Source organism: Chiloscyllium punctatum, chromosome 3, assembly GCF_047496795.1.
Source record: "Chiloscyllium punctatum isolate Juve2018m chromosome 3, sChiPun1.3, whole genome shotgun sequence".
Taxonomy (NCBI): domain Eukaryota; kingdom Metazoa; phylum Chordata; class Chondrichthyes; order Orectolobiformes; family Hemiscylliidae; genus Chiloscyllium; species Chiloscyllium punctatum.
In genome coordinates this window covers 75,806,380-75,950,558 of record NC_092741.1, presented here as the reverse complement: position 1 = coordinate 75,950,558, position 144,179 = coordinate 75,806,380, and the positions used below count along the sequence as shown (strand labels likewise).

At 40.8% G+C, this 144,179-nt stretch overlaps 1 protein-coding gene across 7 annotated transcripts; it reads left to right on the top strand.

Annotated features, from left to right (window-relative positions):
- Window positions 1-65,759: 65,759 nt before the first annotated feature.
- On the top strand, window positions 65,760-142,602 carry scara5 (scavenger receptor class A, member 5 (putative)). Of its 7 annotated transcripts, none has more exons than XM_072555322.1 (10): window positions 65,760-66,304; window positions 72,208-72,367; window positions 78,492-78,633; window positions 86,811-86,942; window positions 103,072-103,746; window positions 106,094-106,174; window positions 107,010-107,114; window positions 110,101-110,154; window positions 116,410-116,601; window positions 136,947-142,602. In XM_072555322.1, exons 3-10 carry the CDS (start codon window positions 78,516-78,518, stop codon window positions 137,081-137,083), a joined length of 1,494 nt encoding a protein of 497 aa, XP_072411423.1. In that variant the 5' UTR covers window positions 65,760-66,304; window positions 72,208-72,367; window positions 78,492-78,515; the 3' UTR covers window positions 137,084-142,602. The 7 variants fall into 7 exon arrangements, with proteins under 7 accessions (XP_072411423.1, XP_072411416.1, XP_072411411.1 ...); XM_072555315.1 differs by having other exon boundaries at window positions 72,205-72,367; XM_072555329.1 differs by lacking the exon at window positions 65,760-66,304 and adding an exon at window positions 71,658-71,960.
- The last annotated feature ends 1,577 nt before the right edge of the window (window positions 142,603-144,179 follow it).

The following is a 144,179-nucleotide window of genomic DNA, read 5'->3' as shown; positions in this document are numbered from 1 at the left end:
ACATCCTTGTGATTGACCAGAAATTATATAAATATTGGGGTTTCAAGAGGAGGTTTGAGGTTGTGAACTCTCTCATGTGTAACTCAAAGACTGACTCCAGAAATCATGCCCACCATCTACAAAATACAAGTCAGGAGCATAATGGAATATTTTCTACTTGCCCGGGCACATGCAAGTTCTAGAAGAAGCCATCAGAGGTTCCAATCTAGGAGTTAAAGTTCACAGTTACCTTGAACCTATTGAGATATAAAGAAAGTAATTTTAGTGTGAGTTATGCACAGGGGTTGCTGTTGGGTACTATATATGGTGTGTTATTTTATGTTTGCAAATGTTAAGGGAGTATTTTGGGGTTATTAGGGTTATATATTTACAATGTGTTTAAAACACTTTGAATTTGTGTTACGAGTAAATAGATTGCTTTATTTTATTTTATCTTTATTTTGCTTAATAAAATTCTGTTTTATGTTAAAATAAAATTTGCAACATTGCACGCTTCTGCCTCATTAAGAAACCCCCTCATTACAACCAATATGAAATAAAATATGATCTAACAAGCCAGATTTCAGTCTGGGTTCTGACTTGTCCCATAATAACTTCAGCTGGAATCATAATAATTTTAATTTCTATCTCCTTTTACCTCCAAGGCTGAAACCCAGACTCTTCAGTGCTAGAGGAAGAGAATACCACACGGGGTTCAAGGATTTGTCTGCCTTCCTCTCCATTTTGAGGGAACATACCTCGACTGTGCCAAAACCACCTCTGCTTTGAAGGTGGCACATTCTTCAGCTACAGTTTTTCTCATTGGCCATTGGCTCAGGTCTATCCAACTCAGCTCTGCCCCTTGACCCTTTAAAGTGAGCTCTGTTGCTGTTAATTAATCTTACTCTGCATTATCTGTTATCCTTTTTCACCCTCATCCTAGATCTTGTGACATAATGAAGACTGTCCCCTGAATTCTCCTCCACTGACACTTGATCAGCTTGACCCAACTCATTCCAAACCACCAGGGCTAGCAGTGCCACTTTCTCATTGGACCTGAGCATATGGTGTGAATCTGACCAGGCCCTGAATGATGTGGGTATGCTTGGAAAACTGGAAGAATCACATGAGAAGTCAACCAAGATCTTTCGCAACAAGTTGCTTTTTCCAACACACTTCCAGACCAGTTTCTTGCAAGTGACCGACGGGAGGCTTATTAACATATTTACTGATAATTGTCACCCTCGTTACCACGAACATCACCTCATTAATTTGCAGGTTGCTATTGTAGCTCAACAATGGAAACTAAATGCTGATATTTCCCAATGTGGAGGTCAGATTGAGTGCCTGTCCATGTCATTTGCTCCCTCAGACTACCAAGGCTTCAGGGAACACCCCATGGGCAGTGCCCACATCCACCACACATCCAAGGATTCTGGCATCCAATGAGTGCTAGCCTCAACACATCAACATGGCACCAGACAGATCCACATCAAGTACAGTTCTGCAGTTTAATGCTTACACAGTAAACATACCACATGTGCTGCAAGTAAACAGTCATGTCTCATAGTTTAAAGGGAGATGTCCTCACTGAAGTCCATGGCATCAGTAAAAGCGACCCAGCACAGTAAGACCATAAGGTTATTTTTGTTTATTCACGGGTGTCACTGGCTAGGCCAGCATTTTATTGCCCATCCCAGAGGGCAGTTACGAGTCAATCACATTGCTGTGAGCTATATGTAGGCCAGATCAGGTAAGGATGGCAGTTTCCTTCCCAAAGGACATTAATGAACCAGATGGGTTGCTCTGACAATTGACAATGAATTCATTATCATCGTTAGATTCTTATTTCCAGATTTTTAAAATTCAAATTCCACCATCTGCTGTGGTGGGATTCTAATCCCAGGTACCTAAAATATCACCTGGATCTCTGGATTAACAGTCCAGCGGTAATACCCCAGACCATTGCTTCCCCTCAAACACTATAAGAAATAGTGACAGGAGTGGTCTTGAGCATTCAACAGGATCGTAGCTGATCCGATACTCCTCAGGCCCACTTTCCTGCCCTTTCCCCATAACCGTCAATTCCTTTACTGAATAAGAATCAATTCATCTCAGCCTTAAATATAAACAAGGAATCTGCCCCCCACAGCTCTCTTTGGTATGGAGTTCCAAAGACTCACAACTCCCTGAGAGAAGAAACTCCTCCTCATCTCAGTCTTAATTTGGCACCTATATATTCAATCTGGTCCTATGCTCTCCCATGAAGGGAAAAGTCCTCTCAGCATTTACTCTGTCAAGCCCCTTAAGAATCCCCTATGTCTCAATGAGATCCTCGCACTCTTCAAAACTCCAGTGAGCAGTGTCCCAATCTGTTCAGCCTTTATTCATAAGACAACCCCTCTATACTATCCTTGCTTCCTGTATCTCCAGTCAGCCTACATGCTGGCACTTTAGGAGGTATTTTAGTGAACACTTCAATGCCATCCCTCCACACTTGGCCAAGGAGCGGTCACCCCAGATCACTAGCACTGCCAGGACTGCTGGGGACCAGGCCCTTGGTCAGCCTCAGGGAGAGAGGAGCCTGTGATGTCATCAAACAGGGACGTCATACACATGCACAGGCATCATCCTTGTGAACTTTATCTGAACTGTCTTTAACAAAATATCTTTCCTTAAATAAGGGGACCGAAACTGCTCACTGTACTCCAGCTGTGGTCTCACTAGCAACTTCTACAGTTGCAATAAGACTTCTCTATTTTTATACTCCAATCCTCTTGAAAATAGGGCCGACATTCAATTAGCCTTCCTGATTACAGACTGCGTGCAGTTCAAATCACTTCACTGAGATCCCTGACCAATTCATGTGGGATAATGACAGGAGCCCACTAATGCTTGTGATACATTAGCAATGTTGGTAACCTTGGAAAGATGGAGGCTGGTTCCCATGGTCAATGTCACCTTACCCATTGCCTGCACATGGTTCAGAAGCTACTTACACCTCACCTGGCTCCATGGAACATCCTTTAGGGATAAGGTGGCTTCAGTACCTTCAGTGCTCTCCGTCAGGCAGACGATACAGAAGCTTGAACACATAACAACAGATTCAAGAACAGCTTCTTCTCTGTTGTCATTCTTTGCTGAATGGATTCTCTAATTTCAAATAATATTGATCTTGCTAATGTTGATTTTGCTTTGCACACCTGCTATGCAGCCATATCCTTATATACCTTGCTCTGTCTAAGCGCCCTATAATCTGTGTGTCCTTGTTTGCATTGATCTGCCTATACTGCTTGCAAAACAAAGTTTTTCACTGTAATTAGGTAGATGTGACTACAATAAAACAAATCAAATCAAAATGTTGCATTTGCCGCTACACAGACTAAAGCACACAGATGACAATATTATTTACAATGAAATGTTGTCTGTACCACCGATGCGCTCTCAAAAGATCTGCTTTCTTTCCCTTCCACTACATTCCAGTTCAGATCCAGCTTCTTCAGAGCCTAGAGGCCCTGGAGGTTTGGTCAGCTGACCTGGGATCATCTTTGTCCAAATGGCTGAGAAATGTTGAGTGTGTCCTTCCAGAAACAAGTGCTCTCTCCTCAGCTTGAACCCCCACAGGGCTGAGAGGGGCAGACAGGGTGGAGCTGAATGGCCCAGCCATATCTGGGTTGTTCTGGGAGGACACTTTGGGGTCCTTTGTTTGCTTCTTGATCATACTGACTGCCTACTGGCACTGCCTGTCTGCTTCCAGAGAAGGGGCACCTGGAATGAGGTCAAGCTCCCTTGACCTTTCCACCCTGTCATTGATACTGAAGACCATTGACCAGGGCAATGGAGGGTAGGTCCATTCATACATTCAGCAGACTTGGAGACTGCTGGATCTGACTCTCCATGGCAACCATCAACTTGTCCATGGGGGCGGGTGGATGCTTACCTTCCTGAGGCAGTAGGGTTCCAGCCAAGTTTCTGCCATCCTGTAGCCTTTGTGCCAGGTTGCCCAGTCCTCTGGACAAACCTGCCCGCTGCTCTGGTGTCTGCTGGTACATTTGTATGGAGTCCTCCTGAATGCTGACACAGCAGGCACCTCTCTTGCCAGGGGCTGAGCAAGTGCCTGGTCCCCGACAGTCCTCACAGTGCCAGTGATCTGGGGTGTTCCCTCCTTGTCCAACTGTGGAGGCATGGCACTAAAACATCTTGTGAGGTGCCAGAATATGGGCTGATTGGGAGATGCAGGAGGCAGCCTTACTGCTGCTTTCTCTGAAGCATCTCTTCTTTTGAGGTGGAGGAGGGAACATTTTGTGGGGCAGTCACCTTCACTGCAGCCTCATTAGACATTCCGTTTGTACCCACAAAAGAATGCATCGCAACCAAGGTTATAAGTTGTGGCATGTTAGGAAAAGATTCACAGTGAGAGAGTTGTACAACAATGAACTATGCTTCTCAATTAGTTGTAGGACGTAGATCTCCACTGGAGGGGTCCAGGTCTTCTCAGTGAACAAGGATCCTTTCCTCTTACAGAATGAGGAGCTGACTATTGGGAAAGCAGCCACCCCTGGACTTTGGGTCTGTAATGGGCTGTTTTCTCTTGTAATGAGAGAAAGGGAGAGGTTGCGTGAGATGAAAGTGGATGACACAATTATTAGCACTAGTTCAGGTGGATGAAACATGGTGTGGCACTCCAATTGAATGATTAAATGGCACTAAGGCCATACAGGGTCAGTGGTGTGGGGATATTGGGTGGATGAGAGTGAGGAAGTTAAAATGCTACAAAGGTGTCAATTCCGTGCTTTACTTCTCATTGGGGAGTCGAGGGTTAAACATTCCACTACCAAAGGAGTTACTGCAATATCAACTGAAAGCCTGTCCAGTACAGGCAGATTTGTTTTACAATACAGACAGAACTTCTCAGTAAGGGGGAGGCTGACTGTCTCCCAGAGCTGAGACTAGTGGAGCCACATTTGTGAATTCCCCCTGTAGCCCCAGACAGAGATATTTGCCCTTTCTAGACAAGACTGATAGCGTTGGCCACAACCCTGTTAAACTGCCTCCCGCTCCCATTGTCTTATTTCCCCTCCATATTAGCATAGGTATGTGAATTCACCATTTAGAGCACGCAAAACCCTTCTGCCCTAATCTCTTCCCATCAACACATAATCATGAAGAATACGATAAACAGTTTCTGTAATCCATTCACACATTATCACAGGACATCAACATTCATTGGGTTTTGTAAATTCATAATTATCTACCTTAAACAATGTGATGACAATCGTCCATGTGACTGGTAAACCTTTTGTTTAATTCCTAGAAAATATACTGTCTCTGTGTGTAGGGCAGGGATTCATGATGAAGTGTCACCACAAGTAGACACACGGCTACTTTAGGGATATTTTGAATCTCTCGCCGGCTGTCTGATAATAATGCTACTGCTATTGTACAGAAAATTTGTGTTGTCCAGATTTGTGGAACAAAATATACATCAACAAGAGTGAGTGAGGAAAGATGTTGCATGGAGCAATGAAGGTGGTACAGCTTGATTCTTGATGGGAAGTGGGTGCAGTATGAGACAGAGTATGAGGTAGCAGACAGCAAATAGTGGAATTTACCCTGGCAGTGTTGCAAAGGTCATGGATGCTCTGCGGTAGTGCCAGCTGTTTCTCCATGGACACTACACTAACCGGGTTGGTGACCTTACACCAGCTGGCAATATCTGGTGGCATAACCTCTTCTAGTAGTCCTCCAAGAAGAGAATGGCCCTCCTCTGTAATGACCAATCCACTAAGACCTCAAGGTCCCTGTCCACAAAGCTGGGCATCAATTTCCCTTTGTCTGCCATTGTGTCTAAGAGAGTGTGTGCTATCTAGCAGGCTTTCTCCAGACTTGTCCTGGTGTGCAATGGCAGTGGCATCATGGTCCTGTGAATGCTAAGTTTCCCGACAGTGGCAAGTTCTTCTGGTTACAGCAAGAGGTAGAATCAGGCTAGCATCAGAAGAGAGGGGCAACATCAGGATGGGGTAGGTAGTTAATGCGACAAGTTTGGGATGGATCATGTAAGAGGCTTTGCAGAGAGAAACCCTCCATGAAACCTGATGAAAATGTCACTTTGTCAAAATATGTTAAGACTCAGCCCATCACATTGTAGAAAATTGTCCTGAACACAATCTTGGGACACGATTTTTAACATCCAGTCCTATCCTTTGTTGAGCCAAATCTATGTTATCATCACAGCATCTCAATTTCACACGGCAATTTGCATCTGTGACCCAGCAGTCTTAATTAGGGCTAAGATGAGGTGAATTATTTTTCTCTCTCAGAAGGATGTGGAACTCCATGCCTCGAAGACAGTGAAAGCAGCGTTATTGAGTACTTATAAAGCAGAGGTACTAAGATTCTTGTTAAGCAAGAAAATCAAAGGTTATCAGAAATAGGTGGGAATATGGAATTTGAAGCAGATAACTGCAGAGCAGGATTGAGAGGTGAAATGACCTACTTGTATTCTTATTTCATAACTTTGCATTTCCTTATCCAAGTCATTAATAAAGGGGAAAGGTGAGATCTCAGAGGAGTTCTACGTGTCACATCCTGCCAATCTGAGCACATACACTTTATGTAGACTTGTCTTTCAACCAACTTCCAACTTGTGTATTTAATATTTTGTTTGCAACCTTATTGAAGGTCTTTTGAAAACCCATTTGGCAACATTGTAGAGTCTCTTTTGGTCACATTGTTAGTAACATCCAGAAAAAAATCAAATACGTTAGTTAGATTTGACTAAATTTTAACAATGCTTTGCTGTCTTTCTGAATAAAAAAGTTGTTCAATTGTTCAATCAGTCTATCTCTTGTATCATATATTAGTAGCTTCCCTAAAATTGACATTAAGCTGACAGACCTGAAGTTATCTGGTTTCTCTCTCCCACCCTTAATAACAAAGATCCACAGACTTATGAGCCAGCAACCACCCTTCAGTTAATACTAATTTCTGAAAATTCTTACCTGGTACAAATTTGCCAAGGGTGAAGACTCAGGGTGTTGCCAAGACAACACCCACACTCGTGATACTTCTGTGGCTTGCTTCAGTTACGATTTATGTAACCACAGAAAGATCTGTAATTTAATAACTCTTACATCTCTTCTAAGATTGGCAAGGAAAATAAGAAGCGCTTTCTTTCTTGTTGTATACTGACACTGCACGCACAATGAATCCTCGAGGAGCACAAGGCCAGGGAATTGTGTTAGGAAAAAAATATTGATTTTGAGAAGAGCCAGGGGGTCTTTTATGTTTATTTAATAACTAAACAGGGCTTCAGTGTAGCATCTTCTACACCCCTTCAATAGTCTAACTCAGGTTCAGACTTTGGTGCTGTAATCTGGAGTAGGGGTTTGATTCACAGGTTCATGACTTGGAGGTGAGAGTGCTACCACCTAATGCAAGCTGATCATTCAAGCCTCACATTCTGCTTAATCCTCCTGAATGAAACAGTGGAGAGTAATAAATGTGCATTTGTACTCATGGCTATTGTAGTCACCATTTCAAAGGAGCCCACGTGGTCTACATTACTCCTTTGCCATATGTTTTTAAGGTAACCATGCTTGTAAAGCAGACATTGTATAATTCTATTTTACATTGCACATATACCTATTTCCTAACCCAGTTACGGCTGAACTTCCAGCAGATTATGCTACCTAAGAGTTGCCCGAAAAGTGCCTGTGCACATGATCAGGCAGTTCTGAACTGCATTACATATGAGACTTACATTATCAGCATGTCTACATTTCGGTATATGAACTCCAGTGGGACATAATACTTTGAAATTATAAAATGACTGGAAAACCTTGTTAGTCTGCTATGTTATATTGGAGTGATATAATTTAATTAATAGATGTTGAATCCATTCAAACTGGATTGAGATTCAGTTGTTGTCTACTTTGATCTTTCACTATGATTTGCAACGTAAAAGAGCCCAAGATCAGGTTAAGATTTACAAGAATCTGATCTACATCACCCCATCACTACTGCTTAGCTTGTGAAGTATTTGACATATTTCATTATATTAATGGCATTATACAAAGTAAGTTGTTGCAGTGGTAGTTTCATTCAATGTTTCCCCACGGCAGATGTATTGGCAGGTTGCAATCGGGTGTGGGGGTTATGGAGCCTGCAAGAGCGGGGACATTGCCTGTGCAGTGAACGAATTAGGTGGGAGCTGAAAGTTCAATTTCCCGAGTGGTGGATTGAGGTTTCAAGATTTAGCTAGTGGCATGTTTACGCCTGATGCTGGTCAATGTCGGGTTTGTTCTTGTCACATACTTCTATGCAATTATTACTTATTACCAGGAAACTAGGTGCTATCTTCAGTAACCAGTGGTACACAAGAATCTTGAGGAGGCTTGTTAATGCTGATTTAAAGTTGGATTTGTGCCAGTTGTATTTTAGGTTAGCTGTTGTTTGTGCTGGACTTGGAGGGAAGGGGGTGAATGGCAACATGTGTGGAGGCTCAGGACCAGCTACATGTGGGTCATGTGAAATGAGGTTGGGCCATTGAGATGTAGAAGAGGGAAAGGCTGACCATCCTGGGTGTGGCATGTGCAGACTTAGTTGTAGACGACAGAAAGAGATGATGCCAAACCAGATTAAAGCCCCACTAACCACACCAGCAACCCCTGCATAGCCGTACACAAGAATCCTGGGTTTTTTTTCAGTTCAGGTGTAAGCTTGTACAAGTTCCACTTTCCCTGAAAAATAGACCCAATGATTCAGGAATCTAAAGACATCCCTCCTGCACCAACTCTTCAGCCACATATTCATTGGCTCGTTTATTCTCCTCACTGGCATTTGCCACTTTTGAAGAATTCCAAAATTATAACCTTTGAAGTCCTGTTTTTCAATCTGCTACCGAGTTCCCTAAATTCTTGTTACATCCTTTTTCCTACTGATATTGTTGGTATTAGTATGAACCATGACCTCTGACTGTTCGCCCTCCTTCTTCAGAATGTCCTACAGCCACTTGGTGCCCTCCCCAGGGAGGCACAGATCACCTTGGAGACATGTCTGAGTCCACAGAATTGTCTGTGTGTACCCCTCACTATTGAGTTTCTGAGCACAATTGCTCTTTCTTGCTTTCACCTCCTTCTTTTGTACATCTGGGTTCTGGCTGCTCTCTGCAGATGATCCATCACTCTCATTGTTTTCCAACATGGAATAACCCATTCTTGAGTGAGATGCACTGTGTTGCCTTCCTCTCTACCTCCTGTCTTCTCCCATCACCTATTCTTTCTCTGGCCTTCTTTAAGCTGTTATCCATGTAACTCGCAGCCTTACGAATGCACTGCAGTGTCTTCAGCTAATGCTCAGGCTCCAAAATCCAGCTAGTCAAACTGACAGCACGTCCTGCACTTTTGGCCATGCAGAGTTCTAGCAGCATCTAAGCCTTCATCAGGCCCAGCAACACACAGGACTGAGCTCTCCTGCTGTACCTTAACTCAAATTACTCTGAAACAAAATTTAATCCAAGGAGAAAATTGTTTAAGTTTCTTATTAACTCTAATATTGACTGAAGACTAATAGAAAGCAGAAAATCTGTGGCCTTACTGAGAAATCAGCTCCATCTTCTCTGCTCATAAATTCATAAGTGGAAGGCCCAGAGCCATGGCCTCTCTTTAACCACAGCTCCAGAATGTACTCCCATGTAGGCCTGACTCCTCCTTCACAATACTGTGACTGCAACTTCCTTTCTGAACTACTCGCCATCATAACTTGGAAATAGATTACTATTTAGTCAGTGGCACTTTGTCAAAATCCTGGAACTCTATCCCTAATGACATTGTGGGTCTACCAACACCACGTGGACTTGCGGGAGCTCCTTATTTCCTTCTCAAAGACAACTTGGGGATGGGCAATATATGCTGGCCCAGCTAACAATGCTCACATCCCATGAACGAGTTTCTAAAAAGGAGTTAATAATCTCTTTGCTCAGTATTTCTACAGTTCAAGTTCATGGACACACACATTTTTATAACAACTTCAATCTGTTTTTGCACAGGTCAATTGCTGGAATCATTCTAAAGTTCTCAAACACTCACGATCACTGGGAACTTGGGGGCAAGGGGAGAGAAATACTCAAAGGCAATTGGGGATGCCCTTGCTTAGCAACGCCAACATTCCATAAGTAAATGAAAATATAGAAAGCTGTTGCCAGTCAGCCACAGAAGCCTCAATGCCAGCCGTGGGCAGTACCAAAAGTTGAGGCTGATTCGGATGTTGTCAGCCAGGGAAGGCATTGTAGAAGACAGGCCCTGGTATTTTGCAGCAGAGTTTTGGCCATGATTTGGAGCATCTCGTTTGGTTTTGCAGTCTCCCTCAGAACCCATCAGCAGTATCATCAATTGATAACGGGTTTCACCAATAAGGATTAGACAACCAGCCTAATCATCTTGTCTAGTCTTTACAGATTAGGCAACAGCACCTCCTCCACGATAATCCTCAACACTGGCACCCCTCAAGGCTGTGTACTCAGCCCCTTACTATACCCCTTGTGCACTCAGGACTGTGTGGCCAAGTTTTGTCCTAACTCTATCTACAAGTTTGCAGGCCACATGGCCGTCGTAGGCTGGATCTCAAACAATGATAAGACATCATCAAAACAAAAGAGCTGGTTATTGACTTCAGGAAGCAAGGTGGAGGGGACGCTGCTGTCTGCATCAATGGTGCTGTGGTGGAGATGGTCAAGGGTGTCAAATTCCTGGGAGTGATGATCACCAAAAATCTCTCCTGATCCAGTTGTGTTGATGGGACAGTCAAGAAAATAAAACAATGCCTCTACTTCCTCAGGAAGTGAAGGAAATTTGGCCTGTCCATAAAGACTCTGGCCAATGTTTATAGATGCACCATAGGAAGCATTCTATCTGGATGCATCATGGCTTGGTATAGCAGCTGTCGGCCCAGGACTGTGAGAAACTCTAGAGAGCTGTGAACATAGCCCAGTCCATCACACAAGCCAACCTTCTATCCACTGGTGCCATCTATGCTTCTCGCTGCCTCAGAAAGGCAGCCAACATCATCAAAGACCCTGCCTAAGCTGGTTATAACCTCATCCATTGGGCAGAAGATACAAAAGCTTGAACATATGAATCAACAGATTCAAGAGTAGCTTCTTTCAGCTGTTATTAGACTTTTAAATGGACATCTCAAATTATAAAGTTAATATTGATCTGGCTCTTTGCTGACCTTCTCTGCAGCCATAACATTGTATTCCTCATTCTGTTATGTTCCCCTTATGCACTTTGTATGGTATGATCTGCCTGCACTGAAAGCAAAACAAAACATTTCACAGTACTTCAGTACATGTGACAATAATAAATCATATCAATATTATGGCAGTTCAAGTACACACCCACTCTACTTTAGAAATCTAGAGCATTTTTGTCTTCACCACGCACTCAGGCAGAGAGTTCCAAATCTTCAGCACTCTCCTTGTGATAACATTCCCTTTCAGATCTCTTCTGAAACCTCATCCTACCTCTTGCTATAAATCTATTCCCATATGGTTATGGATTCTGCAACCCAGGAGAACAAGACTTTTCTACTCCCACCACCAACCCCCTCCCGCCACCATCTCCACCACCACTATCTAAACCTATCGTAATGTTACATACTTTGGACCAATGGCATTGGCTTTGTTAATAACAAATGGCTGGACTTTGGTTTGGGATTGACATCACGATCAGATACTTGTCCCAAGACCCTGTTACGTTGACAATAGTCAACAGATACACAGTCTTTTTCAGGATTGGTCCACGATGCCCAGAGGGAACACGCCATGCAATTGGGATTGCGGGTTGACTCCCAACCCTGGAAGGCCATTAGGAGACCAGTCTAGAAGTAAAACAACTGCAGCCTGCCCGATCAGGCACAGGAGATAGAGTGAGCAAGAAAGATTGAGAGAGACAGTGGCCCAAGATGGAGACTTGTTCGCAGCACTTTTAAAACTTTTGAGATTAAAAATGACCAGAGTTGCCAGAGCGACACTGTGGAGGAAAACTACCACGACAGGCCAGCCTGCAGGAAAAACAGTCTGATCATTTGTGAGTTGACAGTAAGGGGAGGCCTGAGGAAAGGTGGTATTAAAAGAAGGCGATGTTGAGTACTCATCTTCAGTCTGCCATTGACAGGCAGAATCCCTTTACTGTTTATTTCTTAGTCACTGTGGTGGTGCCAGGCCAGGAGGAGGAGTACTTTCTGGTGGGTAAATTCCAGTCACTGTAGGAGAGGTACCTTTCTGGGCTACTTAATTAGTTTGCTGCTGCCTGTGGGTGAGTAATCATTGTGTTTTTGACCCACCCTGTCTGTAACTGCCCTGGAGGCAAGAAGATGCTGACAAATCAGCACATGGAGTCATAGTTGTACTTTCATGGTAATTCTACTTTTGGTCTCAGCTTTATTGAGTTTTGAAAATCCAGCCCAATATCTCCATAGCATTAAGTGTGTAGTGCATTCTCCAGGGTCTTTGACTGTCTGGAGTCATTGGCCAGGGATTTCCATCGTAAAGTGAAGCACTTATCATCTACATCTCAACAAGAATTAGTATCGATGACAAAAAAAAAGTGGAGAAAGAAAGAATTACTGACAGACGGGTTTAACAGGAAAATAGTAGCCTAAAAATTACATACTTGCCCTTCCTTGTTTTTCAGCAAAAACCAAAAACTAAGTCACAGATAACTGAAGCTAAACAGGCACATGGAATAGTATAAATATGCTTCTTGTGTAGGTTTGTCCCATATACGTTTAAATTAATTTTAGCCATTTTCTAATCTCGTCAGAGTTGTTATTATGCGTATTTAGGGCAGGTGAGACTTGAACCCAGGCTGTCTGGCTCAGAGAAGGGATACTACCACTGCTTTATGAGATCCACTAAAATTTATTTTGTCATGGGATGTGATTATTGCTTTAAGTCAAGGAGTTAAGTGCATGCCTCAAAGGTTGGTGTGGAGGTTATGGGTTTCAGTTTGTGTGGTAGGAGTTGAATAAATACTTTGCATTAGTCTCCACTGCCGAATTTTTAAAAATCAGAATCTATGAATGGCCACTTGACAGAAGTCAGATGACTTTCATGTTTAGAGGAGTTGGGCTATTGTAAGAGAGTTTATATTTCTGAACAAATGAACAAGGAACAACAGTAGGTCACTTGGCCCTTTGAGCATGCTCCATCCTTCAATAAAATCACGGCTGGTCTGATTTTAACCTCAACCCTACAAACGTGCTTAGCCCTGATGACCTTTCATCCTCTTGGTAATGTTATGGACCAGGCCAGACCCTCTCAAAATATTTCAAGAAAGTAGCCCAGACCCAAACTTTGCTAGGTGCTTTAAGCAAGTGGACAGTGGATATTCCAGAAGTGATGCAGCTGGTCAGACTACTTAGATTTAAACAAAACAGAATTTATTTACAAGATTACCAAATGAAACACAAGCAAAACAGAACATAATACTGAATAACTTAACCTATCCAAAAACATAACAGGTTATCCCAACCTAATGATGCTGATGCAAATACTTGCAACAATCCCCATAAACACCCCTTGGCACAAAAGGTTAAGTCAAACACAAGGTCTTACAAGAGCGTTGGCGGCTGAGGGGTGACCTTATGGAGGTTTATAAAAGCATGATGGGCATGAATAGGATAAATAGACAAGTCTTTTCCCTGGGGTGGGGAAGTCCAGAACTAGAGGTCATAGGTTTAGGGTGAGAGGGGAAAGATTTAAAAGGGACCTAAGGGGCAACCTTTTCACGTAGATGGTGGTGTACGTTTAGAACAAGCTGCCAGAAGGAGTGTTGGAAGCTGGTACTTTTGCAACATTTAAAAGTTATCTGGATGGATATATGAATAGGAAGGGTTTAGAGGGATAGTGGCCAAGCGCTGGCAAAAAGGACTAGATTAATTTAGGATATCTGGTCAGCATGGACAGGTTGGACTGCAGGGTCTGTTTCCGTGTTGTACGGCTGTATGACTTTATGAAATGGGTGATGCCTTAGTGTTAAACTGCGGTATCTAGTTTTTGGTTCTCCCACAGTACGAAACATAATTTCCACATCCATCCAGTCAAGTCCCCTCAGGATGTTGTATGTTTCTAAACTTGAGGGCATACAGATTTAGCCTGGCTATTTTTTCATCATCAAGCAATTTGCTCACTTCAGATATTAATCTAATTAACCTTCTCTGAACTACTTCTAGTACATTAACATCCTTCCTTGTATGGTGACCAATATTGTACATAGTACTCTGGATGCAATCTGACCAATGCCCTATATAAGTGAAGCTTAAACCCCTTACTCTTGAATTTAATTTCCTCACCGTAAAACACAATGTTCTATTGATTTTCCTAATTATTTGCTGTACCTGCAGATAAACGTCTGGCAATTGAGGCACCAGAACATCGTAAATTGAAGCACTTATCATCTACATCTCAACAGTGACTGGAATTTACCCACCAGAAAGTACTCCTCCTCCTGGCCTGGCACCACTGCAGTGACTAAGAAATAAACAGTGAAGGGAGACTGCCTGTCAATGGCAGAGTGAAGATCAGTACTCAACATCGCCTTCTTTTAATACCACCTTTCCTCAGGCCTCCCCTTTTGGCATCTCAGTGCTCTGCAATATCACTATTTTGGTAATGTGGCTTTTAAAGAAATTCTTCCTACCAAAATGGGCAATTTCATATTTTGCCACAATATACTCCATTTGCCAGATCTTCGCTAATTCACTTAACCAATCTATATCTCTTTGCGGGCTCTTTATATTTTCTTTACAACTAACTTTCCAACCTATCTTTGGGACGTCAGCAAATTGAGCTACCATACCTTTGGTCTATTCATCTAAATAATTTACATAAATTATAAAGAGTTGAGGCTCCCAGTACCAACCCCTGTGGTGCACCACTCATAATATCCCGTTGGCCTGCAAAAGATCCAGTTTATTCCTATTCCCTGTTTCTTGTTAGTGAGCCAATCTTCTATCCATGCCAATATGCTACTCCCCAACATTATAAGTTTTTAATTTTTGTAATAATCTTTGATGTGGCACCTTATCCAATACCTTCTGGAAACCTTTGTAAAATACATTTCTGGTTCTCCTATGCCCACAGCACAAGTTACTTCTTCAAAATACTCCAATAAATTAGTTAACATTATTTCCCTTTGACAAAGTCATTTGGCTCTGCTTGAATACCTGAAATGTATCCAAATGCCCTGTTATAATGTCTTTAATCATAGCTTCTAACATTTTCCCTTTGACAGATGTTCAGTTAACTGGTCTGCTTTTTCCTGCTTCATTCTTCCTTCCCTTTTCGAATAAAGGAGTGATATTAGTTACTTTCACATCGAAAAGAAACTTCCCTGAACCTAAAGAGTTCTGGAAAATTAAAAACCAATGCATCAATTATTTCACTGACTACTTTTTGAAGACCCCAGAATGAATCTCATCAGACTTTGGGGACTTGCCATCTTGCAGTTCCAACAATTTACTCAGTACTAATTCCTTGGTAATTTTCTTGAGTTCCTCCCTCCCTTTCAATTCCTGATTCACAGCTATTTTCAGGATATCACATGTAAAGTGTCTAATGAAGACCTGTTCGGTTTAATTTGTCTGCTATTCCTTTATTAATTCCATTATTAATTCCTCAGGCTCATTTTTGATAGAACTTACTTTGTCAATTCTTTTCTTTTTCGAATATTTAACAACAATAGGTTTAGGACATCATCTTTTTATCTTGTTCAACCAATCTTTGACACATTCAGCAGCTCTAGATTTAGGTTCAGATTTAGGTTTTGTTGTCCCATGTATTCAAGTACAGAGTACAAGACTGCAGAGAAAAATTGTACAACGTCACCATACAAAGTACCTAGGTACAAAATCTTACTTACAGAAATAGGGAAATAAAGAAATAAGCTACAGAGTTTAGCACTGCAATATTCTTAGCATAAAAGTCAAAAACTAAAGAAATAAAGTTAAAATGTCAAACATTACAGTGCTTTCCAAGCTGAGCATTCACCAAAAGGATTCGATCTCCCCGCGCTGGGCTAAGACCTGGTTGGACAGGCCATACTTCGCTGCCACTTGCAAGGCTTCAGCTCTGACTGCCACATTCTCACTGATCGCTTCACTACTGGTCACCGATTGCCACTCACTGCTACCTCCTTGAGGGCGCATGCTGGGCCCCAGCCACTGCCATGCTCCATCTCTGCCACTGCCTCTATGGTTCCAGTTTCACAAATGCCCGAGGCTTGCGCTAAGCAGTAGACCTCGGAGAAATAAATGCAACTTCAAGATAGGACTGTGAGAAGCATTAGGTAAATTGTGTTCAAGTGCACTGGTGGAAGAGAAGGATGGGGCAGAAGGAGCTGATCAGATTGTCTTGATCTTAATGGCAAAGATGCCTGTGAGGTCCTCACACTGATCATTGGAGGTGAGCATGGAGGTGACAGCGAGGGTTTTAAGAGTACAGTTTGCAGTTACAGTTTGAAGAAACAGTGGGCTATCTATTTTTAACAGATGAGAGTAGGATCTCAAGAGTGTTTTATGTGGCTCAACTAGATCTGGTGGTAGATGGCTAAAAGATTTCAAGACCATATCTGTTCAAATCTGCATTCTTGGGACCAAGATAGCATAGATGGTGACTGTACTGGTAGGTAGCCAGGGGAAACTAAAGTTTCAAAAGTGGAGAGGGAATAGACTAGATCAGTAGTTCAGAAATGTTTTAGCAAATATAGAGCCAAAGGCCGGGGATTTTGAAAGTGTAGTTGTCACACAAAATCTAAATCTAGATCTAAATCTAAGTATAAAATAATGAGGGACATGGACAAGGGTAAATAGACAAGGCCTTTTTCCTGGGGTGGGGAAGTCCAGAACTTGAGGGCATAGATTAGGGTGAGAGGAGAAAAATTTAAAAGGGACCAAAGCGGCAACTTTTTCACACAGAGGTTGTGCGTGTATAAATGAGCTGCCTGAGGAAGTGGAGGAGGCTAGTACAATTGCAACTATAAAAAGGCATCTGGATGGGTGTATAATAGCAAGGATTTAGGGGGATGTCAGCCAAATGCTGGCAAATAGTTGTAGGTTAGGTTGGGATATCTGGTCAGAATGGACGAGTTGGACCAAAGGGTCTGTTTTCATGCTGTACATCTCTATGATTCTATAACTCTATGTGATAATTTTTTTCCACAGTCAGTGTAGGTAGAAGGCTGGTTTGGAGTGAAGGAGGGAGATGGTTGTGAGCATTACAAGGAAGTGATCAGATGCAGTCTTTTCTGCAGCTAATCTGATGGGACATTAGCAAAGCTAAAAGGAAATTGACCCACGGAGGTTGAATGGTGCAGAACAGTCATATTCCAATTGATCTCTTTCTGTCATTATGTTCCTAAGATAGTCAATTGGTTTGAGTCCAGTTACTTCCATAATTTCACCATTTTAAAGATATTTTTGTAAGATGTAAAAGTCTGATGCCAGACCATTTTAAAAAAAAACGCACAGTCAATTAAAACCACTCAGGAAGACATAAAATCATAGAATGTTATCAGAGAAGAGGCTACTTACATTGAATTCTTTTGCACAGCTCTCTATTTTCCTACCCAGCCCATAAATTCTTTCCATTTTATCTTCTTCAGATTTTGTTCATTCCCTCTTAACAGCTTCAATCACTGTTTCGGTTTGGGAATTCCATGCCTCCATCTCTTCTTACATCTCAGTAAGAAGCAAATGGATTGTATTAGAAATAATTTACACTCTCTCAGTGGCCTATTGGATTCGGAATCTGTGCAATGAACCATTTATTTTTCTCTTTCTTTCACTAGAGTTCAGAGAAGTAAGGGATGATTTGACTGAAATGTATAAGATCGTGAATATACACTGAAAGAATGTTTACTCTTTGGGTGAATCCACAACGAAGGGATATTTTAAAATTAGACATCACAGTTTTATCACCAAGATGAGGAGAAATTCTTTCTGTCAGAGGATTGTATGTGTTTCGAACTCTCTGCCTCAGAAGGCAGTGGAGGTGAGATCATTGGTTGTTTTTAAGGTGGAGGTGGTTAGATTATTGCTAGGTAGGATATCAAGTCATAGAGTCATAGAGTCATACATCATGGAAACTGACACTTCAGGCTAACTTGTACCCGCTGACCAGATATTGTAAGCTGATCTAGTCCCATTTGTCAGCATTTGACCCACATCCTTCTAAACCTTTCCTATTCATGCACCCATCCAAATGCCTTTTAAATGATGTAACTGTCCCCATTTCCACCTACTCCTCTGGCAGCTCATTAGATGGGAAAATGGAATTTGAAACAGAAACAAGTTAGCCACGATCTGATGTTTATGGCCTCCTCTCTGCTGTAACTTTTGATGATTTTATGTTTTCCTGAGTGATCCTAATTGCCCATGGGTTTTTAAGCTTGTTGCATAATAGTAATATATACAGGGCACAATGGCTAGTTGGACTAATTACAAAGATTAGAGTGGGGCTGGAAAAGCAGGTCAGGCAGCATCCGAGGAGCAGGAGGATCGACATTTCAGACAAAAGCCCTTCATCAGGAATGAGGTTGGGAGCGTCGGGGGGATGTGGAGAGGTAAATGGGAGGGGGGTGAGGCTGGGTGAAGGTAGCTGAAAGCGCAATAGCTGGATGGAGGTGGGGGAGAAAGCGATAGGTTGAAGAGGATGGTGGAGTGGACAGGCGGGAAGGAAGATTGACAGGCGGGACAGGTCTTGAGGACAGTGCTGAGCTGGAAGGTTGGAACTGGGATAAGGTGGGGCGAGGGGAAATGAAGAAACTGATGAAGTCCACATTGATGCAATGGGGTTGAAGGATCCCGAGGCAGAAGATGAGGCATCCTTCCTCCAGGTATCGGGGAGTGAGGGAGTGGAGATGGAGGAGGCCCAGGACCTGCATGACCTCAGCAGCATGGGAGTGGGAGTTGAAATTATAGGCCACGGGGAGGTGGTGTTGATTGGTGCAGGTGTCCCGGAGATGTTCTCTGAAGCACTCTGCGAGGAGGCGTCCGGTCTCCCCAATGTAGAGGAGACTGCATTGGGAGCAACAGGTACAGTAAATGACATGTGTGAAGTGCAGGTGAAACCTTAATGGATGTGGAAGGCTCCTTTGGAGCCTTGGACGGAGGTGAGGGGGGAGGATCTGCAGTACCCACTTTCGCATAATTACAAAGATTATCAGGAGTCAAAGGTCCCCAGTGGGACCTCATGCTAGACTACTTTCCTCTATCCAAAGTGACATCATTAGATTGGGTGGACTGTAATATGGTTTCAATATTAACTCTTTCAGTGCCACTACCTTTGCAACATAATTGTTCCTACTTAAGCATTTTGGAATACAGCTAGATTTTCATTTACCGCAATTTCATCCCAAGTCTCTGACTTTACAAATTCAGGCAACCAAAGTTTTAACAAGATTTTTCAAGAATGCAATTTTTATTCTAGCCTGGAATATTGGTAGGTCTTTGGCTTGAGGAGTTTCGACCCCGGCATTCATGGGAACACAGAAACCAGCAGCAGACCATTCGACCCAGCTCTGCCTTTTAACATGATCATGGCTGATCCTCTATCTCAACATCATATTCTGACATACTCTCCACATCCCTTGATGCCTTTAATATCCAAAAATGTTTCTATCTCTTTTGTGAATAGACTCAGTGGTCCAGCGTCCACAGCCTTCTGTGGTACCGAATTCCATAAAGCGATTATCCTTTGATGAAGAAATGGCTTACCCCAGATCCTGAGACTGTGATCCCTGGTTCTAGACTCTCTAATGAGGAAAACATCCTCCCTAAGTCTAAACCATCCATCCCTGTTGGAATTTTATGCAAATCTATCAGATCCCCTCTCAATTTTGTAAACTCTAGTGAATACTGGCGCTGTTGAACCAATCTCTCCTCGTGTCACAGTCCTGTCTTCGCCTATTTCAATTTAGTGAACCATTGCTGTCCTTCCATGAAGGAATCTGCACCCTCTCTTAGGTAGGCCGACCAAAACTACACACAATGCCTCGGTGTGCTCTCACGAAGGCCCTCTATAACTGCAGTGCGACATCCCTACTTCTGAATTCAAGTCTTCTCACAATGAAGGCCAACAGATCATTTTTTGGAGATGCCGGTGTTGGACTGGGGTGTACAAAGTTAAAAATCACACAACACCAAGTTATAACTCACAATCTCACCAAGTTGTTGCTTAACACGAAATGTGTGACATTTTCTATTTTGGTTGGAAGAATAAAAAGGTCATTTATGACTTAAATAGCAGGAAACTTCAGAGTGCTTCAGTGCAGAGGGATCTGGGTGTCCCTGTGCATGAAGCACAAAAAACTAGTATGCAGGGACAGCGGGAAGTAAGGAAGTTAAATGGAATTTTGGCATTTATAGATAAGGAACAGATGTACAAGCAGAGAAGTGTTGCTTTAACACTACAGGGCATAGTGAGACAGCACCTGGAGTTTTGTCAACAATTTTAGTCCCCTTACCTGAAAAAGGATGTAATGTATTAGAGGCATTTCAGAGGAGGTTCATTCAACTGATTTCAGAGATGCCGGGTTTGGGTTATGAAGAGAGCTCGACCAGTTTAAAGAGACGTTGAACTCTGCTCTCTGGTGTTTCGAAGAATAAGAGTAGATCAAATTGAGGTATTTAAATTTAAAAGGAAATTGTAAAAGCAAATGTGAAAAGAATGTTCCCTCACATGGGACAATCTAGAATGAAATGTCATAGTTTGGAGACAAGAGGTAGCAGATTTAAAACCGAGATGAAGAGAAATTACTTCTCTCAAAAAATTTGTGGAATTCGTTACCTATGAGTGTGGGGAATGCTGGGACATTAATTATATTTAAGGAGGAGATAGCCAGATTTTCAATTAGTAAGGGGTTGAAGGGCTATGGAAAATGGGCAGGAAAGTGGAGTTAAAGCCTAGATGAGATCAGCCATGATTGTATTGAATGGCAGTGCAGGCCCGAGAAGCTGAATTGCCCACTTCTGTTCCTTATTCTTATGCCCTTGTGGTCTTGGTCCCCTAAGACTTCTGAGGAATTACTTGTATCTTCTTTAGTGAATACAAAATTAAAATATGTGTTCCATTCTTCTGCCATTTCTTTGCTTCTCATTATAATTTCCCCACATTTCTGGTTGTAAGGGACTTACATTTGTCTTCATTCCCCACTTTTCTCTTCACATATATATTGAAGATTTTACAGTCAGTTTTTTCTGTTCCCTGTACGTTTACTTTGACAGTCCATGCTCAATCTTTTGTCCTCGTTTTTCTGAGGTACTCCCAGTCCTCAGGCTTGCTGTTGCTTTGGGCAGTTTTATTTGTCTTGTCTTTGGATTTTGTAGTATATCTAATTAGTTCTGTAAACCACTATTGAGTGACCACTGCTCTTTTAGTTTTGTACTCACCCCCACAGAGTTTCAAAATTCCAATCTAATATTTTTATAAGGTTGAGCATTTTATAATTTTTGACCTATTTACTGCCTAGAGTCACGGTGAGTGCAGGGATGGAATACGATATCATGCTTGGGGCATTCCTATACAAACACACTTAAACTGTTTTATATCCTCATATCCTGTTTCAAGTTACTCTGATATAATTTTATGTTTTGCTTAAAAACAAGGAAGTGTACCGTAAAATTCTTTTTAATCTGCTTAACTCACTGCACCCATCACCTTTCTCATAACATTACCAGGAAAAGACTGGAGAAAAGATTGACACATAGAGTTTAACAGGAAAAATAACAGCTTAAATAATTTGTATGTTGGACTTACTCATTTTTAAACAAAATGCAAAAGTAAGTTACAGTAAATTGAAACAGGACAGCATGAGACACACCACATAAAATAGTTCCACTGTCTTGTATAGGAGTCCCCAAGGATAATATTGGATTCCATCCTCGCGCTAAATTGGTTCATTCAGAATTAAGTTATTTCGGTTTCATTGCATTCAGGTTCTAGAAATGTCTCAGGTTTTTCTCACAAATGTTATTAATGTAGCAGCAATTCTATTAAGTGAAGGACTGACAAATACCTTTGATTCAGAATAGTATACATTGTTCTGTTTTCTAATCCAAAAAAAAGAACTATTGCCCTTAACGATGCTGAAGGATGCAATAGAGATTTTTCCAGGATACAGTAACTTAGGCAAAGAAATGTGAGTATTTTTTTTGGAAAATAAAGCTTCAAAGATGTAACAATGAGCACATCAGTTTACAGTTAATGCACTTTGCACTCATGGATCAGTTCTAAAATTGTGCTTTCTTCAAAGTTTGTGGGAAGATTTGTAGCTCGGGTGCTCGTTGTTGTGGTTCTGTTCGCCGAGCTGGGAATTTGTGTTGCAGACGTTTCGTCCCCTGTCTAGGTGACATCCTCAGTGCTTGGGAGCCTCCTGTGAAGCGCTTCTGTGAGCTTTCCTCCGGCATTTATAGTGGTTTGAATCTGCCGCTTCCGGTTGTCAGTTCCAGCTGTCCGCTGCAGTGGCAGGTACAAACCACTATAAATGCCAGCTCGGCGAACAGAACCACAACATTGTGCTTTCTGTGAAGGCTCCCTCGCCAGTAGTTACATGATTTTCATACTGGCAAGGGGTTGTGTTATTAAAAGAGACCAACCTAGCTGCTAGGTAATCTGCATTTTTAAGGGTAGGAAGTGCACAGCATACTTCTCAAAACTTGTTACCTGATTGCAATATAGGCTATATTTCTTCCCCGATGTCAATACTTCTGTGGTCAGTAGAAGGCTGAGCAATGCACACGAATATCCTGTGGCGCAAACTGTCTTCTGTTCCTCAAGGTAGCTTGTTCTTCTTAAAGGGAATAGACATTCAATTATCAGAGACTGCTGGACATTATTGCTTCAGTTGAAACAAGGAAGTTGCTACATTATGGCAGATGTAGTTTTCCAGAGTCACAGACATGGCGTTGGAGGCAAGAAGATGAACAGGAGGAGAGTTGGCCTGATTCCCTGAGAGTTCATGGACCATTCTCAGTGAGAGACTAGGGAGATTAATTCCCAGAGTTTGGCCTTGAGAATTGGGCAGTACTGCTACAAGACACCAATAACCTCATGGGTGGTCAATGGCAGTGAATGTAACTTCACAGAACATCTCCTAACCATCTTCCCTCCAGCTTCTCAAATTCCTCAAAGCACCACTTCCTGTCACTCACCCATTAGCACACCCTTGCCCTCAAGGTGCAGGACTAGCATTTAGATAGTCCACCTCACTCTGCCACATACCTCTCACTGCGTGCACATACATTATCTAAACACACTGCTTCACAATCAATGACATGCTTGTAAGGACAAAGGTGAATACAGTATAAGTGAGCTTTAGACACACAAGGATACAGGGAAACCAACACTTCCTGATCCCTCTGGAGGAATTGGTTCTCTGTGGCATGAAGTCAACAACAATTGAATCTATGTCATTTTACATCTCCGAAATTGTTGAGAATGCTTCATGCTCCTTCTTGCCTGCCAGTTGCTTCTTTCCCTACAAGTTGGCACAATAAACAAGCTGCCTGCTCCTCTTGCTCTACATACAATCCCTGACCCCAACCTGCCCATTCTAAGTTCATGCTTCCAGAACACAGCAACTGCCATCTGTCTTATGGCTCTGGGTACCAACCACTGGCAGCTGTTGGTTAGGGTAGTGAGCTGCCATTGATTGACCCATGTATGCTGAGACTACAGGTTTCTCTAGTGATCAGTGGTAGACAATAGACCTCGAAAGAGACACTTGCCAAACATAATGATGCATATTTTATTGCATAATAATAACAGGTACAATTAACATGATCTATTTAGCCATAATTATGACTATTAGGAGCGAGTTTTGTCACATTTTTCTCTACTGGAACTTTGTAAAACAACTAATTTGATTTCCCACCCAAAGAATGTGTGTCATCACAAGGCGCGATTCAGATGCTGGTGGGTCTGGTGCAGGCAGCAGCAAGGTGATGGTAGAGATGAATTAGCCCACTGGTGGAAGATGGCACCCAAGGATTGATGACTTGGACGTTAGTTAGATCCAGAGTAGACAGTGGTGAAGTGGCAGTAGGGGTTCTGAGCTGGCTGAGAACTTGAATGTAGATGGACTTCTCTTTAAGCTATATCTCCTTATTTTCAGTTTATTCTTAAAACTATCAAAATGGCTCCGTATCATGGTGACGAATGAAAGCTTTTCACTATATTTTGTTGAATTTCGCACTGTAAAATATATGTGAGAAGAAAATCGTTCAAAACAATTGGTTGGAGCTAATGCTACCTCAATATCAACTCAATCAAAATGGCAGAAGTGGGTACTGCAGATGCTGGGGATCAGAGTCAAGATTAGAGTGGTGCTGGAAAAGCAAAGCAAGTCAGGCAGAATCCGAAGAACAGGAAAATCAATGGTTCGGCCAAACGCCCTTCATCAGGAATGAGGCTGGAAGCCTTAGGGGTGGAGAGATAAATGAAAGGGGGGATGGGGCTGGGGAGAAGGTTGCTGAGAGTACAATAGTTGGATAGAGGTGGGGTGAAGGTGATAGGTTGGAGAGGAGGGTGGAGTGGATAGGTGGGAAGGAAGATGGACAGGTGGGACAGGTCATGAGGATGATGCTGAGTTGGAAGGTTGGAACTGGGATAAGGTGGGTGTAAGGGAAATGAGGAAACTGGGGAAGTCCACATTGATGCCATGGGGTTGAAGGGTCCCGAGGCGGAAGATGAGGCATTCTTCCTCCAGGTGTCGGGTGGTGAGGGAGTGGCGATGGAGGGGGCCTGCATGTCCTTGGCAGAGTGGGCGGGGGAGTTGAATGTTGGGCCACAGGGTGGTGGTGTTGATTGGTTCAGGTGTCATGGAGATATTCTCTGAAGCGGTCTGTGAGAAGGCGTCCAGTCTCCCCAATGTAAGGGAGACCGCATTGGGAGCAATAGATGCAATAAATGACATGTATGGAAGTGCAGGTGAAACTCTGATGGATGTGGAAGGCTCCTTTGGGGCCTTGGACAGCGATGATGGGGGAGGTGTGGGCCCAGGTTTTGCAATTCCTGCAGTGGCAGGGGAAGGTGCCGGGAGGGAAGGGTGGATGGATGGGGGGTCATGGACTTGACCAGGTAGTCACGGAGGGAATGTTCTTTGTGGAAAACGGATTGGAGTGGGGAGGGAAATATATCCCTGGTAGTGAGGTCCGTTTGGAGGTGTCGGAAATGTCGGCGGATGATGTGATTTATGCGGCGGTTGGTGGAGTGAAGGGGTGGGATTCGAGGATGGAGATGCAAGACATGGATGAGATGTGTCGAAGGGCATCTTCAACCATGGAGGAGGGGAAATTACGGTCTTTAAAGAAGGAGGCCATCTGGTGTGTTCTGTGGTGGAACTGGTCCTCCTGGGAGCAGATGCAGTGGAGGCAGAGAAATTGGGAATACGGGATAGCATTTTTGCAGAAGATAGGGTGGGAGGAGGTCAATCAAAACAATTACCTTATACAACACCAGCAGCCCCAGGAGAAGGAAAGGGCTGCTGCTCTGTTGAAGTGGCCCATGATCTAAACATGTGTGAAGTTTTTAAAATTTCAAACCTGTGCTTTATTCTTGACATACAAATGCATACTCACTAAAGCAGTACGGTTCTGTATATTCTTTGCATATGGAGAACGAATAAACTCAAGGTATTTCTTACTTACGTAAGATACTATTGACATATAATGGAGGCACTGGGAAGGTTCGATAACTGAACAGACCCTCGTTGTACTTTAGTAGAAAGACCTCAGACAGTGGTCTCTCCCCACTGCGTCTTGGCAGCAGCTGCTCCAAGCTGTAGTCCATCCTGCTGCACATACTCCTGGACCTTGGAATTTGCCAGTCTGCCAAACTCAGTTGAAGTCAACTCCTTGTTCTGGCAGACCAACAAGTTTCAGGGTAGACCAAAGAGCATCTTTTAACGAGTTGCTGGCCTTCCAGGCACAGTCGATGTTTGTCTTGGTATGTGTCCTAGGGAACAGCACGTATAGCACAAAGTACTACATCATGGAGTTGCTAGGTGCAAACTTAAAACAAAACCACAACATCTGTAAAGGCACATTCCCGCAGGATATGTGTGACAGTTTCTACATCTCCTGCCTCCCACAAAATCCCAGTTTCTGCCTTAATTTGGCAATATGCTCCTCTCAAGATTTTGCACATGCCCTAGCCATATTCCCAGCACCTTCAGCTAATTTCTCCTGATGGTAAAGGGGAGAAAGGACTGGTCTGTCCAGTTGCCAAAGAACATGGCCTTGCTCTTGCCTGAATATGTCTTGGCTCCCGAGGCCACTTTGAACTGGTCACAGATGCTCATGGGTTTGCACACTGACCCCAGATCTGAGCAGAATACTCTGATGTCATCCATGTACACGGATCTGCAGGCCTCCTCTGTGTGGAATAATTACCCCTCTCAGGCTCACATCCTTCCTGATGGTCTCACCAAAATCCTCTGTACAGCACAAGCAAGGCAGGAGAGAGCGGGTTGACCTTCCCAAATTGGATCTGATCAGGAAGCTTTCTGATTCCCACCCATTGATTGAAACTGAAATAACGATTTTGGTGTAGAGCAGTCATAGCTGAAAATGTGTTGCTGGAAAAGCGCAGCAGGTCAGGCAGCATCCAAGGAGCAGGAGAATCGACGTTTCGGGCATGAGCCCTTCTTCTTCCTGAAACGTCGCTTCTCCTGCTCCTTTGATGCTGCCTGACCTGTTGCGCTTTTCCAGCAACACATTTTCAGCTCTGATCTCCAGCATCTGCAGTCCTCACTTTCTCCCCGTAGAGCAGTCAGATCCAATTTAGGATTCCCTCCCCACAGCCCATTTTAGAGACCACATCCCACATGTAGGTGTGTGATTTCCTGTCGAAGGCCTCCTCCTGGTCCAGGCAGATGAGTCAGGCATCCACCTGCCCCATCTGCATATAAGTTGTCCTGCCCCATACAGCACAGATTTGGTTGGGGTAAAACACTGATCCCAGAGCAGACCTGACCCATTTGGCAATGACCCAACAAGATTTTGTAATCTGCATTCAGCAATGAATTGGTCACCAATTTCTAATTTCCTCCCTCTCCCCCTTCCGCTTGAAGATGAAGGTGATGATAATTTTACTCATGGATCTATACAAGCTACCTGCCAGAAGCATACTGTCAAACATGTCCAGTAGGTGCTGGCCAATCAAGTTCCACAGAGCTGAATGTAACTTGGCTGGTAAGCCAACACCTCTGAACGTTTTATTCTGTTCTAAGGACTCGAGGGCCTTGGTCAGCTCCTCCAGAGATAATGGCTGGTCCAGTCACTCCTGCATGTTGTTGTGTAAGACCTCCATGATAGAGGACAGGAACGACTGAGAGGCCACACTGACTGTGGGTTTCGTGTCATACAATAAAAGGATTTGCCAATCCTCAGGATGATGTTACCAAGCCATCTTCTTCCTTCATGCTGCTGAGGATAGAACTCTCCCTGCGCATCTTGTGGAAGAAGAAATGTGAGCACATCTCATCCTGTTCCACGGTGTGGACACTGGACCAGAGCACTATCTTGGAGGCTTCCAAGGCAAAGAACAAGGCTTGCTGGCTCTTCACCTCCTGATGATCCTCGATGACATTGACTCCCCATTGTACGCAGCAGAAATGGATTATGCATGCTCTTCTGGAGTTTGGACAGTTTTCCCATCTCTCTCTTGCCTTTTGAATACCTTTGAAGATAAAGAACCTTTTGATTTTCCTCTTGACTGTTTCCTAACAGTCTATTGGAGACTGAAAGAGGGGCCTCACTGTTCTCCAAACTGTGTGATCCCTTTTGAGCTCCTTGATGTGTTCTGGGGTCAACAGTTTCACATTCAGTTTCCATGTTCCCTTGTTGGCCTGCTGTGTAGGTGACAGTCGGCCAACAGGAGGCAGTGGTTGAAAAAGAACACCAGCTTGACCTTGGTGGATCAGACCAAGAACATTGGGGAAGACAAACAGGAAGTATATCCTCTAGTGGACAGAGCTGGCTGGCTGTGATCAGATGTATCTACATTGCGCTTCGTCTGAAGACGTTTTGTAGTTTGGCAATTTTGAGCATTTCCATCAAGCGTCCAGTTTCCTGTTAACCCCTCCAGACCATTCATCTGCATTGATGATGCATTTGATATCTCCGGCCTGGATGTTTCCAGCATCAGTGCGGCCTGCTGTAGACTGTCGGATACTCACTCTTTACCAGCGGAATGTACTCATTAATTAGTCTCAGGAACGTGTTTCTGTACATATTGTCTACTCTGAGGAAGTGCCTGCCAACTACCTTCTTAACTTCGGAGTTGATGAAGTTGCCCCTCACAGCAGAATACCCAGGCTGGAGGAACAGCCACATCTTTTCCTGAGCAAGTTGAAGGCCCTGGGTCCACAAGCTTGACCATTTCCTATTGCTGCTGAGATGCTGTACTCCTACAGAAACAGGAGGTCCACATTGTTGTTGACCAGGTAAGCCAACATGGAAATACATCATGCAGTAGATTAAACGCTACACAAGTTAATTCTAAAACCTCTTTTGAACTTTTATAGAATTATCCATCGACCCACAGTCTGTTCAGCCATAGTGTTGTCACCAGGGGAGTCCCTGCATCCCTGTGGTGTGGGCAAACTGTTGGACACGCTCAGTGCTGAAGTAGCTGTCCTGCTTCTCCCAGGGGGTGTTTTCAGGGTGAGGATGAAGCCAGGAAAGTCTGGTTCGGAGCCTGACAGAGGGGCTGAGGTGCTCTGCTCCTGACTCAGAGCATTACTGCTCCCAGTTACCCAGTGCTGTAGAGTAATGGGTACCCCTTGGTTCCGGACAGCTGGAGGTTGGGTTTCACCAGGTCCCTTGGAACATCCAACATTGCCACATTGGGATGGGGGAATGTTCCTCGCCTTCTCCCCTGTGGTGCTGTGCCTCTTTTCTCACTGATGGGCCTTTCCTGTGCACATCTTCATTGTCAGAGGAGCTGCTGCTATGTCCATTGTACAGCTGCTTCTTTCTGATTTTTTTGTGGGTCAGCAGGGGTCTGACACAATTTCCTTTTTCTGTTGTTTCTCACTGATATTCACTCCTCACTCTCTTTCATTTTCACCTCCTCCACTGACTCTGGCTGCCTGGGCCCTGCAGAGGGTGACATTGCAGTCCTCCGCCATGTACCTTGACCTCCCGCAGATTCGGCACACTACAGACTGCCCCATGTATGTCAGGTGGCCACGGCTCCCTCCCATCAGGAAGCTGACGGTGGGTGGAGGATGTTCCCTTCGGTATCCACCATTAGGGTTACCTTGACCTGATTCCAAAGGGATCTACTACATTGGTACTGCCTCCTTCAAGCTGTATGTACCTCCCTGAGAAGGTCAAGATATCTGCTGCCAGGTTTTGGGGTTGTACATATGGATTCTAACAATCTAGCTCCTTTGTGCAGGGAGGGTCCAAAGAAACTGACACTCCCCACCACACCCTCACCCCACCACCTCTATCCCCCACCCTTCAATGTGCCAGTGCAGTGCTGCAAACAGGACGGAGAGGGGACCCTGATCTCTTTTCTCCTCAAATACATTCAGGAGATGCTCACATTGCTTCATGCTCCTGCAGGTCACATCAATGTAGCCCCCACTGGGGAAATCCTACAAATCGAAAATATCTACTGCTACGAACCCACAGCAATCAACGACGACTCTCTTCATGAAAAAGATCTGGTCGACCAACAATCCTTCCTCCACTGTCTTCACAGTCACCCTCATTGTATTGCAAACCTCGGTCTGGAACGTGGGTGCTCGCAGAGGCCATAGTTCTGATTGGCTGGTCACTAAACTGGTGTTATGCCGAAGACAGCACAAAGATCCAGCAATTGCAGCTCAGCTCCACCAATGATCCACCAATTTCCACTAGCAGTCATGATCCAGCAATTACCTCATGATCTTCTGATGATGATGAAGGGTCTTGACACAGATCCATCCTGGGAGAACCACCTTCCTGATCATGGTCTCTCGCTTGTCAGAAAAGACTCTGATAAGAATAGACACTACACTTGATCTTACCCAAAAGGCTCAGTCCAAATATGTGTGGAAGTCACATCAATAAAACCATGTGATATTGTTACAGTATCACTTCTCCTAGCATACACAGGGGACAGTCAGGTGAACACCTTTATCTACATGTTACTCAGTCATATTACCTGCTGGTCTGTACATATCAGAGACACGGATAATAGATAGCACTCATCGCAATTCCCAAGAGAAATTTCACCAGCCATGTCTTTGCAAAATCCTGTTAATCCAGTTCATCCACCTTATTCCGAATGCTTCATGCATTAAAGTTTAAAGTCTTTAGGCTTGCTTCTCTGTCATTTTAATCTTTCTAACTTTCCTTTTTTCTGTGGCCCTCTTTACTTCTTGCCCTTGATTACTTGCACACTTGATCTCTCACTTAGAGCCAAGTGACAACATTGGATTGATGCACTGATATTGCTCAAATACTTTAGGTTTATCCACAACATTTGGACTGCAGTCATCCAAGAAAGCAGTTCACCACCATTTTCTCAAGGGCATATAGGCGAATACAGTTTTTCAATAAACGCAGGCCTTGCCATCGACACACATCTGATGAATGAATAATGAAAAAAATTACAAACTAAAATCAAAATATTTTAAAACAAAGTTTTTTTCCAATTGGATGAGAATATAATATTCTGTAGCTGTTACAATATTTTATTTTTTTTCTCTTCTGAAACAAGGGCACCACAATTGTCTCAATGCTGGGAATGTTAACTAAGTGACATTGCCATGTTTTTATTTGTTGTTCATGCATCATTCACAATCCTTGTCCTCTTTATTTTGAAAGGAAACAATTCCCCATGCAGTTTAACAACTTGGGCATCGATTTAAAAAGAAACAATGAGATGAACCTCTGACCATAAAGCAGTGTTGCCTATTTATTTAGGTCTGGCATCTGTGCATTTGTTGGGTAAAGGGATATGTTTTCAGAAAACTCACATGGCATATTCCTTCAAAGAAATGATTAATCTCAGACTGACCACACTCATCATCAATAGCAATTGTTTCAATCCAATTCCACTGGAAATCGTGAGCAAACCTGGCCATAGCTTTAGTAAAGATCATTTTGAATATTTCTAAAAAATGTTGCAAATGTACATATATACTAATGAAGCCTAATCATAGAGTCATAGAAATGTACAGCATGGAAACAGTCCCTTTGGTCCAACTAGTCCATGCTGACCAGATATCCTAAATTAATTTGGTCCCATTTGCCAGCAGTTGGCCAATGTTCCTCTAAACCCTTCCTATTCATATGCACATCCAGATTTCTTTTAAATGCTGTAATTGTACCAGCCTCCACCACTTCCTCTGGCAGCTCATTCCCATACACACATCACTCTCTGTGTGAAAAAGTTGCCCCTTAGGTCCCTTTTAAATCTTTCCCCTCTTACCTTAAACCTATACCCTCGAGTTCTGGAATCCCCCATCCCAGGGAAAAGACTTGTCTATTTACCCTATACATGGCCCTCGTGATTTTATAAACCTCACTAAGGTCACCCCTAAAAGTATTCACTCATCTTTGCAACAATCTTTTTCACTTAATGTAGATTATATAAACTATTGTCACCTTTTGAGTTATCATGTTAACTACATTTAATACGTGGGAATTTAAAGATTTGCAGTATACTGTAAGTTCAATTTTAAAGTGTTTGTTGGAGTAGGCACGTTTGGTGTGTTTTTCGTTTTCACTGCAACACATTGCAGTTCCCTGCAAATAATTTTAAAAGCATGTTTTCAAATGGCTCTGGATGGGTCACATGGCAGACCAGTTTAAACAGAAAAATATGGTTCTTTTTGTGAGGAGCTTTTGGGTTTAAACTGTCCGTATGGATTTGTTTTTATTACACCATGTCAATCTAGTACATTAATAACAAAGGGTCAAAAAGATATTCCCAATGAATGAGTTTAACAGAGAGAAGCAAACTACTTTCCAAACATAAAGGTTTGCTTTTTCTTTAATTAAAACTGCATGGAGTTGTCAAGTCAGCTGTGCAAAGAATATAAAATCAACGAATCACAGACTTGTACTTCACTCATAACATTAACAAGGAGTTGTTGGTATAACTTATAGGTCACAATGAATACAATAATTATTTTTAAAAAGCATTTCAGCAACAGAAGCTGCAATTTGCACGATGCATTTAACAATCAATTAAAATTCTGTATACTAAATGTTAATATGGTAACTATGGATCCGAAATGTGGCACACATGCTGTGAAAATGTGTTCATTTTTTGGACATTGCACAAGGACTGGCCATATAACATAAGATCAAATATTTGTTTAATGTTGATGTTACAAAGGAAGGTTTAATAGTGGAAAATCAGAATCAAAGGTGAGCTAACATTGAATTTACAGTACAGGAACAGATCCATCAATGGTGTTTGTCACCACTTACAGTCCACAAAAAGCCTCCTCCCTCTTCACTTCATTTCATCGAATACTATCAGTAAATCTGGTGTCTGTCAGTAGCCAGGATTAAGCCTTTTGTCAATGGCTTTTAAGCATAAGAAACCCACCTTTAAAACCTGTGAATGTGCATCATATTAAACTTGTCAGGACTGTTAAAACAGAGAATTGATCACAACAAGGCTAACTTGGGTCAGTTGCTATTTCCAAAAACATATCTCAAAGTTAAGTTACAGGGTGTGTTGGTCAGACCCATGATGCTTTGTCGCAGCAAGAGGCAACCTTCTATGAAAATCAGTGGAAACTTGTCATGCTTGAAGGTGGCAGAAGAAGCTGATGCCATTTCAGCAGACCACAGATCGAAGCAGATGTTAATCGAATTTTCAAATTAAGTTTCTTCAGAAATTCTTATATCATCATGTAATACTGGTTGACAATAATCCATTGTAACTCTTATAGGGAAAAAAACATTCCCCCACTCCCCAAAACTATAGGTAACCTCATGTTTATCCTGCCCACTGTGAATGCTACTGTGGCAAGTCTCAAATTCCAGTGCTGCTGGCAACAGAAGATTCAGAACGTTCATAAAATAATTCAAGAATTTTGTGAGTTAGTGTTCAGCCAAACATTTCACAATTTAGCACAATTTAACTGAAGCCAAACATTTCCATTCACGAAAAATGTTGTATCCTCGCCACCAATTCCATCTCTTCTCCAGTGGATGTCTCAGGTTGAGTCAGATTATTTGGAAGAACAGTGTTCTATTCAAACCTGCAATCCTTTCCCAGGAAAAGTCCTCCTTACTTCTACCTCTGTGATATCATTCATTCCAATTTCTACTTCAGTCCTTCTATTCCTGAACCTTTTATTATCTCTATATAATCTTCAGACTCACACAACACTAGATTATAGTCCAACAGATTTATTTAGAAGTACAAACTTTAAGAGCGCTGCTCCTTCGTCAGGTAGCTAGTGGGGCAGCATCATAGGACACAGAATTTTATAACAAAATATAGTGTCATACAACTGAAATGATATATTGAACAAACCTAGATTGCTGTTAAGTCTTTCATCTTTTAGATTGGATTGAAGGTTATGATTCAGTAATATGTAAATCCCAGAACTTCTTTCAAGTCACATTCCAAGATAACTTAAGGTTTTATCAGAAAAGGCAACATCTCAGCTCAGACAATGCACTAAAGGTGTGAGGTTAGAGTCCGTATGTATTCCAATATTGAGTCAGACTGGTTCTAGAACATAGAACATAGAACATAGAAAAGTACAGCACAGAACAGGCCCTTTGGCCCACGATGTTGTGCCGAGGTTTAATCCTAATGTAAAATATAGTAACTTAACCTATGCATCCCTTAACTCACTGCTGTCCATGTGCATGTATAGCAGTTGCTTAAATGTCCCCAATGACTCTGCTTCCACCACCACCGCTGGTAACGCATTCCATGCATTCACAACTCTCTGCGTAAAGAGCCTACCTCTGACGTCTCCTTTATACCTTCCTCCTAATATCTTCAAACTATGACTCCTCGTATCAGTCAATCCTGCCCTGGGGAAAGGTCCCTGGCTATTGATTCTATCTATTCCACTCACTATTTTGTACACCTCGATCAGGTCCCCTCTCTTCCTCTTTCTCTCCAGAGAGAAAGGTCCGAGCTTATTCAACCTTTCTTCATAAGGCAAGCTCTTCAGTCCAGGCAGCATCCTGGTAAACCTTTGCCTCTGTATCTTTCCTATAGTAGGGCGACCAGAACTGGACACAAGTGTGGGCTCACCAGGGACTTGTAGAGCTGTAGCAAAACCTCATGGTTCTTAAACTCGATCCCCCTGTTAATGAAAGCCAAAACATCATATGCTTTCTTAACAACCCTATCTATAAGGGACCTATATACTTGAACACCAAGATCCCTCTGTTCCTCCACACTGCCAAGAATCCTGTCTTTAATCCTATATTCAGCATTCGAGTTTGACCTTCCAAAATGCATCACTTCGCATTTATCCAGGTTGAACTCCATTTGCCATTTCTCAGCCCAGCTCTGCATCCTGTGTATGTCTTGCTGCAGCCTGCAGTAGCCCTCTATACTATCAAAGGCACTGCCAACCTTTGTGACATCTGCAAATTTACTAACCCACTTCTCATCCAAGTCAGTTATAAAAACTATAAAGAGCAGAGGCCTAAGAACAGAGCCCTGCGGGACCCCACTCAACACTGACCTCCAGGCAGAATACTTTCCATCTCAACACTCTCTGCCTTTTGTCAGCAAGCCAATTCTGAATTCAGACAGCCAAATCTCCCTGTATCCCATACTTCCTGACTTTATGAATGAGCCTACCATTGGTAACCTTCTCAAATGCCTTGCTGAAGTCCATATACACCATGTCCACTGTTCGACCATTGTCGACCTGTCTTGACACCTCAAAGAATTCAATAAGATTTGTGAGGCATGACCTGTCCCTCACAAAGCCATGCTGACTGCCTTTAATCACACTATACTTTGCTAAATAGTCATAAATCCTATCCCTCAGAATTCTTTCCAAAACTTTGCTGACCACAGATGTAAGACTGACTGGTCTGTAATTGTCAGGGATTTCCCTATTACTCTTCTTGAAAATAGGAATAACATGCGTCTCCTTCCAATCCTCCGGTACGACTCCAGTTGAGAGTGAGGAGGCAAAGATCTTCGCCAGCAGCTTAACAACCTCCTTTCTCACTTCCCGAAGCATCCTAGGATAAATCTGGGCTGGCCCTGGGGACTTATTAGTCTTAATGTTTTCCAAAATTTCTGGCACATCAACTTCATCAATCTTGATCTGTTTCCAAAGTAGGAATTTATGAAATGTCTCATGGATGGACTGCCTACAGATTGTGTGGGTTTTGAACAAAATAGAGTATATCTGCAATTACAATTCTGCAAATGCAAATTCCACCATAGACCTATAAGTGTGTGAGCGTACATGTGTGTGTGCATGAGTGAGAGAGAGAGAGTATGTGTTTGTGTGTGTGCGTGAGTGAGAGAGAGAGAGTATGTGTTTGTGTGTGTGCGTGAGTGAGAGAGAGAGAGTATGTGTTTGTGTGTGTGCGTGTGTGCGCGCGTGTGTGAGAAAGAAAGAGTTTGAGTATGAGTGCATGAGCTTGATAGAGTGGGTGAATCATAGAATCCCTGCAGTGTAGAAACAGGCCCTTTGACCCAACAAGTCCACACCAACCCTCCAAAGAATAACCCACCAAAACCCATTCCCTTACCCTATTACTCTACATTTACCCCTGACTAACGCACCTATCCTATGAATCCTGAACACTATGGGCAATTTAGCATGGCCAATTCACCTAACCTGCATGTCTTTGGATTTGTGTGTGAGTGTGATGGAGTATATGCCTGTGAGAGTGTGTGCGCATGGTGTGAATGTGGAGGTCGTGTGTGTGTCTGTGCATATATATATGTAGGAGTTTGTGTGTATGTGCACATGTGTGTGAGTGTGTATATGTAGGCATTTGTGTGTATGTGTACATGTGTGTGTGTGTGTAGGAGTTTGTGTGTATGTGTATGTGTGTGTGTGTAGGAGTTTGTGTGTATGTGTACGTGTACGTGTGTGTGTGTGTGTGTGTGTGTGTGTGTGTGTGTGTGTGTGTGTATGGTGTCGTGGGGTCACCTGTAGTGTGACATGAATCCAAGATCCTGGTTGAGGCCATCCCCATGGGTATTGAACCTGGATGTCAGCCTCTGCTTGGCCACTCTGTGTTGTTGCATATCCGAAAGTTCACCTTGGAGGACTGTCATCTGAAGGTCCGAGACCGAGTGTCCCTGACTGCTGAAATGTTCCCCGACTGGGAAGGTACATCCCTGTCTGGCGAATGGCGGTGTCCATTCATCTGTTGTAGCATCTTCTTGGTCTTGCCAATACACCATGCCTTGGGGCATCCTTTCCTGCAGCGTATGTGATAGACAACATTGACCGAGTCACATCAGTACCTGCTGCATACATGGCGTGTGGTGTCCATACATGTAATGGTGGTATCCATGTCGACACTCTGACACATCTTGCAGTGGTTGCCATGATAGGGTTAGACGGAATTGTGGTCAATGTTGTCCTGAAGGCTGGGGTGTTTGCTGTGAACAATTATCTGTTTGAGGTTTGGCGGTTGTTTAAAGGCAAGAAGTGGAGGCATAGGGAAGGTCTTGGTGAGGTGCACACCTTAATCGATAATGTGTTGCAGGCTGCAAAGAACATGGCGTAGTTTCTTCACTCCTGGGAAGTACTGGACAACGAAAGGTACCGTATTGGTCACATCCCATGTCTGTCTCCTGAGGAAGTCATTACAATTTCTCACTGTGGCATGTCGGAACTGGCGATCAATGAGTTGAGCATTGTATTCTATTCTTCAGCACCTTCAGATGTCTGTCGCATTCCTCCTAATCTGAATAGATTATGTGTATGCGTAGGGCCTGTCGATAGGAGATGGCTGTTTTAAAATGTTTAGGGTGGAAGCTCGAGAAGTGCAGCATTGCGAGGTTATCCATGGGTTTATGGTAGAGTGTGGTGCTGAGTTGCCCATCCTTCATGGAGGTGCGTATGTCTAAGAATGAGATGGATAGTAAAGAGTAGTCCATGGCAAGTCTGATGGTGGGATGAAACTTGTTGATAGTTGTTTCAGTAACTCCTCACCATGGGCCAAGAGGAAGAAAATGTAGTCAATATATCTGGTGTATCATGTTTGTTGGGGGTCCTGTGTAGCAAAGAAGTCTTGTTCAGAATTGTGCATGAAAACATTGGCATATTGGGGTGCAAATTGGTCCCCACGGCTATTCTTTGTGTCTGGATGAAGAACTGGCTAACAAAGGTGAAAAAGTTGTGGTCGAGGATGAAGCAGACGAGTTGTAGGATTGTACTCGGAATTTGACAGTTATCGGTATTGAGTACTGAGACTGTTGCAGTGATTCCATCATTGTGGGAGATGCTGGTGTAGAGTCCGGAAACATCCATTGTGACAAGGAATGTTCCTCGTTCATCTATTCCATGGGTTCTGAGTTTCTGTAAGAAATCTGTAGCATCGCGACAGAAGCTGGGGGTCTCCCATACAATGGGTTCCAAGATGCCCTCAACATAGCCAGAGAGGTTCTCACCCAGGGTCCTGTTGTATGACCTGATGGGATGTCCAGGTATGTTGGGTTTGTGTATCTTCAGAAGGCAGTAGAAGTCTGCCATGCAAGAGGTACGTGGGATCACAGTGCGTAGGGAACTCTGAAGGACTGGATCAAAGATCTTGATCAATCTGTTTAGTTCATGGGTGTGTCCTTCAGTCAGATTGGTTGGTCGTTGCCATGTAACTTGGTCAATGTTGACTATCTCATATACCACAGGCAAGAATGCCTTGAGGCATGGTACATTGGTGAGACCAAGCAGAGGCTGCGGCAACAGATGAATGGACACCGCGCAACAATCACCAGACAGGGTGTTGGAGAACACTTCAGTGGTCCGGGACATTTGGCCTCAGATCATCGGGTGACCATCCTCCAAGGCAGACTTCAGGATACGCAACAATGCAGAGTGGCCAAGCAGAGGCTGATAGCCAAGTTCGGTACCCATGGGGATTGCCTCAACTGGGACCTTAGGTTCACGTCACACTACAGGTGACCCCACTACGCTACACACATGTACACATACACACACATACTCTCTCTCTCTGTCCTTCAATGCACACACACGCACATCTAAGTCTCTGGGGGAATTTGCATTTGTAGAATTGTATTTGCAGATACATTCTATTTTGTTCAAAAACTACACAATCCGTAGGCAGTCAATCCATGTGTCATTTTATAAATTCCTACTTTGGAAACAGAACCAATCCAACTCAAGATTAGAATACAAACAGACTCTAACCTCACACCTTTAATGCATTGTCTGAGCTGTGATGTCACTTTTTTTAATAAAACCTTAAGTGATCTTAGAAAAGTGACTTGAAAGAAGTTCTGGGTTTTACATAATAATGAATCAAACCCTGCAACCCATTCTAAAAGTTGAAAGACTTAATAGCAATCTAGGTTTGTTCAATATATTGTTTCAGTTGTATGATCTTTTGCTATAAAATTCTGTGTCCTATGATCCTGTTCCAAAGCTCCCTGACAAAGGAGCAGTACTCCGAAAGTTTGTACTTCCAAGTAAATCTGTTGGAATATAACCTGGTGTCATGTGATTTTTAATTTTGTCTCTCCGTGGATGCTGTCTGACCCACGGTGATCTCCAACAAGTTTTATATTTCTCAGTCTCCCCCTTTGTGTGAGGTGTGTTGATCACTGCCTGTTGTCTCTCTCTAATGAGAGAACAGCCATATGGCTTGGTAAAATTATGGTGATGTTTTAACTTCCTTGTTCTTATATTGTACATGATGTTTTTGTTACCACACTGCAGTGAAATAGAGAACATTGCATCCTACTTCAGGAACTATTTAAAAAACTGCTTTATAATGTCAAATATTTTAATTGCAAAACAAATGGGTATTTATCATCCCTCCAGCATTCTGAAGAATGTCATCTGAAATTATTTGCCTCTCATTAGCATGTCTAGGTCATTTTGCATATTGATCGGTCTTGAAGAAGTTATTGGGGCTTTATGTCTTTCATTCTATACTTTCCTTGAGGATATCTCCAATTGATCATTCTCAGGATGTGGGGAATGCTGATACAACAGGCAGCTGCAAATACACAGGCAACTAGTTTATATCTAGTTGCTCAGAGAAAGTGGTGCTTGGCCTCTTCAGGGTTTAAACAGAACTGAATGTAAAGTGCTGCCCTTTGGTAAGGCAAACCAGGGCAGCACTGATACAGTTAATAGTAGGGCCCTGGGGAAGTGTTGCCGAGCAACGAGAGCTCGGGGTGCAAGTGCAAAGTTCCTTGAAGGTGGAACCACAGGGAGGCAGGGTCGTGAAGAAGGTGTATGGTACACGTGTCTTAATTGGTCATAGTAGGAGTTGGGACTTTATGTTGCAGCCATACTGGACATTAGTGAGGCCACATCCAGAATACTGCATACAATTCTGCTCATCCTTCAAAAGGCAGGATGTTGTTAAACTTGGGTGAATGCAGGAAACATTTACAAAGATGTTGCTAGGAGAGGTGGGTTTGAGGTACAGGGGGAGGCTAAAAAGTTGGGGCTATTTTCGCTGGAGTGTTGGAGGCTGAAGGGAGACCTTATAGAAGTTGATAAAATCACGAGGGGCATGGATAAAGTGAAAATCCAAGGTCTTTTTCCTAGGGTGGGAAGTCCAAAACTAGAGGCCATACGTTTTCTGTGAGAGGGGGAAGATTTTAAGTGGACCTGAAGGATAACTTCTTCATACCAAGGGTGGTGTGTGCATGGAATGAGCTGCCAGAGGAGGTGGTAGAAGCTGGTGCAAATACAGGTAGTCCTTCTATAACGTGATCGTTGTGTTCTTGTGCAACCCTGTGTTATTGAAAAATCATTCTTCCATAACAGTGCGCAATGTGTTGGCAGAGTAATCACATTACAATGTCATCCTTAATGCCTTGTCTATCACAACCTTTAGACCTTCCAATTTCCCATTAATGCTGTTGAATGCCATTTATAAAGGATATAGACCAGTCAAATTTTTCTTCCATTCTGCAGTGTTGTAAAGTTGCCATAGTCCCAGACAACCATGAGGCTCCCCTCTAGAAAAAGCTGACTAGTGGCAGTTTCAACTGAAGTTCGCCACACCTCAGGTAAGAGAGACTGAAAAGTTAAATCCTTTATGGTAACTTTAGCTGGTGTTGGAATTGAACCCCTACTGCTGGCATCACTCCGCATTACAAACTAGACATCCAGCCAACTGACCCCAGTGAGCTGATAGTACCATGCACTTGCTGAATTTTGTCTGCCCTTATTCAGCTTATTCCCAGATTTTATTTCATCTTTATTGTATTCCCTTGGGTCTGAGTCTGGCAGAGAACTGTATTGTAAAGCTGAAGTATATGGAGAGTCTAATTGAATTAGAGCTGGTTCATGATGGAATGCAGTGAAACAAAAGCACAGCTGTTCAATTGCCAACTTTCATTCTTGTTTCTTTGATTTCTAAGAATGAGAGGAAAAGGAAGGATATTGTGTCTGATTAAAAATGTGTCAGATATTTTCTTGTATGTTATCAGCATGAGTTGCGTATAGTGTTGGCTTCAGTCAGTGGCAGTTGGCCCTTCTGCTCCTCTTCTGGAGACCAATAAGCGCAGGTTATCATCACGTTTTTCAGAATTATTATACAGGGACACCTACTGGAAGATTTCAGGTGTGGCAGGCACAGGCTTAGCTGTGTCTCTGTTGTTCCACTCCCTCTTGTGACTTAGAAGGTTGTAGGTTCAAAACCAACACTTGGATAGACTTGCCCTTGACACATTTAAGGTCCTTAAGAGCTGTTTTTTTACAGCTAGTCAATAAAAGGATAAGGATTACGGGGGAAAGCACTGCACAGCCCTTCGGCACACAGAATGTGTTGAATATAACAGAAATCAGATTAGGAGGGAAATGGTGATGGCAGTTAATTGATTAACTTGTGACTCGGGTGAAGCAGGGGAGTGGCTAGAATTAAGGGAGAGAACTGTTTGCTTGGAAAAGTCAATAAGTTATTTGCATGAAGAAAATCTGGTGCCTTATTTATTGTTTGACCAACCTATTACAGTCATAGAGATGCACAGCATGGAAACAGACCCTTCAGTCCAACCTATCCCTGCCGACCAGATATCCCAACCCAATCTAGTCCCACCTGCCAGCACCCGGCCCATATCCCTCCAAACCCTTCCTATTCATATATCCATCCAAATGCCTCTTAAATGTTGCAATTGTACCAGCCTCCACCACATCCTCTGGCAGCTCATTCCATACACATACCACCCTCTGTGTGAAAACGTTGCCCCTTAAGTCTCTTTTATATCTTGCCCCTCTCACCCAAAACCTATGCCCTCTAGTTCTGGACTCCCCGGCCCCAGGGAAAAGACTTTGTCTATTTATCCTATCCATACCCCTCATAATTTTGTAAACATCTATAAGGTCACCCTGTAGCTCAGATCCTCCAACCCTGGCAACATCCTTGTAAATCTTTTCTGAACCCCTTCAAGTTTCACAACATCCTTCTGATAGGAAGGAAACCAGAATTGCACACAATATTCCAACAGTGGCCTAACCAATGTCCTGTACAGCCCCAACATGACCTCCCAACTCCTGTACTCAATACATTGACCAATAAAGGAAAGCATACCAAACACCTTCTTCACTATCCTATCTACCTGCGACTCCACTTTCAAGGAGCTATGAACCTGCACTCCAAGGTCTCTTTGTTCAGCAACACTCCCTAGGACTTTACCATTAAGTGCAAAGCCCTGCTAAGATTTGCTTTCCCAAAATGCAGCACCTCGCATTTATCTGAATTAAACTCCAGCTGCCACTTCTCAGCCCATTGGCCCATCTGGTCCAGATCCTGTTGTAATCTGAGGTAACCCTCTTCGCTGTCCACTATACCTCCAATTTTGGTGTCATCTGCAAGCTTACTAATTGTACCTCTTATGCTCGCATCCAAATCATTTATGTAAATGACAAAAAGTAGAGGGCCCAGCACCGGTCCTTGTGGCACTCCACTGGTCACAGGCCTCCAGTTTGAAAAACAACCCTCCACCACCACCCTCTGTATTCTACCTTTGAGCCAGTTCTGTGTCCAAATGGCTAGTTCTCCCTGTAAACCGTGAGATCTAACCTATTAATCAGTCTCCCATGGGGAACCTTGTTGAATGCTTTACTGAAGTCCATGTAGATCACATCTACTGCTCTGCCCTCATCAATTCTGTTTGTTACTCTTCAAAAACTTCAATCAAGTTTGTGAGACATGATTTCCCATGCACAAAGCCATGTTGACTATCCCGACTATCCTTTCCTTTCCAAATACGTTTGATTGATTGATTGTCACATGTACTGAAGTGTGGTGAAAAGCTTGTGTATGAGAAGCACAGACAGATCATAGTAAACAAGGATGAGCAAATCAAAAAGCTTAGAGGCATTCAGGTTACATTGCTTATTGAAACTAGAAAGTCCATTCATCAGTCTAATAACAGCAGGAAAGAAAGTGTTCCTGAACCTCTGGTGTGTGCATCCTGGCTTCTGTATCCACTGTTTCAAATTGGACATCCTCCCCGGAACTTATTCCCAAGCTTCTCCCTCAAGTTGCCTCCTCCTCAGCCCCTGTGACTTCCCTCGCACCCTTGCATTGATGCTAGGTGATCTCCCACATTCTGGTTCTGGGACTTACAATCTTGGGACTGTTTCCATCCCAGTGGCCAGCAGTTCTGCCAAATGTGAGACGGAAATCTCACCTCCAACTAATCCACCTCCCAAGTGGCTGTGGGATAATATGCATTGGAAAGGATGTTGGTCATGGGGTGATAAGTATCCCCATTTGTTAAATTTTGCCTTGGGACCTCAGTACAACAATTAATGCTGACACATCAGTGCAGCACTGTTGGAGCAATGAGGGGAAAAGGTGGAAAGACAGTATGCTTAGGAGGAGCAATAAAGGTCACTTTGGTGTCTGAGTCAATATATGTGTCTCTCAATAACAGTAATAGGTCATCTGATCATTTTCACACAATACAACAGTGAATACGCTTCAAAGATACTTCTTACAAGGGGTTGCTGGACTCAAAATGTTAATTCTGTTTTTCTCTCCATATATGTGGGTGGCACGGTGGCTCAGTGGTTAGCACTGCTGCCTCACAGCATCAGGTTTGATTCCAGCCTTGGGCAACTGTCTGTGTGGAGTTTACATGTTGTGTGTGTGTGTGTGTGTGTGTGTGTGTGTGTGTGTGTGTGTGTGTGTGTGTGTGTGTGTTTCCTCTGGGTGCTCTGGTTTCCTCCCCCCAGTCCAAAGATGTGCAGGTTAGATGAATTGGTCACGCTAAATTGCCCATAGTGCCAGTTGCCTTAGTCACAGGGAAATGGGTCTGGGTGGGTTACTCTTCAGAGGGTCAGTGTGGACTTGTTGGGCCAAAGGGCCTGTTTCCACACTGTAGGGAATCTAATCTTTACTGGCTGAGCTTTTCCAGCACTTCCTATTTTGTTCATTTCAGATCTTTCGCAACTCCAGCTCTTTGTTTTATCAAAAAATACTTAATTGGTTGTAAGTCACTTGGAAATATCTAGTGGAGTTTCCTTTATGTTGCTTGTTTCACGTTTTACATATGCAAAGAGGTAACCTGCTATTAGCTAATGTCAAGGCTCAGATATATAACATTAGACATTTACAGAGCCTGACCCAAATTAAGAATTCACTGAGCAGAATACTTATTGTGGTAAAAACAATAACTGCAGATGCTGGAAACCAAATACTGGATTAGTGGTGCTGGAAGAGCACAGCAGTTCAGGCAGCATCCAACTGCTGCCTGAACTGCTGTGCTCTTCCAGCACCACTAATCCAGAATATTTATTGTGGCATTTTATTCTCAACAGCAGAACAGCAACCTGATCATCACTTCCACTTTCTTGCTTTTTGATGATTTCCATTCAACTTCAAATAAAATTTAACGCACACAGGAAACACTTACTATCACGATACGGATTCGATTTTCAGTGCTGAAACCAGCCATCAGCTGCCAATGCAGCAGTAATCCATGGGCTAGAACATCCTGGGTAAATAGATAGGCCACAACATTGTACTGTTTGCTACCTTCTACCCAGCAGCAACCCCCACCCCAATTTATCTCTCTACCTGGATGAAGGGCTTTTGCCCAAAATGTCGATTTTCCTGCTCCTCGGATGCTATTTGACCTGCTGTGCTTTTCCAGCACCACTCTAATCACAACATTCCTGCCTAACTCCATTGCCACTTACATAAGTCTTATTGAGAGAACCAAGATGGCAAAGGTGTCAAACTTAGATTTCACTTCTAAATATTTTGCATTATTTTCATTTTCTAATGTATGTGTCATGGTTCTTTATTGAGCCTAGCTTGGCCAGGGAACTAAAAGTACTGGCATGCCTCATTGTTGGCTCACATTGATGTTTACAGACATGTTAGGAACATTTATTTCTTGCAAAAGAAACAATGTGGTGTTTTTGTGTTCACTTCTCAGTGAAGGTTCATGTTAGTTGTCATATTGTTCTTGCCAAATTGTAGGACGTGGCTAAACTTGCAATATCAACTCTTCCGTCCCCTCTACCGTGCATTAGATTAGATTACTTACAGTGTGGAAACAGGCCCTTCGGCCCAACAAGTCCACACCGCCCCGCCGAAGCGCAACCCACCCATACCCCTACATCTACCCCTTACCTACACTACGGGCAATTTAGCATGGCCAATTCACCTGACCTGCACATCTTTGGACTGTGGGAGGAAACCAGAGCACCCGGAGGAAACCCACGCAGACACGGGGAGAACATGCAAACTCCACACAGTCAGTCGCCTGAGGCGGGAATTGAACCCGGGTCTCTGGCGCTGTGAGGCAGCAGTGCTAACCACTGTGCCACCGTGCCGCCCACTGCCACCGTGCCGCCCACCGTGCCGCATTGTAAAGGACAGACTCATATATTCTTTACACCACAGAAGGAGGCCATTTGACACATTGTATCCATATTGATCAATAAAGATCTAACTACAGTATACTAATCCCATTTTCCAGCTTTTGGTCCAAACTGCTTATAAGTTTCCAGAATATTTGGCTCAGCCACACTTTCAGGCAGTGAGCTGCAGACTTCCAACACACTGTAGTTAAAAAACATTCTCTTCAACTCTTGTTTCAGCCTTCTTTCAACCTTATTGGTTGGTTACTGACCCCTCTACTAATTGAAAACATACTTTCCTATCTATCCTATCTATACCCCTTCTTATCTCATACGCCTCGACCATATCCTCTCTTAACCTTCGATTTTCAAAATAAGATAACCCCAGTCTATTCAATCTTGCCTCTTAGCTTAAACCCACCAGGCCACACCATGGCAAAGATGGCAAAGTTAAAATTCACATGGTCTGAAATCAATCTCTGCACAGATAATTGAAATTATGAAAACTCTAAGCCATGTAAGCTCTCTGTAGGCCAACACAATGAGGCAGATACAAGTGGACAGTATTGGCATTGATGTTTTAACCCTTCAATTTTTTACATTGACTGATTATTTTAAGCACTCTTCACTACATCCAGAGCTCCAGCCCCTCTTGACTTAATTCGCCTAACTAAACACCTAACTCCACCTTGCAGCCCTTTTTGCCCTCTTCTGTGTCTCTGACTCTGCCCACATTCCCTCCCTCATGACTGACACACCCTGAGCCTCGAGCTTTCATTGTCCTGCTCCCTGCCCTTGGGCTGGGAAGTTCAACACAGAAACTACTGATCTCAGACACGCAACGAGAACTGACACATGCCACCCTTAAACAAATAAGCATGAGCTACATGTCAGCAGATTTTTGTGTAGCTTTGATTTTTCTTGAAAGTACAACATCATTAAAACAGATTTAAAGATTATGAGGTGAATTTTGTGAAAGATTAGCTCAGTGTCAATCTTGATGAGTTCCACCCACAGTTTCACTTTGTGAGCCCAGCGGGGTTAATGATGTTATTGTCTAAAGCTCGCATCATTATCTCTGCACCTGGATTCCATGGCACCCCATTTGTCTTACCTTCCCTCTCACCACAGGCCAGAGTACACCCCATTGAATCCTCCCACTATTCCCAGAACCATTTTTAAAGCCCAGCCATCTATCAGATCTAATGCTTCCAGCAGAGTTACCCTGCAACATGCAGTTCGAGGGACAGGAAGAAAGAAAGAATGCTCCTCAGGACAAATAAGGTGCATTACAAATGCATTCATAAAGTTATTCCTATTTAAGAACTAAGCTATAGAGGTTACCCATCTTTAGTGTCATCCCATATTAGAACCCTGTCTAAGGCAGTATTAATTTCCCCTGATGCCAGTGTAGAATACAGCTTAATGATGCCAACCATCAGGCTGCCCTGTCCCCCTGTCGAAGCCAGAGTGGTTGTGAAGAAACTTTCAGAAACTTATGTCGTTCAGGACACTATTGTGACACTATAATGAAGTAAGGACCATTAATTATCGCATAGTAAAGAACTTATAAGCAACAGTGATCACAACCAGATAGAATTTCACATGCAGCTTGAGGATAAGAAGTGTGGGTTACAGACTAGTGACTTAAATTTAACCAGCAGCAAAAGGGATGAAGACTAAAGTGAACTGTAAAAGTTTATTAAGAGGGAGGACAGTCAGTTATCATATTTAAGGAGATCTTTATAACTTTCAGCATAGATACATTTGATTAAGGTACATTTTGTGAGAAGGATGGACCATCCAATGTGAGAGTTGAAAAATTTGGTGCTGGAAAAACACAGCAGGCCAGACAGCATCCGAGGAGCAGGAGAATCGATGTTTCGGCCATAAGCCCTTCTTCAGGAATGAGGCTGGTGTGCCAAGCGGGCTGAGATAAAAGGTGGGGGGGGAGGGAATTTGGGAGAGGGGCGCTGGGAATGTGATAGGTGGAAGGAGCTGAGGGTGAGGGTGATAGGCCAGAGAGGGGGTGGGAGCGGAGAGGTCGGGAAGAAGATTGCAGGTCAAGAAGGCGGTGCTGAATCCGAGGGGTGGGACTGAGATAAGGTGGGGGGAGGGTAAATGAGGAAGCTGGAGAAATCTACATTCATCCCGTGTGGTTGGAGGGTTCCTAGGTGGAAGATGAGGCGCTCTTCCTCCAGGCGTCGTGTGGCCAGGGTCTGGTGATGGAGGAGGCCAAGGACCTGCATGTCTTTGACGGAGTGGGAGGGGGAGCTAAAGTGTTCAGCCACAGGGCGGTTGGGTTGGTTGGTGCGGGTGTCCCAGAGGTGTTCCCTGAAACGTTCCGCAAGTAGGCAGCCTGTCTCCCCAATGTAGAGGAGACCACATCGGGTGCAGCGGATGCAGTAAATGTGAGCTCAGGATGTTAAGGATGGATTGTATCAAATTGAAAGAAACACCATCAACTGCTGTGAAGATTAGAGGTAAGTTAGAAACCAGCAAAACATAACTAAAACAAATGGATAAATTAGAACATGACAGAAAGTGAGCTGGAAATATAAAAACAGATAGTAAGAGTTGTTCAATTAGTTTAAGAGAAAAGAATAAACAGGATGATTGTTGATCACTTAAAAGGTGAGACAAGAGTATCAATACTGTGAAACAAATTAATGAGAGAAGTAATGTACAGTATTTTATGTCTTTCTTCACTCTACAGGGTACACATAATATCCCAAGAATACTTGAAAATCTGGGGATAAAAGGGAGGAAGGAAATTAAAATACTTGTGCCAATTGGGAAAGGGTAGTGGGAAAACTAATAATATTAAAGGCTGATAGGCTGTATGACAGCGTGATAGCCTGTATGCTAGTCTATTGAAAGAATTGCCCATAGACTAATAGTTGCAGTGGTTGTGATCTTCAAAATTTCCTTAGATTTGGGAAGATCGTAAATGCATCACTTGGAGACAGCAGGGACACAGAAAGCACTATACTATAGGCCAGTTCACTAAACATCTGAGATGGGGAAAATTCTATTAAGGACATAATAGCCATTTTAAAATTATTATACATTCAGAATTAACACAATTTTTTTGAAAGGGAAATTGTTTCAATAATTTGTTAGCATTGTTTGATGAAGTAATAAGCAAAGTGGGTACAAGCAACCTGTGAGTCTAGTGCACTTTTATAATGTGCCACATTAATGGTTACTTCACAACATAAAGCGGATTATATAGGCAGTTACATATGAGCATGGGTGAAGGCTTGGTTGGTGGAAGCACAGAATAGGGCTAAATGAGAAATTTTCGAGTTGGCAAACTGTAACAATTGGATTGTCACAGGAGTCATTGTTGGGTCCTCAGTTACTTATGATTCACATAAATGAATTTGATGGTGGAATAGAGTGTCTGATTGTTAAATTTGCTGATGAGAGAAAGATAGGCAAGATAAGAAAGTACATTGTTAAGCAAACATAAAGAGCATATAAATGGATTTAGATATATCAAGTAGAGAAGAAAAGATAGCAGGTGGAATAAAATGTTGGAAAATATAAACTTTGTTCATTATGACAGTTCAGATAGAAAAGTAACATGTTATGTGATTGGAGAGCTACAACAGAACTCTAATGTAGAGAGAGATTTGGATGCCCTGGTATATGATATACACATAGTTAATATATAGGCACAGCAAGTGCATAGGTGGGCAATGAAAGGTTGGTATTTTGTTGCAAGAGAAATTAAGTATGAAAGAAGGAAGGCATTGCTACAGCTATCCAGGCCTCAGTATATCTACATTTTGGGCACTGCATACAGTTTTACTCCCTTTACTTAGGAAAGGATACAAATTCATCAGAATTTCTCAGAGAAGGTTGACTTGACTGATTCCTGTAATGAAGGAGTTAGCTTAAGGGGAATTGTACAGCAGGCTGGGATGGTATCCATTGGGGTTTAGTGAACTTACTAGTTTCTGCTTTCAACGTTTTAAAAAACCTTTTCCATCCTAAGTATTTTGAGCCAATTTTCCAGTGACCTGCATCTTTGTAATGAGGCAGCTACAATGCAGAAACAACAAAACACAAATAGAAATTAGGGAACAAGTTCCTCTATTACTTGCACTATATTCATTTGGGACTTTGGCATGGCTCCATTATTGCTTTGCCAAGAACAGAGAGAGTCGAGAATGTGGTGCTGGAAAAGCACAGCAGGTCAGGCAGCATCCAAGGAACAGGAGAATCGATGTTTTGGGCAGAAGCATTTCATCAGGAATGAGGCTTGTGGGCTGGGGGCTGAGAGATAAATGGAAGGGGGGTGAGATGCTGCCTGACCTGCTGTGCTTTTCCAGCACCACAGTCTCGACTCTGATCTCAGCATCTGCAGTCCTCACTTTCTCCAAGAACAGAGAGACCTAAATTTCAGGATCCTGATGGACTTGGCAGCACAGATACTAAGAGAATGTTTCCCCTGTGGGAGTCTAAAATGAAGGGAGACAGTTCTAATATTCGGTGCTTCTCAGTTAAAACTGAGATGAGGTGATTGTTTTTTTCTCAAAGGATTAGTTGACTAGAACTGTCTCCTCAGAGAGCAGTGGTGGCTATATCATTGAATATATTCACAATGGAGTTAGACAAATTTTTGACGAACAAGGGTTCTTGAGGGAGCTGGCAAGAAAGGTTTGTTGAAGCCACAGTCAGATGGGTCTGATCTAATCAAATGGAAGTTTATGGGCATGAATGATTTCATTGCCTTGTGTGATTTTTAACTTTGTCCACCCAATCCAACACTGGCACCTCCAAATCATTTAGCCCTAAAGAATTTGTATTCCTCTTTACCTCTCTCTTTCTCTTAAAATGTTTACAGAAATCATTCAAGTCAACTTTAATACATTTGACTTGCTTGTTTTGAAAATGTCATTAGAGAGGGGATAGCAGCAATGACATGACATCAAGGTATCTTGATTATAAGGGGGTTAATGAAATTGGTGCTTCTCATGAACTCAAGGAACACTATTTCCTCCCCGTAGATTCTGTGCTTCTAGCTTAAGAACTGTTGCTCAATCTGATGATAATTTTCTGTGGGCAATGAAAATATTTTTAAATGAATCATTTTAGGAGTAATGAATCACTTTACTGTGAAACCAACAGCACCTCATTTTTGAGTCGAAGTGCCATTGGTGGGAAAACTGACATTTAGTTGGAAAATCAGAATTGGCATTGATTTAAATGAACGGACAGTAATGGGAATTTGGGTCTCTCTGTTTTTGGCAAAGCAACAACACAGCTGTGCCAAAGTTGCAAAAGAACATAATGTGAGTAATAGTGGAATGTATTGCCTAATTTCTTCTTTTGCTGTCTAAGGATCTCTGCATTGTAGCTGCCTCATTAAATGATGCAGGTCATTGGATAATTGGGTTAAAAATGTTTAGGATGGAAAAGGTTGTTGAATATGTTGAAAGCAGAATCATGGCTGATATAGATAATGAAAGTACACAGGCTGTGCCAATATGGTTCACAGATTTAATAAAATGGGACCTGTTGCATGAATGAAAAATGACTAAACTGTAAGTTGTGTAAAGGAAATCAAAAACAAATTCTGATTACAGAAATAAGTAAAATCATGTAAATTATGATCAATCAAAATTTAAACAGAAGAGAATAAAATTCCCAAAAGGCATGATCCTAAGGCAATATTGGCATTTATTTATTACAGGACAAAGTAGGTCTTACTGCAATTGTACGGGGTCTTTGTGACACCACACCTGGAACATTGTTTTAGGTAAGATGACCAAAACTGAACACAATATAGAGTGGCCACAGAGGGAGTGCAGTGAAGGTTGACCAGACTAATGCCTGGGATGAGGGTTTGTTAGGTAGGAAAGATTGAGCCAACTGGGCTTTTATTCACTGTAATTTGGAATAACATGAGGGGATCTGATTAAAATGTATGAAATTCTGTCAGAGCTGGACAGACTGGATTTAAGAATGATGTATCCCCTGACTGGGGGAATCTAGAACAAGCGCTCAACGTATTAGGGTGTGCATCAAGACCCCAATACCCTGAAGACGTTACCTCAGTGAAACATACCCAGAAAGTTTAAACTTTTCATGCGCAAGTCCCTGATCTTCAGGACCATTTGCAAAACTCTTTAACTCCAAGGTAAGGTCAGAGGCCTTGGACAGATCTGATGTACTTACCTAGGAAAGGTTCAATGGAAACCTCATCTAACTCCTAGGTAATGACACAACTGACCCCCATCAAGTGCATTGTCTTTCCTCGCCCCATCACCTCAACAACCAGATTAATATCTGTCTGCCTGATACCTCCAACTATTCCACAATCCATCCTGACCTAATTACTCCCCGATCAGACCTGGGTCCACCTGCACTCAAGTCAACTAACCTGTGGCTGGACTGGATTAGTCCCACTCACCTCCTACCTGACAACACTCTTGTCCTGAACTGACTCCAGAATAAAACTCCTCCCAACATAGACTAATCCTTGGTTCATTCACCCACTCACCACCTACCAACCTCACCCACCTCTCTTACCCATCCTTATAACACTTACTTGACACCCTACTCACCTGCCATCTCACCCATTCACACATTCATTCACCCACCATTTTCCTATTTACTAATAGTCATCCAGTTACTCATTCACTAATGTTCACATTGGACATTTCTATTTACTTAATGGCAGCTTGTGCTGTTGACAGATGGCATTTGGCGAGTTTCCTCTAAGACACAGGACACTGCTAGAACTCTTCATCCGATGCTATAGACCTTGTTTCTAAAGGAGCCAGGCCTGGAATACCCAACTAGGAATGTGCAGTGCTGCTGGATCAGGCAAAATTTGAATTAGAATGGCAGTTGGAAGATATTACCAGGCAATCCAGGCTAGAACTGGACAAGTGATCCGGAATCTCTTACTGTTACTCCAGGGACATAACCTCAAAACCCCTCGGTGCAACTGGTGCAATCCCAGTGGTGGGATCTCCACTGGGCATTAGCTTGGGCTTCTGCATTACTAGATACTAGATACATTACTTTGACACCATTAGCTCACTCTGATTTTCAACTACTTCATCAATCTTCAACTAATTCAACCTTCCTTCCATCACAAAGTCAAAAATCAGCATATTTGCTGACAACTTGAGCATGTCCAGCACCATTTATGACTCCTCCGATATTGAAGAAGCTTGCATACAATTGCATTAAGACATGAGCAGCATCTAGGCTTAGACTAAAAAGTGGCAAGGGACCCTCATGCCTCACTGGTGTCAGACCGTGACCATCTCTAACAAGAGAGAATCAAAATATTGCCTCTTGATGTTCAATGGCATTACCATTGCTGAATCCTTACTATCCTTAAAACGGGTGCAACACAATCAAACCTCTACTCCAATGACTTTATTTTCTCTCTAATGTATCATTTCTTGCTTGTTGACTTGACAGGTTGCCTTTAACTTCTTTTTGTGAGTTTAATTAATTTAATAAACATAAACTCTCCTTTTCCAGCATTCTGTTCTACTATGACTCCATTATTGACCATTCCCATTAGTCCTTGAGAAGGTGGTGATGAGCCACCTTCTTGAACCACTGTTATCCATTTGCTATAGGTCAACCTGTAATGCTATTTGGAAGGCAATTCCAGGATTTTGATGTAGCAAAACTGAAGGAACGGTGATATATTTCCAAGTCAAGATGATGAGTGGCTTCATGGGGAACCACCATTGGTTGATGATGTTCCCAATAGTCTGCTGCCCTTGATCTTTTGAATGGAAGTGTCTTGGGTTCAGAAGATGCTGTCTAAGGAATATTGGTGTTTTTTGCAGTACATCTTGTAGATAGTACACATTACTGCTACTGAGCATTGGTGATGGAGAGAATGGATGCTTGTAGATGCTTGTGCCAGTCAAGCGGTCTGCTTTGTCCTGGATGGTGTCAAACTTCTTGGTTGTTGCTGGAGCTGCACCCACCTAGCCATGTGGGTATTCCATCACATTCCTGACTTGTGCATTGTAGATGATGGACAGGCTTTGGGGAATCAGAAATTATTTGCTGCAACATTCCTAGCCTCTGACCTGCTCTTCAGCCACTGCATTTAAATGGTTAGTCTAGTTTAGTTTCTAGTCAATAGTTACCCCCAGGATGTTGACATTGGGGGATTCAGTGATGGTAATACATTGAATGTCGAGGGCAACAGTTAGATTGTCTCTTATTGGAGATGGTCATTGCTTTGTATTTGTGTGGCGCAAATGTTACTTGCCACTTTTCAGCCCAAGCCTGGATAATGTTCAGGTTTAGCTGCATTTGGACATAAACAAGTTCACTATCTGAGGGGAGAATTGTGCTAAACATTGTGCAATCATCAGGGCACAGTCCTATTTCTGACTTCATGATGTAGGGAAGGTCATTGATGAAGCATCTGGTTGGGCCTAGGACATGAAAACGTAAAGTAATTCTTAGAGTATTTATGCTTACCTACCTCGGCTGCCCAATACAGAGGACCATTTCCAAATAATTCTTGTTTGACCCCATCAGGGAGACATTCTTACATTGCAATATAAGCTTAAAAACAAGAGCCACCTTTTATAACAGAATAAAACATAAGCACAAACATAGGCAGATAGATTTCAACATTCAACATTGTGCAATTGCCTTGGGACTGGACTAATAATCTAGTAAATATGGGTCCAAATCCCAACATCTGAATTCAGTTTTTTAACAAAGGTGAATTCTTTACACACATCACCTGGTCTGCATGAGAATGTTCAATCTAGCCCCCAACGTAGGTATTAATTTCTGTTCTGTGCTTGCCTGTCTAGTTAAATAAATTGTGACAGTGAATTGCGGGGTTGGCAAGGGCAGGAACAGAAAATCTGGCTCCTATTTGAAAAGAGAAGTCTTTCCCGTGGTAGTTTCTGGTTAAATTCCTGCAAAATGCTTGTGTGTGTTACTTCATGCTGTCATTAATCTATTTAAAACAAATTGTGTTTACGCCTATGTTGAAGTACTTCACAAAAGAATTTTCATGCAAGCACAATTATAATCAAAAGAAATCAAGGGCTAAATACTTGTTCTGGCTGGCTTGTGGGCTCAGGGATATGATGCATGATCACCTTGCACTCAATTGAGGTGATGCAGGTTGTAAGGAAACTTCCCTATGAGTGTGGCATGTAGCCCAGTGCTAAACACGCTGCTGGGAGGCTGCATATTCAGGAAGAGGCCCAGGTTTGGGAGAGGATTGCATGAGTTAAAGCTAGCCCAAACATTTTAAAACAACCTTTTGCCTCTTAAAGGGGAACAGAGTGCATTCTGGCTTATTTTGGATGTTGGAGTGGTTTCTGCGAATGTTTCTCACACAGAAAAAAGTGGAATATTGAAATAGTAAGCCAGAGGGAAAGCTCCCAGATTCTGTGAAACAGTGCTAGAGGCATTAGTGATAAAGATAGAAAGGAGAGGAATTGCCACATTTCCATGGTAAGGCAGAGCCCATCCAGGCATCCACTGTGAAGGGGATGGGAGCTGATTGTCACACAAGTCGACATAAGGAGTTTATATGAGGAGGTGGCCGCAAAGCCACATAAACTTTAATGATTTTACACGAATGGGTAATATCAGAAACTCCAACTTGAATAACATGTCCTACTAACTGAATCTCCAATGCCCTAGATAGTTCAATGCACCAAAGACTCAGTACTCACATGCCAACAATCTCTAATAATCAGAACTCATGCCTAACATTCAAATAATCTGTCTCAAAAAACACACGTAATTTGACTTCAAACCTCACACCCACATCTCACAGTTTCTGCACACAACCAGTTAGTCAGCTCCAACAGACTCATCACCCAAACACATTGCAACACACTCATTGGCAGACTTCCTTATCTCCTGCAGGACAGGTTAGAAATAATAGGAATGGGCAATAGAGACTCAGCAGGGGACAGATGCAGCTGTATTTGCTAAGCCCCTTGGTAGATATAGTGCTTTTAATCCATTTCAAGCTGGATTGTTGAAATGATCCAGGATAGTGGTGTGTTACTGCCTGATGCACCAACTAAAATTGCTCATCCTGCAATCTGGCTTCATGTACACCTGACCTGTAGTGTCTTGCTTTTCATCTTAGCCTTCATTCCCTTACTTCAACCCATCCATTAAGTATTTGTGCTTTCAAATACCTAAAACTGTTTCCTGATTATCCAATGTATTCTCATACTAAAGGGCATAAATGAGAATACATGTTTGATGAAGAAAACCACCATTCATTTGATGCTGACAGCCACCAGCTCAGCTATTGATGTACTTTGGGAGAAAAGGCACGTATGAAATCTGCAGAAAGTGAATTACTGTGACAGATTCCTAAAAAGTAAGGCTGCAGGTGCATTCTTTTACGAGAGACACAGATTGAAACTTCAGTGGCATACAGGGGATGATACTGATGCTCGGTACAACGACAGACCTGCCAAAGATTCTGTTGTATGTCAAGGAGAATGGTTTGGCCTCAACTTGGCACACACCTTCACTTTGTTAATCATGACACTGAAGCAATGAAATGTTACAGGGTTGACTGGATTCTTCACTCACCATACAAAGCAAACATGAACTTGGAGAATTCGAAAGGTATTTATTTTGGCCGTGAACTTGCTGAAGAAAATATGTACATTATTTGCTCAGTTATTGTGGTAATGTGAAGTTTACACTGTTCTGAGTGAACATGAACAGATTTATTGAACATGAACAGTAACAAGGCATGTTAAAAATAAAGACATCCTGCAGGTACCTGATGGAATCAGGTTCCAGTTACATGTAATTTATCAACACTATACTCTAATTCCACTTAAACACGCTCAGTAGTTATAAAGGCATAATTAACTCTTTACAGTTACATCCGTTGAGTCTAGTTGCATTGGGCAGAGTTTGTGGACTTAGGGTTCTCCAAGATCTGATGGTTAGTTGTGTTGGTTTGAATCACTGTGCTGGACTCAGCTTTAGGTAGGAGATCAGAAACAAAAAAAAACTGCAGATGCTGGAATCCAAGGTGGATGAGCAGGAGGCTGGAAGAACACAGCAAGCCAGGCAGCTTCAGTTGGTTGGAAAAGTCAACGTTTCAGGTGTAACCTTTCTTCGGGATGGGGGATGCGTGTAAGGGGAGGTGCAGATAAACGGGGGAGTGTGGGAGGGTTTTGGGTGAGTGGTCGGGGGATGAGGTAGGGATAGATGAATATAGGTAGAGGGTACAACCTGGTTGGTCGATGGGAGGAATGAATCTGATTGGTAACTGGAAGGAAGTGTCAAACAGAGTAATGGAAGGGAGTGGGAAGGGCTGGAAAGGGAGTTGGGGAATGGGAAGGGAGGTTATTTGAAATCGGAGCACTCAGCGTTGAGTCCTCCGGGCGAAAGGCTGCCCAGGCACAAGATGAGCTGTTGTTCCTCCAATGTGCATGCTGATTCGCTGCAGCAATGGAGGAGGCCGATGATGGACATGTTGGAGAGGGGATGGGAAGGGGAATTGAAGTGAGCAGTGACAGGTCGGTCCCTGCAGGCCCAGCTTCTTGACCTCTCCAATTCCATGGGAAAAAGTGAGGACTGCAGATGCTGGAACTCAGAGTCGAGAATGTAGTGCTGGAAAAGCACAGCAGGTCAGGCAGCATCTGAGGAGCAGGAGAATCAACATTTTGGGTATAAGCCTGATGAATGGCTAACGCCCAAAACGCGATTCTTCTGCTCCTCGGATATTGCCTGAGCTGCTGTGCTATTCCAGCACTACACTCTCAACTCTCCATTTCCATCTCTAGTGACGGTCTCCAGATGGATGTTTGCTATAAAGTCACAAACTCTCACAATTACCTGGACTACACATCCTCCCAAACAGTATCCTACAAGAACTCCATTCCGTTTTCACAATTCCTCCACCTCTGCTGCATCAGTTCAGTCAAGGGGACATTCCACTCCCAAGCATCCCAGATGTCCATCTATTTTGAACAATGTCCTTTCCTCCCTTCTGTCATCCACACAGCCCTCCACTACACCTCCTCCATTCCCTGCTCCACTGCTCTAAATCCTCCCTGGAAGCGCAATAAAGACATATAACGTACCGTCCTTTAAACTTCTGCCAACTCTAATTAGACCCCATCACCAAGATCATCTTCCCCTACCCACCCCTCTCTGCCTTCTGCAAGGACCGTTCCCTTCGGCAATCCTTGGTTCATGCCATTCTCCCCACCAACTCCCCCCCTCCACCCCCCCGAACACCCAGGTACCTTCCCTTACATCCGGAAAAGATGCAAAACCTGCCTGCACACCATCCCCCTCACCTCCATCCAGGGCTCCAAACAGTCCCTCCAGGTGAGACAGAGGTTCACCTGCCTCTCCTCCAACCTAGTTTACTGTATCCGGGAATCCCAATGTGGTCTCTACATCGGCGAGACTAAGTGTAAACTCAGGACATGTTTTGCTGAGCATCTCAACCAGGCCTGTAGGGCCCAACTTGACCTCCCAGTCACCACCCATTTTAATTCCCCTTCCCACTCCCTTTCTAATATGATCATCCTCAACTTCCTCTATTGCCACAGTGAATCAGACCACAAATTAGAGGAAATACACCTCATCTTCCACCTGGGCAGCCTACAGCCTCGAGGACTTAACATTGAGATCTCCAATTTCAAATAACCTCCCATCTCATCCCCGATTCCATCCCTTTCCCCTCCCTTCCATTTCTCTGACCAACCCTTCCTTCCAGCTACCAACCAGATTCATTCCTCCCATCGATCAACCAGGTCTTACCTTCTACCTGTGTTCACCTATAACTTCCTCACTAACAACACCCCCTGTCATCCAAAACCCTTCCCCAACCCCTCTTTATCTGCTGCTCCTGTCACCCCCAACCCCGGGCCTGAAGAGGAGTTGTACCCGAAACATTGACTTCCCCACCTCCTGATCCTGTCTGGATTGCTATGTTCTTCCAGCCGCCTGCTTGGGTCGGAGATTAGCTTGAACTTACTCACTCCATTTTTGGTTCGTTTTTTCATTCACTTGAGGTATTGCTGTTTGCTTATTATGAATAATTAACTTGTAAACTAACGTGCTCAGAACAAACATATCTCTTTCAAGCTGCTTCTAAAGTGGGTTTGTTCACAGAAGATCTTAAGTTTGCTGTAATTATAATTTCATTGAACTTAGCTTCTGTAGTACGGCAATACTCAACAAAAGATAAAAGAGCGAAGAAAGATAGTAGACATACGGGACAAAATCGAATAGCCTCCAGAAATGGGTGCAAGATGCATGATTAATCTGCAATAATATTCCAAAATTGCATGAATACAGGAAAGGTTCTGGGGATTGGAAAAGTGCTAATATAATGCACTTAATCAAAAAGGGATGAAGGTAATATGTAGGAAAAAAATAGATCAGTTTGTTTAACATTGGGAAATTGTGAGAATCCATTATGAAGGAATTAATAATAATGAAATCAAAATGCAACCCATCAGAGTTGGTTGTACAAAGGGTAAATCATATTTGACTAGCTTGCAAGAGTTTTCAAAGATATAATAAGCAAAGTGAATAATTGGGACCCTATAGATATAGCATATCTGAATTTCCAGAAAGCATTTTAATAGCCTCCAGAATTAATTGCAAGATGCGCAATTAATTTGCGTTAATATTAAAAATTTCCCTGGAAGTGGGAAAGGTTTCAATGGATTGGAAAAATGTGAATACCTCTTATTTAAAGAGGTTTTTACACAAGGTAAGATCACATAGCGTTAAGGCTATTTTATTAGTTTATATAGAGGATTGGTGAACCAACAGATAGAAGAGGGTCAGGATAAAAGGGTCATTTTCTGGTTAGAGCTGAAAATGTGTTGCTGGAAAAGCACAGCAGGTCAGGCAGCATCCAAGGAGCAGGAGAATCAACGTTTCAGGCATGAGCCCTTCTTCAGGAACATGGAAAGTGTGCCAAGCAGGCTAAGATAAAAGGTAGGGAGGAGGGACTTGGGAGAGGGGCATTAGAAATGCGATAGGTGGAAGGAGGTTAAGGTGAGGGTGATAGGCCAGAGTGGGGGTGGGGGCGGAGAGGTCAGGAAGAAGATTGCAGGTTAGGAAGGTGGTGCTGAGTTCGAGGTTTGGGACTGAGACAAGGTGGGGGGAGGGGAAATGAGGAAACTGGAGAAATCTGAGTTCATCCCTTGTGGTTGGAGGGTTCCTAGGCGGAAGATGAGGCGCTCTTCCTCCAGCCGTCATGTTGCTATGGTCTGGCGATGGAGGAGTCCAAGGACCTGCATGTCCTTGGTTGAGTGAGAGGGGGATTTGAAGTGTTGAGCCACAGGGTGGTTGGGTTGATTGGTCCGGGTGTCCCAGAGGTGTTCTCTGAAACGTTCCGCAAGTAGGTGGCCTGTCTCCCCAATATAGAGGAGGCCACATCGGGTGCAGCGGATGCAGTAAATGATGTGTGTGGAGGTGCAGGTGAATTTGTGGCAGATATGGAAGTGTCCCTTGGGGCCTTGGAGGGAAGTAAGGGGGGAGGTGTGGGCGCAAGTTTTGCATTTCTTGTGGTTGCAGGGGAAGATGCCGGGAGTGGAGGTTGGGTTGGTGGGGGGTGTGGACCTGACGAGGGAGTCACGGAGGGAGTGGTCTTTTCGGAACACTGATAGGGGAGGGGAGGGAAATATATCCCTGGTGGTGGGGTCCATTTGGAGGTGGTGGAAATGATGACGGATGATACGATGTATATGGAGGTTGGTGGGGTGGTAGTAACTAGTAGGTTTTCACAGAGTTCAATCCTCGGGCCCCAACTATTTACATTCGATATTAATGACTTGGATACACAATAGAAGATACAATAGCCAAATTTACAGATAACACTAAAATAAATGTGAAAGTAAACTGCAAGAAAGAAATAAGAAATGTACAAACGGATATGGATTGTTTAGGGGAATGGGCAAACATTTGGCAGCTGCAGTTTAACGTGGATAAGTTGAACTTTTTCATTTTATTTAGAAGAATAAAGGGGCAATTTATTTTCTAAATAGAAATGTCAGAGTACTTTGGTGCAGATGGATCTGGATATCTTGGACAAGACTTACAGAAAACTAAAATGTAGGTAGAAGAGATAATAACTATGGTTGCAACTGTACAAGGCATCAGTAAGAATGCATCTGGACTATTGTGTACAAATTTGGTCCTCCATTACTTGAGGAGGAATGGAGATACTTTGGAGGCAATTCAGGGAAGATTCATTAGATTAATTTCAGAGATCATGGATTTGTCTTAGAAAAGAGATTGAACAGTTTAAGCTTATATTCTCTCGAATTTAGAAGGATGAGAGGAGATCTAATTGAGGTATACAAGATGCTAAAAGGGATTCATAAAGCAGACTTACAGAAGATGTTTCCTCATATGAGCCAATCTAGAATGAGAGGTCATAGTTTTAGGATAGGGGGTAGCAAGTTTAAAACAGAGATAAAGAGAAATTATTTCTCTCCAAGGATGGTGAATCTGTGAAATTCACTGCTGTAGAGTGTGATGGACATTGACTAAATTTAAGGAGGTGATAGGCAAAGTTTTTAATTAGTAATGGTTTGAAGGGTTATGGAGAATGGGCAGGAAAGCGAAGTTGAAAACAAGATGAGATCACCCATGATTGTATCAATGGTGAAGCAGGCTTGAAGGGCTGAGTTGCCTTACTCCTGCTCATGGTTCTTGCCTTCTTATAATCTTGTATGAAGATTGTGATTATTGCCCATAATTGTTGTGTGCAGCCTGTGCTAATCATAATTATAATGTTTGGTGTCTTCAGTTCTGAGCAGTGAATACAAAGTTTTGATAGCACAACTTTAAGCAAACCTGCCCTCTAAAAAGGGGTGTATTTTGACAGGAGTGGCTGCTGCAAGGTCATGCTAAGAGTGAGCCTGACCTGGGAAAGATACAAGAATGGTACAGCATAGTAGAGATCAGATTCCAAGGATCTCCCATGTGGTACATGGTGTAGGGGTAGACTGGAAGAAAGAGGTTCACTTCTGCAGAAGGCCAAGAGACTCTCCACACAGACACTGCAAAGGCATATATCTGTTGTGGTCAGTCAGTACTCTTGCTCCAAGGACCTGGTTGATAATTTCACAAAAGTCTGTGATGTCGTCAATGTGTGCCTCTTAAAATGACATTATCTTATCACTAAACCATCATCACAGAATCACTGAATTGTTATCATACAGAAGGATGCCAATTCAGCCCCATCATATCTGCACTGGCTACCCAAATGAGCAATTCTATTGTTACCATTGTCCCACCTTCTCCCATATACTTCCCATACAGTCTTCCTTTTTAGACAACTGTCATTTTGAATGTCTCAGTGGAAACCGCTTCCATCAGACCTTCAAGCAGTGCATTCCAGACCTTAGCTACTTGCTGTGTGAAAAGACATTTTCATGACGATTTTGCTTCTTTGCCAATTATTTTAAATCTGTGCCTTCTCATTCTCAATTTTTTCATGTGAGAACAATTTTCCCGATCTATCTGGATCGCTCATGATTTTAAATAGCTCTACCAAACCTCTTTAGTTCTTTTTTTTCCAACAAAAAAAATCCTAATTTCTCCTAATGACTCTTTTTTGCATTTTCTCTGAGGTCTTCATATCCTTCCAAAAGACTGAACTGGATGGAATACTCAAGTTGAGGCTGAATACAAGTCTAATATAATTCTATTCGTCTATTAATAAAGCTTAGCATACCGTGTACTCAGTGCTCTGTCAATCTGTTCTTCTACTTTTAATGAGACAATAGACAATAGACAATAGGTGCAGGAGTAGGCCATTCTGCCCTTCGAGCCTGCACCACCATTCAATATGATCATGGCTGATCATCCTGAATCAGGATCCTGTTCCTGCTTTAGCTCCATAACCCCTGATTCCACTATCCTTGAGTGCTCCATCCAACGCTTTCTTAAATGAATCCAGAGACTGGGCCTCCACTGCCCTCTGGGGCAGAGCATTCCACACAGCCACCACTCTCTGGGTGAAGAGGTTTCTCCTCATCTCTGTCCTAAATGGTCGACCCCGTATTTTTAAGCTGTGTCCTCTGGTTCGGCCACTCACCCATCAGCAGAAACATGTTTCCTGCCTCCAGAGTGTCCAATCCTTTAATAATCTTATATGTCTCAATCATATCCCCTCTCAGTCTTCTAAACTCAAGGGTATACAAGACCAGTCGATCCAGTCTTTCAGAGTAAGGTAATCCCGCCATTCCAGGAATTGACCTCGTGAACCTACGCTGCACTCCCTCAATAGCCAGAATGTCTTTCCTCAAATGTGGAGACCAGAACTGCACACAGTACTCCAGGTGTGGTCTCACCAGGGCCCTGTACAGCTGCAAAAGAACCTATGCACATACATACCCAGGTTCTTCTGCCCTGGCAAACCACTTGCAATTGTAACCCTTTTTTCATTGAGTCTCCCAAGGTCTGCCTACCAGATGTATCAGTTCACATTTCTCTGCATTGAATTTCAACTGAGTGTGCAATGAATTGTGCTAACAACCAAATAAGGATTATCAGGGGACCGTGCAGTGTGGTGTGCTTGTCTGTACTGGAAGTGACATGAAATTGGTTTTGGGTTCTCTTGGAAGACTAATTTTTGTTAATTATTGCTCATTCAAGGATTTTATTTGTTCTTAAATTGAAGTAATTCTTAAAGGCATTCAGATGTGTATGTATTCCAATATTTTGATAATATCATCTTCAAATCAAAACAATGGAGTAGAATACTGTACTTGCTTGCTCAGTTTCAGTCTTAGTTTTTAACTTTGAGACAATGCTGTTTCTCAAGAGCTGACACTTCCAAGAAGTCCAAACTTTCTGTTCTATGCGATCCATCTCTGACAATTAATCTGTTGGGAAGTAATATAACTTCTTCAATTTCTTTGCAATGCGCTGATTAATCTTACTGTAAAGATAGTTTAAATCTGTGTCATTTCAAACTTGCTTTTAATCTGTAATTCTCTAAACTTGTATTCTTGTATCTAGTAACGTTGTTTTAAATTGAATAACTGTGGAGCCTGTTAGACTCGACCACAGCAATATTGCAGTATTTCCTTCATTTGTCATGATTTATAACTGCTTTTATATAAAACTATATTGTACTCTTCAATAAAGCTTTAAATTTAATTGGAGGCTATTCTGTGGTAATTTATTGTTTTTTAAATCAGTTTATTTCAAATGTTGTATTTTCACTTTTCCTTTCAGAATTTCTAACATTATCCCCTTGAGCTTTTATTTTTGATTTTTAGGGCACCAAGTGTGGCTGGTTTTTCTCTATTTTTGGCAGTCTCACTCCAGCACTTCTTACCAGCTTCAAAATGAGGTTTTGTCTTTCAAGTACTGAGATTGCCTGTCTGCTACTTCTATGGCTGCTATTTCCTTTCTCTGTCAATAATTGCATTTCAGCTGGTAAGTAACTGTCTTCGTAAAATGATAACACTCTTAAAGCAGTAAACTCACTTAATTGATTTTAAAATCTTTTCTTCTGAGTCTTCTAGATTTCTTCTTCTCAAGGTCTAAGTCACATTTGTATCACTGCAACCATGTGGTATTTTTGCAGGTGACTGCTCTCGTGCCTCTGATATTGGCAGCTCAATGTCTGGATAAGGATTATTTTGGGATAATTCACTGCCACCATCCTCTTTTGCCATTATTTTGCTTTTGCCTATCGAGTGATTAGTGGTACAGCATACAGTACCATAGAGTATCTACAGAAGAGGCAGTGATCGCTTTTTCAATCAATCTGTTTGGATGTGTTATGATACACTTCTATGGCTATCTTGGGGGAGACTGATTAGCAAGGTTAGATCTCATGGAATACAGGGAGAATTAGCCATTTGGATACAGAACTGACTCAAAGGTGAAAGACAGAGGTTGGTGGGTGGAGGGTTGTTTTTTTACACTGGAGGCCTGTGTCCAGTGGAGTGCCACAAGGATCGGGGCTGGGTCCACTATTTTTCATCATTTATATAAATGATTTGAATGTGAGCATAAGAGGTATAGTTAGTAAGTTTGCAGATGACATCAAAATCGGAGGTGTAGTGGATAGCGAAGTAGGTTACCTCAGATTACAATGGGATCTTGATCAGATGGACCAGTGGGTTGAGAGGTGGCAGATGGAGTTTAATTTAGATAAATGTAAGGTGCTACATTTTGGGAAAGCAAATCTTATCAGGACTTATACACTTAATGGTAAGGTCCTAGAGAGTGTTGCTGAACAAAGAGACCTTGGAGTGCAAGTTCATAGCTCCTTGAAAGTGGAGTCACAGGTAGATAGGATAGTGAAGAAGGCATTTGGTATGCTTTCCTTTATTGGTCAGAGTATTGAGTACAGGAGTTGGGAGGTCATGTTGCGGCTGTATAGGACATTGGTTAGACCACTGTTGGAATATTGCGTGCAATTCTGATCTCTTTCCTATCGGAAACATGTCATGAAATGTGAAAGAGTTCAGAAAAATCTACAAGGATGTTGCCAGCATTGGAAGATTTGAGCTATAGAGAGAGGTTGAATAGGCTGAGGCTGTTTTCCCTGGACTGTCAGAGGCTGAGGGGTGACTTTATAGAAGTTTATAAAATCATGAAGGGCATGAATAGGATAAATAGACAAAGTCTTTTCCCTATGCCAGGGGAGTCCAGAACTAAAGGGCATAGGTTTAGGGTGAGAGGGAGAAGATATAAAAGAGACCTAAGGGGCAACTTTTTCACACAGAGAGTGGTACATGTATGGCATGAGCTTCCAGAGGAAGTGGTGGAGGTTAGTACAATTGCAACATTTAAAAGGCATCTGAATAGGTACATGAATAGGAAGGGTTTGGAGGGATATGGACCGGGTGCTGGCAGGTGGGCCTAGATTGGGTTGGGATATCTGGTCAGCATGGACAGGTTGCACCGAAGGGTCTGTTTCCATGTTGTACATCTCTATGACTCTATGACTACCACTGCGCAACCAAATACTTTTTCTTGGATAACAATAATGATTATCACATGATGACAATCTACACAGTTACATTTGGTCAGGCAGAATATGAGGAGTTTCGGGAGCTGGTTCAGATACATCTGCTCCCTCTGAAAGTGAGAGCAAAACTCCTCGTCTCCACCCACAGACTGTGTTTGACATGTTTAGAATACATAGAGCCATTGAACATTAACCCCTTCCAGACCATTACCTTATACCACAATTTGTTCTAGATTAATAGCAATACAAATCACAAATCTACTATATTTGGACGTCAAGCCTATTGGGATATTCTGTTGATATGATCAAAAACTAGTAGTTGTGCTGAGCACATTGTGGGACAGGACCATGCCATGCAGCAGGAAATTAACAATAAAGTTTCCAAACAGAATCAGAACTGTGGTGCAATACTTGAGCAACCCAGCCTGAATAGCATTAAATTCCATTGGGTTTAGTAGGTTTACAGAAAACACATTGGTCATAGAGCCGCAGGGTTGATCCAGTGTGAGCAAAAAGACAAGTGCAGATGGTGTTATATTTTTGTTGTCTGTGTGCTTTTTTCTGTGTCTCCAGGGATGTATCTTCTGAGAAATTACATGATCCACTATAGTTTCCTTTGTTCTCTTTGCCATTTTGCTCTCCTCTCGTCTTGCATTTGAGACTTTAATCCAACATTCCAGATGAAGAGGGGCGAAGATGTCATTTCCTTTTTTCCTCTCTCATATGTGCTCATTCATACACAACAGAAGCTGAAGAATCTTCTGTCTTTTGGGAAGGAATAAAAGGAAATGGTGTTTCAGCTTGCTGGCGTGATTTTCTGGTTAATTACAGTGTGATGCTTTTGAACATGTGTAGACCCCTTTCAAGAACAAAACGTCAACACAGTGAAGTTGAATTAGAGTCAGAGCAGGCAACAAAAGTTTGCTTTTGCTTCACACCAGGCAACCTAGTACCTGCTGCCTAAGAGATGATAACATGGTGAAATTCATTCATTCCATGGCTAAAGGGCAAGCGCTCGGATTATAGATTCTATCAACATCAGATTTTCCAGATGTAGTTTAAAAGGTCTGTCTTCAATTAAATGTGATACAATTGACAACAACTTTACTGCTCTGTCCAGAAAGGAATTCATCTGAAAAGAGGTATCTAGCTGCAGTTGCTAGATTTCTTCTCAACAGTCATTGTTTGCCTTGTGTGATTTAGAAAGAGAACAGTCGTGAGTATTCGAAGCTGCAACTGCAGTTGATGATTCATGAAGCACTCCGCTGAAGCAGCCCTCTAGAATACAACATTAAAGGTAAGACCCTTCATTCAAACTGGTTTAAAAAAAAACCTAGGGAAACAATATGGACTTGTTTGGAGTGAAAACAAAATGGATTAATGCAACAAAAGAGTTAAATAAAATCAGTAACTGCAAACCTTGGCTTGTCATTTCTCTTTTCAGTACATAAACCAGCTGCTGCTTTTCTCCCTAACCACATACACAGATTGATTCAATTAAAGTGTACTTATACTACCACCATTATATTGGTATGCGCATGGAATGGATTAAATTAGTTTTAAGTGAAAATTCTCTTGTACTGGAATTCACAGGTACAAAAATTCAGGTGTCACTGCTATTTTCTATAATTCTCACTGTTAAATCATAGAAGAGTTAAAACTCTTGACTAGGTTAATTTTAATAGTAAAAAGTAAAAGTTTATTTTAAAATGCTAACAAGTGGGTAGAAAGAATTAACAAACTGATTTGGCATGTTTAGTTCCACTTTAAGTATTTCTAACCCATAATCAACTACGCATTACCAAACATTAGTGAAAAGTCATCTTACCCAAATTAAATTCAGATTGCTATTAATGAGAAGCTTGTAAAGAATTTCACTGATGTGCAATCAAAACAAAATGTTTTTGACTCCAGTTTAGACTTGGCAAGTACTATCAGTTCCCTTCATAGACAAAAGTATTTAAAATATACTACACCAGTATCAGTAAATGAATAGTATATGAGAATTTTTATCAAGACATTTAAGGGTAGCAAATCTCAGTGATAAATCACAGTAGATAGAAGCAAGTGTTGACAAGGAAGCACAGTAGGCACCAATGGTGAGAATAATTGAGGTTATTAATATATGTGAAAGCAGCAAGCTATACAAACATAATGTAAGGCTGAACATTAGAAAACACACTTCGGGTTGTTGTGACTGAGATGTCCCATATATCCGACAATGTCTATACTGCCCTTTATTTCCAATGACTTTTGATTTCTCCAAGGGTGAAGGTATATTCAGAATATGTCTACATTGACTGTGTGAAAAAAAGGAAGTTTATTAAATGTTTGCACACTATGAGATGAAAGGCATTTATTGTCCTTAATAGCTGGAACACCTGACTTTGGAAGTGACTATGGAGCCTCTGTGCTGATCATATTACAGGAGTATGATCTGAGTGTGAGAGATTTCACTTGAATGAGACCAAGGCAAAATGAGTATATTTGGGAATTTGATTCAAAGTGGGGAATTTGCCGCATAGGGTAGAGAAGTGCTTCAAATAAGGTTTACTTCAAGAAGAAAAGTGTGCTGAGTGAGGAACTTGATAAAGGGTGGGAAGAGGTGTTTTTTTCCCACGACACTTTTGTTCAGGATTTGATTTCCAATCTTTTTCCAATGTAAACCTTTTGCAGTTGCAACTAGTACTAATTTGCATTCTCTAATTAGCACATATTAGTGATGGCGAACCAAGTGATGTGTTGCAATTGCAGAATATGGGAGCTTCTGGACCTTGGTGTGATTCAGTGCAAATGCGTTTTCAGTAAACGCTCGTGGCTGAAGAAATTTCAGCTCGGACTTATTGAACTGGAGGCTAAGCTGCAGGTACTGTGGTACATCAGTGAATGGAGTTAATTCCTGAACAATTTATTCCAGGGAGCAATCACACCCCTTAGGGTAGGGTCTTCTGATTTGCTTCATGGTTATGGGTAGGAGTACATGTGTTCAAGTGAAGCAGTTAAGGCCACCAGAAGGCAGAAATTTAGGAGCCTCAAATTTTGCAATTATCCAACAGGTTTGAGGTTTGGATGAGGGTGAGGGGGTGGATGAGTGAACTGACCATGGGAAATGGCCAAGGAAGCTACTCAAGAGGAGGAAGTAAGAAGTATGTAGTGACACATAAGGGATTGTATGGGACAGGGAATTGACACTACTCACCGCAGCAATGAGTGGAAACCTAGACAGCTGTTTGTCTATTGTCAGTGTATGGGATATCTGCTCAGAGTTGGAGAAGAACTCACAGTGAGAAGTGGATGATCCATGGTCCACACTGGTACCAATGACAAAGCTAGATACATTTATACAGCTGTGGAGTTATACAGCTCGGAAACAGACCTTTTGGTCCAATTTGTCCACGCCAATCAGATTTCTTAAACTGATCTTGTCAGCATTTGCACCGCATTCCTTTAAACCCTTCCTATTCACATACACATCCAGAAGCCTTCTAAATATTGTGATTGTACAAGACTCCAACACTTTCTCTGGCAGCTCGTTCCATATACGCACCACCCTCTGTGTGAAGAAATTGTCCCTCAGGTACCTTTTAAATCCTTCCCCTCTCACCTTAATTCTATGGCCTCTACTTTTGCAGTCCCTTAACCTGGGAAAAAGATCTTGACTATTCACCCTATGTGTGCCCCTCATGATTATATAAACCTTTGTAAAGTCACCCTTCAGTCTCCAACACTGTAGAGAATAACACCCCAGCCTGTTCAGCCTCTCTGCAAGCTCAAACCCTCCAATCCTGGCAATCCTAGGAAAGAGACTTTGCTAAGGGAGTCTGAGAAGTTAAAAAACAGCACCTCACAAAGCTAGGAATCTCTGTATTACTAACTGAGTCACATGCAAATTAGGATAAATTAAATAAGATTAGAGAAGCGCTGCGTCCACTGCTTTTTGTCATTTCTATAAATGATTTGGATGTGAACATAGGAGGTATAGTTAGTAAGTTTGCAGACGATACCAAAATTGGAGGTGTATTGGACAGCGAAGAAGGTTACCTCAGAATACAATGGGATCTTGATCAGATGGGACAATGGGCTGAGGAATGGTAGATGGAGTTTAATTTAGATAAATATGAGGTGTTGCATTTTGGAAAGGCAAATCAGGGTAGGCCTTTTCACTTAATGGTAAGGACCTGGGGAGTGTTGCTGAACAAAGAGACCTTGGAGGGCAGGTCCATAGTTTCTAAGGGGCAACTTTTTCATACAGAGAGTGGTGTGTGTATAGAATGAGCTGCCAGAGAAAGTGGTGGAGGCGAGTACCATTTCAATATTTAAAAGGGATCTGGATGGATATATGAATAGGAAGACTTTGGGGGATATGGGCCAAGTGTTGACAAATGGAACTTGATTTATATAGGACATCTGGTTGGCATGGATGAGTTGGACTGAAGGTCTGTTTCCTTGCTGTATATCTCTATGACTCTATAATTCTAAGTGAATGAATGGCTCAAAGACTGGTATGAGAGAAGTAGATTCCTATTTGTAGGGTATTGGCACTAATACCAGGGAAAATGGGAGCTGTACCACAGGGACTGTCTACATTTGGGAGAAATTGAGCACGCAAATGCTGGCGATCAGAGTCGTAGAGTGTGGTGCTGGAAAAGCACAGCTGGTCAGGCAGCATTCAAGGAGCAGGAAAATCAATGTTTCAGCATCAGCTCTTCATCAGGAAAAGTCTACATCAGACTGTGTGCTAGCTCTGGTGTTTTTGTGAGCTGCATGACTAGGCAAAATAGAGAAGGCTTTAAACTAAATGCGGGGTTGGGGTGAAAGATCAAGTTTGGGTAAATACAACAAATCAAAGGATAGAGTTGAGATAGGAGACTAAAATATCAAAATGGAAGATGAAGATCAGAGAATGGCAGTGAGAAAGAAAAACCTAAGAATATATGAACAGTCAAGGTGATAAAAATTAGCCATAAGTTCTAACTATTGGTTCAGGAGGTCACGATGTAGAATCGGTTCAGACGGAGATGAGGAAAAATAGGGGAAAGAAATGATTTATGGGAACATCTACAAATTCCCAACCAATAACCACAATGTCAGCAGAATTATGGAAGAAGAAATAATGTGTACTTGTGATAAAGGGATAGTAATAATTATCGATACTTTTACAAACATATAAACAGGAAAGTTCAGATTGGCAATTGATGCAGAGTTCTTAGAATAATTTCAGGAAAGTTTCTTAGAATACTACATACTGGAACAGATCCAAGAGCACAACCTGATATTGAGAAATATGTCACAACTTAAAAATAGGTGACTGTGTGAATATGAAGATTTAGCAAGCTGACATGTACAGGGACATTCAGCAAAGAGATAGATCAATACAGAAGCAGTCACAGACATTTAATGGGATGTTTTAGAATACTCAGAATAAGTACATTTCTGCTATAAAGAAAGGTTTCAAGGGGAGGATCCACCATCCACAGTTAACTCAGAAAGTTAAGGAAAGCAACATACTCAAGGAAAAAACATATAATTACGCAGAGGGGAAAGCAGGTCAGATTACTGGTCAGAATACAGAGAATAGCAGAAAGTGACTGAATCAGAACAGATAAACTAAAGTGTGAGATAAGGTAGCTAGGAACATAAAAACAGATAGAAAGAAATTCTACATGTATCTTAAAACAAGAACAGATAAAGTTGGTTCTCTAAAAGAGTGAGACAGGGGAGTTGAAGTGCATAATAAAAAAAGTTGTAAATACAATGATTAAATATTTTGCTTCTGTCTTCATTATAGAGTCCAAAAACACTCTAGTAATACCTGTAAATGAGGAAGGTGGAGGAAGAAGGGGACTTGATGAAATTATAATCACTAGGGAAGCAATGATTCTGTTTTCCTTCATCTACGAAAAGGCAAGATGATACATTATGGCAAATAAGTAACACTAATTCATGTGGATACTAAACTATGCATGTCCGATTTCACACTTGGTTGCAATCACCATCTGTGAACAAATTTATGAAACATATTGTACAAATCATAAATGATATTTCATGAACAGATCTACTGTCAATCAACAGCAACAGTTTGAACCTCACCGAATAGAATTTTTTTATGATTGAAGGCTGCTGTTATAGCTGTTATAATTCTATTTCATAATCCCTGACTTTGAAGTGTTAAGCAAGAAAAATAATAAATAACAGATGGTGGAAGTTACCACTGTCAAGTAGAGAGGGAAGAAAAAGCTAAATTATGTAGCAATTAGACACAATGAAAGCTACTCCAATGACGAGAACATAATCACTAAAAAATAATCAAGTAAACAGCAACAGTGATTTTTATAGACACTGGATAAACTGTGAGGTTAACTTTGCAGTCTGTGTTAATATTATGCTCTGCTTTTGCCAGCAGTGGTTTTTGGTGCCAGCATTCCAGTAACAGAGAATGCAGCAGCATTTTATTATGAACATGCCTGAATTAAATAACATTTTAATTGACTTTTGCCATGTTTGCAAAATATTGATGACAAATGTCATCAGCTAGAAGCATCAATGCCCATCCCCACATCCGTATTCAAAGAGCAGACATTTTAACATTCGCAATAATAACAACTTCTTGAGTTACAGAACTCTTGGAACACAGGGCTGATGCAGATTCCGTCTCCTCCCTTCAAGCTTTTCCACCTCCCATTATCTCACAATTTCCTTTCTGGGAAAGTATTTTGGATTAAGAACAGGACCATTCTAGTGACAACATTGATACAATGTTGTTGTAGGATCATGTACTGCATTTAATAGAGACCATGTTCTTGTCACTTTCTGGAAATGCAAAAATGCTCAAAAGTTAAAATAATGTGAAGCACCTAATGGTTTTAACATATACTGAACTTCAATGTAAATGACGCAACATTGCTTTAACTGTAACCGCAAAGAGAAAACACCAAAGATTCTTTAACACAAAGGTAAGTCATTTTAACTTTGTTATAATTGATTTTTTGGACTTATATAAATGTAGTGAAAACCAAAATCAGTGTTGAGCTTTGATTGTTGCTTTAAAATTATATAAAAATATTATATTAAAATAGCCTTTCTATGTTAAAAAAAATTATAATAAAAATAAAGTACAGTGAGGTTTTTGCACATTAGTAACAACTAAAACACAATGATTTCTATGATGGGATTCTTCCATAATCTTGTACTTTCCAGCAGGGAAGTCTTAATTGTAGGGATCAAGCATTGGGGATTGGACTGCAGCATTGTAGCCTGCAGTCATGGAGAATGTGGCTCCCTGCAAGAATCAGGGAATCCTGGAATCACTCTAGTGGGTAAATATACCACATGTGGTGGCATTGAGCCATTCAAACCAGAGGTAAGAATTCCTTTGGATATTATGCGTAGTGACATTTAATTGATGTCTGTGAAGTTTTCTCTGCTAGCTTTTGCAGACTCTGTTTGAAAAGGGAATATTTTCAGGTTCACTACAGACACAGAATGCAAGATTTTTTCACAAACATGTTTAAAATGTCACTGAACTAGTGACCAGAGGAATTTGTAACCTTCCTTGAATTTTCAAGGTATGATCCTTGTGTTTGTCTGGTTGATGCTATATGGATGGCAGTAACTTTTGTCACATTTTACCCTGGGCTAGGAAAAATAATTTCCAAAATCAAAACGGAAAATAGTGGCAACAATTAACCAGAGGAAAGAGAGGTATAAAATTAATGTTTCAGGTGGCTGACACATTATTACAACTGGAAAATGTTATAAGTGACCAGCTGTTCATAAAAAAAAACAGCTAGTCAAAAAGAACAAGTTATGGAAAGAAGAGGCCTGAAATTGTAAAGAGGCAACAGCTGATTAATTGACAACTCTGTTAATCGTGAAAAGTAAAAGTAGCTGATGTTGGCAAAATTAGAAAATTCTGTCCATTGGAAGTTGAAATGGTCACTGGATAGTCAAGGGAGAGATAGGATAGGATTTAAAGAGAAGACAACTTCTAGCCTCTTGTGTATACCCCCCATTGCTCGCCATACCTTCAGCTGTCTAGGCTCCTAACTTTGGAATTGCATCTCTGAAACTGTTTATCACTCCACCTGTTTCTTCATTTAAGTTACTCCTTAGTGTTTGTCTCTGACCATCATGTGTGCTGATATCTCTTATGTAGTTTGGTTACCATGGTTACAAGACAGAAGGATGCAATTTGGCTTATTATGTTCCTGTTGGCTCTTTGCAAGAGCAACTCACATTAGCCCTGCTAATATTTTTCTATTCAAATAATTATCCAGTTCTCTTTTGAAAGCTATAGTTGATTTTGTTCCCACTACATTCTGAGGCAATGTATTCCTGATCCTACTCACTTACTGTTTAAACATGTTTTCCTCAAGTAATAAAAATTGTTGAATTTAACAGAATTTTTGTCACAAGAAAGTATTCCTTTTTTCAAGTATGATTAGTGCACAATTTCCTTTCATATATTAAGCATGAAGCAAAACTATAAATACATTTTTTTAGACTCAGAATATCCTAATATGCAAGGCTGCTCCACTTGGGAATTTTATTTTGAACAAAATAATAAGGAGTGGCCTAATGGACCAGTGTCCAACATCCTATCATATTCCTGTCTTTAAACACATAAAATCTTTAAACTATTAATGAACACAGATGCTATTATCTCACTGTGCCATTTGAGAAACTGAGAACATCTCAAACTCCCATCAAAACTGGCAAGGCCACACTTGATTGTCAAAAAAGAAAGTATGCAAATTTCTACACTGCAAGGAACTGGCAGTTCAACTTTGTGTTTTCACAACTAAAAGGGAAACCATCTATATCAGAGCTTCAGCAACTGCTTGTTTACCAGGATATTGCAGAATCCAAGGCTGAATTTGGAGGAAGTTTGAATACCTGATCAAGAGTAAATTTTCCTTTGCATTATCCATGGCAGTAATGCAGACCTCTTATTTATTCGTTAATGGGGTATAGTGTTGCTGGCAAGGTCAGAATTTGTTCCCCATCCCTGATTGTCCTTGAGAAGGTGGTGATGAGCAGCCTTCTTGAACTGCAGCAGTTCATGTCTTCTAGGTGCACCCACATGCTGTTGGGAAGGGAGTTACTTTTACACATCACACTCTTATGCCACTCAAGTGACAGGTTCAAAATAAGTAATCGGAAGAGCTGCCCATAGTTGAAAGACACAAATTGGCTGACAAGGGGATAAGCAGTGTTAAAAAGCCTGCTCCAGCATTTAGACACAAAATAGCTGACAAGTGATAAACAGAGTTAGAAGCCTGCTCCAGCATTTAAGTGAAACACAATAGTACCTTTGAGCAGGGATTACTGGGGGCCCAGTGAAAGGGGGCCTTACACAAACAACAACCAGAGACAGTTCGATAAGAGAGTTTCCAAAGACAAATAGTTTGAAGTTTTCTAATAAACATTGAGGAAGGAGATGAAATTTCTGCAATAACAACCAAAACCTGCAACCCATTCTAAAAGATGAAAGACTTAACAATAATCCACAGTTGTTCAATACATCATTTCAGTTGCATGACACTGTAATGTTTTGCTATAAATTCTGTATCTAATGATCTTATACTCCACAACCACCTGATGAAGGAGCAACGCTCCAAAAGCTAGTATTTCCATATAGACCTGTTGGACTATAACCTGGTGTTGTGTGATTTTTAATTTTGTCCACCCCAGTCCAACACCAGCATCTCCAAATCATGTATCGACTGAGGCTATCTTTTCATTTCTGCTGTTTATCCTGCTGTAGAACCCTCTCTGTCTTGTGCTGTTTGCCTGTCTGTTCATTAGCTAACATGGCCAGAAAACACTGAACAAAATCATACAGGGGTCTAAGCGATGTGGGTCGTGGTGAGATTTGTGGCAGGATCAGACGGGAACTCTGGCCAGACCCATTTCAACGTCAGGAACTTCTTGCTCCATCTGTTATACTTTTGACAAGGGCTGTGGTGAGTTTCTCACTAGTCAGTGACGTCTTGCCAATTCATGGTGATTATTGCTTGTAAAATCCCTTGTTAATGGAGCAATTGACCTCATTAATATTCAGCTTTCTGAGTTGCCAAGTGCATGAAACAAGCTGGAAGATGAGAAAACCTGACGTGGAGGTCAAAACGTGTACCTGGAAAATTCAGCTCCCCGCTTGTTCCAAGCAGCCTTCATGTTGCATACAACTAACCTGCATCGTGGAGCACAACACACACACACACACACACACACACCAGCTGCATGCACACTTTATCCATGCACGTTCATGTCTGGTATTTGCCAATCCGTTGCCACCCTCACAGCACCTCTCCAACACACTTGCAGATCACTCAGGAAGTACAGACTCACGAAGCAGGCTACATCAGGAACTAGCAGGGACCCATCTCACGGATTAGACCAGGCTGCATCTCAAGGCTTCTCGATGATTCACTTAGTGCCCATCTGGATGTTCATACAATTCATTCCTTGCCTTACTATTCCAATTAGTTCAGTCTGAAAAGCAGGCAGCTTACCTTGCTGGGCAGCAATCCTCAGGCAAGGGGCATTCATCTTTCCCTCTTGCAGTATGCTAAGTTGATCTCACGCCCACATTGTGTGCCAGTGGTTTAACTGGGAAACACACTGTCTGTTCAGCAAGTAAGCAGCAATGTCTTAGGGTCCACAAAGGTACCTGCCAGACAAGGCAGTAAGTCAAGGGCAGCCTCTGACACCTGTCCAGGGTACTGGCCAGCGTCAGGCAATCAGTTGGAGTGCTCTACGGGAGTCCATGTCTCTACAGTCTGAGCTGTGGATGTTGGTCATTCCTGTGGACAGTTCAGGCTAACAGCCTCTCCTCAGGGATCTCCAGACTTCTTGTCCAGGGCTGGCCAGTTAAGTTACTCCAGGGAGTGGGTCGTGGTCCATTTCTTGGATCTATCCAGAGAAAGTAAGGGAAAGAGGATTTGAGAGTGCACAGAGCTGCCACAGAAAGGAGACTCATCAAGTTATTCTTCAGGAACGTGTGCTACAGTGTCAGTCTGGGAATGGAGAATGACAATTGCGATGATGGAGTCAAGCATATCGGCAAGGGGCAATACGATCCATCATGGGCAGGAGACTGGTCACATGGGAAGGAGTTTGTCCACAATCAAGAGTAGCTTTACCTCAAGATCAGGGAGGGAGGGGCAGCCCATACTTAGCATGGTCATCTCATATTCCAGATAGGCAGACTCATGTAGACAGGTTGGGAAGGGCTCTGGGGAGGTGTGAAGCTGATGAAGTTTATGGGAAGGAGATCTGGACGTTTGGCAGGGCTCACAAACACATTGAGGCTGCACATTGTTCTCAGCCCAGGGCTCACTGAGCTGCAAACCAAAAGTGCACAACAGGGAGAGAAATGGCTGCATCCACACTCAGGGTGGGGAGGGTGAGTATCTCGATCTGTGAGGAAGGAGACTGCAGGGCCCACTGATGTTGGACTTGCAAAAGGAACATTGCACACAGACCCATGCAATGTATAGCATGTAGATCTACGGGATTCCCACTCTCTGGCCATCATAATACGTTGATCATTGTTTGCATCACACATCTCCAGACATCAGTGACCAACTCATTCACTGCAACACTTTTCAACATAGGGAGCATGAAATAATAGGGATGTTTTACAAGGATGGCTGAAGGTGTCACCAGCACTCAGAGCCCCTGTGTGCATCTTGTTCCTCTTACTTCTGGAAGAAACAGCAGTCTCAGTACAGACATCAATCCATGGGACATTGTCTGTGATCATGAAGTGATATCTCATGGTGAAACAATGACTTGGCTACACAGGGACACAAAGAATCAGATGTAACGTGAAGTCAGTGATGTCTATAAAAAGAGTCCAAAATGATATATTGTGCATTCAACCATGCAACCAAAGTGCCCTCAATAAGTTTTTTTATCTTCTTTCTTCCACTACACCTTAGTGTACTCATTATTTCTGCATCTGGGCTGGAGGGAGCATGCTCTGCAGTAGAACCTGGAATCGAGAAGGGTGGTGCTGGAAAAGCACAGCAGGTCAGGCAACATCTGAGGAGCAGGAGAGTCAACGTTTCGGGCATAAACCCTTCATCAGGAATGTGGGGAGTGTGGTGGGGGGGGGGGGTGGGTTAGGGGGCAAGATAGGTGGGAAGGTGATAGGTGGATGCAAGTGGGGGTAATTGTGATTGGTTGGTGGTGAGTGTGGAGTGGATAGGTAGGAAGGAAGATGGACAGGTGGGACAGGACAGGAGGGCAGTGCTGAGTTGGAGGTTTGAATCTGGGATGAGGTGGGAGGGGAGGGGAGATTTGGAAACTGGAAAAATCAACATTGATGGCATGTGGTTGAAGGGTCCCAAGGTGGAAGATAAGGCGTTCTTCCTCTAGCTGGTGGATGGCTTGAAATTGGTGGTGGAGGAGGCCTAGGACTTGCATATCCTTAGGGGAGTAGGAGGGGGAGTTGAAGTGGCTGGCCAGAAGGCAGTAGGGTTGTTTGGTGTCTGTGTCCCAGCGTTGTTCCCTAAAATGCTCCTCTCTCCTCCATGTAGAGGAGGCCAAACTGAGAGGAATAGATGCAGGAGATGAGGTGGGTGGATGTGAAGGAAAATCTGACTTCTCCAACATCTGCAGTCCTCACTCCTAATGGAACCTGGAGGTCCTGATGATTCTGAACGTTTGGTCAGGCAACCCAAGGGAGGCTTGAGTGTGCATGGGAGTGATTTGCTGAGGATCTTCTTGTCAAATTGCAAAGGTCAGAGGGAGGAACAGGTAAAATGGAGGTGGAGTATTCTTGATAGGAGACTTCCGAGTGATTCTTCTTCCTAGCACTGACACATCTCCATGTGAGGAAGGGACACCTGGAATGTGTGCCAGGTTAGCCATCCAATTGACACCATTTCTTCAGTCCTGAAGACCAGTGTTTTGGGTGATGGAGTACAGGTATTTGCGCCTTTTCAGCAGCCCCTGGGGATTCTGGACATGGGCTCTCCATGGCAGCCACCAACCTGTCCATGGAGGGAGGGAGACAATCACATGATTCACTGCACTCCTGCGGGTTCTAGGCTGCAAATTGGTGGCTATGCCTTAAGCCACCCACAGTTTGGCATTCCCTCAGTACATTCAAACAGTCCATTATCCTATTCTTTAAAAATCATTTCTTCATTCATACTTTTTGTCATCCCTTCTAACCATTTTTTCTTGTTATTTTTAAACCCACATCAACAAAGTTTTCTCTATGTAATATGAATACTGCTCATTGGATTTTTAACCTGTCAAGCAATGCACATACAAATAAAGGGATGATTTTTTTTCTTTTGCTAAGAAAATGAATGAACATTAAATGTATGCAGTATGAATAATATTAACAGAATCGGATTTATTGCAATTATTTCTGATTAAATTAAAGTAGCTAACAGGTTATTGATACAAAATCTAAAGAAGCAAAATCTTACTTCTGTCACTGAGTGGCTGAACTGTGCTTATCATAGGTGAAGTCTTCAGTGCTCGAATAAATGGAGAACAAAGATCTGCCTCTCATCGAAAATGAGTTTCAGGAAAATGGATCAATGTATGAAGAATCACTTGAGTTTGATGGAAGGAATCTCTCAAAGCTGAACCTTTGTGAAGAAAGTACGTATAATTGTCCATAAAGAAAATTGGAAATTGAGAGCAAAAGATCTCGGTTTTCCGTTCTTTTATCTTTGCTGCTATTTGGATTATTATTCAATGATTAAGATTTTGAAGCTCAAAGTAATTTTCATAAATGTGGATAGCTGAATGACTTCCTAAGTTTGCTGTTTCTTGAATGTTAAATCCTGTTCTAGAATTGTTTAAGCCCTGTTACTAATGAATCTAGCCTCAGCATATTCCTTCAGTTACGATCTTCCGAAGTTTAAGTAAATCTATTCTTTGAATGTGGACATCATTGACAAAGGGATCATTTATGCATTTATTGCCTTTCAGTTAGCCCTACTGTCAGTTCAGCATGTAATCATCTTGTTATGGGACTACTGCTGATTTCTGCATTGGTGTTGCAAGTAGATATTACAGTGAGAGCCATGTGCAGCAACTGCAGTTTTCCTTAAAGGTTATGATGTAATAAACAGTAACTGCGGTTACCAAATGCAGCAGCTACAAGAAAATGTGAGGTGTCTGTTATGGAAGAATTTAGGGCATTTAAGTAGAAATTTCTTCAACTGTGGTGAAAGAGCCAAACACCTTACATCTCACCTGTTGGTTCCCTATCTGTTGCCAACATTTCTAGATGGTCTCATTTGTATTTTACTCTAATGACAGCACCAATAAGAATGCAAGTAAGTACACCCAGGAAATTCACCTTTCAATTCTCTTTCTGGGCTGTTGTGTGGTGATTTTACATTTTAAATGACGCAACTGTGGCATAACATATTTTGAGGAAATTCTCAAATTCCACCACAAATATATCAAACACCAGTGTATTACAACGGAAGCACATGTTGGTATGGTCTGGAGTCAGCATTGATCTGTTGATCAAAGAAGGCTAGTTATCATCGGCAGCAGTTTAATTTTCACCAAATGTATCCAATGGACTGTTTCACTATGCCTGAGAAAAGGTATACAATATTTCTGTGCTGGCAACTACCTATTTCTGCAAAAAAAACTATACACTTTAAAACAAAATCATAAATGTAACTTGGAATTATAAATAACAAAATCATAAATGTAACTCGGAATTATAAATAATAGGTCATCACTCATAAATCCAGTGAGGTATTCCAAAAAAATGTCTTTATCCAGAGAGTGTTGACTGTTGCAATGTGGAGTAGCTAGAAAGTATTATAAGTATTTAAGGCAGAGATATAGTCCATTTGGCCAATCAGGTCCAGTCTAGCATTTATACTTCAGGTTACAAGTTGAATTCTGACCGCTGTGCATTATGTTGTAGCTGGTAAGTTTATTTTCTTTCCTGTTTTGGATCTACAAGGCCTGGTTGAACTAGGTATTTTGGAGGAAAACTACTTGGTAATCCAATGGGAATGGGCACTTGTCTTAATAGGTAGATAGGATAGTGAAGAAGGCATTTGGTATGCTTTCCTTTATTGGTCAGAGTATTGAGTACAGGAGTTGGGCAGTCATGTTGCGGCTGTACAGGACATTGGTTAGGCCACTGTTGGAATATTGCATGCAATTCTGGTCTCCTTCCTATCGGAAAGATGTTGTGAAACTTGAAAGGGTTCAGAAAAGATTTACAAGGATGTGTCCAGGATTGGAGGATCTGAGCTACAGGGAGAGGCTGAATAGGCTGGGGCTGTTTTCCCTGGAGCACCAGGGGCTGAGGGGTGACCTTATAGAGGTTTACAAAATTATGAGGGACATGGATAGGATAAATAGGCAAAATCTTTTCCCTGGGGTTGGGGAGTCCAGAACTAGAGGTCATAGGTTTAGGGCGAGAGGGGAAAGATATAAAAGAGACCTAAGGGGCAACTTTTTGATGCAGAGGGTGGTACGTGTATGGAATGAGCTGCCAGAGGATGTGGTGGAGGCTGGTAACAATTGCAACATTTAAGAGGCATTTGATGGGTATATGAATAGGAAGGGTTTGGAGGGATATAGACCGGGTGCTGGCAGGTGGGACTAGATTGGGTTGGGATATCTGGTTGGCGTGGACGGGTTGGACTGAAGGGTCTGTTTCCATGCTGTACATCTCTATGACTCTAAGATGTAGTTTATTGCATTATAGCAAATGTGTATAAATTATATTAATAAAATGGACCTCATTTCAGACATGATGAGTAAGACCCAGATGTATTCCTCAAGATCTAAACTGTTCTCCCCCCATCATCATGGTGCTTAAAGCACTCCTTAGCATTTCAGACTTTTATGTCCTATACAGTAACTCCCCCAAAGGTCTCACTTCTCAACTTCAGCTGATTTGGACATTTCACTATCTCCACAGAATGCATTCTCTTCAGTCTTGGAAGCTTGGTAGATGTAGGTCTCTCCAGTGAAGATTATTGATAATGAATCTGCTCCTGACAGTCCTTTACATTGGAAGATGTTTTATCTCTTAATGTTGTCCTTTACTGAGGACACTTTCCTGCTGAAACAGGCAATCGCTCCACTGTAGTGTCTGGAGGATCTCATGGAGAACCGCTGTCCTAATGAAACAGCCAAAACCTTTTTCAAGCATCCAGGATCTCTGAGCAAGGCAATTTTCTCTTCTTGATAATATCCGAGATCTGTGAAATAAATCATCTAGTGATTTCCATGGAGTTGTGAACACCAGGTGCTCAATCTACGTGAACAGATTTTTATTCTCAACCTTCTGAAGTAGGGAGTCTACACTTCAACTTGTTGCTTAACTTGGGCAGTTTTATTTAATCTTGGTGACTGTAGTATTCTTGAAACCAAAATGTTTGCTTCATCAGTCATACTGCTTGAAGATTGCTTCTTGCTTTGTCACTGTTACTGAATTCTATCTTACAATTGGACACAAGCAAATGACGGATGTTGAGGATTCTCATCATGGAAGTCAGTGCAGGTACCTGCCAATTTCAGCTTGCCCCTCACTGAAAAGAGATTCATGTTTGTCACCACTCAACATCATCACAGGCACGCTCCATGGCCATCAGACATATGCACCACATGTCTATTGATATTGACATCTGAAATGTGCCAGCTTCTAAGAAGCTATTGGTTCAACTTCAATCCACCTGCAGTACAGTAAAAGAAAATGCACCTACATTTCATTGCTACACCTCAGACTCCACATTGCTCTTAGGGACACACATCCAGCTCATGGACTGGACCCGGTAGCATCTCTGGGCTGTTCACCTGCTCTCTTAGCATTCAGTCACTTTGAGCCTACCTGGAATCTCACAGAATTCCTCCTGGTCTTGACTTATCTTGCACCTTGCGCCTCAGTCAGAGATATCAGGCTGACAGTTGTTGAATTGCATTGCCATTTGGTGAAAACACAAAGCCAAGACGTTTATCATGGAGATTAGGAATTCCCATACATTCAAGGGAGATAGCCTTCAGTCAGGGGCTATTGGCACAGTATGTCAAAAGAAAGCTCTGATATTGGTTCAGGGACCTGGACACGGTCAGTCAGTCACTTGAGATTGTCAGAATCTGGATCTTCTACTCATGAGTGATAAGGGGCTAAATGTCAGGCTGAGCATCATCTGTCATGATTGTTTCTGCCTTATTGTTGGTTGTTTTCCTACTGGAATGAGAGAAAAAGCAAGTTTTAAAAGAGATGAAAATGTGTGGCATAGCTGTTATTTTTAATGTAGGTATAGAGGTGGTTCCTGAGTTGGTAATGCAGAGGGCTTGCAATGTTAGTGGTGCCAGGGACTGAGGTAAGTGAGAGTGAGTGATGGAAGATATTGCAAGCAATGGTGAGAGGGGTAGAGCATAAACATTGGTGGGAGTGGCTAGCTACAGCAGTAGAGTGAGTTTGAGGTATTGGAGAGAAGTTGGTGACACTTATGCTGACAGAGTGGAGAAGGTCATTACGCTTCCTCTTAAAGTGCTGTGCATTCCTCCAGCCAGCTGAAACTGCTTTGACTTGGGTGGCGTCCTTGGACCAGTTTCACATGGTCTGGTATCACGGACTCTTCTGCTCATCCTGGGGCAAGAGGACATCCTGCCTATCCATGGCCAGGATCTTCATGACCCTGCCTATAAAGCAAGGTGCAAATTTACACTGTTATGTCATGTTCAGGGTACGAGTCAGGGTAGCTCTGGTCCAACAGAGCTTATCAGAGTACACAATGGCCTTTTAAAGAAGGCCCCGTGCCAGGGATGCTGCTACATTCCGTGATATCCCAGCAGTGGCAAGTTGTTCCGGGTGCAATAAGTGGTAGAATGGGGCTAGAATTGGATGAGAGGGAGAAGCCATATTATAGGGTAAATAGTTAATGGGATAAGATTTGGTATGGTACATAGAGAGAACTTGCAGAGTGAAACCCTTCATGAAACTTGACTAAACTGAAACTTAGACAAAAAAACATAAGATTTGGCCTATTGTTTTCTGCCAGCCACTAACATGTATTTTCTGCAATGACCTTATGAAATTATGAAATTCAAATACATCATGTCTGCAGGCTTCCCTTTATCCACAGCACATTGATCTTTAAAAGGACCCCAATAAATTAGCTAAACAGGACTCTTCCTAATTACCTAGAGTTTTTAAATACACAATTATAGTCTCTTTAATGATTGATTCTAATACCCTCTCCATGACACATGTCATGCTAACTGGCCTATAGTTTATACTTTGCTGCCTCTCTCCCTTCTTCAGAGTCTATATGTTCTACCTTCCAATCCGAATCCTATCTCACTGCTTTAGTTTCTCACTTTTGCCTTGAGGAGTTCTATACCTCAAGAGCTGAATGGATACTGTTGATCACCTGTGATAAATCCTCTTAGGATTAATCCGTGACTGCTTCACGCACCATCTGAATGGCATTTCCTGGAATCAGATCTTCCTTAAACTGTACTAAATTAGATAAAGACTTACAAGTAACTCCTAACACAACACATTCTTTTTGAACTGTGACTTCAGATTTCCATAATTTCATATTTTTATACAAATCTGTAGAAATGATTAATGGAATTAGAAAGTCCTGAAGGCTGAAATCTTTTATCTTTCAAGAGGGCCATTCGTTTAGGGTGGCACAGTGGCTCAGTGTTTAGCACTGCAGCCTCACAGCACCAGCGTCCTGGGTTCAATCACAAGCCTTGGGCGACTGTCTGTATGGAGTTTGCACATTCTCCCTGTGTCTGTGTGGTTTCCTCAGGAGAATTGGCCACTCTAAATTGCCCATAGTGTTAGGTGCATTAATCAGAGGGAAATGGGTCTGACTGGGTTACTCTTCGGAATGTCAATGTGGACTTGTTGGGCCTGTTTCCACACTGTAGGGAATCAAATCTAATCATAATTGCTAAAGGCTTTCGCTACCTTTTCAAAAGCATCTGATGCTTCTTTAATACCTTAGTGAGCTCTCATATGTCAACTTTACCTTTAAGTATATATAGAATTGGCAGCTCATTTTCTGAATGAACAGCCTTCTTAAAGCTGTGACTGAAGAAATCTTCTGATCTCTACATCTGCCAGGGAGGGAGCTAAATGGCACCATTTTCCACCATGTTATGATATGAATCCGCACCCTTGCTCAACGTGTATGAGCCATGTGGTAGGTTTGCTGCCACTATCCTTTTTCCAGTCAGGGGTCTACAGTGCTTACTTGACCTAGTGCTGTAAAAACATCTACTTGGCAGTTGAACAAAAAGACATGAAAGTGATGATTGCAAATGCTGGAGATTAGAGTCGAGATTGTGGTGCTGGAAAAGTACGGCAGGTCACACAGCATCCGAGGAGCAGGAGAATCGACATTTCGGGCAAAAGCCTTGAAGGGCTTTTCCCTGAAATGTCAATTCTCCTGCTCCTTGGATGCTGCCTGAGCTGCTGTACTTTTCCAGCACCACACTCTCAACTCTAACAAGAAGAAGCACCTGTCTTCAATGACATGTGATTTATTTTATTATCAGAACTATTAAGAAGTTACAGTTATGTGATAGACATCATTTACAGAGAATATGAGGAAAACCCAAATGTTAGGCCTTACTCTATCCAGATCCCAAACTATTCACCCAACAACTGGATTAGTGGTGCTGGAGAGCACAGCAGTTCAGGCAACATCCAAGTAGCTTTGAAATCGACGTTTCAGGCAAAAGCCCTTCATCAGGAATAAATCCAGAATCTGGTTTCCAGCATCTGCAGTCATTGTTTTTACCTTATTCACCCAACAATCCTATTTAACATGATATTGGGTGCTGCGTAAGGCAAACCTTAGACCCTGTTCAGATTGCTGTATCTTTTAACAGCATTCCAAATGAGCTTTCTCTTCATCTATCCCTATCAACATATCCACCTATTCCTTTGTTCTTCAAGCATGTAGTTCCTGTTTGCCCTTCAGAATCTCATATGAGGCTGGAGCAATGCTTTCACTCACCTCCCATTGTATACCTGCTTACCCTCCACTATTCTCAAACTACAATTCTAAAACCTGTCCTCGCTTTTAACTCTTCTATTTTAACTGGCCTGAGTTGGAGGGAAAGTGGTATTCTTGCTTTAAAATCAAAATGCCATTCAATGCTGTATTTTCAAGGCTCCTTGGCACCATTGCGGTCTTCAGGAACACCGTAAAAAATTCAACTCTTATTCCATGAGGAATATATGCCTCCTCATGTTTCCTATCATAACACAACACTATTGACATTGAAGTTCATTTGTGAATTTCATTACCTTTCTACGGGTTTATTCATGTTTTCCTATATTTCATCAAAGTCCTCCTCTGTAATAACTGTACAGCTCACTTTGATGTCATCTTCAACTGAAAGTTGTACTTCCAGTTCCCAAGTCCAAATTGTTCATCAATATGGTGATCAGTTGTTCATCAATATGATCAGTTGTGCCAGCACTGACCCGATGAAATATCACTCGCCAACAATTGCTAATCTGAGAAATTGAAGTGAATAAAATAGGTACATTAAACGTGAAGCTAGGAAATTAAGTGAGGAGGAAAGAAGAGAATGTTATACTGACAAAATTACATTTAAATGATGTAAGGAGGTTTGTGTGTAACATAAATATTGGTACAAACCAGTTGGACCGTAAATTCTATCTATTTCTATATGATATCTGATGCAGTCTGCTTTTAATGCAAAGTTACTTAAAGTTAATTATCGGACAGTTTCATTTTTCAATCCTAAACTATCATTTTCAACATTATTTAATGTACCATAATTCAAATTATTGGGTAATTAATGTTTCAGTGTAAAGACAAAATTTTGAATTATCAGGAGCAGATTGTTCCCAGTGTAAGGTGTCTCTACAGCAATTTCATAGTGTTCTCCTGGTTTCTGTCTATTTATATCTATGTAACAGAGAGCAGACCACTTTGGATATAAAATGGTTGAAATAACCTGACTAAAGCACAATATAAATAATTTTGTCTATATAACTTAACTTGGAGAACCCAAATTAGGATTTCGAACATAACTGGCATTATGTTATTTTTCTAATTGTTTGTGATTGATTTCAAGAAAATAAAAAAAAGGACACACTGGCTGTGAATGCAGACTGTTTTAAACACTTGGATGTGTGATTAACCAATTCTCAAACAATGATGTTTCTCAAACTACACAATTGTGTTAGGGTTGTGGGAAAGGTGCTGTCTTTTTTCTTAATGGCTAATATGCCATAATCAACACTTGGCTATGCATGGTCGTCTGGAAAACATTTGATGCAAGATCAACAGAATAAACTGAATAAAATGGCACAAACAGATGTTTTCATCATTGCTCCAGAGTTTCCAATGATGTCCTTCTGAAATAATAGAGGCTGGAAATAGTGAAATCTCTGCTTAGAATTTACCCTTTGCACTTATTCTTGCAAACATTGACACAAAATAAATTTTTACATTAAAATCTTCAATTTGTTGAACCTATTGCAAACGCAACTTTGTAAAATGTAAATATATAGTTTTCTTCACAATGCATAGTAGGAATACCTCTGGATGCTTACAGACGTATATGCATTACCACGCATTGGACAAAGAAAGAGGCTTTATCTGCATGAATGTAAAATTTGCATGTTTAAGATTCATTCTGTAATGGTGACATAAAAGGGATTTTTATGTTGATAATTTCACATTGCTAACAGGATTTGTGCAATACTTTTGAAAGTGTTTCAATGTGTAATAGTTGTGGCTAGTCAAAACAGAACAACCATTAACCGTTTATTTAATTTTGTTAAGGACCAGCTGGAAGGCGAGGGACCACAAGCAATTTTTGCAACCACTGGAACTCAATGGCAGGGATGAAGTGTGCGATAGTAGTCCTGTACCTCCTGGTTTTCCTCATTTGTATTGGAATTATCATTGTTGCAGGTAACATATCTTCTTTTCACAGTGCAGTTCTTTCCCTGTTATTGTAAGTGGCAGGAACTATATACAAGCATTGAATCATTGATAAAATCTCAGCTCAACCATAAGTCAGATGCTTCCCTCACTTATCCATGAGGTGCTTAGATAATGCAGAAAGGTAATTTTTAAAAATAATTCTCATGTACAATGTTATGACTCGGCCCTGGGCAAGATTTCCCAAGTTATTGTGGCACCAGAGGGATTACTCGAAATTATCAATTTCCCAGGAGAGAGGCAATGAATTTGCTCCATCTCTCCACTTCCCACTTCTTCTGTTGCCTCTACTCTTCACAAAAAGTTAATTCACAATGAATTCCCTCTCTTAGATACCTTTCTCCTAGACTGAAATTCATTTATGTTTTAGAAGGAGCCAATTTCCCAAGTTAACTAGGGAGAAAGCTTATTAATTATGAAATGTGAGAAGAAATAATAATGCTACACGCAAACATACAGATTAGAAATGTAAAGTGAGTCCAAAGAAAAATAAGATTATATATGGATCAGTTTCTGTGGATTATTCATGAAGTGAATGTTATGGTTGTGGCCATTGCAGTGAATGTTACCAGTAACATTTATGTTGGTAGTTGAACAGTCAATTTCAAGATTCTTGGCTCTGTAAATTAATTGAAATTCCATTGGCATGGTTCCTTTAGACAGAGTATGTACAGTAGCACTTAGAGTAAGAGTCTATTCCCTTTCTTTACCTGTGGTGTAGAGGTGTTTAATGGCTGCTGCCAAAGCTATGACCTTCACAGCATACTAGCCTACACACACTAGGATAGCTGGTCACTAATGCACAGACCACGGCTGAAGCTCTCTAGCGAGAGGAAAGCGCAAATATATGTCTCGCACATACTTGTTCTTTTTTAAACCATCATGTTCACAGTCTGAGATATTCAGACGGGATTGCAGTTCAGTTTATCGTGCCTGCTATCCCTTGAAATTCTTTGAAAATTGTAGGTGTGACATTCCAGAGTTTCTAGGCAAAAGTGAGGACTGCGGATGCTGGAGATTAGAGTCGAGAGTGAAAAGCACAGCAGGTCAGGCAGTATCTGAGGAGCAGAAGAATCATCGTTTCAGGCATAAGCCCTTTATCAGGAAACATTCCAGAGTTTCTATCCAGTCAGCTGTTGGATTTATAATTGCAGTTAATTGGCTGTATCAGTGCACCGTTAAAAAAATACATTGGCCTTAAAATTTAATATGTCTATAAGTAATCCAGAATTATGATCCATGGTCACAGAAATATAGATGAATTCATATAAATTCTAACTAGGGATGAAATCTAGAACAGATTTCATTTTAAACATAAATTTCACAATTCATCAAATTTGATAATGGCATTGAATATGCAGTAAGTAAATTAACAATGGTAACAAAAATAGAAATCGCTGGAAAAGCTCATTAGGTCTGGCAACATCAGTGGAGAGAAATCAGAGTTAACGTTTCGGGTCAAGTGACCCTTCCTCAGAACACTTTCTCAGATCAGCTTTTCCAGAAACTTCTATTTTTGTCTCTGATTTACAGTATCCCCAGTTCTTTCAGTTTTTAAATGAAAGATGGTATTCATGTTTTGTAAATATCTTGACATTAACACATATTGATGCCTTCAAGTTTAGTTAAGGCTGCTGTAATCTGATCACCTTTGTGTTGATGTACACTGAAATTGAGTGTTCAGCAAAGCCATGGCAGCAAGATGACATACATATTAGGTTAGGCATCAGACTGCCAAACACATTACAACAAGAATAACAGTGGTCTCATGTGACAAAGGGTCAGCAGTTGATGTTGCATAACTACAGTATAAAACCCCATTTAAAATCCCTAGATAGTCCACTGAACATACTGAAATGCTAATAAATTATTTTTCATTCTGTTCATGTTAAGAAAGAATGCATGCCATAACTACGAATTTGTTGTGAAGATTAAAAACAACGTTCCCACCTTTGCAAACACTTACTATTTTACCATCATAAGAAAGTCAGTCAACATGTTAATTTCGTCTGCAATTTTGCAGTGTCCCATCCAGGTTTGAAGCTGTTACCTGTACAGTAACAGCATTGCTATAGATACACAACAGCAAAGTTTTCTTTCTGAGGAAACAGCTGCTACTTATTTGTTTGTCATCCCGCAGTATGTGTACATTAGAGAGTTGTATTTTTATGAGCCTGTATTCATTTGAAGTTCCTCTCTCCCACTGATGAGACCCTTTAGTTATAGTGCAATTTAGGTTCAGAGAACAGCAAGATGAATGTCGAGGTCAATAATCATAATCAGCACCAGTGAAGCTGTCCTAAGTTTGCACGTATTCCATCTACAGATTGAACCAGAATCAGAGGTTATATAAACTTTTAGGTGTTTATAAAAATATTCCAGTTTCATTCACGGGTATCAGGGATGTTAACTTTGATTTTAGTTACTGCAACAGATTGTAATGGCAGGAACGAAAGTGATTGAAGCAATGATCCCTATTTCTAACTTGTCAAAATATTCTATCACATGGCTACTTTTTTTGTCTCTAATAAGCAAATTGTTACTTACCCTGGATGAACATTCTAAATTAGTAACTCATCCTGAAAAATAATTACAACAAATGCAATTGCAATAGGTCTCACTTGTTCATAAATCTCACTCATTTCCTTGATTGAACACTTGTCAATTCAGTTTTGATAGTGGAAAGAGTTACCATCTTAGTTTTCATCTCCCATTTTCCAGTAAGGTTAAAGTCATAGAGATGTACAGCATGAAAACAGACCCTTCGGTCCAACCCGTCCATACCGACTAGATATCCCAACCCAATCTAGTCCCACTTGTCAGTACCCAGCCCATATCCCTCCAAACCCTTCCTATTCATATACCCATCCAAATGCCTTTTAAATGTTGCAATTGTACTAGCCTCCACCACTTCCTCTGGCAGCTCATTCCACGCACATACCACGCTCAGTGTGAAAAAGTTGCCCTTTAGGTCTCTTTTATATCTTTCCCCTCTAAACTTATGCCCTCTAGTTATGGACTCCCCGACCCCTGGGAAAAGACTTTGTCTATTTATCTTATCTATGCCCCTCATAATTTTGTAAACCTCTATAAGGTCACCCCTCAGCCTCCGACGCTCCAGGGAAAACAGCCCCAGCCTGTTCAGCCTCTCCCTGTTGCTCATATCCCCCAACCCTGGCAACATCCTTGTAGATCTTTTCTGAACCCTTTCAAGTTTCACAACATCTTTCCGATAGGAAGGAGACCAGAATTGCATGCGATATTTCAACAGTGGCCTAACCAATGTTCTGCACAGCTGCAACATGACCTCCCAACTCCTGTACTCAACACTCTGATCAATAAAGCATACCAAATGCCTTCTTCACTATCCTGTCTACCTGTGACTCCACTTTCAAGGAGCTATGAACCTGCACTCCAAGATGTCTTTGTTCAGCAACATTCCCGAGGACTTTACCATTAAGTGTATAAGTCCTGCTAAGATTTGCTTTCCCAAAATGCAGCGCCTCACATTTTTCTAAATTAAACTCCAGCTGCCACTTCTCAGCCCATTGGCCTATCTGATCAAGATCCTGTTGTAATCTGAGGTAACCTTTGCTGTGTACTACACTTGCAATTTTGGTGTCATCTGCAAACTTACTAACTATACCTCTTATGCTCACATCCAAATCATTTATATAAATGATGCAAAGTAGTGGACCCAGCACCGATCCTTGTGACGCTCCACTGGTCACAGGCCTACAGTCTGAAAAACAACCCTCTACCACCACCATCTGTCTTCTACCTTTGAGCCAGTTCTGTATACAAACAGTTAGTTCTCCCTGTATTCCATGAGATCTAACCTTGCTAACCAGTCCCCTATGGGTAACCTTGTTGAATGCCTTACTGAAGTCCATATAGATCACATCTACAGCTCTGCCCTCATCAATCTTCTTTGTTACTTTTTCAAAAAAACTCAATCAAGTTTGTGAGATATGATTTCCCACGCACAAAGCCATGCTGACTATCCCTAATCAGTCTTTGCCTTTCCAAATACATGTACATCCTGTCCCTCAGGATTCCCTCCAACAACTTGCCAACCACCGACGTCAGGCTCACTGGGCTATAGTTCCCTGGCTTGTCCTTACCACCCTTCTTAAACAGTGTCACCACATTAGCCAACCTCTAGTCTTCTGGCACTTCACCTGTGACTATTGATGATACAAATATCTCAGCAAGGGGCCCAGCAATCACTTCCCTAGCTTCCTAGAGTTCTTGGGTATACCTGATCAGGTCTGAGGGATTTATTCACTTATATGCATTTCCAGACATCCAGCACTTCCTCCTCTGTAATATGGACATTTTTCAAGACCATTATACATCGCTAATGTGCAAATGAAGCAACACAGATTTAATGAGATAGTGAATACAGTTGTTCATTTTTTATAATAAATATTTCTCCAAACAGATCTGAAAAAAGGGGTTTATAGCCTTCAATAGCTGCATATAACCATGGAAATTTCACCCAGTCTATTATACTTGTTCCAATGTTAGCACCAATTCAGGTTATCAATTTTAATCTCAATTTCTTGCTGTTGAAATATATAAATTGAGGATTTTCTGAAGCTGTTCATTCCTAAAAGGTTCAAGAAGTCATGAGAGAATCAGGCACATTGAACTACAAGAGCCGTTCTCTTTACTTTGTTGTGGTGTGGTGTGGTGTGATGCTCTGCACAGGTTTATCAGCTTGGTTCACACCTAGCATTTTCCCTCAGGCTTGGATCTGCAATCCCAGGTCACATCTAACCTACTTATTAATGTCATCCAGCCAATCCGGCAAACTGATCTGCTCATGTCGTGGTGCCTCATGCATACAGCACAGAGACACAAGAATGAGGTGACTCCCCTCTTGAAAATTATCATCAACCTCCATTTGTGACATGCAATTTACTGCTTTTCTCAAGTAAACAGCTATATTTTATCAGCTATGGAAAATTGGCTGCATTTGGTTCAGAGGAATGAGTCATAGCTTTCTTGAATCATAAATCAAATCAGCACTAGCTGGCATAAACTGGACCTTTATGGTTAAACCAGCTACAATGGGAAATGATAATCTCACTAAAGAACTGAACCCAACAAACAAACCAACATAAAAAAGTATCCATACAAAGTTGAAACTGCTAACCAGCCATCTCAAATATAAATCACCAAACTCATAAATTCAACGTAGCAGTTAGGTGGAAATATATCGTAGATGCAAGAATCCATGGAAATGGAAATAAGTGGACAGTCAACTGGAAACTTGCAGAAAACTGGATATGTGGGATAGGCCAGATAACCTTCTTCTAAGTTCTAAAACTCCTTGGTTACTAAATTAGCCAAAATAGATGTGGGATTGCAATGGGCAAATAACCAATGCCCTTTCAATGTTACACAAATAGCTCAGCAGCTTTAGACAGCCTGCTCATTTGAAGGATACCTACATGCAGCCACGCTAACCACACCAAACATTCGCTGCACAGAGCAGCGGAGGCCAAGACTGCAACTTGCTAGCATCAATTAAATCTAACCTGCCCACTGTGTAAACTTGTCTGCACCTATTAAATGGGAAGTATAGAAAGGCTGCCTCAGACGCTGGCAAATGTACAGCAAGGCAGGAACTAAATCTGACATGAGAAACACTGAGAATTGGCTCAAAATGCACTACAGTTGACTCCACAGTTTTCAGATGCTACATTGGAGGCGTTGCTAGAGGCATTTAGGATAAATGCCCTGTACCTGCTGGGAGTCAGGAGTCTCTCCAGATATACACTCAGAGACATTGGGAGCAGACAGCTGGAGACACCAATCCCATATGTCAAGCTTGAGGACCTGGAATTAATGGTCTATGTTCAACGGTTCACATGAATGGTTAAGGTCCATGAATGCATTTTCAAAGATCATGACCCACCAATTGCACCATTATTCTGATCAATTCACCACATCTACAGCCCACATCCACTAACAATCAATCAGAGCTCCTACATTGATCACTACACCATATCATCAACACTGCTGAAAGATTCACATCATCTTACAATTTTCAAACTTAGCAATCACGTCAGTCAAACAGATTGCTTGATTCTAACTAATGTACTGTCCTGTCTCTTGCTGAACAAGATAACACATCGTCAGAAACAGTAGGAGATGACTAGAGGGAACAGATGAGGCTGAATGTTCTAACCTCATGGAAGATAAAGTTGATCATTGTTGGGATACTCAATAGTCATGGGTAATGCAGGGCCTGAGACATTGATAAATATAGTATGGTCACATCCAATCCTTCTTCTGAGACATCACTATCCAATTAACTTTCATTTTCTTTGTTGTATAAATTGTGGATGGTGTAACTGGATGGTCTTTTTTATTGCCCACCCCAAAAACTACCAGTCTTGTGTTGAAGAAGGTGCGTCACCTTTGGCATGGACAATATGATGGCAATGCTGAACAAGTCAGTTCCCAGAGTGACAGCTGACTTTTTGTTTACTGTGATCAGTCACTGAAAACATTCACAAAAGGCTACCAATGGACAAAATATAAAAGTATACACAAAGGAAAAGCATACACCCTATATATTATACTTTACAATAATCATTTATAATAATCTCAGTAAAACCATAACACAAGCAGATAGACACTCAAATCTCAGGAAGAGGTCTCGCCAGTCTACACTCTAAAGCTCCTTGTTCAGCTGGCCTGACTGTAGTCAGTTTATTTATGGAAAATGTATGTCTTTACTGAATGTTATTTTCTTCAGTTAATGTCTCCTTGTGAGATCTTAACAAGTTGTTAACTCAACTAGTACGGAATATGTGCCCCTAAATATGTCTTCAATCAAGAATGGAACCCCTACAGTGTGGAAACAAGCCATTCAGTCCATCAAGCCCACAGCAACTCTCCAAAGAGCAACCCAGTCAGACCCACCCCATCCCTGTGACCCTGCATTTCCCATGGCTAACCCACTTAGCCTACACATGTCTGGACACTATGGACAATTTAGTATGGCCAATCCACCTAACCTGTACATCTTTGGACTGTGGGAAGAAACACTCACAGGCATGAAAAGAATGTGCAAACTTCATTCAGATGATGGTGGAATTGAACCTGGGTCCCTGGCATTGTGAGGCAGCAGTACGAACCATTGAACCACCATAACAACCTTGTAAGATACATTCTTCCTTGGATAGTTTAACAGCCTTCTCCTTCTGGAGTTTTCTTCTAAGCAAATCAAAACTCCCCCCAGTCCTGCCTTAACTCTGTTAAAGATTGCTAACCTAATAGCACCTTCACTGTTAAGGACCACTTCTCTCTCAATGGCCTTTCAAAATACCTGACATCTTTTGGATTGTTCTGGTTTTCTACGTTACTTGACCCTGTTGCTAGGCAATAGCAGTTTCCTCATAATCTTTGTTTTTCTAACAATTGTTCTCCTCAAGGGTTTAAAAACTCCAAGTAAATAAAACATATTTTCACAAACCTCCACAGCACTTTTAGAACAAAACAGAAATGAAACTATGAACCATGTTTTCCCACTTCTTAACATGCAAATGCAAATCAAACTTAAAGCTATAATTATTTCTCCATTTTAGAACTCAAGCCATCAAAGAATAATAATATATTATGAATCTTCATGACAACAATAAATGTTGGCTTGCCAAACTATTATGACATCCTATAACTGGACATCCATGTAGCGCTGTGACTGATCAGATACAGCAGAATTATATTCAACCATAATCTGTAAACTTTAAGTGCGACATATTCCTTACAATACCATTACCATCAAGCCTGGATTAACCTTGGCTCAAGTGAGAGTGTGGGTGAGGGAACATGAGGCAGCACCAAGCATACTAAAAATGAAGTGCAAACCTGGAAAAGCTACAACACAGGATGATATTCATAACAAATAGTAGAATAGCACACAATTTACAGAGTTAAGTGATTCCACAACCAATGGATCCAAGTCAAATCTCTTCAGTGCCACCATGAATGGTGGCGGACAGTAATTGTCAGGAGGAGGAGGCTGCACAAAAAATCCCTGTCATCAGTATGGATGGTGGAAGGGTGGGGGTCAGCAGATCAGCATAAAAGACAAGGTTAAAGTATTTTGATCTATTATGGCCTTCTCTTGTGGTTTCCAATATCACAGACACTAGTCTTCAGATAGTTCAGTTCTCTACTCACAATATCAAGAAATGACTGAAGGCATTGGATTCAGCAAAGAATACTTGGTCAAACAGCATGCCATATATAGTATTTAAGACTTGTGTTCCAGAAATCATTGTGCCCTTAACCACGCTGACCCAGTACAATTGCAACATTAGCATTTACTCAACATTGTCCTAAGTATTTTCTTTCCACAAAAAGCAGCTTGCATGCAACCTGAACAACTTCCACCCTCGAACCAACTCTTGAGTGTTAGTGAAGTGATGGAAAATGTCATTGAAAGCATTATCAAATGGTACTTGCTCAGCAAAAACTGGCTCACTGATGTTCAGCTTGGCTTCTGCCAAGGAGAGCCAGCTCCTTACTGATTACAACCTTAGTCCAAACATGAAAAAAAAATTTGCTCACTGAGCTAGAAGGTTCATTTTCAGATGTCAAATATAATTTTCATTTGTCACCATACTAGGAAACATCATCAGTGAGCCTCTGGATGAAGCACTGATGGCATGGCCCGCTTTCTATTTATGTGTTTAGGTTTCCTTCGGTTGGTGATGTAATTTCCTGTGATGAAATAATTTCCGTTGGTGATGCCATTTCCACATCACCACAGAAAATGACATCACCACAGGAATGATGTCACCACAGGAAATGACATCACCAACCAAGGAAACTTAAACACATAAATAGAAAGGAGTCCATGCCACCAGTGCTTCATCTGGAGGCTCACAGATGATGTTACCTAGTATGGTGATGAAACATCTAAAAACTCACAACCAGAACCTCAACCTGAGCTACAAATTTTGTTAAAACTCATGAACAAAAAGACAGCACTCAAGAGATGAGGTGCAAATATCCAGCCTTGACATCAAGGCAGCCTTCGACAAAATATGATATCAGGGATACCCAGCAAAATTGAAAACAATGAGAATCAAAGGGGAAAACCCCTTACTCATTGGATGTGCCCACCACAAAGTAAGATGGTTGTTGAAGATGGAAGGCAATTATCACACACTTGGGACATCTCTGCAGGAGTTTTTTAGGGTAGTCTTTCGGTCCAACCATTTTCAGATTCTTTATCAATGACTTTCCCTCCATTGTAAGGTCAGAAATGGGAATGTTTGTTGGTGATTGCACAATGTTTAGTAACGTCTGCAATTCCTCAGATATTGATGCAGTCCATGACCATATGCAAAAAGATCTGATCAATAGTCAATCTTTGACAGATTAGTGGCAAGTAACATTTGTACCACACAAGTGCTAGGTAATGACCATCTCCAACAAGGGCAATCTAGTCATTTCACCTTGATGTACAACAGCGTTATCATAGCTGAATCCCCACCATCAAAATCCTGGGGTGATCACAGATCAAAAATTGAACTGGACCAGCCTAATCAATGCTACGGTTGCAAGACCATGTCAAAAGTTAGGATAATAGCAAATATTTCTTCTAATGAATATCTAAGTCTGTCCATCATCTACAAGGCACAAGCCAGGAGAATTGTGGAGCATTGTTAACTATCCTGGATAACTACGGCTGCAACAAAACTTAAGAAGCTTGAGTTGAGCCTCGTTAATAAGGATCCCCACATACCACCTTAAATATTTGCTCCCTCTAGCATTGATGTGTAGCATTACGTACTATCTACAAGCTTCACAATAGCAACTCAGCAAGTGTCCTTTTGCATCATTGTCCAAACTAGCAAACTCTACCATGCAGAAAGGTAAAATCAAGAGATACATAGAAATACCACCCCTACAAATTCCCATTTAAGCCACATACCATTTTGGTTTGGAAATGTATTGATATTTCTTCAGTGCTGTTGGGTCAACATTCTGGACATCCCTTCTTAATAGTATTGTTGCCATATGCAGCAGATCAAGAAGGCATCTCATCATCATCATCTAAAGTGCAATTAGCGATAGGCAATAATTACTTATCTAGACAGTGACACTCATACCCATGAAAGAATAAAAAAGAGTCCGGGAATTTATGTGCTGAAACTAGTCCATATGTGTTTATCAAAGAATCTGCAATACAATCTAATTTCTCTGCCAAAATTCTTTGAAGATGTGAATGCATCATGAACCAAAGAGAGGATTAATAAAATTTAGGGTTTTATAAATATACGTACACCAGGCTTTATAAATATACAGTACACCAGGTATGAAGCAATAAGGAAATTGTACAAGGAATTGTATAAGGAAAATGTCTTATTTCTATAGGATTTGCTAAAAATAAGTCTGCAATAAATATGAGAAGTGGAAATAGTGGCAAGAGAACAGGTCCAGCAGCTATATCTAATGTGTGCAAGTTATGAGACCCTAACCCTAACTCTAATCCTATTATAGAAATACACATCTCATCTCAATGCCATGATAAATCTAGACAATATAAGGTTCGCTGGGACCAAGTGTAGCAGTTTAGAGTACACTAGCATTTCACAGGTTGAGAAAATTGTCCAAAGATATAATTTAATGCCCTAATGTAGTAAACTGTGTGGCACAATAATATCTTTTCTCATACAAAAACAAAATGTTGTTATTGGAAATCTGAAACAAAAACCAAATATGTTACAAATTGCCAGGAAGTGAACCTGTGGAAACAAAAAGCAGAGTTAATATTTAAAGTCATGTTGTTATTGACCTGAAGTGGTATCTTGCTCTGTTTTACCTTCCAAAGACAGTGGTTAACATGGTGAGCATTTTCAGCAATCCTTATTTTTATCTAAATTATGTTTTTGAAGTTTGCTAATGTTAACAGATTTGGTACCAGCTTGAAAAACAAAAATGTAATCATTTGCAGATGATTTGCTTCTTTTAGAAGATAAATTAGAAGATGTACAAAAAGAAACAAAGTGCATATGTTAATAATCGGAGGTAAAAACACAAAATAAAAATAGATGAACCTACAGATCAATAGTGTAGAGAAATTGAGTTCGCAGTGCACTGTGTGTGTGAAATTAAGTTAAATAGCAAAGTGTGTTAACAACCATTTGTGGCGAGGGTGTCATAGTGGCATTGTCACTGATCTAGTAATCCAGGACACAGACTAATGAGTTTAAATCCCATCAGAGCAGGCGGTGAAATTCAAAATTTAATCAATAAATCTAGAATTAAAAGTAAGTATAATGGCAACTGCAGTCCTTACCTGGTCTGGCCTACATAAGAGCCCAGACCCACATTTGACTTTTAGCCACCTTAAAAAAAAGGCTAAGGAAGCTACTTAGTTCAAGGCCAATTAGGAATGGCCAACACATACTGGTCTTGCTTGTGATATTGCCTGAAAGCATAAGAAAAAAAATATTCAGCCAATTATTAGAATGGGCTCTCTCTCTGGGTATCTACTGGGGTATCATCTAGCCTAAACTAGTTAGGATGCACACTAAGTGGCATGAATGAAAGCAAGAGGTTACAAGGAAAAAACCTAGCCTGTAGAGGGATAAAACATTACATTTAGTGTATGATCATGCACTTTAGATTAAAAACAACAAAGTCAAAGTATTTTCTAAATAATGGCAGACTAGAATCTGTGGTGGAACAGAGCTGCCAATTCACACAAGTTGTTAAAATCTAATGGATAAATACAAATTGTAATTATAAAAGATAATGGAATTTTGGTCTTCATCTGTCGAGACCTGGATTGCAAAGTTGTGGAAGTAATGTTACGTTGGTGTCAGACATCAGGAAGATATACTAGGGGTATTGAATAAGTGTAGTGCACACTGAATGGGAGTTCAGGAGTTAAATGATGTGGTCAAAATCATAGCAAGCATAACCAATGGCAATAGAGTGGTAAATGGTCTCTTAAGATTATAGTTTCTTCACTAAATCTTCTAAAGGAAATCAATCATCTAGATTTGTATCATTTTGATGTCATTTAAATATCCCTTCAATTTAAATTGCTCTACCTTTCCTAACAACTCAATCCCTTAACCTCTGTTATCATAAATCATTATTTCACCCAGTATTATTTAATTATATTTCTTCTAAACTGAGGAACCTAATACTGTGGTGATGTCATACAATGAAAGTATGCTCTCAGGGATATATACTGGGAATGAATGTTGTTTCTGGCTTGTAATTTTCTGTCTTGCATTCCAGAGATGGCCTAACCACAGTGTTTTTGTTACCAGTTGTTCTCAAAATACACAAAAAAATATAGTTTCTCTTTGTTTTTAAAGTTTGTAATCATATTTTTGAGAATTTATGAATCTACACACTTGGATCCCATTACATTTTTTATTCTTTTTGGCTAAAGCATATTGAACCATACTTTTTTCTGCATTAAATGGTAGCTATCTATCCCTCGTAGTCTTTGGCTTGTTTTCAGCATTTTGTCACATCTCGCAGTTTGCCATCAACCCCAAACTTGAATATCTCCTTCCACATATATGTCCAGATCATTACTAACATTGGAAAATGTAAGTGATACATGTCCACCAACCTAATTCTGCTGTTTTGTCCAAAGACGTTCTCTCTGGCTAGTAAACATTACTGAAGCAACTGAAATGTGGTTATTGTTCATTTTGAAACTAGCTTATGATTCCTTTTTATTTCAAAGTCTTTCTCCATTCCTTTCTTTGAATAGTCTCAATTTCATACTCATTATTCAGTTTATTTATAATAAAACAAAGAACTGTGTATGCTGGATATCTGAAACAAACAAAAATAGAAATTTGTGGGTTTTTTTGATTCATTCTATTTTCAATCTTAATTGTCTTTAGCCAAAGCAAAACATCAACAAAGATCTCAGGGTGAACGTCACTTTTTTTGGTTAAGTGTAAGCTGAATTGAGTTTTCTGGAATGGTGTTTTGCTGTGAGGCCTCACAAACTTTCTCATCGTCTCTTAAGAAACTCACCTCATGAACTACTTACTCTATGATTATGATGCCCTCACATCTGATTCCAGCCTCATCCCATGTGCCCATCCTGCAACAACTCAGCATATCCTGAATTAACCAGCATTCTTGATGTGCTTAAGCCATCTTTAAGAGTACATTGTCATACCTGGACAATCACTGTTAGTCTGAAGTCATTGGGAATGGACATACTAGACAAGGGAAATCCCCAATGTTCTTTGTGGACAGGGACCTGGAGATCCTACTGGATGAGGTAGTGAAGAGGCAGAAATTCCACATCCTCCAGGAGCAGGTCAAGATGCCAGGCCGTATCAGCCTAGTTCAAAGCTGCTACCCAGTTTAGAGTAGCCTCAGCCAGCTGGCGAAATGTTCAGCACTGTAGGAAGAGGTTCAATGACCTTCTCCACTTCACCAGTGTAAGTGCTGCCATTTTCTATCCAATACTTGACACTCACTTCATTTCTGCTACTGTATGCACCTCCCACCAAGGCTTATGCTCTACGAGTCTCACTATTACCAACGAAATCTTCCCTGACCCACTGTCATCAAGGCCAGCATGGAGCATGTGGTGAGCTGATGTCATTTGCTGTGATTATTTCCTAGCTGTGTTTTGTTGGTATCGAGCTTGCTTGATGTGTTTGGGAAGATAGGAAGATGAATATTACTGAGGTGAGTTGGGCCATTAGCAAGACATTTAACAACCTTTAATCCCTCTTAATTGTCAACTAGCCATTACCTGACAAGAAGCTCACCATGGGACTCAACAAAAGCATATCAGATGGAGCAAGATGCTCTTGCTGTCAAGATAGGTCTCACCAGACATCTTGCACAATTCTTGCTAGAACCCATGTGGCTCCTAGAACAGTCTGCCCCTTGTATCTGACTAATTTGTTTGAGCTTTTTGAGCAGGTAACAGGGAGAATGGATGAGGGAAACATGCAATACATCGTCTGAATGAATTTTAGTTGGGTTTTTAAAACAACCACAACATCCAAGGGATTATAGTATATTGGATCCAAAATTAGCTTAGGGATAGGAAGCAAGATGTATTTGTGTCTGGAAAGTTGTTCCCAAAGGGGTTTAGCAGGTTTCAGCCCCTTGCCTTTTGTTGTGTAAACCAATGATTTAGACTTAGATATCTAAGAACAATTACAAAGTTTGCAGATGATACAAAATTGATAATGTAGACAATAATGAGGAAGAAAATGCGAAAGTGTCAGAAGGCACACAGCGTACTTTCCTTGAAGCTGAAATATAGAACAAAGAATAAAGGAAATTACAGCATAGGAAAAGGCCCTTCAGCCCTCTAAGTGCTGATCCAGATCCTCTATGTAAACCTGTCGCCTATTTTCTAAGGATCTGTATCCCTCTGATCCCTACCATTCATGTATCTGTCTAGATACACCTTAAATGATGCTATCGTGCCCACCTCTACCATCTCTGCTGGCAACACATCCCACGCACCCACCACCCTCTGTGTAAAAATCTTTCCAAGCATATCTCCCTTAAACTTTTCCCCACTCACTTTGAACTCATGACCTCTAGTAATTGAGTCCCCCACTCTGGAAAAAAGCTTCTTGCTATCCACCCTGTCTATAGCTCTCATGATTTTGTAGACCTCAATAAGGTCCCCCTCAACCTCCGTCTTTCCAATGAAAATAATCCTAATCAACTCAACATCTCTTCATAGCTAGTGCCCTCCACACCAGGCAACACATTGGTGAACCTCCTCTGCCCCCTCTCCAAAGCATCCACATCCTTATGGTAATGTGGTTTGCAGAACTGTATGCAGTATTACAAATGTGGTTAAACCAAATATACAACTGTAACATGACCTGTCAACTCTTGTACTCAATATCCCATCCAATCAAGGAAAGCATGCCAAATGCCTTTTTGGCAACTCTATCGACCTGTGTTGCCACCTTCAGGTTACAATGGACCTGAACACCAATGCTTATCTTATATTCTTACAGATATAAGATATAAGATCATAAATCTGCTGGAATAATATTAGATACCAATTGGAGAATGGCTCTTGCATTGCATACTATGAAGTATCAGTAATCAACATGTTTCATTTATTAGGATTCTCACCTGGGTCCTTTCAAATAGAAACCCTTCCTTTGACACATTGAATTCATCATCACATTCTTCTACTGTGATAAGTCATGAAATGTGAAAGTAGAATATCAACACTATGGCTGAGGTGAAGAGACAGACAAACCCATTTCAATTGCAACTGAGTTTCTGACCAACTATTGGTCCCATGAGATGTGACTTTTCTGTTAAGATTCTGCTTGATGGGTTGAACATCCTCTACCGGTGTGTGGTACAGTTTGTTGACATAATTGAATTATTGTAAATTAGGAAAAGGACACTTGCAATGAGGCTCTTCCAGTGATTCATTATGAAGAGATTCTTAGCCACAAAATTAAAGAAGTTCTAATGATGATTTTATGTTCAGTTAGATGAACTCAGCTAACAGAGCACTGAGGCTACTGGAAGATAAAATTGTCCTTTCGTGGTAATATGAAATGATTCACAATAGCTGAAATGAAAGAAACTGGACAGATAATTGTGATTGCATGATTCTAAGAATCAAGTGCTCTAACTGGCGTTGATTATTAGGTTCATCTATGAAAACAGCTAATAAGTGAGGCACCAGAAGAGACTAGTGAGACTCTATCCCAGTACAAATCACTACTTTAAAAGAGGAAGCATGTAAGACATGGCAAATAGCTTCACACAATCAAAATGTTTTCTATTACATTGATCAGATGTTTGCAGAAAAAAGTTATAATTACCTGTTTCTAATGAGAAGCAAATGAGTTCTTAATGATCTGTGCAATATGTTTCATGAATTTTGCAGAGACCAACATATTTTTAAAACTATTTTGTATAAAAATACGTACTTTGATTCTGGCTTGAAGAGTAAATGAATTGATGAATTGCAAATCGCTCACTTTTATTAAGAGTTTAAAGAAACGCTTATCCAAAAGATATAAGATCAAATGACAGCAAGATGTTTATAAATGACACCTCTTTTGATATATTTCAGTTCCCAGATATCAATCTCCACCTTCTGATTGGAAAATATTAACAGAAAACGTCACAAACTTAGGTGAAGGCTTCAAAGACATGCGTCAAACAATGGAGCAGAAGGCACCCAAGGAAGATGTCATGGATAATATTTTCAAACTGCAGGAGCTTTTCCAGAATCACACAATCCTATTCCTTCAACTGAGTCAGTCTGTCCAGAAACTGGAAAACAAGTTACAGAGTTTTGAGGCCCGCATGGATGACATTAATGCATCTGTGAATGATTTAGATGATGATTTACAACAGTTCAGTTCAACAAATAGACAAGAGATATACAATTTGTCTATAAGTATAAACAGTGCACAGGGTACACTGCGACACCAACAAGCAAACTTGAAACAAATAACATCAAATGTAGGAAATCTTAGCAGGCAGATAAAGGAGGCACGTTGGACACTAAATACAGTCAATGGCACCTTCACAGAGGATATAAGCATCCACCATGCAAGTCTACTGCAGCTTCAAATACAAGTTGCAAATGTGTCAGAAGATGCAAAAATGTTGAAAGTCATTCAGCAAAATATAGAGAAACAACTGAAAGATGAGGTAGCCATACTCAGCAATGTCACAGAAGACCTGAGACTGAAAGACTGGGAACATTCAATTACCCTGAAAAATCTTACCTTAGTGCAGGGTATGAGAAGTTTGTAATTTAACATTCTTTGAAGTTTGTCTCCCTTTTATTCTTCCATTTTAACAATATTCCAAAGGAAGATAAGTTATAAATGTGATGAAAGATAACAGGGTATAATGAGGGATATCCTTACTTTACCGTCATTTTGTTGCTTGAAGCATTCTCTTTATTTTGTTTTCTCTTCTTTATTTTGTGCAAATAGAATACCTTTTAGTTGGAATTCTACCTTTAATGATGCATGTTGTATCAATGTGAGAAAGTATTTTGAGGATATGATGCACAGGACCTGCAGGGTTGATTGTGGGGAAACCTTGGAGACAGGCACAGGCCTGTCTGGTTAAGGAGATCATGCCCTGATGAAAGCAAACAGTAACCTAGAAAGTGCTTTATGCCAACAGGCCAAAATGAACTGGCACAGATAATCATACCTGCATCATAACTGACAGACTCAAGATTTACTCACTTAAACCAGCAAGCTGTGGACATACAACAGCATAGGGTGTGCCGGGCAACTTATCAGCACATTATGATGTTATTTGCATTGGGTGGCTCATCAGCCTTAGCCCGTGATGTGCTGATTGGGAGCGAGAGGGGGTGATCTGGAGTCAGGGACAAGAGATTAGACAAATGTGGGAGGTGACCGGCATTGGGCAAACAGTCAGAGTGTGAAAGTAATTGAGGGGGTTAGGAGGCAATGAGGCAAGAGGAGCCCAATTACTGGGGTAGACAACTGGCAGAGGAGGAGTACATCAAGTGAATTCTAACAATGTTCAGCATTGCAGTGAAACATGGAGGAGTATTCAGGTTAGTAACTTCAACAAGCCTATCATCTTCACGGCAGGCTCCAATGGTTCCTTTTGAAGATTGTTATTCAAACCATATGTACAGCATATTTCTTGAATTCTGTACAATGGGATTCTCAAACAATATTAGCTCTTCTAGTTGTGAATGCCTTTTGCAGAACATTCACTTTTGACACTACTCACTGGCCACTTTGGTGCCTGTGAGGTATACCTATGATATGAGTGCAGATTCAAATAGTTTCTACATCATTGCTAAAGCATTTTACATGAACTAAATATTTTAAAGTTGCACCATATTTTGTTTTAATTTATAGAACATTTATAATTTTGTTATTATTGAATATAACTCTTTTGTGTTAATACTTTCAAATACTCTTTTATGTTGAATCTTTTTATGTACTCATCATAGTTGGTGAGGATTGTGAGCAGGGAACCACTTTCCTAACTACGTTCATTAAAACTTTTAAAAGCAGCTACTTAATGAACAGGGATAATTCATTATTTGTCGACCTTAAATTGAACTCTGTAGTCTTTATAATACCCTCTTCTATATTGCACTGTTCAGAGCAATAGAAACTTGAAAAGAGGCATGCCTTTAATATGTAGAAATAATTTAAACCACTGGTTTGTGGTTTTTCGCTCATGTATCACATGACCTTAAGGAAACCATGCTAAATTTCACCTATTATACTAACTTGTTCATATATTGTTCCTTTGTGTCTTGTTAGTGACAAACACAGCCAAGTACATGTGCTTTACAAGTAGCAGAATTTCACTTCCTAAAGTTGAGGCCTGACAGCTCACCATTCTCTTGAAACCACAAATATGGCAATAAAACAAACTTAGAAAAGCTTACGGAGATTGCCAAAGTTAAAAGAGTAAAATGATCTTTGCAAATGGAAGCAGTTCATTTGAAATACAAACTGCATCTCTATGGAATTCCACCACAAATAATGCATACAACAAAGCATAAATGAATAGATTAACTGATGACTTATGTGATGGTTATGGAGAGAAAACTATACAATTAGATAATTAAAAGTTTCAACATTAGATTATGCAGGGAAGAATTGTAGAGGTATGTGTTGAACATTAAGTAATAGTCCATTGATAAGATTAATAAAAACTGCAAGGAAATAGAAGGTGTCATGTAGGCCCTACTACAACATCACAATTTCCTCAAAGCTGCCATCAGTTTACAGTGTTTGGTTTTGATCATTTTTAATCTTAACCAAAACATTAAAAAAAAACTATCACTTTTTTGTTGTTTTATTGGGTTACTGGTGAAAACATGCCTCTGTTTAGTTGATATGTGCTGGCTGCATGTGTGATTTCGCTGGTGCTATGCAAACATTTATTTAATAAAAAATTTCATTTCTTAGGACATGATTTTCAACAACTTGTTGAATCTGAGTACTCAATAAACAACAAAAAGTCAAAGTACAGTGATCTTTGAAACAACTGAATTCCCTGATGAAATAAGGTAACCTGCATAGGTTGGTTAACTGCAGTTCAATTGCTTTATTGACTATTCAATATTTTAGGGCCTCCTGGGCCAAAAGGTGAAAAGGGTGATGACGGATTGGATGGACTTCCTGGACTCACTGGTGTAGCTGGGAAAAGAGGTGAGTTCAACAAAGGATGCGATGCAAAATATAAATTATGTTGCTGAAAATTGAAGTTTCTCCAGAAGATCTGGCCAACTTTTATTAACTGAAAAGATCTTGCAAGTTCCAAAAGCAAATTTTCCTCAACTGATACCAAAAAATAGTTAAAGAAGGAGGATTGTTTGGTACCTCTAATAGTAATTGATAGTAGGTGAGCCTCCAAAGGTAGCAAAAGCCTCCACAAACAGGAAATATTATAATCAGTCAATGCATGTTAAATTGATGTAAAATAAATAACCTGATGATAAATTTGTTAAATGAGAGTTATTCCATAAACAGCCATCATCTTATTAAATGGCACAAGAGAACAAATGGCCTACTTCCATTCCTAATTTGTATATTCACATTTTCCCATATTGTAACTTGCTCATTTCTTGTAATTAGTTAAATATAGTTTTTAAAGATGTAAGTGGAAGATAAAATATTCCAATAGAGCTTCTGAAGGTACTTTTGTGCTAGGGCTATGTAACCTTGGGTAAAATTGATCTCTTATAGTAAAATTTCTGTGATTCTGTGGGGTGGCTTTAAAGTAGACAAAGCAAAGAACACTCAGATGTATTTACTCAGATGTATGTTAGCACAACTGATGGGTGGGGTGATAAGTAGGATGGGTGGAGGAGTGTGTGGGAGTAAATTTGTTCTTATATAATTTGTGTCACTCTTCTAGTTTCTTTATTGAAGGATTCAAAATGTGAGAAATTGTATTCCTGTATTCCTCTTTGTGATTTTATCCCACTTTATTTGTGATACTAGAAACACAGTGCTCACCAAACAATGCAATTTTGTATTTTAGGTTTACCTGGTTTGACAGGAGCACCTGGAATACCAGGCCTCAAAGGAGATCCAGGAGAACGTGGCCTACCTGGATTTTCTGTCAAAGGACAAAAGGGATCATGGGGTATGTTATTAGCTTTCCACATTCTAAGTAGCCTATCTTAGCACATTAATGTTCTGATTTATTTCAGTCTGATATTTAACATGATGAACTCGATGAGACTAAACCCATTCTTCAGGAATTGTGGAAGTGCCTCTGCTGCACAAATCATCCATATTTACAGGCGCAATGTAATGTTACCGCTGTATCTCACTGATTGCTGCCCTTTTCCAAACACTGAGTGGGACCTGTAAAGTGCAGGCTCTGTTTGACCTCTCGCACACCATGATGCACAGCCCTATCATGGTCTCCTGAACATCCATCCAGTTAATGTCCTGATCTTCATTCTCAGAATAGCATTTGATCCCACATTTCTTGGGCAAGCAGGATAATAAAGTGGCCTTTGTGGGCTCCAGTTGTGAAGGGCACAGCATACTCCAATATTGTGGTGCCTTCTTCCTGGACTTTACTGCAAGATCCCTAGAGCAGTGCATTGAGGCCCTTATTTTAAGGAGACCTGCGCTCTGGTCCACTATGGCCCTGGGTAGAGTTGTACCTCTGGTATGAATCAGTCCGAGGATTATGTAAAGATGTCATCAGCAATGTTTGTAGAGAGTACTCCTTTCTCCCAACACCCATCCCATTACAGTCTGAGGATCTTGAAGAGAGGCAGGAACCTGAGAATGTATGTACACATCATGGCAACTCCCACGATAGCTGAGACAGACCACTAAAACTCACATTATTGATCTTTCACAAGCTCAGCATTCCTAGAATTCAGTTGATGAACTCTGCAAGTTGATGATAGGACACTCTCAAAGAAAAGTGAGTGCTCTCCATATCATCCTGCACCAGGGCTGGGGGTGGGGGGCAGCCAGTGATGTTGGAGAGTCCCACTGCCTGAGCTAATTGACCTTCCTCATTGTAGGGGAAGGATATAAACTAGAGGGGACTGTGGGGAAAACATGGTCAGTGACATTCTGGATGTAGTTGTGGGCCAAGGATAGGGAGACATCATGCAGAGTCCGCACAAATTCCTTGAAATGAGCCATTGGCATAAAGATTTGTGGTAGATGTAACCCTGACAGAAACCAATCCTTTTGAGTGCCAGTCCCGCTCCAACGTAAGATGTGCGTGTCCCTGCACACAAGTATGCAAGTCATAAGTATCTCTGAGCTCCAAGGTGAAAGGCTGATAAGACCTGTTAATTGATCCAAAAATAGTTCTGATGATGTAGTGAGTCTAGTGGTTTGCCAACTTTTGTGGATCATAATAGTCATAGAAATGTACAGCACAGGAACAGACTTGTCCATGGTGACCAGATATCCAAAACAAATCTAGTCCCATTTGCCAGCATTTAGCCTATATCCCTCTTAACCCTTCCTATTCATACACCCGTCTAGATGCCTTTTAAATATTGCATTGTACCAGCCTCCATCACTGCCTCTGGCAGCTCATTCCATACATGCACCACCCTCTGCATGAAAAAGGTGCCCCTCAGGTCCTTTTTAAATCTTTCCCCTCTCACCTTAACCTTGGCTATTCACCCTATGCATGTGCCCTCATGATTTTATAAACCTCTATAAGGTCACCCCTCCACATCTGATGCTCCAGGGAAAATAGCCCCCAGCCTATTCAGCTTCTCCATATTGTTTTGTGGAAGAGGACAATGTTAATGGATTGGTCAGGGGATGGTGATGAAGGTAGAGTTGATTAAAAGCCCAGAGAACCAAATGGTGAGCTGCTACCACCAGGCAGCCACACTGCTTTTCATATTCCAAATTATGCCATCTAGTTCCTTGGAGAGGGAAGGGAAATTTGGGAGATGCATAGAAATGAGGAGAGATAAGCTAATAATAGGTGCATATGCATCAAAATAAGATAGTCACCACTCAATAGCAAGATTCAATCACTTGACATTTAAACCCTCAGGGAATGATTGGAATATTTTACTTGCATCAAGAATCTGACCTTTTCATTCTTGCCTTATTTTCCCAAATCTTTGTTCCTTAATCACATGGTCAACACAGCAGAAAATTTTGTTATCTTTTATAGTGGGGTTTCTACCTGGAGATTCTCTGTCTAACCTCTTGCAAATCCTGACAAATTTAATCTTTTCATCTGAGCATGAGCTCGTACCCACATTCTTCTGCAATGAACCAGAAAAACTTTTGGCCTCTAGTTGGTCTCTCTTTCGCAGATCCTGGCAGAATAACTTGTCTGAGTTTCAGAGATCCCTTAGGAGCTTGATTAGCTATTCTTTATGTTCCAATTATATTCCATTTAACAATTAAATGCACAGTTTAAAATATAATTGTTTACATTCTGGCATTCTTAACACCTACCTGGGACTTCGGACAGGACTTATCTAATTACTGTTATTACAAACGCTGCTGCCATTGTCTCCAAGTGTGAACACCTTACAGCTTCTTCTCAGTAAAACATTCTAAATTATCCTTTAATAGCTAGTAGTCTGCTCAATGAGGCCCAATGTTGGACGGGCTTTGGTCAAGACCTCATGCCTTCTATTTTATCCTAAATGAGAGGCAGTGTTCTAAAATACAACAAACTTCTAAACTTCAGTATTGTAACATGATAAACTCTCCTATTATGCTAGGGATACTCACTCGAACCCACCCTCTTCCTATTCTACTAGTGCAACTAGATTTTGATTTAGATAAAATATTTTGTGTTTTTTATAACAGTCTCATTTTAAATCCAGTCAATTCCTGGCAATATTCAACACACTTTGTGGCTAGATTAAGCTCTAATTTTATAATAAGTAATAGTTTAGAATAAAGCTTCACTTTGAGCCAAACCAGGCACTAACAAAGTACAAACCAAGAACAAACACATTTAATCATCTTGGCAGTTTACAAATCTTTCTTTCTTCATTTGCATGTATTTTGATTGTGCACTTATAATTCCAGTGCTACGGACAGCAATCAGTTTACAACATGGACATCCTTCTATGTTAATATTTGTGTTTCTTTTGTGATTTGTTTTAAAGGTCGTAGAGGTGAGAGAGGAAGAAAAGGAGAAAAGGGGGAGAAAGGTGATCAAGGTGAGTCACTGAGTGAATCTTTTAAAAAAGGACAGTAGTAACAAATGCTCATTAGACATGCTGGGATAGAGCTTTTAATCTGCACCTGTAAATTCTATTGGTGAACAAATCAAGATGGTATGAGTTACTGAATAACACTGCATAGCCATACTTGGGTATGTATCACTACATAACTAGAGAATGATTTGGAGATGCCGATGTTGGACTGGGGTGTACAAATTTAAAAATCACACAACACCAGGTTATAGTCCAACAGATTTAATTGGAAGCACTAGCTTTCAGAGCAATGCTCCTTCATCAGGTGATTCCCACTTGTTTGATTAAATCAGGATGAATTAAGTCTCTGTGGGAAAGTTGGATGTGGTAGTGTTTTCACCGTTATTCTTCTTGTCCCTGTGGTCAGAAAATGTTGGAGTACACTATTTTTGAGTGTTAATTAGCAATTATGTAATTGACTTCACCTTAACTTGTTGCCTGGAATATTTTTAAGATCAACACATGGGCTCATCCTGATCAAAAGCTATTGAAGGAAGCACAACACATGATATTGAAATACAATAAAGAAATGCTTTAAGATATGTGAGGTGGGATTGGTGGTTTTCTTGTCTGAGAGATATTATACAAAGACAAGTATTTCTATTCTCTTCCTAAAGGTGTAATTATATCGTTCTTTCATTTGGACATCATTTAATGAAGAGAGTTAATCCATGATCTGTTAGTATTTGTTGAACATCTGTAATGGAAACTGCAAAGGCCCTGACTCAGATAACATTCTGTAAATAGTACTAAATGCTTGTGCTCCAGACTAGCCATATCCCAGCCGAACTGCTCCAATACAGCTCCCAAGTACTGTGTGGTAATGTGGTAAATCTAGTATATGAGAGGTTCATTAAAAACAGTGAGGAAGAAGCTATTCTTGAATCTGCTTGTATGTGTTTTTAAACTTTTGTATCTTTTGCAAAGTAGAAGAGGGTGGAAGAAAGTATAACCGGGGTGGGAGGGATCTTTGATTATGTTGGCTGTTTTGCTGAGGCAGGGGGAAATATGGATGGAGTCAATAGCAGGAAGGCTGGTTGCGTGATGGACTGGGCTGCACACACAGCTCTCTGTAATTTCTGGGCTTGGGCAGAGTAGTTACCATACCAAGCTGTGATGCAACTGGATAGGAGGTTTTCTATGGAACATTTATTTTAAAAATGGTAAGAGTCATTGTGGACATGCTGAATTTCTTTAGCCTTCTGAGGAAATAGTCATCGGTGTGCTTCCTTGACCATAGCATCAACATGGGTGGACCAGGACAGACTGTGGTGATATTTATTCCTGGGAACTTGAAGGTCTCAACCATCCCCTGAGCACTAGTCATACAACTACATCTAAATGCTAGTATCTAGCTCATATCTTTGCATCATATCTTGACTTCTTCTTTTAACTCTTCTCAATTTTTTCTCTTTCTATTCCAAAGGCAGTGTCTCCTTTTTTGTTTATGTGCTTAATAGCTAGAAGGTCCAGGGGTAAACCCCTCCATTGGCCTAGAAGCCACACTCAATTTTATGTTGTTTGTGTAATTAATTGCCTGTAGTCATGGCTCTCTGCACCTCTAATTCACACCAACACAGAACATCCTGCCTCCAAAAGCCACCTGTTAATCGAAGAGTTAGCAGTTCTTCAGTCCTCACAGTGCCACCAAGCAAAAAAGTGTCCTGTTCACAAAAACTAGGTCAACTGCTGTCCCATCCACTTTAGATCATCAGTAAAATGAAGGACTCATCAACAGAACTAACAACAAAAAAATACACTTACTCAAAAACAGTATGCTAATTAATGCTGAGTTTGGGTTCCACTAGCACTCCTTAGCTCCTGACCTCATTACAGTCTGGGTCCACAAATAAATAAAAGAGCAGACCTCAACACCACGAGGTGAAAGTGAGTGTTCATGACATCAAGGCAGCATTTAACTTAGTGGGAAATCAGGGATCCCAAGCAAAACATGTGTCAACGGGAACAGGGAGAATTCTGTCCACTGGTTGGAATCATATCTAGCTCATATTATGGTTGTTGGAGGTCAATCATCTCATCCCAGAATGTTGTTACATCTCATCCCAACAATCTTAGTCTTTTTTTCTTCTATTTTTTCTTTCTTGGGGTGTTGGTACCTTCAGCAATGCCAGTATTTGTTGAGTAATATGCCAGGCCTTATCAAAGAGCTGTTGAGAAACAACTATATCGCTGAAGGTCTGGAGTCATATATAGGCCAGATTGGGTAAGAATTGGAGACATCCTTCCCTGAAAGGCATGAGTGAACAATAGATCATGGTCACCATTACTGAGATGACATTTCAATTCCAGGTTTATTAATTAAATGTAATTTAATTTTTTACAAGCACACCGCAAAAACAAGAGAACCATCAATAGAAAATCAAACCATCTTCCTTTGAAATTCAATCTCACTTCCATAATTCCCTGGGATTTGACGTTGACCAAAAACTTAACTGAAGCAATTATAAAAGTACGACACTTGCAAGAGCAGGTCAGAGGCTAGGAATTCTGTGGTGAGTAACTCCCCTCCTGAAGACCCCAAAAACATCTGCCATCTACAACACAGAGGTCAAGAAAATGGTGAAATAAACTTCACTTGCCTGGAAAGAAGTAGCCACTAATGATCAAATATTTTGATAACGTTGCTAACCCATTCACCAGCTTAAACATTTGCTCCTTCCACCATCAACACAAAGTGTCAGTAGTGTGTGTGTGTGTGTGTAATCTACTAGATCCACTGCAGCAACTGAGCAAGATTATTTGACAGCGCCACCCAAAAGCATGGCCTCTACCCACTAGAAGACAATGACCAACCACATGCACATTCCTCTCCTAACCAATTAGCACCCTGACCAGTAAATATATTGCTGTTGCTTTGCTATTAGAATCATAGTCTTATAACATAGAAACAGGCCTTTCATGTCTAAACTACACCAATTCCCATTTCTCTGTATTTGATCCACAGCTGATTATGCCCTTGCATTTTAAGTGCTTGTCCAGATGCTTTTTAAATATTGCAAGAATACCTGCTTCCACACCTTCTCAGGCAGCACGTCTCATATTTCTACCACTCTCTGGGTGAGAAAAATGTTTCCTCAGATCTCCTCCAAACCACTTACTCCTCACCTTAAATGTATGCTCTCTGGTCTTAAAACACGCCTGCCATAGGGAAAGGACTCTCATGACCTACCCTGTCCATGCCATTCATAACTTAGTACACCTCAATCAAAGACTTTACTGAAGTCTATGTAAAGCATATCAACTGCATGACCCTCATCTATATATCGAGTCACCTTTTAAAAAAACTCAACTAAATTAGTCAGATATGATCTCCCTCTTACAAATCCATGCTGATTACCTGTATTGCTGGGCAAATTCCTGAAACTTTTCCTAACAGCATTGTGGGTTAGACCATTCAATGTGTACTGCAGCAGTCAAAGGCGACAGCTCACCATCAAAGGCAACTGGGGGCAGGCAGCAAATGCTGGCCGAGCCGACAAAGCCCATATCCTGTGAATGAATAAAAATAAATGCCACTTTAGTTGGATTTGTAATGCAGCATGTGGATTTTTCCATCATGATATCATAAAAAGGGGCCCAGTAGGTATGCTTTCACTTGTAAATGAAAGTATTTCGAACAATACCATCTGTTAATCATTAATCACAAGCTGTAAAATACTGCCAGGAACTCCCACATATAGAAAATAATTCACATTTACAATTTAAGATTTCTCATGTGGACATTGAGTATGGATCACATAATATTTGTCTAATAATAAGTTCTGATAATAATGGCATTTAACTGTCTGTGAGGAATCAAATTGAAGTTTACACGACTAGTAATGGAAGCTGGGCTATTCTTCCTTCAATGTCTTTAATATGCTTGGAAAGATAACAAGTCTGCCTTTGCCATTAGTGTCACTCAGTTCAGATTGTAGCACATTCAAAGTTTTGTGTATTAAATCTTCTTCATAGACTTCTGATATAATCTAGGCTAATACTTTAGTGCAGTACTAAGGCAGGACTGCATTCTCAAAAATATCACATTTCAAATGAGGCAGTCACTGAAGGCTTTATTTGCTGACTCTACTGGATAGAATCCCTTGGCTCAAATCAAAGAGGAATATTCTTCCTGCAACAACACCAAAACAGATCTTCATTCTTTACTCATTTGCTTGAGCCAAGCATAAGCACAATTCCAATAATTCTAGTGACTTCCTCAAATCACACCAGCCTCTACACTAGCCAACCTGTTGAGGATGGTGGACAGATTAACAAAACCCAGTCGACCAGGATGAACTATGCAAGCTGGCTCACCACTGGCCATTTGCAGCCAGTTAGGGAAGGGCAATAAATGCAGGTCTCACATGCCATACCGCTATCCCAAGAATGATTAGAAAAAGGATGTTAATGATGAGGCTCTAGCCCAATTCCTGGCATTCCCTCTGCCTCTAGTTCCATCACTGTGGGAGCACAAATACTCAGCCTACCACGTGCACTCACATACCATAATTACACATGCCCCATGAAGTAAAATTACGTTTGAGTATTACATTTTTTGTTGTAAGACTTTTGCATCAGAAATTCAATGCTTGAGAGAATGGTGGAGGTGCATTAAATTGAAACATTTAAGAGAAAATTAAATGATTATCTGATAAGACAGCATGCACAGGACTCTGGCTGAAGACCAGTGAATGGCACAAAATAAGTTGTTCCTTTGAAGAGCTAGTGCAGATGCATTGGGCCAAATGACCTTCTGTTCTGTAGCTTTTTTGTTGCATATGTGGCGTCTAACTTTAGTTAGTCTCTCAAATTACTGCTGCTTAAGTCTTTTCTTTGTTTGAGTCTATTTACAGCTTGACCTGTACACACAAGACCCTGTTACAGCATCCACTCCATTTCATAATCATGTGAACCAAACTCAGAGAATACTGGAGAAACTCAGTGAGTTTGGTAGCATCAGTGGAGAGAGAAACAGAGTTAATATTTTGACTCCAGTGTGACCTCTTCATGTAACATTGACATCAGCATTGCATTATTACACATGCAGATAATGTTAATCCTATTATCCTTCATAGCTATTCTGTGATTCTCTGATCATATGCTGTAAAAAGGGTTTCTTTTGTTGAAAATTACACCCCATTGTCTCCATTGAATTGTTTCAGGTTCAGCAGCTTGCAGTTCCATTCCTGTAAATGTTTACACATTGGCAGCCTCTGATGTGGCTCAGACATTGCTGATATAGCTGTGGAGACCACACTGTAATAATTAAAATTGCACGGTAATGTCCACTTCCGACAGAGCTACGCGTTGACATTTTGTTCATTCTCTAGATTCTTTAGTCACAGATCTACTGTGGCTAATTAGCTACAAAGCCTGTTTTGTTTTATTCTTCAACCTTCTAACCAACACCGATCTGCATTACAAAGTTACCTCCAAGACTCTGCATTTTCATCTTGACTAATAATTATTTGTGTTAACAACTCCACAAATAGTTCAACTAGATTAGTCAGACTACAAATCTATGCTGTATCTTTGCCCAGCTCATATTTCTCCATATGCACAATCAATCTGCCTGCTAGGAACGATTTCAGTGGATTTTCTGCACTGATGTTAAATTGATAGGCTATTTTTGGTGGTTTCTTCATTCATTGCAATGATTTGTAAATAATGGAACGATATTTGAAACGTTCCAATCCAAGCCTGAAGAATAAGACAAACAAGAGTACAGGTAGACAATTGTGAGTCTGATATCTAGACTGTGACCAATTGTTGGCTGTTGGATTGGCAGAATTGGAGCTCAACATTCCTGGATATAGGGTATTTAGATTGGAGGTGGGTGGGGGGGGGGAGGAAATAGAAGAGGAAAGAGTTTGACAATATTGATCAAAGAATCACTTCTATTGGGGAGGAGAGACAATATCATGAAAAAAAATTAAAAATGAGGCCATGTGGGTAGTAAGAGTAAGAAAGCACAAAAGGGGCAAGTGCATTGTTGGTTGTTACTGTATGTGGCTCAACCAATCAGGGTGAGATAAAGGACCAAACATCTAATCAAATTTCCTTGGAGCATTAAAAGCTGTGGGTCTGTTATAACTGGCAGGAAGATACCCCACCAATTCCTGTCATCTGAAAAAATCCTACCTATATCTTGCTGGCTACTCAGTGGGCTTAGTTATCTTGATGGAATATTAATCAATTTGTTAACCTTTTCACTAGGAGAACTTGGACCTATCATAAGACTGGTGAATGGATCAGGACCTCATGAAGGCAGGGTGGAGGTTTTCTATGACCAGCTCTGGGGAACAGTGTGTGATGATAAATGGGACAAGCAGGATGCTGAAGTGGTCTGCAGGATGCTCGGTTATAAAGAAGCTTATGAAATTCACACGGCAAATAAATTTGGTCAAGGTAACTATTCTCTTTTTCAGAAAGTGGAAATGTCAGTGAGTGTTTGGTTTCTGTTATCATCAAACAATATGCTGGATTGCCAGTAGCGATTTGCCAATTAAGTTTAATCGGAACAAAGGACTTTGGAACAGGAGTGTGCCATTTGGCCTTTGAACCCACTCTGTCTTTCAGTAAGAGAATGCTTGATTGATTGTGGTCTCAATTCCATTTTGCTGTATGCCACCAAACCTCCCCATAACCCTTGACTCTTTGTCAACCAGAAATGATTGGAGATAGACATTCTTGTCTCTCTTTAACACAAAACAAACGCAGTCTGGGTGAGGGGTGCAATTTGAGGTAAGTCAAGCCACGTGTTCACACAGGGAGCTAGCATGGACACAATAGGCCATATGGCCATCTTCAGTGCTGTAACCATTTCTAAGAACCATTTAGACCTCTGCCACCTTTCTGGCCTATTGAGATAATCTTGTATTGAGATTCCACTTTTCTTTCTACCCTTCCCCACAAACCCTATCTCAATAATCTCCTCCAACCCCACTAATGCCACCATAAGATGAGGAGATAGGACTTCATTTCCAAGTCACACTCACTTGCTCCTAAATGAGGGCCTGATCAAAATAAATACGTTTGTGGGCTGTAGCCCTCTGTGACTCATTTTCCATTCTCTACTTCTATTAGTCCTCCAATGCCCTCACTCCCATCTCATTCTCCACATCTCAGTCTTTTATGGCCTCCTCTGTTTTTTATTCTCCATCAGCATTTGTAGATGCATTAATTAACACTAACAACCTTCACGTTGATCTAACTACCAATTCATGTAGCCTACTCTCACTGTCACTGAAATCCTTTTCCATCACTCCCACTTGACTTCTCAAAGATCGTTTTTAGGAGGCTGGAAGATGTATCAACCTTACACTCCACTTGTTTTTTTCCTTTCTTTTATCTACCAATCTTCCTCAATTATTTATATAAAAGAGGCTTTGTTTGATTTCAAGATTCCATTGCTTCTAAAAAAAATGAATAAAGATTTATCTTTATATCCCTCTTTTCCTGACTCTTCATCTTGGAGCTATTAGCAATGATAAACTTTACATTGTTCACTGATGAAATCCCACTGATAATTAGAGCACTTCACAATATACTGATGGGAGCACCATTATTGAATCAGTGTGAATTGATATTTCCCATTTGTGCAATAACTTTCTCCAAAATTCACTTTTTGTCAATGAACAATAAAGCTTCTGTTGCAGCTGGCCTCTCAATTGCAGAACTATCTCCTCCATCAGGTTTGGAGAGGGGATTTGTGTGAGCCAGCCACTGATGCTCTAGAATGGTACAGTGTCAGATTTTATATTTTGCTAATGCTTCAGTAAGGAATCAGTGTGAGGGAGACTTGTTCTCAGTAAGTGAGGCCAAGTGAGTACATCTGGGAATTTGATTCAAAGTGGAATTTTGGTGCAGATGAGGAAACAGATGCTTTATGTAAGGTTTACTGCAAGAAATAATATTTCCAGAGTAAGCGGTTAATAGGGAAACCTAACTACTGTGGGACCAGGGAAGAGTGGTATCATGAACCACAATGTGGCAAGAACTTAGAAAAAGTAACTGGTTAGTTAGTAGGATTGGTCAGTATTTCTACTCTTTAAAGTAAACTAAGGACTTGAGCTTGTGTTCAGGTCTCTAGCCTTTCTTTATCACTTTGTTTTAAAATAGCTTGTATTATTGTATGGTTGATACGAGAGAGAAACAAAAAAAACCAAGAAAGTGCAGAGAGTGGGGAAACTAGAGTAATTAATTAATAAATAAAATATGATGGTAGTAGGATATATTGTGATATATAATATGGTGATATATTGCTGCTGTAACATGTGGGAGCTGCTGGACACAAACATGATCCAGACCAAACACATCTGTAGTAAACATTTGCAATTCAAGGACCCTTGAAACCAAGCAGTGGAACTGGAATCTGAGTTGCAGATGTTGTGTCGCATCGGGGAGGGGGAAAGTTACCTGAATACTTTCCTACAGGTGATGATCACAGCCGTCAGAATAGGTAATTTAAATTTGTCCTGTAATCAGAGACAGGAGGGTATGACTGAAGATGAGACAGGTCTGGTGAATCAAGGTAGCACTTAAGAAGCCCCAGCCCCTGTAAATATTTAATGGTTAGGTGGTTCATGCAAGCTGAGTGAATGAAAGTTGGGACAGTAGGAAGGATGAGTAGACCAGAGCATCATGGTACAGGGAGCCATTGATGTGGGGGAAGGAAGTAGGAATGTGGTAGTGCTTGGTTTCAGAACAATTTGAGGGATGTATTCTATTCCCTGCAACAATAAGCAGGAGTCCCAAGGTCTGTTGTCTGACTCTTGCTAGGGTTAAGGACTCTCCTCGGGGCTGGAGAAGAACTTGGAATGGATGGGAGGGATGTAGCTACTGTTGTCCACATTAGTAGAAACAACATTGATAGAACTAGAAAGGACGTTCCACTGAAAGAAGTTGAACAGTTAGTAACTAAATGAAAAAGCATAACCTCCAAGGTAATGATCTCTGGCTTGCAACCTCAGTCTCGGACAAATTGGCACGGGACGAATAAAGTCAATCAGTTCAATGCCTGGCTTAAAAATTGGTCTGGGTGCATTCATTTCAGTTCATGGGACACTGCCACTAGTACTGGAATAGAAGGGAACTGTTCCATTGGAATGGGCTGCACTTGAACCGAGCTGGGCCAGTGTCCAGACAAAGGGGATAAATAGGCTTACAAAGCAAAATGATGTGATAGTAATGCAGGGTAGCATTTTATGAAATGTTACCAAGAGTAGTCAGGAAGGAACAAAGTATACAACAATAGAAAAAAAACAATAAATTGGGTTAAAGGGGGGAAAATGATAAAAAGGCAAAAGTAATGGCTCTTTACTTAAAAGCATGTAGTATCAAGAACAAAATAAATGAATTAACAGTACAAATAGAGGTTAATGGGTCTGATCTTATAGCCATTACAGAAACGTGATTAAAAGGAGATCAAAGCTGTGAACAGAATACATGCGTTTTCAAAAGATCAGGCAGGAATGAATGGGCAGTGGGGTAACTTTGTTCCGGTGAAATGGAATAAGTGCAGTAGCAAGAAATAATCTTAGATTGGAAGATATAGAATCCATGTGGATGGAGAGAAGAAATAATAAGGGAGAACATGCTGGAGAGAATAGTCTATATGCCCCCTCAAAGTAGCTTTACTGCAGGACAGAGATAATCAAGAGTAATCAAAGGAATACAGTGGGCAGTGAAGAAGGTTATCTAAGAATACAATGGGGTCTTGATCAACTGGGTCAGTGGGCCGAGGAATGACAGATGAAGTTTAATGGTAAATGTGAGGTCTAGCATTTTGATAAGACAAACCAGAGCAGGACTTACACAGTTAATAGCAAGGCTCTGGGCAGTATGGTCAAGCAGAGAGAATTGGGGCACGGGTACCTTGTTCCTTGAAAGTGACGTCACAGATAGTCAGGGCTTGATCCACTTGTCTTCATCAGTTATAGCATTGAGTACAGGAGTTGGGATATCATGTACTGCTGTACAAGACATTAGTATGGCCACATTTGGAGTAGTGCATACAATTCTGATCACCCTGCTACAGGAAATATGTTATTTAACTGGAAAGAGTTCAAAATGATGTTACCAAGACTGGAAGGCTGGAATGAAGCAGGCTGAGGGCTGATTTTATAAAAGTTATAAAATCGTGAGGGACATAGATAAGACGAATAGCCAAGTTCTTTTCACAGGGTCAGGGAGTCCAAAACTAGAGCGCATAGGATTAGGATGAGAGGGGAAAGATTTAAAAGGAACTCAAGGGGCAACTTTTTCACACAGAGGGTGGTGTGTATATAGAATGAGTTACCAGAGCAAGTGTTAGAGGCAAGTACAATTACAACATTTAAAAAACATTTGGGCAGGTACATGGTTAGGAAAGATTTAGAGGGATATGGGCCCAACACAGGCAAATGGGACCAAGAAACCTGGTCAGCGTGGATGAGTTGGGCCAAAGGACCTGTTTTATGCTGCATGATTTTATGACTCTATGACTAAAGAGATAATGAGGGCATGTTAAAAATGGTAGCATATTAATCATAATTGTCTTTAATCTTCTTGTAGACTGGTAAAATCAAATTGGTTAATCAAACAACGTCTCAGCATATCCTGTCAAGCCATTTATTGAGACACTAGAGTTTCCAAAACTGTGTCCTGTAGTTCTAATGGCTCAACAGCAATTTTACATAAAGGAAATATACTGTAAAGCATCACCACACTTAAACAATTGGTTGTCAATGGTCAACTTACTCTTTCAATGGTAGAGTCTTATGATAAGTCACTGCTATAAAAACACATTTAACATAGAAGAAAGCATCTAATAGTGACACTTGAAGTTGTCAAAAGGTTGAATGTTCCCATCTTCTCAGCAGGCTTCTTAAAAGTTTGCAAACTCTGTTTCTTGGCCAGTTTTCCAAAGGATTCTAAAATCTTGACTTGACAAAATAGTGTGAGACATAAATATAAACTTTCCTTAGGTCTGTCGATGGGGACTCCGATGTCACAGGACATGTATGGGGTGGGGGGGGGGCAGCAACTGAGCCAGTTTGTGTGTTGCTGTTTCTAAGTGGGAATTCAAATTTTCAACCCTGCCCCCACTCAGTTTTTCTGATACCCAAAACAATTTATGACTATTTTTGGGTACAGTAATACAATTCTGTAATATGTCTTGGTCTTGTCTGCCTTTACAGCTCAAGTGGGGGGCATCCAGTCAGCAGTATTCTGGTCACAGTGAGCCACAAGCTCCAATCATTTAAGTAAGGAGGCAGAACAAAACACACTCTGTGTAAAAAGGATTTGTTGCAAACAAATTTCTAATCTACAGAGTTAAATGTTTTGGGATGCCGATGCATTAAAACGTTGAGAAAGATTAACCATATGTTACTTGACTTTAAGAAAAATTATTTATTTCTGATCATTTTCAATTTTTCAATAGATTTTAGGCAGAATGGAATCTTTTAGTCATGGAAATATATAGTTACAAAAGTATTGTATAATAAGGTAATGGTTCTGACAGGGTTAATGTTGGAGACTGCATTAAGCTCCATCCAATCTTATTAAAAGTTCCATGCAGGCTTGGATCGAAGCAAGGCAGAACATTATGGAATTTTTGGAGCGAAGGTACCCTCAGGTCCCTTCACAGTCTCCATGAAAAAGTTTATTTTATTCAAGTAATTTGCATTTGATTACTATGCAATAAACTCCATCCCATTTAAGATAGGAGTCTCTTTGGTAAGACTCAGTTGTTAGCAGCAAACTACTCCAACCGCAGGCTTCTACTGGTTAGTCTGCCAAAACCAAAGCAAGCTATAGGGACCAATTATGCCTGGCTCAGCTCACTGAAAGAGCCACCAGTTAGTCCTACTGCCTTAGTCTTTCCCTTCTAAATTTAACACAATCCTATGAAAATTATCGTGTTGACAACCATCAGATGAAGGAGCAGTGCTTTGAAAGCTAGTGCTTCCAAATAAACCTGTTGGACTATAACCTGATTGTTGTGTGATTTTTAACAGATTGAATAGCTTTACATACTTAAACATTTCAAAGTTACACACGTTTATAAACAGACAACAGGTAAAATTCATCATTTGTGATGAGTAAATTGCAGAATACAGATTAAGAGTGGCAATGTGCAGACTTCCTGAGCTTAACAACCACCCTGCTGGTGAAGAATGTTAATCTCTTATCTGACCTGATCACCATGTAGTACCCCAACAGAACAAAGAAGGAAAAATGTTGAAGCAGTCAACAACACCCTCTTTTCCCAGGTACCTAGGGGCAGATTATCCCATTGTAGATGGAGTCAGGAGGTAGGACCAATTCCACCTCCACCACCAACCTACAAGGAAGTGGATTTTCCCAGAATGGTGGTTTTAGTTGGCCAGAAGAAGAGTCTGTTGCCTTTGTCAGCAGATAAGAGATAGGAGGTGGGCTGACTCTAAAACAGGCAGATTAAAAGCTCCACATCAATTCCTACATTACATGTAAGTATCATTTACACCTATAATGCTTAAGGCCACAATCATCAAACCTCAGAAAAAGAAATTATTGTGCAGACTTGTGAACTAAACTTGTTTCTAAAAGCAAATATGGAAGATCTCTTGTAACTGGCACCAATTTGGTTAGATGTGTGAAAAGACCATTCTGACTGTTTACAATCTTTTATTTGGCAGCTTGTCGGTTGGCAGATAGCAAAATAGCTAACAGAAAGAATCTGGTTTAATGTTCACTTCTTCCATGAGAAAAGAATTGCTAGACTGCAGCTATTCATATTTCCACATCAGAGGATGGTTAAGCAAATGTTCAGGCATTACTCTTCAACTGTCCAAATAGAGGTGCAGCAACAAGCTTATTGTTCATTGTTAGCAGCTAATTGTTCTCCTTGTTACACACCACATCATTCAACCTACAAGAACATTCAACAATAGCAGCATAACATTTGGAAAATACCTTGGTTGTGAAATCTTCCACTCACAGCACCATCATGATTCAATTAAAAAAAACGTGTAATTTTATGTGAAACATGAAATAGTCGCAACCATTTTACTTGCCTTTTCAAAGTCTTTTGGCTTCCATCACCATTGTTCTTGCTTCCACATAACTGGTAGAAAACTCGAGAGTTTCTGGAACTCAGACTTGTTGCTACAAGTCACCCCACGATAAGGTTACGAGCTTGTTCAAAGGAGTAGAACCACAGAGGACTTGGACCTTCCCTTGTTCTCATGAAAATGATACCTGATGGAAACACAGGTGAGGACGTCCTTGATTGGCTCGTTTGTTTGCCACTAATCTCTGTTCCCTTTCATTTCAGGCTGGGCAAATTCCAGCCTGGTAACTAAAAGGACCCATCCTCAGAGACCACTTTTGTCAGAACTTATCTTCTGGATTAGTGGTGCTGGAAGAGCACAGCAGTTCAGGCAGCATCCAAGGAGCAGCGAAATCGACGTTTCGGGCAAAAGCCCTTCATCAGGAATAAAGGCAGAGAGTCTGAAGCGTGGAGAGATAAGCTAGAGGAGGGTGGGGGTTATCTTCTGTCTACATATAAACTGCAGTCAGAATAAGAAAATAGTCAAAGTCCATGTCTTAATTACTGAGGGGAAAAAAACCACATAATTAATCCTCACAACTGTGTCGAAATTAGTGGCAATAATGGGCTTTGGGCATATGTCTGCTAAGTTCAATATTAAAATTCTCGAAGTTCATTTCATGCGGAGCTTCAATTAAATGTACAATTACAAATAGTCAATTGATCAGTTGAACCAATAATGTCACCAGATCAATACCTGAGTAGATTTTTGATATTAATATCCATTTCCATATCAAAACAGGTGGCATGGAAGTATTAATGATACATTAGCAGGTATTCTAACATCACTACATGGTGTGAATTAAATACTCTGACCACTAGGTTCTAAAACAAAAATAATACAAAATAAGTTAATAATTTTCCAGGATCTAGTTAAGTAAAAGGAAACTGAAGAGAGCCTAAAAAATTCTTTACAACATTTTACATACTAAACTGAAATCAGCAATTAATTTGCTTTTTTTTTGACCTTTACAAACTGGAGTACACATTTGACATTTTAATTCAATATTTACTAAGTTACTTTTTCTGAAAAAATACAGCAATTAATAAACTAATGGATCAGACAAAGCATTAGGAAAACATGTGTGATAATTTTGTATCAATTTGATCCAGATATACAGCTTCAGATGTTTAAAAATGCCTCAAAGTTCCTGCTTCATGACAGACTCCTATGTAGGTGAGAAGTCAACTTCAAAAATGACTGAAAAGTTACTAGTGTATTGAGCTTACAGGACCTGGTGAGCAAATAGTCAAGGGAGGATTTAAATCATCATATTATTGTTTACATGTTAAACACGAGTGCACTTTTGATGTTTAGTATTTCTGTACTTCAGTTGGCAGGACTGATTTAAGAATTATTCCTGATTTTCTTTTGCACGCAGAAGGAAATAGGCACAGTATGTTTTCCTAACAGAAAAAAGCTGCAGTATGTTATTCTAATATTTAATTTCAGAGGCAGGAGCTCATTGTGATTCCTGACATATGGGCTCCTTTTAACTTTGCCTGTAATGAGTGTAGTGTGTTTGTTGCACATGGCTGGAATTCACTTTTGAGTTTTCAATGTTATTGCAAGCATTAAAAATGTTGGACAGGATTCTACCTTTGAAATATCAACCCCTTTTGGGAGGTTTGAGGTGTAAAAATCTGGATCACAATCAAGCATTCAGAAATTGATCAGATGTCTTAATTCCAAAAACCACTAGTTTTCACAATTGCCTCTTTTTAACCTGGTCCAGTCCATGCATATTGGGGAGAAGGAGCAATGTTTGGGCATGGCCAAAATCTTGCTTTAATTTTTCCAAATAAATGTCTGAAATTCAATTTTTAAAAATGTAAGTATCAGAATGAGCATTGCAGAACGATTGGATAATAAATACAAGAAGGAGCTTATATTTCGCCTAAAAGCATCTTTCTCTGACATTCCCAGGACAGTGACTTTTGGAATTTTGCTCAGTGCCACTTCATGGAAGAGGTTTTCTGACATTATAAGATAAATATTGAACAAATTAACCTTTGCACTGTAAAAAATTTGGGTAGCAAAGTGGTTAGCACTGCTGCCTCTCGGCATCAGGAATCTGGGTTCAATTTCAGCCTCAGTGACTGTCTGTGTGGAGTTTGCACTTTCTCCCTGTGGAGAAAGTGAGGACTGTAGATGCTGGAGAGTTGAAAAGAGGTGTCGCTGGAAAAGCACAGCTAGTCAGGTAGCATCGGAGGAGCAGAAGAGTCGACGTTTCAGGCCAAAATGTCGACTCTCCTTTTCCTCCGATGCTGCCTGACCCTCTGTGCTTTTCCATTGTCACCCGTTCCAACTTACTTTCTCCCCATGTCTGTGTAGGTTTCCGCCCACAATCCAAAGATGTGCAGGTTAGGTGGATTGGCCATACTAAATTGCCCAGAGTGTCCAGGAACATGTGGATTGGGTGGATTGACCATGAGAAATGCAAGGTTATAGGGAGAGAATTGTTCTGAGTGGGATGCTCTTTGGAGTGTTGATGTGGACTCGATGGGCTGAATAGCCTGCTTCCACACAGTAGGGATTCTAAGAAGGATTTCTGAATGGGAAATATTCTCTTCCTGTATTGTTGAGAAGATAAAGAAATGAAAGAGGCTTGATCAGAAAAAGCTTAGAGGAATACATCACAAAAGACATTTGTTTTCAACTCAGTGATACACACTTGGTAGAACATACATATCTAAAATTCTTGCAGTGATTTTCCTGTTCATTGATGCTGCATACGGCTGTATTCATCTGTCAATGGAAGTTAAGGAGCAATTATGACAACTGTTGAGTTTTAGCCCATTTCAATGAGGACTATAACGTTACTTGTAGCAGTGAACATACCCACTGCCTTGATTGTTTTTGCCATTGGATCTTCCTAGGTTGGTACTTAGACCTTGTCTTTTTCACTGATGTGGTTGAGGATAGTAATAAAGCCATAGTCATAGAGTTGCGCAGCACAGAAATAGACCGTTTGGTCCAACTCGTCCATGCCGACCAGATATTCTAAATTAATCTAGTCCCATTTTCCAGCATTTGGCCCACATCCCTCTAAACCCTGCCTATTCATGTATCCATCCAGATGCCTTTTAAGAGTTGTAATTATACCAGCCTCCACCATTTCTCCTGGTAGCTCATTTCATACCTGCACCACCCTCTGCATGAAAATGTTGTCTCTTAGGTCAACGTTTCTTATATTTTTCCCCTCTCACCTTAAACCTATGCCCTCTAGTTTTGGACCGCTTACCCTGTGAAAAAGACCTTGACTATTTTACACTATCCATTCCCCTCACGATGTTGTAAACCTCTCAAGTTCACCCCTCAAATTCTGATACTCAACAGACAATAGCCCCAGCCTATTCAACCTCTCCCTATAACTCAAACCCTCTAACCCCAGCAACATTCTTGTCAATCTTTTCTGAACCCTTTCAAGTTTAACAACATCTTCCTTATAAGAGTGATACCAGAATTGCATGTAGTATTCCAAACGTGGCCTAACCAATATGCTGTACAGCTGCAAAATGACATCCCAACTCCTATGCTCAATGTACTGACCAATAAAGGCAAGTATATCAAACACCTTTTTCACTTCCTTGTCTACCTGTGACCCCACATTCAAGGAACTATGAAACTGCAACTCAAGAATGTTGCTTTTGTTCGGCATCACTCCCAAGATCCTACCATTACATGTATAAGTCTAGTTCTGATTTGCCTTGACAAAATGCAACATCTCATATTTACCTACATTAAATTTCATCTGTCACTCCTCAGCCCATCTGATCGAGATCCTGTTGTACGCTGAGATAACCTTCTTCACTGTCCACTACACCACTAATTTTGGTGTAATCTGCAAACTTACTAACCGTTCCTCCTATATTCATGTCCAAATCATTTATATAAATGATGAAAGGCAGTGGATCCAGCACCGATCTTTGCGGCACACCAGTGGTCACAGGCCTCTGTTCTGAAAAACAACCCTCCACCATCACTCTCTGTTTCCAACCTTTCAAGTAAAATTTTGTATTGAAATGGCTAGCTACCTCTGGATTCCACGTGATGCAACCTTGCCATCAAGTCTATCTATTTGTGGAGCTTCCTCAATAGGGTTAGACTTAGTTGTTTAATTATCCATGACCATTCACGACTGGATACTGCAAAAGTTTGATCTGATCTATGGGTACTTGCTTAAGTCTGTCTGTCTCATGTTGTATGTAAGTAGTTCTGTGTTGTAGCTTCTCATGTTTACACCTTTTTTAAACAGGCACAGCCTCCTGCCCCCTTCATTTAACCAGGGTCAATAATCTGACCTGATGGTAATAGTAAAGAGGGAGATATGCCAGTTTAAGCTTTTGTACTAAGCCAGTTTCTGCATCTTAACTGCAAATGTGTGGTATTTTCTTCTTGATTCAAAATGGCTTAATGATAAACTTCATTTAAATATTTTAATCTATTGTATCAGAACTCAACTTACATAAAAGATAATGCTGCATCAATTGTTTCTTCCAGAATCACTCCAAATGTACTTTAGCTTTCTACAGCAATATAATTCAATGATTCTGTTAACAATAACACTGGGAAGCTAAAAATAATCCCAAGAGATATAAACATGCAATATGTTACAGGGGTACAGGTTGTAGGTCATTTATGAACTCACATTCCAGTTGCATATCAGAAATTTTATAAATTTTAATTCACAGAAAAGTATGGATTGCAGCCAAATTTCCAATTTTGGCCAGCGAGGGATTGCAATTTAATTAATCTACAGTTTAAGAATTTGCATTATAAGGACTTCCAGATCTGGAACACAAAAAAACTTAACTATCATCATTCATTTTTGCTCACATGGTATCCTTGAAATGCAATATTCATACAGATGCTCTAACTCCACACACTAATATTTCAGTTCTTTACCAAGGAGAAATACTGAGTTGCAAGGCATTTTTGAGCAGCAATTTTCAGTCAGTCCATGTCATAGAAACAACACGTGAAAAAGACTGTCAATTAGTGATTAAATATTTTCAGAGATTGCTATCCAGTTCTGATAGAACTAGCTTAGAAATGTGGAGCTTATTCAAGGAATTTATAATCATCTAGAAAATAATAATTTGATTAGGGATAGTCAGCATGGTTTTGTGAAGGGTAGGTCGTGTCTCACAAACCTTATTGAGTTCTTTGAGAAGGTGACCAAACAGGTAGATGAGAGTAAACTGGTTGATGTGGTGTATATGGATTTCAGCAAGGTGTTCGATAAGGATCCCCCCCAGTAGGCTATTGTACAAAATGTGGAGGAATGGGATTGTGGGCGATATAGCAGTTTAGATCAGTAATTAGCTTGCTGAAAGAAGACAGAGGGTGATGAACAGTGGGAAATGTTCATCCTGGAGTCCAGTTACTAGTGGTGTACCGCAAGGGTCAGTGTTGGGTCCACTGCTGTTTGTTACTTTTATAAACGACCTGGATGAGGGCGTAGAAGGGTGGGTTAGTAAATTTGCAGACCACACTAAGGTCGGTGGAGTTGTGGATAGTGACAAAGGATGTTGTAAGTTACAGAGAGACATAGATAAGCTGCAGAGCTGGGTTGAGAGGTGGCAAATGGAGTTTAATGCGGACAAGTGTGACGTGATTCACTTTGGTCGGAGTAACCGGAATGCAAAGTACTGGGCTAATGGTAAGATTCTTGGTAGTGCAGATGAGCAGAGAGATCTCGGTGTCCATGTACACAGATCCTTGAAAGTTGCCACCCAGGTTGACAGGGTTGTTAAGAAGGAATACAGTGTTTTAGTTTTTATTAATAGAGGGATCGAGTTCCGGAACCATGAGGTTATGCTGCAGCTGTACAAAACTCTGGTGTGGCCGCACTTGGAGCATTGTGCACAGTTCTGGTCACCGCATTATAAGAAGGATGTGGAAGCTTTGGACAGGGTGCAGAGGAGATTTACTAGGATGTTGCCTGGTATGAGGAAAGGCTGAGGGACTTGAGGCTGTTTTTGTTAGAGAGAAGAAGGTTGAGAGATGACTTAATAGAGACATATAAGATAATCAGAGGGTTAGATAGGGTGGACAAGGAGAGCCTTTTTCCAAGTATGGTGACAGCGAGCATGAGGGGACAAAGCTTTAAATTGAGGGGTAATAGATATAGGACAGCTGTCAGAGGTAGTTTCTTTACTCAGAGAGTAGTCAGGGTATGGAATGCTTTGCCTGCAACGGTATTAGATTTGCCAACTTTAAGTACATTTAAGTCGTCATTGGACAAGCACATGGACGTACATGGAATAGTGTAGGTTAGATGGGTTCAGATTGGTATGACTGGTCGGCGCAACATTGAGGGCTGTAATGCTCTATGTTCTGTAATGTTCTATGTTCTATGTTCTGTGTTCTAAGTACTCATCCATTGCCTGCATTAAATGAAAGGAAACCTGAAAGAAGAAAAATGTGTTAAATTAGTGCCTGACTGGTGATCAACTTTGCTTGTTTACACATCTTGCAGAAGAGAACTTGGCATTAAAATAAAAGGATTTGGATGCAATTAATTGCTATGAATGTTTATAGCTCATATCTTCTGTTTTTTTCGTAAATGTAACCCATGTGGGCAAATGTGATGAGTTATTTAGCACATAACTCTTAGTTGGATGAAAGAAAATTATTAATGTATTTCTTCTACATAAAGAACAAATTGTATTTGCAAAGAAAAACCTGTTCTGCAACATTTGTTTTTACATTTGCTATCAATTAGAATATGCTGCAAAGAGGGAAACAATGTTTTTAAGTGTATGTTACAAATATTTAGCTCAATATCATTTATTTGAAACAAAAAAAGGTATATTACAAGTGAGTTAATTTAAAACTGACAAAAACAATGCGCATCCCTTAGAAAAAAATGATATCCATTAGTTACACAGATGGCTTCGTCAGGGTGAGAGGCTACATATTTGTTGGCTGCAGGACTTTTGCAGAAATTGTGATTAAAGACAGATGCTTGTAGTTAATTGAGACTTTGAAGATGTTTCCAAACACCATGAACCATCCTACATAAACATCTTACTAGTTTTGCCATGACTTATTAAGAATGATTGTCCGTTGCTGATGGGAGGTCTCACACCCAAGCAGCACACAGCAGGCTATAGTGGGCATGTGTCCCAAAACTTCCCATCAATTTCCCACATGTGCCCGCAGGCTAGGCTGCCTATCAGCAAAATAAATTCCTGCTCTCAGTGCTTAATGACTCTGTGTTTAGTGTTAGCTGTGCTGTTCTCTTGACTATGAGTCATTTGGTTACCGATTCAAATCCCAGTGCTTACTTCCTTGTTTTTCAGGTCTGGACCAAATTGTGCGTGTTGATACGTTTTCAAGTAATAAACATGTCTGTTGGCTAAAAATTGCTTCCATTTTGTTCAAGGCAGCCTGACTAGGTGAAAAAAGGACAAAGAGTGTCAGGTGGTTAGATCAGAATAGCAGGATCCAAGCTGTTCTTGATACTTTTGCCTAAATCTCAATGGCTGGAACTACAGCCCACTTCAGGGACTGGAGAGAACTGCAATAAATATCAGGCTGCTGCCTAATTTTGCAGCTTTCCTCAAGTTAGTGGATCCTGGAAGTTCAGGAACAAGATGCAGAAGAAGGTAGTGCCAGAGTTCAGTGGGTGGTCCAGGGAAAAGAACAGACGGATTCCTAGAGTCACTGGGGAGAAAGAATAGAAGGGTGAGAGGGCTGATGGGATGTGGGACAAGGTGTAGATGGAAAGCAGGACACTTAGGTATGTACAGGTTTAAAATCAGGGATCAGAGATCTCGTTGCGAAGGGGAAGTTAAGGACTGAAGTGGTGGCAGTCATCAGGGTCATTTAATACGGTGTTAGGTATTCAGCAGGACTGCTTCTCTGATTGCACAGACTGACAGACTCAGGGTAAATCAATGCTGGAGGGAAGATCTCCTGCTTTTGGCAAAACTGCAACATTTACTTCATGCGTGGTAAAGAACACCTTTTTTTTGTCCTTGCCCAATATGAACATGGACTCACTTCTAAACTGCCATTTGGAGGCCACAGTTGGCCACACAGTGCCCATGTTTAAAGACCAATGTTGGCTAACTTCCACCCCAGTGTCTCAGTGAAAGATGATCAACTGGAGGTTACAGGATCCATATGAACTGAGTCACACAAGTACAGTGCCTTTTTATAGTGGGCAACAAGAAGGTTGGATGTAGAAATTAACTACTGAGGTACTTCCGGATAATTGAAAGTCTGCTAAAAATCCAAATGCCATTTTATTTTTCCTTTGTTGTATTATAGCTTCTTAATTTTGACTGTGATAAAGGTAATTCATGTGGGAGTTTTACATTGCAGACAGGACTGCTTCTAGCTGAATGTCTTTCAAGTCCAATAAAGGAAATAAATTATTTAGAGCTGGTGAATGACTTGAGGAGAACAACTGGCCTAGAAAAAACAAATTAATAAAAGACAGACCACAATGTAGTTAGGTTCAACATTGGAAAAGAAAAAAGCCACGCTGAGGTTTAATCCAGGGCAGGGTTTTTCAGTTCTTCTGATGAAGGGCTTTTGCCCAAAACATTGATTCTCCTGCTCCTTGGATGCTGCCTCACTTTCCTCACTTTCGTCCTTTTCAGTTCTTCTGTTTTAAAGAAGGTCACTGGACCTGAAATCTTAACTCTAATTTCTCTCCACATATGCTGCCAGACCTGCTGATTTTCTCCAACACAGGGTGGTTTAGCACTGCAAAATTTTAAAAATAACCTACCTTCAATTCTTTCACCTCTGAATATAATGGAAGGAGGTGGTGTTCTTTACCCATGCTTGAAGCAGAGTATTTCCAAAGCAAGAAAACTGGTAAATGCTGGCTTGGGATCCTCCCTCAGCATTGATTTATCTTGAGACAGTTAACCAACAGTAAGGAGACAGGTTAGTCACTGAAAGATTTTAAAGAGGATGAATAACTGCATTGTAATTTAAATTTTAATACCCGAAAACTGAGTTTCTTGTGCCTGTGGAATCTTGGCAGTTGAGGGGGGTTGTGAAAGACTTTGAAACATTGTTGGTGGCCAGAAGGAGCAGGAGTGCTTCTCCCTGCCCACCAAGCTCACCTCCATAAAAGCAGGCACCATTGATTGTCCAATTTTAAAACCATGCACCCATACACCAACTCTTAGTACATCAAATTTAGCTCTGCCTTGCTCTACTTCAGAACTACCTTATGATCTGACAGTTGGAAAGAATGCAATCTTGTGACTTCAGACGAGTTTTCAGTGAGATGACTTCAAATATAGAACTCATGGATAAAAACTGAAATTAAAATTGAATTGATTCATGGCATATTTCATTTTCCCATCAAATCAATTTGCCCATTCAGTCAGATTAACCAAAATAGAAGCAAGACAGTCTGTTTCCATGCTGTACATCTCTATGACATTATGTAACCTCTCAAGCCTACCCCGCCATTCAATGAGATCATTGCTGATCTGCCCCAGCCCTCAGCTGCTCTTTCATACTAAGTCATCATAGCCCTCCTTATTTCCAACATCTACCTACCTCCTCATTATATATTTTCAGTGATTCAATCCCCAGAACTCTCTGTGTACACATAGCCAGACATTTGTTACCCTCTGAGAAGAAATTCCTTCCCACCTTTTTTCACGAGTCTCCCATTACCCTTCTAAACACTAATAAATAAAAGGCCAGCCAATATATCCGTTATTGATAAGTCAATCTCTTCACCTCAGAAAACCGCTTAGTGAATCTCCAGTGCCATTATATTCTTTCTTAAGCATGGGAACCAAAACACAGTACACCAAATGTGAACTCACTAGCAACCTATACAGTTGTAACAATATTCCTCTATTTTGAACTCTAAATTCCAAAGCCAAAAGTTCCTTTTGCCTTCCTAATTATTTGCTACATCTGCTTGCTAACTTTTAGTGTTTCAAGTACAAGAATGTACAGATCCATATGTGCGACACTTTTTTGGAGACTTTAACTAATAGTTGCCTTTGATTCTTCCTACCAAAGTACATGACTTTAACTTTCCTGTGCTAAACTCCACCTATCAAGTTTTTGCCCACACACTCAGTATATTTATATCCCATTGCAGATTCCTTATGCCTTCATTGCAAAATACCCTCTCACCTCCTTTTGTATCAGCAGCAAAGTTGGATACATTACACTCTGCCCCCTCCCCTCCAAGTCAGTAATATAGGCAGCAAATAATTAAGTGCCATGGACTGATCCTTGTGGCACGCCACTAATTTAATCTGCAAGATTCCTTAATCTGATTTCTGTCATCTATGTCTTAGCCAATTCTCAAACCATGCTAATAATTACCCCATATATCATGAACTACTATCTCATGCAATAACTTTTTATGTGGCACCTTAAAGAAAGCCTGCTGAAAATCCAAATACAATACATTTTCCCATTTGGCTTTATCAACTTTGTTTGTTATATCCTCAAAGAACTTTAGCAAGTTTGTAAAACATGATTTTTTTTCACAAAACCATATTGACTGTTTGATTGCATAAACATTTCTAAATGTCCTGCTATTTCTACCTTTATAATGGATTCTAGCATTTTCCCAATGATAGATGTGAGGTTAACTGGCTTATATATTCCTGCTTTGTGTCTCCTGCCCTCCTTGATTGGAGGATCACATTAGCAGTTTTCCAGTCACCTCGAACCCTCCCAGAATTTAGTGAGAACTGGAATATTTTGACTAATGTCTCCATCATCTCCATAGCCACTTGCTGTAAAACAAATGCAGACTATCAGGTCCTGATGGAAGAAAGTGAGGACTGCAAATGCAGATGCTGGAGATCAGAGTTAAGAATGTGGTGCTGGAAAAGCACAGCCAGTCAGGCAGCATCCGAGGAGCAGGAGAATTGACATTTTGGGCATAAGCCCTTCATCAGGAATGAGGCTTGTGGGCTAAGGAGGCTGAGAGATAAATAGGAGGTGGGGTAGGGTGGGGGTGGGGGGCTGAGGCTGGGAGGGTAGGTAGCTGAGAGTGCGATAGGTAGCTGAAGTTGGGGGTTAAAGTGATAGGTTGGAGAGGAGGGTAGAGCGGCTAGATGGGAACGAAGATGGACAGGTCAAGAAGTGGTGCCAAGTTGGAAGGTTGGATCTCGGATAAGGTGGGGGGCAGGGGAAATGAGGAAACTGGTGAAATCCACATTGATGCCATGGAGTTGGAGGGTCCCAAGGCAGAAGAAGAGGCATTCTTCCTTGAGGTGGTGGGTGGTAAGGGTTTGGCAATGGAAGACACCCAGGACCTCCATGTCCTTGGGGGAGTGGGAGGGGAGTTAAACTGTTCAGCCTCGGGGCAGTGAGGTTGATTTGTGTGTGTGTCCTGGAGATGTTCTGTGAAGCATCCCACAAGTAGGTGTCCTGTCTCCCCAATATAGAGGAGACTGCATCGGTAGCAATGGATACAGTAAATGACATGTTTGAAAGTGCGGGTAAATCTCTGATGGATGTGGAAAGCTCCTTTGGGGCCTTAGACAGAGGTGAGGGTGGAGGTATTGGTGCAGGTTTTGCAATTCTTGCTGGGAGGGCAGAGTGGGTTGATTGGGATAGTGGACCTGACAAGAGATTCACGGAGGGAATGGTCTTTATGGAACGCAGATAGGGTTGGGAATGGAAATATATCACTGGTGGTGGGGTCTGTTTGTAGGTGGTGGAAATGGTGGAGGATGATGCGATGTATCCAGTGGTTGGTGGGGTTGAAGGTGAAGATAGGGAGGTTCTGTCCTTGTTTCAGTTTGAGGGATGGGTTTTGAGGGTGAAGGTCCTGATAACTTATCTGTCATGATTTCAGTTAATTTGCTAAATATCTTGTTCCTTGTATTACAGAATGCTATAAAGTATTTCCTCTCAATAGCACATCACTTATCTGATGCAATAACTTTTTATGCAATAACTTTTTAGCATTGTAAAGTGTCTTCTGCCATGAAATCTGATGCAAAATATATATTTAACTTATCTGCCATTTCTTGTTCCAACACTCACTTTATCTGTTCTGTTTCTTTTTATACACTACTAGAAGGTCTTGCTGTTTGTTTTTAATTTCTTGTTAATTTACTTTCAGTATTAATTTTCTCCCTTTTTGTTAGCTTTTTAGTCATCCGCTGCCGGTTTCTAAAAAAACATTCTAATCCTCTTGCCTACCAACAGTTTTCACCACTTTATATGCCTTAATTTTTGATTGGATATTCTCTATGGTCACATTTGTTAACCATTGATCCTCACTGAGTCCTTTTATGACCAGACTATTGTTTTATTGTGCATTTTATTGATAGTTGTATTCCATCCAAAGTCCCTCAAGAAAGTCAGCACAAAAAATGGCACACTCCTGCAGAATATCCTAAGGTTCATGCCAGTTTTCATGGCACAGATTCCTCAGACACTCCCAGTTAAATGATCTGGTTAGTCCTGGCAAAGCTGAAATAACAGCAGTAAAATTGTTTAATTCACAATCCTGGTTCTAACCTGCATTTAGTTTTCTGCCCTGCTTCTTGGGGGGGGGTGGGGGGGGGGGGGGGGATGGTGGCAAAGTGGTTCAGTGGTTAGCACAGTTGCCTCACAGCACCAGGGTCCCAGGTTTGATTCCAGCCTTGGGCGACTGTCTGTGTGGAGTTTGTACATTCTCCCTGTGTCTGCGTGGATGTGCTATGGTTTCCTCCTACAATCCAAAGATGTGCAGGTCAGGTGAATTGGCCATGCTAAATTGCCCATAGTGTTATATGCATTAGTCAGAGGGAGATGGGACTGGGTGGGTTACTCTTCAGAGGGTCAGTGTGGACTGGTTAGGCCGAAGGGCCTGTTTCCACACTGTATGGAATCTAATCTTCATGTAAAGCTCCTAGTAAATGTGTCCTGTGCTGCAATTTTTTTTGTATTTGGCAATATTGACCTGTATGTTACTTCCATTATCTTGGAACTACTTCTCAGTCAAGGGTTTCTCATGATCAAAGAAATTACAATTGATCCCTTTAAAATTGATGCAAACACTTAAAAGTCATTTTTAAATGCTCTTAAAAACACTGCAAGATTATATGCAAAATGTAGAGAAATACAAATGTTTGGTTTTGATCTACTTTTGGGTTCACTGTCATCTCAATTCAATTAACTAAACCCAGTTCTAATCATATACTTTTAAGCTCTTCTTTCATATGCACTCAACTCACAACATTGTTCTTGTCAGCCCATTTCACTTTCCAAAAAATAATCAAGGATGCTCACCAGAAAGCATGAAGTTCTGAAATCTAATCAAAGCTGATATGACAGAAACTGCACAAAATTTGCCATTTCTTAAAATGCTAAAAGGAGCATATTTTGGACAACTTTCAACAAATTCACTTCAGTGTTTATCATATTCTGGACAAATGTGCTAGTATCTGAAAACTGGCACACAAAGTTATATTTGCTGTTCCAGGCAACGATCAACAGTTTGAATCAGAAACAATCACATTAAATGTTATGGACACATCAACGGATAACAAACCTGAATACAGGCAGTAAATTTAAAATAAATTTGAAAGATATAATTTCATCATCAAAGTTGTTCATCTTCAAATATCAAGTCATTTTGATTTACTTTAGGTCTGCAAAGAGAATTTTTACTTTAAGTATTTTAAATGAAAACAGGTTGATTAAGAGGATTGTGTTGATTGTTTACAGGTACTGGTCATATCTGGATGGATGACGTTGCTTGTACGGGAGTTGAGGAAACGATTCTTCAATGCAAATTCTCAGGATGGGGAAAAACTAACTGTGGGCATGCAGAGGATGCAGGAGTAGTCTGCAAGATTGACTGATTTGGAAAGGGAATCATTGATCATTTAAACATTTTCATTTTAAATGGTATTTGTTTCTGCTTTGGTTTCTCTTTTATTGTTAAAAACCCTGTTAAAAGTAAACCCATTTTTCATAATTTAATCATTTATTTCACAATATCTATGAAAAGCAGTTATATTCAAGAAATATTATGTGTGAAAAAGACCATTATTATAAATAGCTATATTGTTTGATAATCACAATTCTTTGCACTGAAGAATATGGACCCAAAGTGTACTTGTTACTGGCATGACTTTGAAAAGCAGCAAGAGAAGAAAACGTTATTACTGTCATTTGTTCCTTCCATTAAGTTGGTGTTGAATTACTAGCTATATGTTAGAATGCTCTGGGGTATAGTGGCAGTGCAAGATGTTCAAACAAAACCTGCATTTGATATACAAATATTTATTTTTCCAAGATGGCATCTCAAATATTCCATTCATTAACAGGGTTGACATAAGAATTATATCCTTACCCAGAGCTCATTGCAATTTTGTCTAAGGATTAACCACTTTGAGTGATGCAGTGCTGCAATATCCAAATCCTGCAACATAAATTACAGCAAAGGAATGAACTGAATTGTGCTGGTTGCTTCTCACATAGCATGGTTCTAACTAAAGGGTATTAGAACATAGGACATAGGATTGCAGACTAAGTTATTGACCCCTCAAGATTCTACCACCATTCAACTGGAACACAGCTGATCTGCACAGCAATCATAATTATCTGCCTTTATTCCAGGGAATGGATTTTACAAGATGCCAAGTTAGAAGCCCAGGTGTAAAACAGCTGGCCTGCAGCGAGTTAACAGTCAATTGGCTTGAAATAGACTGTCAGTGGAGTTTCCATGCTTCAGAGATATGAAGTTCCACTTAAAATGCAGCCAGCTAATCAGATGCCAAATGTCTTCCATGACTAGCAGGGGCACCAGGCACAGAGGTCATTCTCAATGCTTCATTCATGATCAAGAGTCATTCAGTGGTGGATCATTGGCTCTCACAACTGGTTGTGGCACTTGCAGTATGAGAGGCCATAAAGTGATGGACAGTGGTAACACATTAGGAGCCATTCTATGGACCCAGGGGCATGTTAGATGGTGCCCTTCCCCTGTCCATCCCGACCTATACAGGGAAACCTACGAGTTTAGGATGAGGTGGCCTCTCTTGTTGTTTGTAATCTCATCATTTAAGGGTCCTAATCAGCTGCACAGCTGGCTGCTGAATGCCTCTCCCTCCACTGCTAAAACCACAGGAGGGGCAGGGACAATTGGGTTGCAGTGGGCAGGCTGGCAATCTTTAAACATCTTTCAACAATCTTTACACTGGTAGGACAATGCAAAGTCCAGAACTATATTTCTGTTAATTCTAAGAAACAAATATTATCTCAATCTTTGAAAGCTTAATTGACACAAGATCCACAGACTTATGGGAGATTGCTACTAGTTTCCTCATGAAGTTCTCTCTGATTACATTAAAGAATTGTTTGGCTTTAATTTTAAGGTTATTCACTTTTGTTCTGGATTCTCCTATCAGTAAAAATAATTTGGATTAAAAAAATTATCAGTCTCATGTTCAGATGCTATGATCGTGAAGCATAATTATCCTGAGTTTGGACAAGTTGAGACAGACAGCACATAAGCTTCAGAAGACTTGTTCACCTCAATGATTATGCTGTGCAGCCCATTCAAAACATGCTTCTGACTGACTGCAACTTAACAGAGAATTTAGGAACGTGTGATAAAGGCAACTCACTCTCTTAAAGGAGAAGTGCTTTCATGCTGCAGCAGCAGTTGCTGGAACTGGAACAGAAAGTGTTGGAGGTAAGATAGGAAGCTTCAAATGGAGCAACCTGAAGCTCTATCTTCATAAAACAATCCATCCATATCTAGGATTGGCCTAGTTAACCTTCTCTGGGCTGTCTCTAATGACAGTATATTTTTCCTTCAATAAAGGGCCCAAAACTGTTCACAGTATTTCAGCTATGATCTGATTAATGCCTCATATAATTTCAGCAAGACTTCCCTACTTTTATACTCCATTCCCTTTGAAATAAAGGCAGACATTCTTGCTGAATTTATATGCTAGCTTTTCTGCATGAAGACTTGTAAATCCTTCTGTGCTGTACCTTTTTGCAGGCGTTCTCCATTTAAAAAAAATATTTCGTTCCTCTACTCTTCCTGCCAAAGTGTATAACTTCACATTTTCATACGTTATGTTCCATCCATTAAATTTTTGACCATGTCCTTAACCTGCACATATCCCTCCTGGGACTCTTTCTATCATACTTAACATTTGTTTTCAAACCTATTTTTGTATAACCCGCAAAGTTGACTATTGTTTATATTCTTTTTTTTTTGAGTAAATCATTAATATATATTGCATATAATTGTGGTTCCAGCACTTACCCCTAAGACACTCTTCGAGTTGCATCTTGCCATCCTGAAAATGCCCCCCCTTATCCTAACTCTCTGTCTTCTACTAATTAGTCTGTCAGTCTATCTATCTATCTTAATGTACTTCCTCTAACACCATTGACTTTTGTCTTATTAAATTGTCTAAAGCATGGTATCTTATCAACTGCCTTCTGAAAATGCAAGTATATTATTTCTTCTTTATCTATCATAATTGTTAGCTCCTCAAAAAATTCTAATAAATTTGTCAGGCCTAATTCCTCTACATGAAGCCATGCTGTCTCAGCTTGATCATATTATGTGTTTTAGGATGTTTCTATTTTATTGTTAATGACAGAATCTAACAATTTCCCATGACAGACATTAAGTTAACTGACCTATAATTCTTGATTTTGTCTCGTCTTTTTAAGTTACATTGGCAGTTTTCTAATCTTCCGGAATGCAGAGTCCAAGGACTCTTGGAGGATTTCTACCAGTGCATCCACTATCTCTGCAGCTACTTCCTTTAATATTCAAGAATGCATCCCATCCAGTCCAGAGGACTTACCAGTCCTTAGCCCCATTAATTTCCCTAGTCCCTTTTCTCTTGTGATAGTTATTGTATTTGTTTCCTCTCTTCCTTTTACCCTTTGATTATTTATAATTTTGAAATACTAATAGTATCTTATACAGTGAAGATTGATGCAATGCATATATTCTACTCCTCTGCCATTTCCTGGTTCTCAATTATTATTTCTTTGGTTTTGTTGGGTAATGGTAGAGCAAGCATGAAGAGTTAACTGACCTGCACCTGCACCAATTTTATATGTTGCCTTCTCGAAGAGCCTAGTGTAACTTTGGTTGCTCTCTTCTTTTATGTGTAAAGAAGCTCCTGCTGAGTATCTTGATAATATTTGCAAATTGACCCTCGAAATGTTATTCCTTCCTCTTTATTACTTTTTGGTTATCTTTTGTTGGTTTTTAAAATTTACCGAATCCTGTGTCTTACCACTAATCCTTGATGCATTGCATTGTTTTTCTTTCAATTTGATACCATTCTTAATTTCCCTGGTTAAATGTGGATGAGGAATGGGGGGGGGGGCGTTGGGAAGAAAAGGATGACGTTACCACAGGGGACCAGAAGGGTCTCAGGACAAATCCTCTGTACGAAGTGGGGCCAGGTAGGCAGAAAGGTCAATTTCTGGGTCTGCCCATTAGCTTAGTGACTGGTATACACTGATACTTGATCTCCTTGCTTCTCCACAGTTCTTTTTCTTTAATATTCATTCATATGATATGGGTGTTACTGTTAATAACTACCATCAATTTTGCTGGAGGAGGTGATGGCGTGCTGTCCACTTGAACCATGTGGAAAAGGTAGTTCCAGAGTATTTTTAGTTAGGCATCTGCAGGATTTTGGTCCAACAATGAGAGAACAACAAGTTTATTTTATGTAGCACCTTCACAATAATTAAACAGCATAACATGCTTTATAGGTGTGTTACATAACAATGTTTGACCCTAAACTACACAAAGAGATATTCAGCAAGATGATTTAAAGGCTCGGCAAACGAGGTAGGTTTTAAGGAGAAGCTTAAAAGAAGGAAGTTAGGTACAGATGTGAAGATATAAGAATGGAATTTCAGACCTTAGGAGCCATGCAGCTGAAAATACGCCTGCTAATTGTGGAAATAGTTAAAATCAGGAATGTAAATAGAACAGAGTTTGAGAAATCCAATGATTGGGATGTGGGAGAGTGTTGTCAAGCTACAAAACATTACAGAGTTAGAGAGGGGCAAAGCCTTCAAAAGATTTGAAAACAAGGATAGTGCCATATGTGGGACAGAGGAAATTCACCTGACAACAACACCGCTTCAAATTTATGTGCTAGCAAAGAGACAACCGAGTGCCATGATCACTTATGTGCAAACACATGCATCTCCAGGTCTTTTACCTTTTGTTTGCCACTTCTTTATACCATGCCCTCCCCACAATAGCAAAGATATCTGATGAGTTAACATGTTTCTTAATATATGCCAGAAGCCAGTTTTATTTCTCTGCTTTTCTTTTCGCCTATTTACTTGTCTCCAACACTTTGAATTTAAGGCAATTTTTGTTCCCTACACACATGTATTTATATGCAAATAAGATTACATGTTAATATTGCAATTGGGAAATTGGTATTAAACCAATGCAAAATACAGTGAAAGTGCTTTACATATTAAGGTAAACTTTCTCTACCTGTCTTACCTTGACAGATACGATAGGGGTTTATGATAACTATTTTACTGTAGCACTGAGTTCAATTCAGTAATAATAGTGATGAAAGCACTTGCCTATTGACTTTTAGAACTTGTGAACAATTTTCAGAGCTTCACACATTAAAATGGCCACTTTCTGACAAAATAATGCTGTATATGAAAGTCATACCTGTTTAATTGTGAAGATTTTGATTAATTTCCACTTCTGATTTATTTTTCATACTTTAGTCAGTTTTTGTATCTGGGCAGTGGCAACATCTTAGTACTCTGCTGTTCCTCCCTCTGTAGCATTGATTTTTTTTCCAATCTCAGTTTACAGATCAAGAACTCACTTGAAAACTTACCTCAGGTTATACAAAATAAAAACTGATAATAATTTTGATAGTCCTCCACTTCTTTTAATGTGAAAACAAGGTAATCACAGAATGACAGAAGTGTTATGGCACAGAAGGAGGCCATTTGGCCTAGTGTTCCTGCACTGGCTGTTCAAATGAGCATCATTACCTGAAAGTTGCTTACAAGATGGCGGTAGAGTAAGACTCCGAAGCCAGAACCCATCTGCTCTGTCTGTTTCTTTTATTTTTCTCTCTCTCTTTTTTGCATTTTCTTTCTATTTCTTTCTACCTCCCTTCCTCAGGTAGCATCAGATTCCCGGTTCAGTCCAGTCTGGGTTAGATGAACTATTATTCTGAACACTTAATTCTCTATTTTTCTAATTAATTGCTGGAATTTTAAATTGCTTTATTTTTCAAATTTTTTTCCCTAAGACTTTGTTCTTAAGAATCTGTAAGTTGGTAACTCGGATGGCATTGTAAGTGACGACCTGTAAACTTGTGAGTATATGTGATAATAAAGCTAATTCTAATTCTACCTATTGCCAATCTCCTGCTTTTTCATCATATCGTCAAACTTTATTTCTATCCAAATAATCATCTTATGCTGAAAAATGCGTTGCTGGAAAAGCACAGCAGGTCAGGCAGCATCCAAGGAGCAGGAGTATTGACGTTTCGGGCATAAGGCCTTCTTCAGGAATATTCCTGAAGAAGGGCTTATGCCCGAAACGTCGAAATTCCTGAAGAAGGGCTTATGCCCGAAACGTCGATTCTCCTGCTCCTTGAAAACCTGCTGCGCTTTTCCAGCAACATATTTTTCAGCTTTGATCTCCAGCATCTGCAGTCCTCACTTTCTCCTAATCTTCTAATACTGTCTTGAATGCCTCAACAACCTGTGTTGATCTGAACTGAACACCTTTCTAGGCAATACGTTTCATACCCTAACTACATGTGTGAATTTTTTTTTCTCTGTGTGAATATCACATTTGCTCCTATTGTAAATCACTTTAAATCTGTGCTGTCTTGTTCTTGATTCCTTTAATGAATGGACAGTTTATCCCTATGCATTCTATTCAGCATGCTCATGATTCTGAAATCTTCTATCAGATCTCCTCATGACCTTCTCTCTAAAGAGAACAGCCCCAACTTCTTTGATCTACCTTTATAAATACCTTATAGAATAAAGGTATTCTTCTAAATTGCTTCTGCACTCTTCCCAGTGTGCTCCCACCCTTCCCATTAAAATGGAAGAACTGTTTACAGTACTCTAGCTGAGGGTTAAATGTATCTTACACCTCAATATCACCTCCTTGCTACTGTACTCTCTTCCCCTATTAATAAAGCCTAGGACACTATCTGCTTTATGATCTATTTTACTGCCTTCAATAATCTTTACACATTTACACTCAGGCCATCTGCTCCTGCACCCTCTTTAGAATTGTACCCTCTGATTTGTATTGTTTCACACCCCTTCCTTGAACCGCATCTAAGCACATAAGAACCAAGAGCAGTAGTAGGTCATCTGGCCCATCGAGCCTGGTCTGTCATGCAATAAGATTACGGCTGATCTTCTCGTGCACTCAGCGCCATTTATTCACCCACTTATCTGCCTCCTATCCAACCATTCTGCCAACTTATCTACGTCCTTCTGGAGGTCTAATCAATCTTTACAATTCTTCAAAGTTTCATGTCATCCGCAAACTTTGAAATTGTCTCCTGTACATCAAGAATTAGATCACTAATATATAGCAGGAAAAGCAAGAGTCCTAATACTGGCCCTGGGGAACTCCATCACAAGCCTTCCTCCAACCTGAAAAATAACCATTGACCATTACTCTCTGTCTCCTATCGCTCATACAATTTTGTATCCATTTTGTTACTGGCCTAAAATTTTCCTCAAACATCTGTTATGTGGCATTGTATCAAAAGCATTCTGGAAGTTACCGTACACCACATCAACATGGCTCTGACTGAACTCCCTTGTGGAACCAGTACCCTCATCAGCTTTTAAAATGGAAAACCAATTTGTAAGCAGGATCCTGGGGACTCTGATACTGTTTAGTTTGGACAGCCTAGTGGTAAATCATTCCCTCCT

Excerpts from the sequence above, each read along its gene's own strand:
- scara5 (XM_072555310.1), top strand. The coding sequence starts at position 78,516 with ATGGAGAACAAAGATCTGCCTCTCATCGAAAATGAGTTTCAGGAAAAT. Across the intron at positions 103,747-106,093 it reads AAATCTTACCTTAGTGCAGG|GGCCTCCTGGGCCAAAAGGT; the intron begins GTATGAGAAGTT and ends TCAATATTTTAG. Across the intron at positions 110,155-116,409 it reads GGGGGAGAAAGGTGATCAAG|GAGAACTTGGACCTATCATA; the intron begins GTGAGTCACTGA and ends CCTTTTCACTAG.